Here is a 134,892-nt window from a genome sequence, read left to right on the forward strand (position 1 = left end):
GGAGCTTAAAACGAGCTGAAAGGTAGGGGAAATAGGAAGGATATAAAACGCCCATTGCCAGCGCCACAGATAAAATATGAGGAATTGTCGGAAACCATGTAACAAAACGTGATATGCAGCAAATGAACTGGGCTTTATTCAATCCCCGAGCAACCATAAGAAGCCCCATTCTGCTCTGTCTGTATTGTGCTGTTTCCTGTGTCGACAGGACTCACTTTCACTTGACACTGTCGGGCACCCATTAAATGCTACAATATACAATCCCTTCTCCCTTCAAACTCTGTAAACATGCTGTGCTCTCTGTTATTCACTTTTAGCTTCAGTTCCTTGGTCGGGGCATATATATCCTGACCTGACCGTGTCTCTTCTTGCTTCTGCATTGCATCAAAAACATGCCATGACTAATTTTAGCCAATAGGTAGCTTTAGTGTGAATACATGCATTTCCTCAACACTCGCCCTCCACATGTGAAACATCAGCTGGCTACAAAAGGCACCCACTGTGCCCACATTGAAAATGCCCTGGGGAAGAAAACAGCATTTTTGCGACCCACAGTTCCAACCACAAAGCTCCTAAGGGACCGCTGGGCTATGGGGAGTCTAAAGGAAGCCAGACCACGGCTGACAGACAGGAGGGATACGTGGGGACTCAAAGCACTGAGCTCACTGAACAGATAAACCCAGGGGATTACCGTCAGACTGCACACTTCTCAGGCTTGCACATGGTCAAAATGGGGAACGGTTTAACTTGAACCTCTTTTAATTGTGTACAGCCTTCAGCTAAAGGATGGGACATAAAGTGTACGAGGCAGCAACCATAAGTGTCAATTCTAGAGTTCGGCTTTTATACATAAAGGTTGTGATTTATCGTTCCGCCTTATGTGATATCCACGTGCAGTAATTTGCGACACTATTAATTTCCACCTAATGAGTGAGAGAGATTAATTCATGTGCATGATGAATGGCACAGCAGCAAGCTCTCACACTAAGCAAATTCTTGTTCAAAATATGTGTGTGCATGTGTGTGTGTGTGTACCTTTTGTGTATGCTTTTCAAACTCTGGTAAAGACTGCAGGGGCACTTATCTGAAATAAGTAGGCCTGCCCTCCACCACAGTCCTTGCTAGAAGCTCCATATGGTAATGAGCTGTGTAAGATGAAGAAAATGTATTTTTATTTTTTGCAACACAAACAGCACTGCAGTTAATTCAAGAAGCATAATCCACTCACACAATTTTAATGACAACACTTTTTCCAATGTAAAGTTCATGTGGAAAAACAGGCTCATTTGTGCAGCGTACGATTAGCATTTTGAGGAAAATAAAAATGCTTTAAAGTGAGATTGCAAAAATGTCAGATGCTAGCTCACAGTAGTTGTATGTGAACAGCTGCCAAAACATAAACTGAAATGATTAACAAACTAGGAGGCATGCCAGCCAAAGTGAAAAGGATGATGAGGTCATGATGTCCATCTGCGGTACAGTATGTGCAGTGTCTCAGCATCAGCAACATTATTAACATGAAGATTGTTTTAATCTGCCCAAATTGGCCCATTTCACGGCATTGACATTTAGCTCTCTTTTTAGATTCAGAGAAGGACAGAGGGCTTGTAGGTGCAGAGATTGGAAGTGTAGTTCCCCCTTGTGTCGTGTCACAATTGCACTGCAGTGATTTGTTTGCAGCCACGGTCTCCACTTTCCAAAAATGCCTGTTTTGCTGGACAGTGTTGGCAGAAATGGGGGCAGAAATCAATTCGAAACAAGAAACAGGCATTGTTGAAAAAAAATAAATGGTAATCTTAAATCAAAACTGTTCAGCAGCCACTATTGAAAATGTCATAATTTTTATCACAGAGCAGGGTTTTGTTCTGTTGTGATTTGTTTTGAATTCTGTGTGAAGAAGATGATGCTTTCTGCACTTTAAGAGGACACATTACGGATGGCCATATGACACATCATGACTCACATCATTACATACAGTGTCATTAAAGGTGTAGTTCAACACCTTCTACTTTACAGTAATTGCTTTCTAGTTAAACATCTTACACTCATAATTGCTGCTGTTAAATGGTTAATGTTAAATGATCAATGGTGATGCTTAATAGTGAAAGCTATATTAAGGCTCTCCTCATCATTTTGTGTCTCTTTCAGCAGTGCTGCATCAAAGAGGGCACACCTCATCTCAGACAGTTTTTTTTTCCAAACACGCCTACATCCTTTAGTGGTTTTGAACTCTTAACTGAATACAACCTGTGTGATCATAAAGTTTGTCTCTGAAGCCAAAATACATTCTTGCATCTTTAGATGTATAGCTTGTCAGACTGTAAACAATTATTCTGGTGTCTGCTAGCAACTGCAGTTTCTGTAAGGCCTCCTGCTCTGAAAGAATCAATCAAAGAGTTGTGTGGGAAGTTGTACAATCTCTGACCTTTTCTTTGACCGTGCACACAACATGTGACTCTTGATGTTTTACGAGCATGGCTGGTGTGTTTGAGAGAGGATGAAGAACTGTTTCTGTTTTATAGCTGCAGGGCTTAGGTAGCTGAGATCACCACAAGAAAATCTGCTTGAAGATGAAACCACTATAGTTGGACAACTGGCTCATGATTTTTCCATTAGCGTTGTCTTGCTGTTGCTGAGGTAGTTTTGTCTCGCTCATTCTTTCAAAGATGTGAAGGATCAATTGATGAGCTATGATCTGCACCTTTAAAGCTGTGGTCAAGGAAAGTATCTCCAGTATTAAAGGAACTCTGGTTCTGCCTTACACCTAACATAAGTGACCCTCACAGTGACTGCCAGGAAATAGCTCTGTAAAAATTTCAGCATGCTGCCTGTACAAGTTTGCTTTTTGTATAGACTAATTGCACATTCATTTAGCATTAGACAGAGCTATGTTAGCTCTTTCCCACCTAGAACCAGTCTGTGTGCCACTCTTTCTTCCTCACAGAGTCTGCATGCTATGTTAACTGGCTGTGGCATCTTTGTTACAAAAGCAATAGAGGTATTGATATTTTAATCTACTGTAAATGTAAGAACTATCCTGGGATTAATCAACAGCAGGGGCCCATTTTCAGGGTCACTAAACTGTTTTGAGCAACAACATATGTTTGTGTAAATATAGTGCAGAAGAGCTTGATGCAGACAGGGGCAGTTTGAATGTGTGATGTAGAAAAAGCTCTTCTCTCTAACCTGGTTTTAATTCTTGAACCAAACCATTATTGCTAATGAAAGTGAGATTATGTTCAGTCATAAAGCATTTAAATAAAACAATGAAACTACAAGAGTCACAAATTCCAGCCGGCAGGCTCCGTTCGATGGCTTTTGTTGGTCTTTGGACTTTTGCTGTGTACATCAGCTCCACAATCAGATTTGTGGTTCTTACAATCTTGCCATAAGACGTGTTGCCATGGACACAGTATATGTCTGTAGAAATTTTCTTTACCTTGGCATATAAATAGTTATGATCAATAGCTCGGGCATCTGTATCTGTTCTTTTGTTCTCACAGATGCATGCCATAACACAGAAAGACACACAAACAGGGTGTAATGAATTCCCTCCATACTGCAAAGACACTTGAGATTAAAGAAAAATCACCAAGGTCCAAGAAGCTGCTCAAAAACTCAGCTAATTAACCGACACAAGGCGAGAGACGTTTGCTATCAAAATCAAATTCATGGCTAAAGTCCTCCTGGCTAACTAACACAGCTGCACCCACTTATCATGTGTGTCCACTGAACCATGAAGTTAGCCATCAAAACAAAGACCCAGGCACCCACTAATAGGGTGTGTGGAAAATTCGAGGACTGTGTGGGTGGGAGGTCAGCACCTTTTGGTCTGTTACTGTCACATACAATACCTCTGATCATTATCACTGACACACTGGCTCCTAATCAGGACCAGGTATGTGACACTTACAGGAAAGGAGGAGCGACAGCAGCTGCTAAGGGTTAATATTTTGTTTTGTGTTTTCATTTTATCACATTACCTTTTTGCTTGTCGCTTTGTATAACCTACAATCTGAGCACGCTCTGTGTCATATAACCGAGTTTCAAAGATAGCCTGGGGTGAGCCTGCTGTTACCGAGCTATTCTCTGCAGTTATGTATTCCAGTGGTCATTTGTGCATTATCTGTCTATCCTTCACATTTCAGAGTGTGAATGGTTACTGAGCTCTCAGCAGCTGCTTTACAGAGACATAATTAGAAGGGAGAAGGTATGACAGATGGATTACAATCGTAATTGAGAGTGTAGAGTCTATCGTCCTAGCTGCAGTGCACCTGCTTTGTCTTTGGCATAAACAGCAGAAGAGGTAGGAATTTGTCTTCTCATACAGCGTGCCTGTGGAATTACAATACATGTTTTTTCCTTTTCCTCAAAGGCACTGATTCTGCTTATAGTGATAAAGAAGAGCTTAGATAGCCTGATTATATTATTGTGAAGCAGATGGTACAAAATGAGACATAGGGGCCTGGCAGCTCAGTGACCTTCATGTTGCTAATCTAACATTGCCCCTACATTGATCCAACATTAACATCTCACCCTTTGCAGAATATGCATGACTCCAAACAGGCTGGTGGCCTGCGTGCCTTTGAACAAATCACCTCGACGTGCAATTACCTTCTGCTCCAGAGTTATTTCTTTCCTGTGGATGTGGCCACTCTTTCATTTGGGTCTGGGAATTAAACAGGTTTCCAGGTTAATTAATTTGACAGACAGAGCCCATTGTGCCTAGTGTCAGCCCAAAAGGAAATCTTATTGCCTCTTGTCCTGAAGGTTGACTTTTTATTGTTCTTTGATTCTCCATTCTTTGGAGGAGCACACAGTGTCAGCCCTGTAATTGACTTGAAGAAGGCTGCGTCATGCAGACATGTTATTGAATTTTCTTAAAACAAAAGCTCCTGCTCTTTCATGGAAGACAATATTGTATCTAGGTACATTGAAATGTTGCACAGTCCTGGCATATGAAACCTACGGCTGTATTTGGCTGTTTGGTCATCTGTATATTGAACATAAAGCTCTTGCAGGAAACATTCTTACTCCTCTTTGCTTGTTGCTTCCCTCTCCATCTGGTGATGAAATCGAAATGGAATTTATCTCAGTGTGTGTAGTGGACACGTGACACAGTGTCTGTGTGAAAGTGAGGAGGAAAGAAGAAAGAAGATCCAAACCGAAGTGTAATCTCAGTCTAAATCACACAGCCTCCCTGGGGGGAAGGCCCCTCTTCCTGGGGTTAGTCAGTGAATTAAATCATGGTGAGGGCCCCATTTTTCAAAAGTAACCTTTCCGTTGACAGTATAAGTGGGAGTCAGGCTCTCACCGCAGAGTCCGAGCAGTGGAATTAGTGTCGTGCGTTGCGACACCAGTCTCTCAGGGTGTCATTTGTAGGGGCTGTTGCTGCATTTTTTTTCCAGGCCTGGTTGTCTGTCTGAGTGCGCTCACAGTGGAGGTGGCCATCTGCCTCCCTCCCTTCTCACATCCCTGCTTTCTCTCCTCAGCAGTCTCTTCCCAGCAGTTCCCCACACAGTTTCCTTCAATGTATTTTTAGTGCATCTCATGAATTTTGGCCCCAGTGTACGGAGTGTGTTCCCAAAACCACATTATCATGCTTGGAGTAGGGCATGCATGATTTGCCTGTTGAAAGATATCCATGTACACAGTGTGGCTAATGGAGATAAATACACTACATGGCAGGATTAGGCTGGAATTAATCTCTATTCAATGTAATTAATTAGAAATTTGTCCATCCAAGCCTGTAATGTCAACAGGACAAGTTTCAATTAGAGCCACATCATCTTTTCTAATCTTTTAATTGAACAGAAACTAATGGAATGAACATGTTCATAAAATGGGATTCTGTGCCTTATAATCACTCTCAGGATAAAGTGACTCTCCGCGTTTGGTGCAAGGAACCTAACTAGCTTGGGTTATAATCCACTTCCTGTTTCCCAGAGTGCAGCAGTGCTGTGGATGCCATTGCTGGATGTGCGGTTGGTCAGTTCCTAAGGTTACCTGAATGCAAGGGGCTCATGCATGATTTATGTATTTACAGACTGCTCAGTTTGCACCTGTTATTCTCACATTGAACATGTACTCATTAGTAGAGCCTAACAATTATGATGATTATTATCGTTATTTTGAACATGAGCTTTTCTTTGAATTACAAGCACAAACTACCTTTTTAATTAATGCCTCAAATTGCCAAGCTAGTCCCAGGCTAATGCATGCCCACTGACAGCAAATTATCATAATCTGCTTGTTTGTGAGAAAACCATCTGTGCAATTAAATAGTTTGGTGATGATAGTGATTTTTTTTTTTTGGAGGATGTGAGGGCTGCTTGCTCTTAAAGGTGTGTTAATTCTCACTAGTGTGTGTGCCAGGATGATATGTGTATGTATGGAAAGTGGGGGGTGTGTGCGCACAGGATGAATCAGGAGTGTCTTCTGAAGAAGGGTTGCCTGGGAGACCAGCCTGGACCCCTCCAAACGTGTCTGTTCTCCCTCCCTCCCTCCCTCCTCCGTTTTAAAGGTGCATCAGTAATGAATCCAAAACTATTTCAGGAAAGGCACTTTTTTAGTCGGTGGGTTAAAAACCCTTCATACCTGCAGCTCCTCTGTGTTTTCATAATGCCACAGATCTCTGTTTCATGCCCGCCACCATCAACATCAAAAGAAATGACAAAAAAATAGGCAGACTTTGTGTGTGTGTGTGTGTGTGTTGGAGGGGGATAAAAGAGGGAGTAGAGAGAGAGAGAGATTATAATGCTGAGATGAAGCTGAGGCTCTCAGAGGAACAATTGTCTTATTATTCAAGTCTGTAAGTACATTTGTTCGCCTTGTTTACCTTTTCTAGTGTCTGAAAACACTGAGCGCTAACTTCCTGAAAACCTTGCCATGAAGTGATGCAAAAAATTTCTGCTTCCCCCCCACCCCTGCAAACTGAATGACGTCTCGCATCGAAAGGGGGGCTGAAAACTCGGCGCACACAGTGAATCCCTCGCTGTGACTCATTCATTTTGTATAAATGCGACCGGTTGCGGAGACCAAGAAAGAGCCAGGGATTTAATTAGCAGGGTTTTCTTAGCCTTCTGCGTAGTGAACGCACATTTGCGCTCACGCTGGTCGTTTCTCTCTCTCTCTCTCTCTCTCTCTCTCTCTCTTTCTTCGGAGACTGTGGAGATGATATGCACCCCTGGGAGACAGGCACCACAGCCGAGCGAGCCATCCCTGCGCTCCCGTGGAGTTGTTCTGAGCAAGAAGAATGTCACCCACTTCTGCAGGACCTAACATTTTAGAATTGAAGAGGTAATTTGTGAGACATCGTTACCTGTTAGGCTACTTTGTCGAATTACGGCGTTCGCCCTGTAAAGATATGCCAGTTCTTCGCTTCCCTGTGTTTCCAGTCGCTCTTTGGATTTGAGCATAAATGGACTAAATTAGGCCAGTTCATCTGCGCCGAGCGTTGTCTTTTCCTGATATCCTCTCACTAATGGATGTAGCCTTCCTGTTCCGAGGGAGCTGAATTACCGTTCTGGGCTTCACTATTCAACAAGCTGCATCGCTCACTCCTGGCCGCAAAACGATGGGCGCAGTTTGCCTGATCCTTCTGCTGCGTCTTGGTTCTTTAGCCCAGCTTGTTGAATCTCCTCCTTGGTGACAGGAATGGATTCTTTTTAACAAACTTCTCAGCCTTTGTGGTGTTTTTTTTTTGTCACTTTTTGCGGATTGCAGGCTTCATTCTTCATAAAAGTTGATTATGGCTCGTCCCGGTGTGCGCGTGAAGCTGAGCTCTGTATGGAGGCTCTTTTGGTTCATGAGGACTGTGGTAGATTTCGCGCTGCCTCAGGAGACTTATGCACCCCATTCAATAAGGACTGAGGGGCACCTGACCCTCGGTGGACTCTTCCCGGTGCACAGCAGAGGGATTGACGGTACGCCGTGCGGGGACCTCAAAAAAGAGAACGGCATCCAGCGGCTCGAGGCCATGATGTACGCTTTGGACCAAATTAACCAGGACGAACAACTCTTACCCAACATCACCCTGGGTGCTCGGGTGCTGGACACTTGTTCGAGGGATACGTACGCACTGGAGCAGTCATTAACTTTTGTGCAAGCCCTGATCACGAAGGACACCTCAGACGTGAGGTGCACTAATGGGGAGCCACCGGTGTTTGTCAAGCCTGAAAAAGTGGTGGGAGTCATCGGAGCCTCAGCGAGTTCGGTATCGATTATGGTTGCCAACATCCTACGCCTCTTTCAGGCAAGTGTTTGAGTGTGCACACCAGTTTTATAGTCGAATATTTCTTTGCTATTACAGCTATAATGAGCTTCGGTGGGGGAATGAAAGTGATGTGTCTTCTCGCTGCTTCCCACACAGTCACGGGAAGCAGATGAAAAGCAATGCAAAAGTGGTAAACAACTAAAAAAAACTGTGAAAGCAAAGAGACATTCCCAGATGTAAGAAGAATATTTCTATTTTCAGCTGTTATGGGTTATCCTCACCGAGACATCTTTCCATCTTTTAAAACGTGGACATAAAAGCGAGGTGAAGTGAGTTTGGGTGGTTTTCCAATCCACTACACAGTGTGGAGGAGACAGCTGAGTGTGCTGTTGCTTGTCCCCGGTGGTGCTGAAAGAACAGCTCCCGTCTGTTCCAGTCTCACTCCGGAGTCTGGATGAGTGGGCACTGACAGCCTGACACAATCACACCCAAACTCAACAACCCCCTCCTGAGAATAACAGGCCTGATTCATGTGATTGCACATGATTATATGAGGCTCTTGTATGGTAAGACTGCAGGCGCTTTTTTATGAATTGTTTTGAACCTGAAAGCTTTAGTTGGCTTGCTTTTATCTACAGGGGGCCCTCCTCTTCAAAATGAAATTGCTTCAAACTCAGTGCAACCTAATTGAGCTCTAATGGCTACAAGTACATGAAATGAATTTGTACCACTAATTTCAAAATGACTAAGCTTTGGGTTTATGGGAAGATATTTCTATATCCTGTTGGCTGGGAGTCATGTTATAGTGTTGGCCCACTGCTGGTGCTGCAGTGGAATGGGAAGCACAGCAGGGCACCAATACAGCAAATTAATTATTTAAAAGACATCTCCATAGCAAAATGTCTAATTACTTTCAATACCGTGTCAATGCTTTCTGCAAAATGTGCAGGGTTTTTATTTTTTTTCCTGTTTTCTGGTGTAAGGATGGTGGTGTTGAGGCTGATTGATCTGCGGTTGCAGATTGTAACTCAGAGTCTTGTCATTTAGTGTTTTGTTTCAGTTCAATTAGACAAACCATGGGCCTGGCTGTAAGTAGCCGTTTAACTGCAACTGTAAGAGCATCAGAGTACTTAACAAGCTTTTAGCCCCCATCATGTCGTGCCTTCCCCACCCTTCCTCTTCCTTTTTCTTTTCACACACAGCACTCTTTCTTTTTTTTCCACAGCAGCCATCCTCTGGGGTTTTGTGGCTCCTCTGGCTGGACAGTTATATACTGATGGTCCCTACCACAACCTTCAGCCTGGCTTTGGTTCCTATTCATTGTTCATTGGATGAGTTAACATATTAAATTTTTATTATTCTAAGTTTGTAAAGAAAAAGAACCCTCCAGTTATGCTTTGAAGCATCCTCACTACGCTCATTATTTTGTTGCAGAATGTGAGGGTTGCGAGACTTCCTCCTTTTCATGCAAGCTGGGTAACATTAATATGTGTGCACTGGTGAAATTTAGGGTCTTAAAGGGAAGCAAGATTAGTCCCTAATGCTTTTTATTCTATCCTCCTCGCACCAGTATTTCTGTAAGTGTCAAGCTGTCAGAGTGTAGGTGTAGTTCGTGTGCAATGTGGCGCTGAAGCTCAGGCGTTGTAATCAAGCTCGGGGAATGTGTGTGTGGATTGACAGCAGTTGTTGCGCCGCTCTGTCCATCACTCTGCATATCGTCTCATTTCCCTGAAGTGTTTGCGGTGTTAGGTAAATTTAATCACCATTGTGAAATCTGTGCACCTGAGAGAGACGAGAAATTCCTTCGAACCTGTTTTCTCCACAGCGCAGTTCAGTGTATTGATAATACAGAGATACTAAATTAAATGTGAGGCCACATGATACTGCATAATGAATACATACCAGAAGTGAGAGCTCCTTGCCCATTTACCCTCATTAATCGCACCGTTTGATTGGTATCTAGCAGCAACTCCAAGTTTCTGAGATCGTTATCATCTGTCAACTATCAAATGAGTCAAAAGCTTCAATGAAAACCTGTTCAGAAATAATGAAAGAAAAAATCAAACAGAAGAGACATCAAATGAGCTCAGTACAAAGTGTTCAATATCTTGTCTTACTTGATTTAAATTACTATTTCAATTTTTTGAACATGCTTCATAACTAGGCAGTCCAATGGACCTTGAAGTTGAGTCATTACACTTCAAGCCTGTGGACAGTGTCTTCTCCCTGAGCTGTCCTCCTAGCCTAACTTCACTTCACCTTACTGAATATCATGAAGTCATCTTGTGTCTTGCTCCTGTGATAAATGAATCATCAGGGAAGCTAAGTAATGATTGTAGATTTTATTGCCAGATTCTAAATATCATGCCTGTCTATTCAAGATATGAGTAGCTGCTGAACTGTTATCGCTGGGAAATTGACATGAGGGATGGATTTTTCAGAGGGCCCAGGAGAGTTGATCAATACTGTTGCCATGGTGAGGCCGATTTGCTGCTAAGATGTTTTTATTTCAGTGCCTTTCATGCTGTGTTGGAAATGAGAAGCAACAATGCCACAGGAGGACGAAAATCAATCAGCCAAACTTTTGAATTGTTATCAGGACCTATGATGTTGAAAAATCATCCAGTCCCTCCTCATGCTCAGTTCACGAGCAGGGGGACAACACTGCGGTTGGAAACACTGAGCAACTTTGTTCATTTGTAAGTTTTCTGGCCTCTTGAATGAATCATGAAATTGATTTTTATCCAGATGACATTTACATCAGGGAGCACAGCCTTCTATTCTCTGTCGCATCTGTTCTCCCAGAGGCAGAGGTAAAACTTTGTATTGAATGCAGGTGAACTCCGTCTTGTCCTCCTGTCTGGGGAAGCGGCCCCTTCAGACTAGCTGTCTAAGTGAGGCATTGACGTCCTCTGCTCTCATAGCCCTGACAGGCTCCGGTCGGCTTTTTATCTCTCTTTTTTTTCACAGAATCATCACTGTGACTGATTTGGTGGAGATTGAAGCCTTGCAGTGTGATCTATTCATCTGACAGTACTAAAGATGAACACCAAAGGAATATGAAGGCCATGTGTATGTGTGTGTTATGTAGCAATCTGTGGAAGTGACACTAAGTGGCAGAGGTTAAATATGTCTAGTTTTTCTAAACACGGTTGCCATTTGTACATAGATCCTCAGGTCAATAAGTCTCAAACCTATACTGTGTGCAGCCACATAAAGCACAAGGTGGTATATAAAGTAAAGTATAAAGTACACAGCATATTAGTGTGTCTATTAGTAGACACACGCATATGCACACAAATTGCCCTGTTACCACTGGTAGGGAATGAAAACAGGACCGTATTGTGGATGTTTAATGATCCACACCACTGGCTTCAGCTCATGTATTTTCTCTCCATCACTCGCTAATTGGCTTTTATTCAGACTGTGACACAGAAACCCGACTCAGTATGTTTTGACTTAACAACAAAACATGCACAACAGAAAAAATAAAGTTTGGCATTTCAACTCATACCTAAACCTTTATAAAACAAATTACAGAGTCGGATTTGTCATTGAACATCAGATTTAGGAAAAAGTCCCTGTTAACAGCCTAACCTATAGTGTTCAATTACAGAGAAAAAGAAAGGTTGGATATTTTTCTCCTCTGAGAATTCAGTGGGATTTACCTTCTGGATGGAAATTGAAAACTTGACTGAATGATGACGACTTTATTAAGCCATCAAACCCACTGAAAGATATTTGCCCTTCTTTGCTGTGAGCCGTGAGTTATTCAGAATAGAAAAAGAGAATTACTGAATACTGGAATATGAGTCAAAGAATCTCCACATTAAATTTCCACACTTCAATAACACAAGAACTCTGGTTTCATTGTTTATTCAACAATGATGAAAAAACAACACACCTAATCCTAAAATTGTTCTTTTAGTCTGTGAGGATGTGGTGATTGATTAAATACACGAGACGATAAGCCTGGTTATTAAATCACTATGCTTGTACACATACACTCATGTGATTCCCTTGGTTGAACCAAATTAGGAACTATTCATGCTGCCATTTTTATTATTAGGTCACAACCTAATTTTGACTAACTCTTGTGACATGTATTGTGGCGACTGTGCCTCCAAGACAATGCTGTGCCCACCTGCTTTATGTTGTGTTACTGTATTTGACTTTTAGGGTTGCATATATCGTTTTTTGGTTTCTTTAGATGTATTTTGTCTTGTGCTTGATTTATATTTAATCTCAGCTGCACCAGAGTTTGTTTGGTGTGCTCCAGCATTCCCAATTCACTAAATTAAGTGGATCTGCAGATCTATCGCTTGCATTTGTTATATTTAAAGCAACCCTTAACACACACTAAGTATCTTTCAAAACTTGGCTGTAAATGTCTTTAGAGCTTAGTCTGATCAGAAAAACTGCATTAGTGGTTTACAGAGATTACAACAAGTTGAGTTTCTGCAGCTCTGAATCCTCATGTGAATAAGGTTGGGGTGGGTGACCACTGTGGTAACCAGGAAAATTAAGCTACCACAGCTTGCTCCACATTAGAAAGGTTCGCCTTGAATTTGATGTTTTTAAGTTGGATCTCTTTCATCCCAAACCCACAATGATTCCCAAACCTACCCAGAGTAGTTTTTGTGCCTCACATTTACCAAACTCCTGAAATCAGACACAAATAACTGTGTCCTGGACTTGGACAGTCTGATGATGCATTTTTAACACAATACACAAATAAGTAAGTAAAGTTTTGACTCAACCCCAAACAGGACCCTCCAAAATAATGCTGACTCTGAGAATTTGTATTTTATTTATTATTATTATATTATAACCTTTTTGGAATTCCTGGCAGACTGTAGAGGATTGATGACTCAACAGTTACACTAACACATTTATGCAGATTTTATGCAAGTTATGTTTGTGATGAGTTTTTTTTTCTTTTCTATTTGTTACACCCAAACCATCAAAAAAGAGACAGACAGAGAAAACAGAAATGACCAAAACAAACCTTTGTATACAGCACTTTTATTTTAAGCATTATTATAAATTATGCAGTTATACTTTTGTTGGAGTTGTTAGAATAAAAAACACACAAATAATAGAAAAATAAGCGTTGTGGAACTTCGAAGTAAATATGTTGCACTTTATTTTTTGATTTATAGTGTGTAGATATATATGCTGAATATATTATTTGTGGTACAGTGCTTCTTACTTCTGGTCCTCGGGACTGTGAGCCCTGCTGGTTTTTATTTCAACCATTTAATCAGACACTGACTTATGGCCAGTTCAAAGCAGATTTGGCAAGGTGAAATTTCCTCACACGCTGTGGCAAAATGCACGTGGGCAGGGTTACAAACATAAGCCGTGGGTGTTGTAGCATCATTAACAGGCTAACAATAGCAGTCCACAAGTTGAGAATGACACACATTTGAACTCATTTTCTTTCTTACACTTGCACAACATGAACTGCCTGTGTTCTTCAAGCATACAAACAAAGATACAACTGATCAATACTGACTTAAGAAGAAGTCAATCCCATGTGCTCTTTCATATTGGCTGTAGATTGTTAAGTCTTGCAGCTTCTCAGGGCAGGGTTCAAACAGATTGAACTGTGGAAGGAAGTGAGCAAAGCAAGATCAATTCATTACAAACAGCAAATGCATCTCACCTTTTGTTACACTTTGAGACACTAAGGTGCAATTATTTGTACAGTGATTATCTCTTCAGATGGAGAAATAGCACTGGGATTGACAACCTGTGAGCTTGTTAAGCAATATGTGCAATGATTGGGCTTTGTTTCACTTTCTGTTTTGAGATTACAAAATGACTGAGTTGTAAATGTGCCAAAATAGTGTGATAATATCTCATTGAGCCTCAACGTGCAAAGTCAAGAGTGTAAACTCAACTATCTATTCTCATTTTTTTCTGATTTTTCACATCGCTGCCGGCTTAATTCACACACACAAAAAAAAAACATAACGTGAGCAGCTAATGCAATATTAACACAATGAATAAAATATTCCTATGTTAGACAAGTTGTCATTGCTATTGACATGAGGTCATTAGGTCAGCTGCCTGCCACAGGGAGAGTATGAGAAAACATGCACGCCTGATATTAAGGTCTTGGCAATTCCCATAGGCCCTGGGGGGAGGGTGTACTTCATTATTCAGCTACATAATAGCTTGCTATATGAATAAATGTTTCTCAATGAAAACACTGCATACATTCTTCTTTATTTGTTTTCAGACATATAGCGTATTGCGTTGTGACCTAATATATAGCTTTTACATATGGTTTCTGTGTTTTTAATGGAGGTGCTGTCCCTCATTTTTGCACAAGTCTGGGGTCTTTGCTTGACAATTGCTGAGCTTGACTCTTCCAAAGGGGTTTTTTTACCCCTATTTTATTCAACTACACCTTCTTAAAAGCTAAGCGCTGCTCACATTGAGGTCACGCCCCTGTCCTGCGGAAACTTATTGTCAGAATGACTGTAAAATGTGACGACAATAGCACTCTTTGGACTTTGTTGGAAGTTTTCTCCAGTTTATCTGGGGAGCAGAAGGAGCCATGGAAGAGGAAACCCCATTATGTCCGATCCTCTTATGGGGATGAGTGGAGAAGCATGGGGAGGTCTCTGGCTGCTGGCTGCCGGTTTGCTTCTCACTCATCCCTCCAAAAGCAAAAAACTGTCCCCATTGCTTCAGCAAGAAAAGATCCAGTGTGGCCTGAAAGGCATTATCACAGGGCTCAGTGTAGTTTGTTTCAGTGATCCATGCAATATTCTGGACCAAGCCTGAAATACAAAGTTACACACTCTATTGGACTTATGTCCCATATGACTAAATAACACATCTAAGTCTGTTTTTTTTGCCTTAGAAACCTCACACGCATACAAAATGTATGCAGAGATCAATATGAAATTTGCCTTTTAAATGTGAACAGCCACTTGTCTCGCAGTTCTTCAAATGTTGGTAAATGAGTTAAGTGAATTTATTTAAAAGGCTGCTTCTGGTGCTTCCTGTGAGAGAGTCTGCTGCATCAAAAGGAGGCATGTGTTGTGGTTCCTCCTAGGCCTGCATGGGTTCTGCTCTTTGTTCTCTGCTTTATCCCTTTCTCAACACTTTCCCTATCCAGCTCTCACATCACATGGCACCTAAGAAATTATATTGCACTTAAGACTAATGCTGTGGATTTACTTGTCAGGGAGAATCCCCACTCCACACATAAAAGATGTTCCAGTTTAGGAAAAAGGGTGCAAACATTAAGACGCAGCAACTTTAAAAGTATGTTTACTGCACACTAAAATGTAGGGATACGGTAGGTTTTATGTATTTAGACAATAAATAGCTATATAGTTGCAGTTTCAGTTGTAATAATGTGAGATGTGTGATAATTGGTAATTTTATACACAACAATTTTGTATAATAGCCAATAAAGCCAATAAATTACCATATAACGCTTTTTTAATGTTTGTTGTTTACAAATATTAAGTCAGATGGCATACAGTGTTTAGCAGTGCTGTCACTGTGGGTTGAGACAGAAGCTATTGCCCTCTCCTCTTGGAGCCATGTATAAGTGGGCTGTATAGTAACATAGGCATTTTGCAATCTGCAGTGAGAGCTTTTTATTTGCCCTGAGTGGAAAGGATTCACCAATAATGTATTGTAATACTTTATATACAGTATAATCATCTCATTATAATGAAATATGAATGCTTTAATTTTCCTGCCCCCCCCCCCCCCCCGCTTTCAGTTTAAATCCCCTATTTTTCCCCAGATGATGAAACTTCACAATTTGCACCTTTACTAGAATTGCAGTGTGTGATCATTAAATTAAACACATATTCCATACACTTGTCAACAGTGAGAGGTGTGAGGATCCACACAGAAATGGTTTTAGCCACTCCTTTCATTCTGCAGATACCCTGCTATAAATTCATTATAGGCTGTCCTGGAGTGGACATGCATGCACAGTTGTCATTCTGGAACAGATAAAAGGCTTTATGTTATAAATTCATGAGGGTAATTACCCATGAGCAGAGAAACAGGATTGACTGTTTACCGTGTAGGGAACTGTGCATGCGATTTTAATATGCAGGCTTCTGCTCACATCAGAGTTGACATATCATAGCGTTATGACCTCCTGTCTGTATAGCGTCAGGCTATACATAGGCATTGTTGTGATTTCAGGTGAATGCTAATGCTACAATGACATGAGTGAACATGCTGACGCTATACTTTGCTCACCATTTTTAACATGCTGGTAAACATTCTCTGGATTCAGTCACTACCTTTTTTAAGTCAGAATAATCCCTCATAGCATTTGTAAAACACATCATGGAATGTGCATGCCGGGTGTTGAAAAGGTCCCACTTTCATTGTTTTGCTCTGTCTTTGTATGTTTGCAGAGAATTGCTTTAGGTGTTTTGACAAAGCTACACACAAGCATCTTTGAAAATCCTTTGAATGAAGCACTCCTGAATGAGTCCTTGGTAGGGTTCCAAGGTTCCCCTGACATCAGAACAGTCCTTTAGTGGGATTTGATGATGTAGCATTCCCAGAATCGCTGCCTAGAAAAGATCCTTTCTTGACTCTGAGAGCTATGGTCACTCCTAGCACCCAAAAATCCAAGATGACTACAGCTAAACACATTTTTATTTAAATCAATATTAATATATTATAGCATATTTAATCACAATTCACAAATGTCAGGCAGAAAAAAAGAACAGCTGTACTAAATTAGAGGTTGCAGGAGGCCATCCAACAGTTGTTGAAATATTTTAGTCAGGGCGGTGGCGTGACCACCTGACAGACTATGTTTGGCACTCTTAGTGCCTCAATCACACAGTTCAGAGTAACTTCCTTATTTATGCAAAATGGTTAATGCAACATTACACTTAAGACACAAAACACACTGTGCAGCATGGTACAAACTTAAAAGGGACAGGAGGTGCACTGCTCACATGTCTGTCCTGTTGTCCCTGGAGGCTGGTGGCACGAGGCTCCGCTAAGCTGCATGCCCATGTGAGGGGCTCTAATGTGGGCATGCCACAGAAGAGCAGCAAGAAAAAGCCAGAGACACGCCACACAGAAGCTAGAGCTGCAAGAGAGGGAGGAGAAAACACAATAGTCCTTCTGCTAGTGTTTTCTTAGTTTCCTCTGATGGCATTGACTCAGATAGAATCGTTTTCATGTGCCCTGAGGAAATAATTGTTTTTTTGTTTTGTTTTATGGTTGTTTATTATTATTGCTTGGAAAAAAGCTTAAAATTGAAGCTGTTTTAGGTAGGATTTTATTGTAGCATACCTTAGACAATAAAGAAAAATACTAATGTGAAGATGCTCTTTTAAAAGTGCTGCATTATTGGCACATAGTATCTGAATTATCATTCAAATTCTTCATTGTGTATTCATTCATTTTTTAAAAGACAGCAATCAGTGCCACAGGATTGTGGGACTGTGGGATTTATTTTTTGTCAGAAGGAAGTTTAACTTCAACATCCAGAATGCACTGGGGCTGTGGCTGTCTAAGATGTTTGTTTGTTTTTCAAACAGGCACTAACGTGAGGCTAAACTGGGGTAACTGGGGCAGTGTGTGTGATATCTAGGCATAATTCAAATGTTTTTCTTTTTTGTCTTCTTTAAATGTCTTATAAGCTGCCACAACTGGCTGGTTTAAGGCAGCTCAGTACTTCTCTCCTCGTCGGGTGGAGCTGCCTGACTCTGGGCTCTGGACTCTGGGCTGTAAGGGGCCTCTTTCTCCTCGGCATACCGTAATTCCTTCAATGTCTTTCTCATTGCACAAGTAGTCCTGAATGTATGAGTATGGGAACCCGTTCACAGAAGAACAATTTGTAGTTTAAGCCACAGTTAGCAGATCATTTGCTTTAATTAGTTGGACGGGGAGTAAACATAATTAATCTACAGGTATTACCAATAAAGTAATGGTATGAAGTCTGGTTAAAAACAACAGTTTCCCTTTAAGTGGTAAATAAAGTATTTATAGTGAACTATGAAGGATTTTATTGGTATTAGTGCAGCACTAGTAATAATGATAGTAGATGAGTTGCTTTACTTTTTACCACTGCTGGTGGATGTGTAATAACTTATCCTGAAAACCAAATTACACTCCAAATCTTTCCAAAATTCCATTCTCAGAAATAATAGGAAATATGTAAATTCCAACCTGCGTTTGTGCTATTGTGCGTGCATGTGTGTGTGTTTCAGAAATGTCGGGGTCCAGTGCTCTCTCTCTTACTATATAATAAAACTGTCATCGGGATTCATTCCCTGTCCTTCAGTTGTGTTATTACAGCAGGGCCTCAGGGTGCATCAGAATGTTTTCAAACAACAGCCGGTAATATATAACCATTATATCAGCCAGCAAACTGTGGACCTTTACAGGGCTACTAAATTATTAGAGTGCAGCATAGGCCTCGGGTAGTTAGGCTAAAATACCTGTTGATTTTACATGTGAAAATGAAAAAGGGGAACTTCAGAGTTTCATTAGCTTCAATTTCATTTTGTCTGCATTTCCCCTGAGATAATGTTCGTCGAGTTTGTTTTCCCTCCCTCTTCTGGCTATGTGCTGGTGTGTGAGTGCTGTTTGAACGTGTTTGTGTGTGTCTGCTCTTTTGAGCTTGAAAAGTATACTGTGCCTCAGCAACCAGAGCATACATAAATAAAAAAATCAGTTGACAGGATTACAGTTTTCAGATGCAAATCCGGGTGGGATTTCAAGTGCTCTCTGAAATGCCTGCATGTGCCGGTTACATTGATTTAGGGGAAGACCTCAATCACCATTGACATTTTGCAAATTAGGGAATCTCTTTCCCTTCAAATGGGTTTGCATAAACTACAATTGACAACCGTATAGAAGCTATTGATGACTGAATATAGTGTTTTTTAACTGCCTTATCAGTACTGAAGCACTCACATTCTCCTCCTTAATGAGGACAGCGGGATCAATAGCAGGTTGTTTATCAATAGATTATGCATAGAACTATCATGTGCTTCCTACCTGGAGGTCAAAGGCTAATGAAACATGGTATCTGCCCCAAAATTTACACAGACATTTGTGAATCAGAATTACGTGTATGCAGTATTGTATGCTCAAGGTTCTCTCTAGGTTTACGGATCTGGCGGGAGGGGGGGGGGTGTCTATCCAACTAGCATGTCATGAGCAACCGTGAGCAAAACAACACACGCTCTCTATCCACTGGTGGGAGTGTGCTCACCTGTGTATGTGTGTGTGTGCCCCCCTGATATAATGGTAGTGGAAACACTGTTCAGACAGAGTCTTTATTCTTTGGCTCTGAGTTTGTCTGTATGTGTTCTGTATCCATTATATTTGTGGAGAATATTTCCTCATTCTGGCCTCACAGCTGACGGAAAACAAAGTTTGATTTTCAGGGCTAAGACTTTATTGAAAGTTTGCTATTGAGTGGCTGACTCATATTTGTATTTCATACCACGGCTGCTGAGACACCAGAGTATAAGCTTCATTATACTGGTTAAACTTGTGAATATGCCTCCTGTTCCATCTGGAGGAATGTAAAGACAGTATTTTTATTTTATTATGGAGCAACAATATCCAGCATCAGATCTTTTTAACCTCAAGTTGGTTTTTGTGAGCTTATAAAATGAGAGTGCTCTGCTGTTTTTTATGTCCTTCTTTGTGGTATCTGAGCCTCAGAATGTGTCGTTCCAGCAGGCACTGATGAATCATGTCTCATAGTGTTTATGGAGGCCTGATTGGGCGATTCTCCACATAATTAGTGAGCAAATCCTTGTATGTATTTTAGCCTAAATTAATCATATTATGGCTTCTCCTCTGGGGAAGGTTGTGCAGTTTCCCTCGACGTTAACCAATAGATTTATTTTTGGTAAGGTTTAGGCCTGAGGTTAGACACAGAGTGGTTATGGCTTTTATTTTTTTTTCTTTGAGGTGGGGGGGTCATCTCCAGTGAACTAGTACGTCAACGAACTGAACACCTAAATGACAAAAACATGTAAGTGTGTGTGTGTATGTGTTTTTCAGGGTGGCAATAATCCCTCGCTCTCAGTGCTCGAACAATTTTCCAGTTCCTTTGCACAGTTGGAAACACATTACACCTTTTTATTGGGAGAAACCATCCACACAGGGGTTATGATGTTGAATCTGCTCTAATGAACATGAAATGAATGGCTAAATAAATAATTAAATGAAAACAAGGCACTTAAAAGCACTCGCTCCACTGGACGTAGGTGATGTGAGTCAGAACAGTCAAATTTACCTCTGAGGCTTTGATAATTTTTTTTCTGTATCAATTCAATTTTTAACGCTGTATATATATATATATATATATATATATATATATATATATGCAGTTCATATAATCCCCTCCTTCTTTGTACTGTATTCATGGGTTTAGCTTTAGTAATACTGCTATAGATGGTTGAAAAATTGTGTCTTTGATGCATCATGATTCGGCCAACGATTCTGAAATGATTATTAAATATTATAGCATTGATCCACATGCAGACTCTGTACTCTGGATGAAGACTGAATGTGTCTTGCTGCACGCTGTCCGTCAATCATGATGTTGGTGCACTGCCTCGTTAGTTACCTACTAACTAGTTAGCTACTGTCTGCTATCATAAGTCCATCTATTAATGATGGGCTGATTAACATAGCTTGTGTCAGGTAGTTTTTACTGCTTATTTTTCATTGTACTTTATTATCATCTGTTTACCAGCCTTTCTCTTCACTTGATGCCCACAGCCTGCCCCATCACACACACAGTTATCAAAGTGACTAGTTGCCCATAACTGCCTTTTATGTTGCTTAATGAAATCTGAAAGCACTATTATTGCTAACAAATTAGATTATATATTTTTTTCTATAAAAGTCCTACTTTAGTACAGTGAAATAATTTTGTTTTGTCTGATTAAGCTAGGATATATTTTTAATTCAGTACAATTGAGGTGGTCTAGTGTACATGCCTACTATTAGTTTAATAAAAAATATCAATTCATCTTATGTTTCTCTGTTATCTATAGCAAGTGCTTGTGTTTACTAATAACTCAGTGATAGAGAAATATGTTGCTTAATTGTTTTAAGATGCATTGATTCAAGCTGCATCATGATGCATCAATAATCGATTAATAATCGAATCATTGGCCCCTGAATCCTAATCAAATCAAATCCTGAAGATTTTCATCCCTTGTCTGTCTCTTAACCCTGCCGTCATTTATATAGGCATTTGGATTTAACTCTGGAAAGTTCTTAGAAAAACTGAATGTCTACATCAAATCTTGTCTTTATCCACCTTATGCTGGTAAAATAAAACAGATGAACATATTTCATATGTTTTGTAATGTAAAGGATCTTAGACCCCTCAGCTCTCTAAACATACAATGAAGATATAGGACAGATTGTCTAATTAGCAGACTTGAGATCCACATGAGCTGTTTTTGAGTGAGATGCATGTTCGTGCTCTTGTTGAAAATAAAGATAACCCTTCAGTAGTGATGTGTGACAGTTCCATTGTATGCAACTGGAGCTGATTCCTGTTTCAGCTGGTTAACTTGTCTGAGGGTAATTGTTGTCTGTTGCGCATCTTTGATTCCGGCTCTGAACTCCGTGTCACTGTGCAGCCTACTCACACTTTGTCTCAGTGCAAGTGGAAGTTATGTGAAATGTGCGTGTCGCAGAAACACATTCCACATAAATCTTCTCGGTCCATTAGTCCAGAGACACTTGCTTTGATGAAGCATGATCTGAGTTAGAATGGGAGTCTGTTTACACAGAGTAGCTCTGTCTGAAAGACTGTGTCCAGTGCTCACAGAGTTGGCAGGTTATTCAGTACAGCTCTGGAGAGAGCTTCTTGTGCTCACGGAGTGGACAATTGTCCATTGTTCTGGCTATGCAGCGGTGCTGCTGAGCTTCTGACAGGACTATGAGGTCAGATGCTCTGAGTGATAAACTACACAAACAAGAGCAGAATGGCGAGCCCCTGGGCCACCAGGTCATCACCGGTGGATACAGGATCATTCTTATCACGGTATGCCGCTGGGTGGAAGATAGCTGTTATACATTTAATGAGTTTTACTTGAAGTTCAATATCACCTGGCTTTCTTTATAGCTTTCTGTAGCACATAGTATGTTATCTGTCTCAGCTACTACTGTGTTGGGAAAAATATCATCACTGTGGCATTCCTAGCAGTGAAGAGATAAAACACATAACCCTAAGTGTGCAGGAGAATTAGTGACAGCCTGAGCTACCACATGGGTGACATCAGAGAAAGCTTGCACAGTTTGTTTACGGTCTGCAGTCTTCTTCAAAGTGTGGGACTGACTGATCACACTACCATCCAGAGAACCATGTCTTCAACATGGCTAAAAAGCAGATTGACTCAATAATCTTTTATTGGCATCCCAGTCACATCGACAGCATGCTGTGGTTTCACTCACAGTAAAACTTTTATTCCCTCATGAGTCACTCACAACCTAAGATTCCTCAGGCTGTTCTACCCCCACCCCCTGTCTAGACAGAAAAAGGAAAGGTGACTGGGTTTTTGCTATTAGGAGACAGCTGGAGAGTGGGACTTTTATTGACCTGTGCTGATCCTCCCAGGCTGTCATGTGATGGATAATGCAAGTCTGCCTTTCATTGTGAAACCTGTGCAACTAAACCCAGGTGCTCTACCTGAAAGATACACAGTTATCTTTTGAGTCACTTTTATTACCAGCCGAGTGCAGATTAATTTGTTTCTTTATCTATTTGTTCATCTTCTTCATTTGTTTTGCATCTCATCTTAATTTCTGTTTTTTTTTTTTGATGTTCATTGTCATTCTGTGAGTTTTGTAAAACCCTAGTCGATGAGTGTAAACATCCGGCTGAGAGTTAAGCTGCTAATTCTGCTATCACCCTCTGCTTAGATCACACCACACAATACGACTGCATACATTCCCTTGGAAAAAACACTGCAGTTACAATAACACAGTATAACCTGTGAAAACAAAACAGCAGACATTACATTCATTTTAGCTACGGTACTTTAATGTGTGAGTCTGTGTATGTGTGTGTGTGTGTGTGTGTGTGTGTGTGTGTGTGTGTGAAGCTTTTTCCAGAAAGTGTACTCATCTGCACTTTCTTGTACGCATTTGCAACTTCTCTGAAACTCAGATCCATAAGGGCTGACAGTGAGTTTGGTACGTGTTGTGAATGCAGGTGTTGCTGATACTATAATCTCAACTCTGGGAGATGTTCAAGGCAGCACTGCAGGCAATGCCAAGCAAGCGGATAACTGCCTATTAAAACGTTCCTCTTCTCATGCACTGTATGTCTCCAGCGAATGGCGCGGACACACTAACAGAAGGAATAGGATATCTGTGATATTTTTCCACTGCTGTGATCAGTCCATAATTACATGGCCCTGCTAAAGAATTCTTTGTGAGGAGCAGGCTGGAAAGATAAGATCGAGGAGGCTCGCCCTCATTGTCTGCACTATTAGGGGAGAAATGGTCCCGGTGATGATGCTCTGTCGAGTCTGAAGAGAGAGGGAGAGACGGAGGAGGAGGGAGGGGGGGGGGGGGTACTACAGAAAGATTCATTGGGATGCAGGTCAGAGTGTTGCAGGTGCACAACTGACAATGAATGTGTCAGACTCAGCATGCTCCAGGTGTAGGTGGGAAAAACATGCACCCCTGCCTGCTCTTTGGTGAATAACATGTCAGACCCACATTAGCACTGGACAAAGCAATGAGGCAGAGCAGAGATGCAAAGATGTTGCACACACAAATGATTCCCACAACGCAAACACAGACATTTGTATGTGAGAACATGAAAGAAACGCCTTCCTAAAAAGGTACACAGCGGCATGTAGTTTTTAGCGATGTTGTTTTTTGGTTGTTCTACAGGGAAAAAAATTAAGGCTATAAAGAGCACAGTAGAAAGAGTAGAAGAGTTGAAAAAACAAAACAAAGCTGCGTCCAGTGCACTTTGCAGTCAGGAAAAATCAATACCGTCGAGTGCAATGCGAGATGCTGTGGATTCAAAGGAATACACTTGATAACACTTAGTCATAAAGCTGCAGGCTATGTTTTATTCTTACTGTGAGTTGAGTTTCTGTCACACCTGAGGAGAGCATACAGAACAGCCATGATGATCAATGCTGTTCTGCTGAACCGTATTGTTCTCTGCAGGGCCTTTTCTTTGAGTGAAGCCTAAGTCAAATAAGGCTTTATGAAATGACTTGAAGAGATCTGTGCAAAATAACTTTTACAAGTGACAGCATAAAACCTCCGCTGTCATGCCGCCTCGAAAGGTAAGATCCTTAAGTCAGTGGGCTCAATTTGTGATGTGTTTCTAACGCAACACTACACCTTTACACTGCACTACATAGATAGAGTGTCTCCTCATTGCAGACTCTTCTCTGATGAGGCTTTGAGAGCTATTTGGTGTTGGGAAACGATTATTTGTTTGAAATACCAATAGAGTTGAAATAGCAGTCTGTTTACCAGATGGAAAGATGGAGGTCGGTCAGGTTCCCTTTGTGAGCTATCCACACTTTCCACCCACGCCTCGGCTTTACTCTACTGTGTGGCTCTCCTGGTCAAATATCTGATTTGTGAGTCATACCTACCCTCTATACCCATGGAGAAACATGCTGGTTGTCTTAAAATACACTCTGGCAGGGCAGCCATGCAAGAGCTCAAGCCCAACACAGAGCACTGGAGCTGCCCAGGGGACTGGCATGGAGGGAGCGGGAGAGACAGAGGGTGAGGGAATCGACTGGGAGAAAGAGAAGTGGGTGGAAAGAAGGAGACGGTGGAAGGTCATGTTAGATAAAGGATTATAAAAACCCAACTTTCGATCATGTAACACAGAGGAGAGTTCAGCAGTGTGGGCAACTCTGAAAGGGTAGTGTTTGTGATTCCTGCACCAGAACGCTGCTGCAACAATAAACATCTAGACCGGTGGTTAAACACTGTTTACGTAGGGGCCATGCAAGATAACAGCCTGGAAAAAGACAGAGGTGAAAGGGGCGAGTGATGTGAGGCTGGCCTCAAAGAGAGAAAGTAGGAAGTTAGTGGAGGCATGATTATGGAGAAGCAACAAGACAAGACACATCATCACATCTAATTGCTGCACAGGTTGTTCACTATCCATAAAGTGTGATGTATAGCGTTGCGTTAGTGAACCTTACATTTCTACACATTGATACACTGTCAGTAAATTGTGTACATACATAATACCAGCTGATGTATTTGCAAATGTTTTAAAGCTATGTGAGCATCATTTTTGGAGCAGGGGGTGAAATGAAGAATAGTATGAAAAATGGGGAAAGGAAAAAAAAAACTGAGGGACAGCGAGATGGGGAAAAGTTGGCTGGCATTTGAGCAAATGACTGAGGGCAGATTGTCTCGACTTGGGGGGAAACTGGCAGCCTGAGGACCTCTCTGGGCAGGAAGTGTCTGCTGATCATCTGTGTGGGCGTGTCTGCATGCAGACAGATGACAGGGAGGGAGAGACACACAGGGAGACGATAGTCACTTTTTCTTCCTCGGATGGGGCTGAAACATGCAGAGGGGTGGAGAACAAGGGGGAGAGAGAGGGGCTGAAAGTCACAGGTTGTGTGAGGGCACAATGATGAAACGCAGCCTTCACAAAAGGAGCGTTTTAGTGAGAACGAGAGACACAGATGGGCAGGAAGAGAGGGGGAGAGAGTGACAGAGAGGGGGAGGGAAAGCTGTCGGTTTACCCCCCGCCTATCCTCCCTACCTCCTCGGCTGTGTTGGCAGTGCCACGCTCTGGTAAAGAGAGATTACCAAAGCCCAGCCTGAGGTTGCATGTATGGACACAGTCATTACCTCTGCCCTGCTAACAAATGGCACTGCTGTCTGAATACAAACCGATGTCTGTCTCATTCCCCACCCCCGCTGTGAGACAGAGCCTCTGAGCCTTGATTTAGCAGGAAAGATGTAAACCTTGATAACCGCTCAATATCTTTATAGGCCTGTTTATCGTTCTGTATTATTTTGTTTATAGAATATCGACCATAGCTGTTTTACAACGCCAGCCAGTGAAGCTACAAATAAATCTGGCAACAAGGGATGGTTTTTTTGTGAGCAAACATTTATTCTCTTATGGGTTGGGCGTGTAGATTTTCGCTTTCAAAATGGCTTCTTGGCCAGTTCATAGGATCACAATTGCAGTGTGTGTGTGTATGTGTGTAATTGTGCTGGTGTCATGCGGACAATCTGTGTGTTGGCATTCAGCCACAGACAGCGTGGGGTTAGAGTTGAGTCTGTCAGAACCCGCTGTCATTTCCGCCGTCACTGCGGAGAATTGTTGCAAACAGCCGAGTGGAGCTGACTGATGTCAAGATATACTTAGAAGCTAATCATGCAGCAAATAGAGGCACAGGGATTCCTGCAACAGGAACTGCCTGGCCGCCCTCGCTTCAGCAAAAGCCATTCATGGGAAACATTTTCAGTTCTGCCACTCACACTTCGTTTAGAGCTGTGTTTTTTTGAGAGTTGCTGTTGGATTTGTGGATAGAAAACCCTGTCTGTACAACACTCCAGTTTTTTGATACTGATGTTCAGTGCAACGTTTTGTCGAGAAAAGCTCAGATAGCCTTTGCTTTTTTTGTTTTTTTTTTGTTTTAGAACTCATGGACTGTCAAATCCTTTTCCTCCTTTGTGTAAGACAGCGTGTCTTTTCCTATCTGCAGACCTCCCTCCTCTCACATGGCAAGGATAGATGGTTGCCATTACCCTGAAAAACGTCTGCTGTGCCATATGCTACAAATTTTCCTTCTAATATCATTTATTTTTTGCATATGAGACCAGACCAGATCAGCACGGACAGCTGCATCTGCAAGAATTGCTCTCAGCTCATTAGAATCATCACCTTCACATTAGTAGAGCCAGACAATTAAAACACAAACATTGCAGTCTCTCACCTTTTATTTAGAGCTGCCTATGGTGCTTGTGGCCTCCTGTATATGTAAGAAATTCAACCTGAAAGGCCGTGACGCTCTAATTAACTTTACCTGGCATTCCCACTAACTGTAAATGTGTCTAACCTTTACTCAGGCTCAGTTAGTCACCTCTCCTCTTAAACACCCAGGTTGAAATTCTCATTTCTTTCTCCTCCCACTTTCTTCTTTTTTTTTTCTCAACCGTCTTCAGACTCCAACAAACAGATTTTTATTCAAGGCGGCCGCAGCACTTTGTGGTGGTAAATCAATAAAACAGTGTCCCCTATAACAGACCTCTGTGTTTTCCCTCCATCGATCCTGTCAGCCCAGATACATTCAAAAGCAAGCCAGGCGATTACCCTTAGCAATCCTAACTTTGATCTATACTGTAGATGACAGGTGCCAGACATCAGCTTTGGGTAATTGTGATACTGAAAGGGGGCATCGTTAATCATTCTTTCTTAGCCCGGCTTCACTTGCCGGCGATCAGTTATTGTAGTCGTTATTGACGCAAAATGCTCTCAGGCGCCGGCATCACCTTTTCACCTTGTTGCCAGTGTAACACAATCCTACGTTTGTTATGTATGACACCATGCGCCACATGTAATGGCTTCAGATGCTTTGTTGGAAGACACATGAAATGTGAGCAGAATCAAGTGCAATTTGGATGAAAGGACCTTCACTTGTAGTGCCGTGTGCTTCAGAGGAGGTGGCCTCGATCTGGCTCGTTTGCGGTGGGGATGGGAGTGTCCTTGATCTGACCCAACTACCAGGCATACCCGATGAGTTTGAGCTCTTGTAGCTATTAGTTCAATGTTCTGTTCGGCTGAGTGAAGGCTATAGAATATGTACAGATATGTAAAACAAAAAGTGCAGGATTTTCAGATGTCTTTAAACGTCTCACAGTGCATTTGGCAATATTAAATAAGGTGAAGATTACAAGTCCGGCCATGTTAAGAGCTATAACTATGTGGGTAGAAAATATAAATTTATAAGACTGTGTTATGATGATGTCATATATTCAAGTTTTAGTTGTGCAGACTCAATATTTATTTTTAGTGTGATACTTTTTACAGTTTTAAAACAAATCACAACTTTCTTTGCAGAGTGTGTAATTCAAGAATTCATACAGGATCTAAAAAATGTATCTGTAACTGAACATGTGTTATTGTTATCCCATGGTTGTCCGTAAAGTGGCTGAGACCTTGAAATAGTATGAAAAAAAACATAATTATAAGAAAATGCCAGCTCATTGCTTCATATCTTCTACTGTTCCCGAACAGTCTTTTAAATGATTTAAGCTGATTTGGACCAGAACAAAACAACTATAGGTGAGAAAAAAAATCCTTCCTTTCAAGCTTATTATTTGCCAAAAATGTTGATAAAATATCCATTCTCCTCGCCTTATTATTTTCACATTATCAACTCCACTAAAGACATTACAATCTGCTGCAATTTGTTGCAACAAGAGCTTATTTATTTGATGGATTTGCAAATCAATCGTGCAACTGTGACCGAAGTGGAAAAGCTAAATGTTTTTGCCTATAATCTACTGAGAAAGATAATCAAGTTCAGAAAATTTAATTCACTTATTTCATACAGAAGGATAAATGGCTACATGGCAGATGACAATCTAATTAGGATCAGTCAGCATCTCTTTGTATTATAATTTCCACAGATTTAATCCCCGCACCTCAGCTGTTTCTCAATCAAGGTTTAGCACTTCTGTTACCTGCAGGTCAAAGTGGTAATTAAAAGAACCATGGAGTAAAAACATGAATGTTGTACTGCATGGTGCTGGAGATTCCCAGGGGATATAAGAGGTAGAGAAATTGTATCAACACACTATAAGCCTGGGACAAAGTAAAAAGACATTGCCTTAATGTTCCCCTGCAGCAAAAAGAAAAGAAAAGAAAAGAAAAAAAAACATTTTTAAGAGACAAATGTTCAAGCAGCTTTCTGTCCCAGCTGGGGCAGTGATAGGACGTGATTCAACAAACCTATAACACCTTTTGACTCCACCGTATTACTGCAGGAGCTTTGATAGATAGAAGCCTATCAAATGTTCCAAATAGGCGCTTCACTTTTTGGAAAGAGGAGTCCTTTTAAATTCAAATCACTGTTGCTGTTGCTTTTCCATTACTTTGTTGTACTCCATCTTTGACCCAGTACACTCAATTTAGGCAGCACTGAAGGGATTTCACTTGTGATGCAGCAGCATTGGCCCCCTCTATTTTTTTTTAAAATTCCATTCACTGATAGCTGATTTATATTTTTTTCATATAGCTTTAATTTTTTTTTTTTCTGACTTGAAACATATTGAGTCATCTTGAGGCTGACCTCTTCCTCCTCTTCTCAATTTGTCAGCTCTGTGCAGTTGACCCCCTTTGAGTTGTGGGTCAAAGCTATAACTCACACTGTGAGTTGAAGCTGATCCCATCAGCAAGCCACTGTGTCCTCATTCCTGTGTTTCCCCAGTGTCCGGCTGCTTTTTATCACTATAACAGAAATGGATGGCATTCATACAGTGCATATATTAGACTGTGTGATGGGGTGCTGCACCGGGGTTGAACAGGGAGTGACAGACTGCTTCCACCTGTCAAATGGGAGGTGGCCATTTCAAACCTGCATGTCCCATTGAGTTTGATTGCAGTTTTTAAAACTTGAAACATTCTGGCTGATTTAGGACTTCATCCTGTGTAGGACCTCGCCAATCAAATTGCCTTCTTGCTCATTCTTCCTACTTTTACTTGAAACAATTTTGCAAACTAAACCTGATCATTTAAATATCCACTGTGCTGTTCCAGCTGTAAGAGGAAAATAGGAACTTTTGTCTGCCTCATTCTCCTGCCGTCCTGTTTCCTTTAGAGTCCTAGGAGAGGCCCAGATTTAAATCTACACAGTCACGTCTTTTCATCAATTTGCACCATCCCAGGTGAATTCTTGTCCAATCTTGTCTTTTCTTTGACTGTTCAACCACTTTTCTTCAACTTGTCACCTCACTTTCTGGCAGATACTCAAGTTAACATCCATGCTAGTGGCCTTATGAGTTCTATCAGTGTGGAAGAATTTACTTTTAGATTTCTACAAGTTTCATGCCAGTGTATCCATAAAAGGTTCAAGATAAAATCACAAATCACTTAGCTAAACTCTTTGTGGTGCCAGAGACCTAGTGTTAGACACAGAAACCCGAGTCTACATTTCGTTCTTTCATGTCTCATGTGAGAATGACAGTAAAGTACCCTTGAATCCTTGAAGAGGAATCACTGGATCAGTGGGATTCATCGTCAGGGACCATAAGAACTGGAAGAAGAAGTGTGACAACGCACACATCAGTGAAATCTGGGCCCAAGTGTTGTACTGACAAACTGACAGAGCTGCAGCCATTGTGCTAGCGTGGCTAAAAGCCTCAACAACTTTAACAAGTGTTTGGGGGTAAGATTAACACCTGCAGACTATTAACAGGTTTCTGAACATTAAAGAAAAATGACTACGTTGCATCTTTGTAAAGAGCTTGACTGATAAGAACCCATTTTGTATCCTTGTGGGATGTTCTTCTTTATCTACATGGTCAGGAAGTTGCACAGTTAGTGATAATTAAGTGTGATTACACTCCTTTCTTTGGAGTGTGAACATGGTACTCAGGAATTTGTCTGCATGTGTAATATTCATTCAGAATCTCTCAACAAATGTATCAATCTATAGTGTTTGTGTAATATTTATTTGTCAGTTTGGGTATAGTTTATGCTGCAAACAGACTTATATAAGTGAGAAAAATAGTTTTGTTTTTAAGTTTAGTAAATTAGTGATGCTACAGGGTGATGGATTAAGGGCTCAGTGTAATGAATCACTGGCTGCTGGAAGTTCCTAAAAAAGTGCTGAAACATTTTTTGCAATAAGTCTTCATTGTTAAAGAGTTGGAAATGACAGTGCTGCATGTTGCCGTGGTAACAAACCCAATATAGACTATGCAAATGATTGCGCAATGTGTATACAGTATTATACTTAGATGATCAATTGACAAGGTAACTTAAAAATATGAAAAATGCCATTTGTTTTGTATTTTGTCAATGCCAGCCATCATCTGTGTTTTTGAAGAACAGAAGTTTGTAAGTAACTGACAGTGCTAAAATTTTATCCAGAAAATAAATCTTGTAAATGCTTTAGAGATCTTTACTCAGTTTTTTAACACCTCTGACTAGCATGTGTTTCTTAAAAAAGGATTCTCTCTAGGCTACTATGTCATCAAAACCCAATGAAGGACTCGTGATGTCTTTGAATACTATTGTAGACTGAGTCCTTCATTCATAATTCTTAAGGCCGCTTATATTGTACAGTGTTGTCAAGGCACCTATAGTCCTCTTGTGCGTCCACAAATATGCTAATAAAAAGATCCCTACTACCAAGGACGCATCCTTGGTTTTGACAAAGGAAGTGTATAGTACATAAAAATTCCCACCTCCGCCTGCAGAGGTGCTGATGAGCAGATTTTGTTACCTTTAAAATGAGTTATAATAGTTTACCGTGTTTTTCTCCCACCAAGCTATGCTTACCAGTTCCTGTACATAGCTGTGTACATAGAGTGTGAGTGGTATCACTCCACACCATTGCATTGTACTTTATCTTAATCATTAAATATGTAGTAATCCTATGGCCTTCTCATTCCACTGTGGGGAATTCCACAGCACTTAGCTGAGGATAAGTGGGTATAGTGCATGAATTTTGCACTCCGAATACTGAACATTTAATGTTGTTTACTGTACACTAAATAAGTAGTCATATTTGACAAAGCCAGAATGTGAGTAACACATGAGTAAACGTTCCCTTCTGCATGTTTCTCTTTAAGATACCTCAGATCAGCTATGCGTCAACGGCCCCGGAGCTGAGTGACGACAGGCGCTATGACTTCTTCTCACGGGTCGTTCCTCCAGACTCCTTCCAGGCCCAGGCTATGGTGGACATTATCCGGGCCCTTGGGTGGATGTATGTCTCCACCATTGCCTCAGAGGGCAGCTATGGAGAGAAAGGAGTGGAGGCCTTCACACAGCTCTCCAAAGAAGCAGGTAAGGTACATTTGATGAGTGATGCACCACTGAACAGAATTAAAATGATCATTTCTATCATTTGAAAAAAAACAAAAAAAAAACGCATGCACTTGCACTTTCACTCACCCAGAAGAGGATCAGTTTTGCATTTCCAATTCATTGTAAAATCTTGTTTTGGGTGGATGAATTATTGATCTGTTTGGCAACTTCTGCTGGAGCTCCCCAGTGAGCTGTGGAGTGTTACTGGAAATGTAGACAGAGAAACCGCTTGTAGAGGTAATGCTTCGCAGTAATGAGTATGGCTTATACCCCTGTCACTAATATGACTAATATGACACTAATATCTATATACTATATATGATATACATATATATATAGTATATATACTAATTATTGCAACTAATTATTATTAACCATTTAGTAATTTTTGTTATTGTGCGAATGAGAGGAGAGAGAAGCATCTGTCAGCTGGACATTTTGGGAAAGTTTTGTTTCACATTCTGCTTCTTCTGTTTCACTCAGCCTCATATTTCACCCAATTCTGATGTTTGGATACTACTGTATTAAACAGGCTGTTATCAGCTTGTTCTTCCCAGACTAATTGTAAATACTGTCACTTGAGGTTAGCTCCAAAAGCAAGTCTATCCGACAGTTGGCAGTTTATGGAGCTTCCCACACTGAGCGTCGAAAACACTAGCAGGAAAATTTAGGAAAGTTTGTTCATCTTTATTTACAAAGGACAGCTTTTCATTTGCTGCATTCCAGTTTTGCATGAAAAATACTTAGATTAGGCTTTAAAGAAAAAAAAATAAAACTAAAAAGGTTATAATCAAATTTTAAGATAAATTTGAAAAATAAAAATGCTAGCATGCACTTGTTTATTTAACCAGAAAATAGCACTAATGTAATCGGGGTTATTTTCTCTGTTATAGTGTACCTTAGTTATATGAGGTCCTGATATAAGGCAGTGTAGAAATGATGTGTGATGATATCCCCTATTAAATAGTGTAATAAAAACATAAATGTAGTTCTGAGAATGTTGGTGATGCTCGGTAAGCTCAGACCTTTTTGGTACGGTAGCATTGTCTTACTAATTTTTTAAAGGTGATTTAAAGCACTACTTGTCTAGAAACCAAGTTGTATCAGCCGTGTATAATGAATGAAACAGTAATTGTTTTAAGTGGCAATGATCCTTTTCCAGGCTGCCTTTCAGTTAGGATAACCATCTTAGAGAGTACTTACAGCAGACATTTAGATAAAGAAAAGGTGTTGTGGTTTTGCCTGTGACTAGACTGAAAATTGTGCACATGCTTGACTCATGTGGTTTTTCCACACTGATGCTGTTATTGGCATGTAGTGGTATATGTGAATCAGCCGTCGTTGCTGTCGCCAGGAGATGCTCGGTTGGTGTACAGTACAATGGGTCAGCTATCTTTATCAAATCATGTGGTTTACTGTGCTGTGCTTCAGAGAGTCTGTGGAGGCTTTCCACGGTCGCTGCTGCAGTTTGTCTGCAAAATGAGGACACGGGTGCTTTACTGTTACAGCACACTGTGTGATTAAACTAACATGCAAAAAAAGTCTGCAATGCACAAGAATTGCAAAAAAGATGCTGTGTGTACTGAGCCCTTCAATAGAAAGATCACTATAAGAGGAATATTTCATGACCTGCCATCCACGATGGAACAGCTGTAATAGAGGAACATGCATTGTGTTGCTTCCTAGCTCCTTCTCAATGGATCCCAATCCATCTCCTGTAAACTTGCAGGGAGTGATCACTGCCTATTTTTTTAATAGACTAATGTGCAAAAACCTCTAAAACGAGGAAAGCTAATGATATCCCACAGGCACTGATCAGAAGTCCAGCAAGCATGAATATTTTATCTGTGTGCATTCATGTCCACTGTGATCACTCATTAAAAGTTTAAGAAGCTGTTTGTGACTGTGTAATTTGCATCGACAGAAAGAGAGAGCGAGCGAGAGAGAGAGAGAGAGAGAAAATGTGGCCTGTTCAGGCACAAATAAGGAAAAAACCCTGATTTAGGGCTCATGTGAAAAAGTTTCCGTTTATCTTATAACCCAAGTTAAACACACTTTCCTCCAGCTGGTTCTCGCAGACATATACCCTGCTGCTTTAATACAAAGAGCAGTAAACACAGCGATATTATTATGACTCCTGCTGCAGCTACACAAGGGGTATAGAATTATAAGCCATTGTTGCTGTTCACACATCCTGTTGCTGCTGAGCTCTAGTCACTTTGCAGTATTTTGTACTCATATACAAATGGGAATTATTTCCTCTAAAGAAAAGCTTCCGCTACCCCAAGGCACCTTATCTTTAATAAACACATTAATTATGTAATAGCATAACTGTACAGTCACCAGATTCACTCTGAGCCACTGCGTCTGCGCCTGAACTCATTGTGAAAGGATTGAACTGGAAGTGGTGTATATGTGGAGTATTTGGAAAATACACTCAACAAAAATATAAACGCAACACTTTTGTTTTTGCTCCCATGTTTCATGAGATGGACTTGAAGATCTAAACTTCATTCCAGATACACAATATTACCATTCCTCTCAAACATTGTTCACAAATCTGTCTAAATGTGTGATAGTGAGCACTTCTGCTTTGCTGAGATAATCCATCCCACCTCACAGGTGTGCCACATCAAGATGCTGATCTGACATCATGATTAGTGCACAGGTGTACCTTAAACTGCCCACAATAAAAGGCCACCCTGAAATGTGCATTTTGTTTCTGCTTTATTGGCGGTCTGGGGACTCAGAACCAGTCAGTATCTGGTGTGACCACCATTTGCCTCATGCAGTGCAACACATCTTCTTCGCATAGAGTTTATCAGATTGTCTATTGTGGCCTGTGGAATGTTGGTCCACTCCTCTTCAATGGCTGTGCGAAGTTGCTGGATATTAGTGGGAACTGGTGCACGCTGTCGTATACGCCGGTCAAGCACATCCCAAACATGTTCAATGGGTGACATGTCCGGTGAGTATGCTGGCCATGCAAGAACTGGGACATTTTCAGCTTCCAAGAATTGTGTACAGATCCTTGCAACATGGGGCCGTGCATTATCTTGCTGAAACATGAGGTGATGTTCATGGATGTATGGCACAACAATGGGCCTCAGGATCTCATCACGGTATCTCTGTGCATTCAAAATGCCATCAATAAAATGCACCTGTGTTCTTCGCTCACCCAGACAGACGCCACACACGCTGTCTGCCATCTGCCCTGAACAATGTAAACCGAGATTCATCCGTGAAGAGAACACCTCTCCAACGTGCTAGACGCCATCGAATGTGAGCATTTGCCCACTCAAGTCTCTTACGGCGACGATCTGGAGTCAGGTTAAGACCCCGATGAGGACGACGAGCATGCAGTTGAGCTTCCCTGAGACGGTTTCTGACAGTTTGTGCAGAAATTGTTTGGTTATGCAAACCAATTGTTTCAGCAGCTGTCTGAGTGGCTGGTCTCAGACGATCTCGGAGGTGAACCTGCTGGATGTGGAGGTCCTGGGCTGGTGTGGTTACTCGTGGTCTGCGGTTGTGAGGCCGGTTGGATGTACTGCCATATTCTCTGAAACGCCTTTGGAGACGGCTTATGGTGGAGAAATGAACATTCAATGCACGAGCAACAGATCTGGTTGACATTCCTGCTGTCAGCATGCCAATTGCACGCTCCCTCAATGCTTGTGGCATCTGTGGCATTTTGCTGTGAGACAAAACTGCACATTTCAGGGTGGCCTTTTATTGTGGGCAGTTTAAGGTACACCTGTGCACTAATCGTGATGTCAGATCAGCATCTTGATGTGGCACACCTGTGAGGTGGGATGGATTATCTCAGCAAAGCAGAAGTGCTCACTATCACACATTTAGACAGATTTGTGAACAATGTTTGAGAGGAATGGTAATATTGTGTATCTGGAATGAAGTTTAGATCTTCAAGTCCATCTCATGAAACATGGGAGCAAAAACAAAAGTGTTGCGTTTATATTTTTGTTGAGTGTACTTGAAGTGTCAGTTAAGTAAATGTATTTTTCAAGGGCTGCAAACAACAACATTGTTGGGCGGTTGTTGTTGCAGGATCTGTTCGAGTATGGATCTGTCCATAAGGCCTTGAGACATGGCTTTGTGGCTGGTTGCATTGAAATGTCAAATGCATTAGTAGGATTCTCGCTTCACCACTTCAAGGAGAACCATCTAGCAGACTAATGCAATATGGCTGCCCATTACCCCAAGCTGAGACTAGAGTGATGGTCAGTCTGTATTGATCTGTACAATTTTTTCCTCTTCGTTTTTTCCCTCCTCTCTCTGTCTCTCTCTTTCCTGTTTAGGCACTATCCCATTGTGTACCTTCATCCTGGCTCCCGGTGAAGCTGGCAAAGATAAATCTTTGTTTGTACTTTTCTGTGTCTGTCTGGACTCAGGCCAAAGTGATGGAGTTCAGTTTTCCCATTTGATAAAAAAAGACTTGCATTTGAGGAAAACCTCCCACAAAGTATCACTGTGGAATTGATTGCAGTAACTTGCCAAACACTACGCGTTCTTAGATCTTGTCTGGGCTGTGAAGGAGAGGAAAAAAAACTGCCAGTATAGCAGTTAGAGGCAACTGAGGGAACTAAGGGAAAAGCCCTATGCCCTATGCAAACACTGAAATATAGACCACTACACTTCTGCAGGGCCCCATTGACACTGCTAAGGTCAGTAGATGAAAGTCAAGCAGGATAATGCAAGGGCACACAGATGTAGAATATGAATATCAGCTGTGCATCCGCCAATTCTGATGTGCTCCTATGTGCTCAGGCTGAAAGACTAGAGCAGGTCTGCCTTTTGACTGTCAAGGTGATAAATATAATTGCAGCATTATAGATCCCCTGGAGGTTCAGGTTTGGTAGGTGTTGAGTAGGAGGGTGGGGGGTCGAATCCATCAAGAGCCTCTAATTTAAAGGGATTTGTATTTCACCAAGCAAAATGGCAAAGCTGGATTCCTCACCCTGCAGTGCTTTTTCAGAACTGAGGGCATTGAGGATGAATAATTGAGGCAGTTAATGCAGTGCATGACCTATGGCACTCACACAGATAAGTGGAGAACTTCCAAGAGCCTGATGAATTTAACCGTCATGATCATTGAGTCGTCTTTGACATATTAATCAAATGTGGAGCAGAGGGGTACGAGTTCATGGTGCGTATAGTTCTGGTATTATGATGTAGGATCATAGGTAAATGAATGAGGTGTCATAGTCGCTAACCGCCAAGTCCCACCTCTGTACTGTATAAGGAAATGGAATTTTTTGAGTGTTCACATAAATTTCCATCATCACACATTAGTGACAGAACTAGATGTTTACACGAGGGTTCACTATGGTGAAGGACCCACTGGGTTTAAGAACTTAATTAATCAATAAATCAATCTCTCTGAACTGAGTTAACAGCATAAGAAGCCAACCAGGCTTTACCTTGTCAGTCATCAGTATATTTTCACTTTCTTTTGCTGTTACAGGGTTTCTTTTCCCTTTTTTTGTCTTTTGCTTACCTCTAAACTGGAAATGAGCAGCGCTATTGACCTTATCCACTCTGTACCAAGCCCACAATTTTCATGGCTGCTCAGGTATACTTACCCTTCAGCAGGTACTTGACACTGAAATATAGTGTGGCCTGCTGGTTGGAACACCTGATGGTGTGGTGCATCTAAAATCCTTCTCCCCCTGCCTGCAACATACAGTACTTGTTGCCATTTTCTTTAATGCCATGGTGACATGTGCCACACAGGAGGTCCCCTATGTATACAAACACCAATTAAATTGTCATAAAATGTGGCCTCCTGTGTAATTTTCTTGGTGAGGACAGGGTAAAATAAACTCTAGACAGTACTCTGCTCTCACTCTACAGTCCTATGTCTTGGATAGACTTCAATAAGTTAGAATAAAACACTATCCTCTCTCCCAGAGCTTGACATTTATCCGTCTCACATTGCAAATCTCCAGCCAAGACAGACACACCGCTCTCCTTTAAATCCACTGTTTGAGTCCAGGACTCTTTCAAGTCCTCCCGTTTTCCAGTGACAGGTGAAGGCGGACGGACCTACAGCGCAGAGCTCCACTGATACAACGGTTGCACCTCTATCACACCCGCCTCCACAATTCACTGCCTGACCATCTGACTGACAGATAGATGAGGTATTCTGCAGGCATTCAATAATTTAGCCACCATTGCACAACCGCGGCCCATCCCCAGCCTCTAGGGCAGTTTTAAGCCCACAGCTTATACACTTCTGTTTCTTCCTCTCTCTATCTTACGATTGGATTTGCTCCAAATGCTTCTTATCTTCATCAGAGGCTGCTGTGGTCTCTGTCTGTATTATTGACTGTTATGACCTATAATACATCTCTTTACAAGACTGTTAAACCATCATAAATCTTCACACAAGCCTGCAGGGTTTGTCATAATGGACTTGATGCATTTTCATGAGACCTAAGTTGTTGGTGAAAAGGAAAGGTCCCTCCCCCCCTCTTTGTAGTAAATGTGTGATAGTAACCTACAGATACTGAACTGCCCCCTGAAACCAAAAGGTGCTGCAATATGAATTCATCTGAGTCTCTTGTTTCAGTGCTTCAATGTCCTAAAACAGAAATCTGGCAGTGTGAGGTCATACTGGAGACACTCTGGCTGAAACCTCTGTGTTGAAACTGAGCTTTAACGTCAATCCTTGGAGACCTTACCGCGCTGACTGCTCTGTACACATGACACCAAGCACGTTTCACTTTAACGGGATACCACAAACCCTTAAGCAACAACCGAACCATTGGTGGGATCTCCATTTTTATGTTTAGTCCACTTAGAGCGGATAACAGCCATCATCCCTCGGGGTCTCTTTGGCACAAACGGAATGTTTTCTCACATCAAGAAAAATCCCCACTTCTGCCTGCAGATGGAAGAAAATGGATTGTTAAGAGGAGGTTCAGTGGTTGTCATTTTGCTATCTTCTGCCTTTAGAAATGGCACAGTAAACCATGACTGGAGATGTGTGATCTGCCAGCTAAAAGCTGTTTATATCAAAGTAATGAGCCTGAGGAGAGTGGCAATTAGGAGATTCCTTCCATTTCTCCGTCTACTCTGAAAGTCGAACTGAAAGGTTATTGGGTAGACTATTAAAATGCTTGAGTGGTGAAAATTTTAATTGGTTTGGGTAAAGCATTGCTGTTGACTCGGGACATAGGCTGCTGCTTCAGTCTAGGCTGACATTAGTTAGGATGTTCTTTCACACAGGTGATCATATTATCTATTTATTCAAAGTGCTTAAAAGGTTAGCTTGTCCTTCGATCCTGTAATTACCACGCTAGAATGTAGCAAAGCACTTTTTTATGACTATTTATTCTTGAAAGGTATAATTTTGCTCTTCTACACAATACTGAGCTGCTAAATATCACAATAGAAGATTGCAATGTATGCTAACTGCTAAAAGGCAGTTAATAATAATAATGATATACTCTGCTAAATACACAACACATCCTCAAACTTAAACAGGCAGGAAAGGTTGATTAATAATGAATACCCACTAACGGTCTGTGGGTCAGCTTTGGCTGGTTTGGATAGTTACTGTGTGGCCTTTCTGATTCACAAAAATGAAGAAATTTGAAATTTATTACCATCCCCTGAAAGTTACTAGTGGGTTGCTGTGACTAGACCAGTAGAGATCTTATAATATTTTATACATTAAGTCAATTATATAGATCTTTTAATATTTTATCCTTTTAATGTTATACATATCTGTCTATCTGTCTATTATTTATGTATTGTTAATTATGTATCTTAAAAGTGTGTTAAATATCCCTGAAAGGCTTAGACCAACAAGTCTGCAAACAAAGCAATGGAATGATAGGGAGATATAACACTAAACATTTTGGTCTATGAACAGATAGTGGTTTTAGTGTCCCTTTAATAAAGTTAACACATGGTGTGCTGTAAACTTCCATCACCTGCAACAAGCCTATCTGCCATTTTCTTGATAATCACAATCATCAGTCCTGTTCCAATCTGGACTTTTACGAGCTACTACATTGTTAAATCAATTGTACTCATCGCCATGTAAACACCCAACATTCCAATAAGTGCTACTGTTATTTTACTGGTGAGGATGGGCTGCAGTATGCAGTAACTATTTAGTAACACACTAAACTAATTAGTACCATTCATCCTGTACAAACTCATTAGAGATGACCTGCCTGAGAGTGATTTATTGTCAGTATTAATATCCTCTTCGCCAGCTGTGCTATCTGATTGGTTCAGGATCCAATAAGAGATGGTTGATAATGACTTTAAATGAAAATTCAATGGCAAGCTGTTGGATTTTCTCAAATCTATATTATTAAATCTGTAGCTGTATGTCCCAGTTGGCGAGGATTATTGGATTTGTTATAGCAGATATGTTTATAACTCGTTCCCTCTGTGAAATGATGCTGCTCAGTCGGAAGGCGCAATTTGAGTGTTATATTGCATGCTGCTATGGTTTGCAGATCATTGCCAAAATGTAAATGTATACACTCTAAGACTATCATTTAGACGATATAGCGAACATGACAGCTTCATCAGAGTCTTCGCATGAGTTTTACATTTACATATGGGTGAGATTTCCATAAGAAAAAACATCTATTCTATCTACTGTGTGTAAGAGCGAGTGAATGGGTGAGATCATCCCAGAGGTCTTATCATTTCTTACTCTTGTCTAATTAAAAAAGGTGGGATCTGCATCGCCCAGTCTTTGAAAATTCCGCACAACCCCAAGCTGGAGGATTACGACAAAACCATCCAACAACTGCTGGAAACACAGAACTCACGGGCAGTTGTCATCTTTGCCAGTGAAGAAGACATACGGTGAGGAGCGATGCACATTCTGGCTTCATCTGTGTCGCTCAGGCACGTTGATGACTCGCCATGTTGAAGTCTTTAATCTCTGAGTAGCAGCTCCTGGAGACAGGCTAGAGGCACAGATTTACCATGAGCACAGGCTGCGTCTTCTACACAAACATCCCTACAACAACACAAACACAAGCGTGCCTTGGAGGAGAAGTGGGAATATAGATCACAACAAAGCAACAGAGATATTGTTTCATTTACTATATTCCCCATGGGTAATGTTTATGTAAAGACACACAGAATCAAACATTTAGCAACTGTAAATTCAGAATCCAGAACCAAAATGTGAAATGTATAAGCTGAGAGAAGAAGAGGGAGAGATCAGGAGTGATTTATTCAACTATTTTCACATATCACAAAAAAGGCAGTCCTTCTTTTCCTTTCACCTTTAATGAGATAAACTGAAGAAGTGCACATGAGAGGGCGGTAACGTCCAAACATCTAGCTAGCTGTGCCTCTGTGTAATAGATATTAGATTGCACACACACCTCTTGTGCTCTGTCCTAATAAACACACCAATGCCCTTGCAGGGGAGTTCTCAATGCCACCAAGAGGGCCAATCAGGTGGGCCATTTCCTGTGGATTGGATCTGACAGCTGGGGGGCCAAGAGCAGCCCGATCCACCAGCTCGAGGATGTAGCAGTGGGAGCAGTCACTATTCTGCCCAAACGCTCCTCCATTAAAGGTACACACATACACACACACCCACACACACACACACACTGAAAGCTCTGCAGCCTCTGTTATCCTGCTGCATCCTCGTGTTTTGACTTGTATGGAGGTTATGTTACATTAGGTTTCATTAGACACCATGTTAATTAAACTCCAACATTACACTTCTTTTTTTTAGTACCCTAGTTCCTAACATATCCAGTGTTAGCTGCCAGCTAGAGTTAAGCTTTTACCACCTGTCCCCCTTGAGGTTCTGTTCGGCCAGCAGAACTCTAAACCCATATGTTTATATGTAAAGATAAAATGCTTCACTTTGTTCACCAGCTGCTTGATGACTTTGTTGTTGTGAGCTTGATATGTAATGTATAATCTAAGAATTAACAGATGATCTTAAGGGGTTAAACAGTCTAATTAAAGCCCCAAATAATACATACTGCTGACAAGAAAGCCACTGTTGAGCTGTAATTATGCGCAATTATGTCATTTCATTTACTGTAAACTCTGTAGCAGTTGTTACAAAACCAAAGCAAAGAAAGTAAAACCACACAAGGGACAACGAAGGTTTATTTAACAAAACTCATAACAAGATATGTAAAAACTAACAAAGCAAACAAACCAAACCAGCCAGGAACAACCTTTCAACTCAGAAGAAAGAATATTACAAGCAGCAACAAAAACAAAGTAACACAAAAACAGCGGCATCAGAGAGTAAAACCTAAAGAATGGAAGACTGTGGGGATGAGGGGGGGTCTTATATAGGGGTGGGAGGCAGTGGCCCGCTGCCTCCAATTTCCAACAAACAACCTCCAGCACTCAATCAGGCAATGTGCACCAGAGAGAGGGAGAGACAACACAAACACACAAACACACAGGAGGCCTGAGTGAAGCCATCACACACTGACTTAAAGCACAGAATATTTTAGGTGCCTGATAAATATTGCATTGATGCACTTCTCGATGATGATGATGATGATGATGATGTACAAGATGTGTCTTTTTTTGCTCATGACATTTACCCACATTGATAAACATCTCCAGTAGTTTATTTATGTCAATAATCACATATCAATCATAAAAAAAACATTTTTTATTTGTATTTATTTTCTCAAAAGAATGGAACTATTTAGGGCAAACTTTCTTTTTAAATATTTAATGTGGCCGTGTTTCTGCATATTTGACATCAACAACTACCTCATATATAAATATTTTGCACACTAAAGTTCTGAGGTGTTGTTTCAGCATGGGGTTTTGTTCATATTTCACACATTTTCCTGATTACACCGTCACATGATGCACCTAAAGGGCGTGTCCTCCCGATGACCTTTACCGTGCTCTGCTTTATGTATTTATACCTCTGTGGCCTACATTTCTCTGAAGTATAACCTTGTTCATGCGCTTGGCTGTTGGTGGTTTTCTATTTTTATTATAATCAAACTTTGAAACCAATGAACTGATTCTCTCTTTGCAGTCATCACAAATGAATTCTGTGTAAATTAAGTGTTGCTGTTAAAAAAAAAAAAGATGAATTACCAGTCTCACTGCCACATTATTGAAAGTGACACAAAGTGATAGGGTTGAGGAAATGCTTTAATTTAGTTTTTGATAGTGAGCATTTATTTTTTTTGTCATTTATCTCAAGATGAAATATCACCAACTGCTACTCTTTAAATGGAAGCATAATTATACAGCTGCATTTGCCAGGACATGCAAAATTCAGTACAGAACTCTCAGCATGTCCCATCTGTTTTAAGTTCCTCACTCCTAATAACCACTCATCGCTCCAATCGAAGTGAAAAAGTCCGAGTTTTATGAAGCTTTCCTTAATTAGAGGAGGTCTTGCTAGGACAAATGAACACTCCGGAGGAAGTGAGAATATCATTAATCCACCATGCATCATTGATGGTCTTTTGCAAGGAAAATCAGCTGAGTCACTCGGCTCAGATTAGCTCTCATCACCTTTATCCGTATGACTGGAGTTGAAACACAGTGGCGCTAAAATATGGATTTCAGATTATTCTCCAGACATGAAACTGTGTGTTCTGAAACAAAAAAAACTAAAGCCTGCACTATGAATCTCACAGTGATGTTCCATCCCAGCACAGTTTGCTGACCCACATTTCGTGGTGAAGTTGCACAAAAACAGAGAATAAATTCACTGTACAGGCTTTTCTTTCCCTCGCTTTTCTTTTGCAGCTAAGTTATTTCTCATCAAGCTAATGCTTCATACAGGTGCTCAGGCATTGTACTGAACTAATACATCATGCCTTTAATCCATCTCTGTTGTTGTCATAATGTATTTTATGAAGTCAAGAAAACCTGTTCAGCAGCTACAGGACCTCGTAGCCTCTGGGAACAGTCTGTGGCACCACCTACCATTCCTGTGTTATTTATTATGCATCCTGTTTTTTAATTAATGTAATTTCCTAGATAAAAGGCGTGATTAAAGTTCCACAGGGCTTGAGAGGAAAAAGAACTACTATGGTCAAATTCTGAAGTATAGTGCTTGCTGCTTTGTTACCAACACTGTCCTCCCTCCCTCCCTCCCTCCACCAACACCACCACCACCACCACACTGCTGCACAACCTTCCCTTCATTTCCTCCAGGTCTGAATTGGCTGATAATTGGTCCGGAACTAAGCTATTCTCCTCTTTCCTGTATTCCAGGGTTTGATGAATACTTTACCGCGCTCACCCTCGAGAACAATCGCAGGAACGTGTGGTTTGCTGAGTTCTGGGAGGAAAACTTTGACTGCAGGCTGCTCAGTGCCTCCAAGAAGGAGGACACCAGCCGTAAATGCACAGGTACAGTACATGAGTTTTTGACACGGACCAATTAGAAACGTTTCTGTATTACATTAGTGGAAGACGATGTTTAAAATTCACCTTCCTGTGCCGGGTTGATGTGACCTTTTGTTCGCATTAGAAGCTGCAGGTAGACTGTTGGGATTTAGTTCAGCCCCTCTTGTCTGCAGCACAGCCAGAAAGTCTAACACCAGGTGTTTCCACCCAGCGGGTGCAGGACAGGCAGAGTTTATTATTAGAATAATAATGCACCACGTGCCTTAGTCATACTACAAGTACAGACCGTCTGCTCCTCTGGCTGTGTCCTGTAACTCTTATATTCCCCCTTAACCCAGTCACCTTGACAGCTCAGCACACTAGCAGTGCAGAGTATAACTCATTTAGGCTGAAAATTATAGGGACAATGACAGAATGCTACACTGTTCATGCCCTCCATTCTTCTTTAGTACCATCTTTGTAATAGTATTAATGATGGTGTTGTTTTCACCAGTGATGCACACTCATGTAACCTAAACTCTGCCTGTCAGCAGTGTGACAGGCATCGCACTGCATTTATTATCCACAATACATGGAATGATGCCTGTGATGATGGGGGATGATGTATTAATCTTGCTTGCATATGTGATGATGGCAATGGCAGTGTGACACAAATTACTGTTTACTGAAGGATTTTGTTTCCTTCATAATCTCCTGTTTGGTCTTTTATCACGCGTCAAAGACAAAAGATGCTTTTCCACTTAGTAAGCCCCCACAAACCCTCTGTAAGATGACTGTAAAATGCCTTTCATCTATTCTTAAATCCAGCTGACTTGTCTCTTAACAAAAAAAAAATATTTATATGGATATTTATGAATGTTAACCGGAGACTTTTGCATTCAGAGACTGACCATTGAACAGCATGTGCACAGCTCAGAGATAGAGAAAGGTTATGAGTGGGCTAAAATGTATGATAAGTTCTGAGAAATGGGCTGAAATGTCAGCACAGATGGCTTTTTCAGCTGCTTCAGTTTATGGATTTGATGATTTGAACATCATCACTTTTTACTTGATATTTTCTTGATTGTGCATGTTTGTTAAGTGGAAGTGTGAAGATTATAATTATGACAATAATGATGACAATTATATGATGACCGTTAGAAACGATAGTCATGTTTTTGTTGATATAAATTGCAGCTTCCCTCTACCAGGAGTCTAAAATATCCAATTTAGTCTTGTATCACAGTTTTTTTTTTTTTTTCAGAATTACGTATTCATGTAGTGTACAAGGCTAAACCTTTACAGCAGCCTAGAGCAAAAGGGCAGTACACTGGGAGGAGGTGAATAAAAGAGCACGACGCCACTCTAGGAAAGTGCTGTGAAAGTTCATGGTGATCTTCATCACCTTTTAGATGGGACAAATTAGGTCTATTGTTAGGAGTCTATAACTTTGCCATTCACAGCAGTAATTCAATCTGATTCTGCTGTATTTGTCATCAACACTTTGCCTCACAGCTCAGCTTGATTTCTTCCACTCAAATCAAACTCTTATTGCTGCGTTTGGTGTAATTCCTTCACAATTTGAAAAATACAGACAACTGCAGGTGATGAGGGAGAGCTGAGGGAACACAATGTCGAATGAGTCACGATGCATTTGGATAGTTAGTCCTTCTCTCTCTCTTTTTTTCTTTCCTTCAGGCCAGGAGCGCATCGGGATCGACTCCAAGTACGAGCAGGAAGGGAAGGTGCAGTTTGTGATTGACGCGGTGTACGCCATGGCCCACGCTCTCCACAACATGCACAGGGACTTGTGTCCTGATCATCCTGGCGTTTGTCCACAGATGGAGTCTGCAGAGGGAAAGACTCTGCTAAAGTACATACGCAACACCAGCTTTAACGGTGAGTGACACATTGGAAAAGTTACAGTGAATGCTGGAATAAAAAAAAAAAGAAAATATTATGTCACCATAGTAACTAAAGTTAAATTAGCAGCAACTTATCACCATTGTATCTGAGTCTACTTCTTATGATTAAACAGCATGATGCATATTTTATTCAGTGAGTTTCAAGTTCTACTTTGGAGATAAGAAAACATGCTGGAACAAAACAAAAACACACAGTAAGACAGAGTCTAGTATAGTGTAGTATTTCTGTAATTTGGAATGGTCACCACACTATTTAAAGCTACGGTGTGGAATGTTTGTCTTTTCCTGGATGTGAGAGTAAGTACACAAACACTGTCAACATGTTAATAATGCCTTTAGTGTAAATCTGTGGCTCAGCCGGTGCTATAGGAGCTAAGCTAACCAAACTTTGACTTAACAGAAGGACCACTACAAATGCTTCTTACGTCCACTAGGATTAGCAACACACACGTCTTTCTTCCCATCCTGAAAGCCCCTCCATTACACATGAGTTGCTGTAGCCTTCTTCATCTCCATTTCTGCTTCCTGTTCCAGCTGTGGCAACCCACTTATTAGTGTTTAACATAAGCCGTGTCACTATGGACACACCAGTGTGTGCAGCAGGAATCCGAATTTAAACTCTGGTTTATTCTAAATACTGAAAGGTTTACCTGGTGCTGACAGGCCTTATAATATTATATGTAACCCATTGGTACTCTTACGGCTACAATATTATTATTTGTGTAGTTAATTAGCTTAGCTTAGCATCAACATGTTGTCAAAAAGGCAACATGGTTTGCCCACCAGCACCTCTGCAGCTCAGTAATTATTTTTATTTAATCTGCACTAAAATCAACATGGAATAATGACAAGTTTTAGCTTTGTGAGTTTTTGATTGTTGCCTGGCAACTGCAGGAGGCTAATGAATAGTTAAGTTAGCAATTAATCCTAGTAAAACGTGAATTGTCTTTTTTAGGTGATTGACCAAATTAAACAAATGAGATGTATAGTGTTGATTAAATATGCTTTAGAATTGCCAGTTGGCACAGTGCCAAACCTTTCCCCGTGTTCTTTATTAAAACTTAAAGCACAATGTATGCACTAGTTAGATATTTATCTTATTAACATGAGTGATATCTACCACTACAGCATTAGTTCTTTTGCTGTGGATACTGTAATTCTGAGGAGAATCTAAAGTATGAAGATGGATCCATAAAAGCCAGACAAAAATGGCATAAATACACAGCACCCCCCTCTGTTTAATGCTTCTCACCTGTGGGTTGGCTACATTTCAAATATTTATTCAACTTCATTCTTATCTCTTAGCAACACAACGTTTTTTCAGATCAGTGTAATATTTTGAGTAAATTTGGGATTTAATGGTGCCTGCCTGCACTTGAATCTCTACATTATTCAGCCTTGTACAGATGGAAAGTGGAAGATACTTAACAATTAATGGCAAATAGCTATTAATGACAACTTACTTTGAATGCGAAGGAGAGAGAGAGAGAGGAAGATGAGAGCCGACCGGGAGACGAGTTTAAAACAAGAGAAACCTTTGTCATTACAAATGTGCTGGCATGCATGTCAGCCAGTGATCATTAGAGGCTCTTTTGAAGTACATTGTGTCTTCACAAAATGTTCTAGATAAGATTCAGCAAGCGAGTAGATACAGTTTCAGGCATCAGTGTAAGAGATGGACCTGGCTCAGAGTCTCTCTTCTCCTTAAAATAGCTTTCCTCTGAGGTGTGCTATATGTAGGGTTTAGTAGGGACATTTTTTTTGCTGGGATAGATTTGTTGTGCTGAAGATAAACCTAAGCTCGCTGTTTTACATTTCCTTGTTTGATTATTTTATTTCTAATAAGCCCACATTCTATGATTGAAAAGTCACAGGACAATAAATACAATTTTTCAGTCATGGATCCTGTTATTCACATTAGCTGGTTTCTGTTCATTCAGTAGAAGCCAACATATCCATCCCAATGTCATCATTTTCATGTAGAGCAGCAGCTCTGAGCTAAAATAATTATGCAGATTAAAAGTTGTTGCAATACAACAAAAAACTCTGTTCACACTGTTACAGTTTCTTTGATGAGCTATATTATTGTTTTATCTCTCATAGGGAGACTTTTTTTAGCTTAAAGATAAAACAGTGTGCTTTTGTTCTGAAGATCAGGAACCAGCCATTGACATTTTGACTAGACACCAGATAAGATCAGCGATAAATCTATAAGTTTGTTACTGTCAATAAATCCCACAGAAAGGCCAAATCCATTAGTCTGTGTCTCATGTGTTCCTACATGCACGTGCATCTTAACAAATGCTTTGCAACCAGCTGAAGTAATTTAATCGATACATAGTTTCTAGCCAATGAAAGAGGGAGCTGCAGTCAGCTGCAGATTTATGTAGATTTAGTTTCCTATTTACAAACTTCAAACATAACCAGTGTATTGCTGCTTCGATGCTTTTAAAGGATGTTCTTGCAGAGTGTAGTGAGAGCCTTTGTGTCGTTTCCTATAGCACCAATTCACACAGTCAACTCCATGTTACACATTCTAACAGGTGTGAGAGCAGTAAGCCAAAGTCTATGAATGCCTTTAGTTACTTTTCTTTTATCAGCTATTCCAGTGAGAAATGAAAAGACTAAAGTTAATCTGTGTGTGTTAGCTAGCTCCGATCATTGTTTTTAGACAATAGGTAACTGTTCAGATCCATCCAAAACCCCCAAGCCAGCTCTGTGATGTGGGCTCCTGTATAATTAAAAAGTCTCACGCTCTCTTAGGTCTCAGCTTGGTCTCTTGAGCTCACGTGTACATAAACATCATACACACACTGTAAGTGTTATTATTGTGTAATTAGCCTCTCTGCTGCTCCCCTACACGCTATGTTTTACGTGAATTTGAACTGTTCTGGAGTATTGAAGGAATATTACACTTTCCGCTGTGCTACATTTATAGATTTTAATATGAACACAGTGGGTTGGAGCCTTTCTTTATTAAGATATATTTAATAAATCGGTCTGCATTGTGCATCATTTAAGATAACATATCATTCAGAGGGCTCAGACAGGTACTGTAACACTTTAACTGCATTTCTTAGGTACTAGCATGTTGATACCTTAAAGTAAAGGATCTAGACACTTGCTCCTTGGTTGCTGTACAATTATTTATATCCAACAAAAAAGTGTGAAAGCAAACTTCTGTCAGTGAGCTAAAGGCTAAAGAGCTGCCTGTCTCTCTCTAACACGGTCGCTATGGCAGCAGTGCAGAGTTCCAGCAGGCAAGAAGCCCTCTGATTTTAAGGTGGAACTAAAGCGATATGCAACTGAACGAGCAGTGCGAATATTTCAAGGAGACCTTAACTAAGTGCATTGAATTGACGAGCTGCTGTCCAATCTGAGTAACCATCTGGGTTTGTGCTGACTTTTCTGTATTTTCTAAAAACTCTACCTCTACGTTCATTTCACCTGAGCCACCAACACTATCCCCTCCCTCCCTCCTTCTATCTCCTCTGCCTCGTTTCATCTTGCTATTATATTCTCAAACCTTTTTACAGGCTTGTTGTGTTGGTGCTCTGTCAGGCATATCTCGCTGCCCCTTATTGCATTTAAACTGGAACCACACACATTATCCTGCCTATGCACCACTGCTAATGTATGTTTGAGAGCGAAGGAGTGTAAGCCTCCTTTGTTGATCTCCCCACTGTGCTGGAGTCACAGAGCTGAAGAGTGAGAGGCAGGGAAAAAAAAAGGAGAGAATAATGATGCGAGAGAAACACAGCAGTGGATCCCCAGTCCACCCACACTGCTCAGCACAGCAGCAGTGCACTTTTGTCATGTCTTAGTTCACAGCCACATGCAAATGCATAAATCTTTCATCTTAGACAGCGCTCTCACTAAGGAGTCTACACAGACCATTTTGTTCCCTTGAAAATATCAGGCAATAGAAAATAGAAATGAATTTCTAATGCCTTTTTATCTGCACACACAGAAACACCACTTAATTATTTGCTCTAAGCTGAAGAGCGCCAAGTGCCCAATCATTCATGTCACTTTACTGAATGAGTCTGTGTGTGTTTGTGTGCGCCGGTGTGGGGGTGTGGAGTAAGAATGGAAATGGAATGGAAATCCTGTCACAGCTTTTTCTGCTCATAAGAGTCAATACCTTGTCAACATCTTTATACACTGTGTCACCACGTCTTGTGTCTGTCTGGCAGAAGCAGAAGTGACAGGACAGTGACTGCCGCACGCAGACTTTGGTTTTCATATGCACAGAGTTTTCACTGTATTTCACATGTATACTTGAATTAATTCTGAACACCTGTCCTGTTTTATTTTCTGCGCTGACACGTGGCTACAAATGAATTAGTGTTCTACTTTTAAATTGAAACATTGATGAGTTTAATTCCTCCTATGGGGGGGGGGGGTTGTTAATGTGGAATATACTGTATGTGTTGTAACATGTAATGAACCCAGAAAACATGGATGCAGCCACTTCATAGTGTGGACCTAAATTTATATTTATTTTTCCATCATACTCACTTAGTCCAGCAATTGTGTATTGAGTATTGGAATCTTTCTGCAGCATGGAAAGTGGTCCACAGCAGCATTTACATGATCATCATTCTCTTTATCACGACTCCTTTATCATCTTGAGGAAGAGGTGGAAGTCTGAGGGTGCTGAATCAGGTGAATATGGTGGGTGTTGGAAGAGTTCAAAGCCACATCCCTAGATGGCAGCCATCATCCCTGTGGACTTGTGGGCTGGAGCGTTGTCCTGGTGTTCTAGAGCACTCTTCTTGTCAGCTTCCCACGCCAAATCTTCTTGATTTCCCCCCTGTAGCTGTCTTCAGAGATCAGTGTAGGAGGTCCCAGTAATAGTCTGACCCTTTTTCAGGTAGTCCACCAGCAGTGCTCCCTTTTGCATCTCAGAAAATGGAGGCCATCGGCTTGCCTGCAGAACTCACTAATATAACTTCCATATTTGTTTCAGTGTGATTTCATCTCAGTTTAGAAGTGACGGATCATTATTACAGATTGTTAAAACAATCTCTCAGTATCCATCCCAGATGTGTCAGATAGTCCCGTGACATGTTGTGCTGCATCCACCTCTTACTGTGTCCCAGGACACAGGGAGCTGACACTGTGGTCATTTGCAGTTGGTTGTGGATAACCACATATACACGTTCCCAGGAGATGCTCTGCTCTGTGGTGATGTTGTGTCACTAGTTAATCTGTTAATCAGTTGTCATGTATTGTGTCAGTGGTCTCTTGTTTGCTTTATCTTCCAAGCTCTCTGTGCCATGTTTGAAATGAAAATTTGCATTTTAAAAAAAAACAAAAACAGAAATACAATACACTACACGGTCACTGACTTTCTGCATAATTGGTTAGGAAGTGCATGTGACTGTATAACTCATCTCCTTCTATCTTAGGCCACAGACGTACCTAAACTGCCAAACACAATGGTGTGAAAGGGAAAATCTGGCTGCTATGCTTGTTCACATGATTTTTCTTTAATTGCTTATTTATTCTAAAGCTTTTCTTCTCCTGCTGCCTCTGCCTTCCTTGTTTTACAAGAGACTTTTGGCCTAAAACTTTTGTAGAATGTTCAATGACAAATGTCCTTGGAAAAAAAAAACTGGAGGGAGATGAAATTCCCTTCTGGCTAAGAACTAAGGAGAAAGTGCAGTGGCCTTCCATCCAAAAGCCACAAGCTCTGTTCCAGATACCAGAGACAGCATGTTCCCAAAGTGTTTTTGGACATATGCTCATGGTCCATTCTCTACTTTTTATAGCCAGAGCTATTAAAGTGCTTAATTCCCATGCCAAGTGTCATCAGACTCCCCCCGTCCCATTTCAAAAATGGTATCTCCATTCGTGCATGTGAACCACTGTATGCAGTGCCAAGGTGAACACAAGCAGCTTTTCACTTTCTTTCTACATCGTGACAAGGACAAAAAAAAACAGATCTCATCAACAATGCAGGCTTCATGTATAAAATAAAGTACAACCTTCTCTCTATTAATGTCATTCAACATTTACTGTAGTGCGGGTGATCTCATGTTAACTGACATCTGCATTAACGCACTGCCTTGCACACACTGATTGTATTATTGAGTGGCATGCACACATTTGCTTTGGACAGGCTTGAGAGCAGGCACCAAAAAAAAATTTGAAAACCCCTCTTTGTTTTTGGTCATGCATCATGTTTCAGGTGTCCACTGTCCTCCGTAAGCTAATTAGTGAAATCTTCAGGGCTCTGCTTGAGACAGGCTGCTACACACTGAGAGCAGATGGGGACCGGATGATGCTTCAGCTGACCTGTTTATCCTCTTTGCATCTCCCGTTGTTGACCGCTGTGTGATTGAAATGCATTGCTTTTAACCTGCAGAGGTGTGTGCTCATTTTAAACAGTGTGCAATTCCTGATATGAGAGCGGAGCTGCTTGTCAACCATGTTTTGAATATAACTATATATTTCTCTGGTGGCCATTGTGCAGCCGTGATGATGCATAGGAAGCAGGTGAGGAAGTGCTTTATTGGTCAAGAGGGAGCTCTCTGTCTGTGATTATCATAAAGGTTCAGGATATAGGTCATGGTGTTTTTAGGTTGAACTGAGAAGAACAGACTCATCTGTGGCCCTTTGTGTGGTCCTTCTAGGCCACCCTGCAGTCAGCAGCTAGGGGTTAAAAGTTCATGTTTTCCTCTTATTAGAGGAGGTGCTGTATGCTGACACACCGGCGTCTAACACTTTTCTATTCTGCTGTCCTTTTGGCTGCATCTCTTCTCTTGCCCTTACACAGGCAGTGCTGGCACCTCTGTTGTGTTTAACAAGAACGGCGATGCCCCAGGACGTTATGACCTGTTCCAGTTCCAGATGACCAACTCCTCCACCCCAGAGTACAAGGTGGTAGGACAGTGGGTGGAGAACCTTCAGCTCCGGGTATGTTCTTTTAACACAGACAAAAAAGCCTGTTTGAATGTGTGTATTTAACAAGTGGCAACCTCCAGGGCGGAAAAAATTAATCCAATGTGAAGGTGCCAAAAAAATAGTGCATTTCCTCAGATGGTCACTTGAGGCTGGATCCAAAAGCAAGGAAGTGTTAATATGCCCGGTTTTACAGCAGAAATAAAAATAAACATGTTTACAACCTAATACAAAGAAACAGTTCGAGGCTCAATTTATGTTATGTTTATATAATTACTTATACAGACAGACCCCACACATTATGCAATGGAAGCTAGAAAATAAACAGCAACAAAATATTTAAACAAAAACAGAACAAAGTGTGCAGCTAATTAAAAACATTGCAATTACAGTACAGTTTAATATCAAGGCAGTGTTGTAGGACCCCACATGATAATGTTAACTATGTGTTTTCTTATTGGTTTACCCAGAATGGGGATGACCACAGCAAAGTTTACAACAAAGATCCTTAAAGTTATTTTTGACACTCTCACCAAATGGCAACAAATCAGTAAAACTGGTAGACATTCTGCAAACTCACAACTTGAGCTCAGCTGACACCTTCAGAGAAACAGAACCTTGTTGAATAGCGTTCTAATTCCTCTACATTCCACTGTTGCATAAAATCTAGATGATTTAGCTGAACAAACAGAAGTACAGCAGCCTAAAACTGGCATTTGGATATTTGACATAACAGTGATAAAATGCTGGCTGCAGACGCAGACATACTGAGTGTCAGAGGCCCACAGTTTACCATTATTCATGCTGATCACATCCCATTGCCCGGACCTCCTTTTGTCTCCTAAAAGTCACAGTTTTTATGGTTCGGCAGCTTAGAAGCTCAGTGGTGCAGAGCAACACGCAGGACCTGTAGACCATTTGTCTTTTTTATGATTATTTCTTAATTATTGGTTTCAGGAACCCGGTTTTTATGGGCCCACCTCAGCAGCATTCACATTGTTTGGAGTTACATACATCCCTGGTATTTAACCAGGATGTCTAAGTGCAGATTTAGCAACTTTTTTTTCTGATTTCCAAAACTGAACTCTCTAATGTAAAAGCTCATTTGAATCTCAAATAGAGTAAGGGTGCAGACAGTCTAATGTATTTTAAGTGCAGAAAATGAATCTGTTTGTGCACTTTAATGGGAAAAAGAAAAACTCACCCTTCACACAGCAGATAAATGTTTGCAGGTGTTTTCCTTCACTAATGAAGGGAGAAAGTATGTATATATATATATATATATATATATATATACACACACACACACTTCAACACAGTTGATTTGTTGCCTACTGATGTATGCTGAATGGTAAATCCAAAATCCTCCATAAAGATACTTCAGACTTAATCTAATAAGAAAAATTTGGTTTATTCAAAGGTTATTAAATGTCCTGACAGCTGCTTTTAAGAAGAGGAATGTGACGATTTTGTATTTGTTTGAAGTTGATCACACAGAATGTGAATTCTGATATGTTCCCAATATTAACATTTGTATTCAGACATGACTAAACAAACAAAAAAGCAACCAGGAAAACACAGCGAGGTGAGCTGTTGTCTCATATCATTATTCTTCCACTGTATCTGGAGTCACTGTTCATAGCGGGAGGATGAGAAAGCATGTTTTTACCACAAGTGTCAGTCCATATTCTGTGTGTCTGCGGCAGCAGAGAGCTGCTGAAGATGTTGATGTTGTCGAAAACTGACACCTAAAACACACACATCACATGCGCCTCCTGGAGCTCGTTAGCGTTCCTGTCTATGATCAAGTGTACGATCACATTTGATCAGAAGAAGTTTTAGGAAGAGGATAAATCGTAGTAAAGCTCTGGGTACATCACAGAAGGAGGATTTGATTCTGAATGCAGTCTCATATGAGTTTTAGGTGCAGAGCTGGGGACAGCTGCTGCTTTTTTTAAGAGCAAGGTGCTGGTTTGACGCTCCTGTAATAGATTTCACTGTCAGAGAACGGGGCTCGGGTGATTCATGTGGACAATAAAAAAACTGATGAGTTTGATTTTATTTCAGGGCAAACACAGTTTGAAAATTGCTCATATGACAGAGTGAAACCTGATCTGAAATTATTTCTATGTATCCCAGATTACAAAAAAATAAAAACACAAAAAAAACATGACATTTACATAGAGATGAGTTAACATTTGCATAATGGCTCTCTGGATCACAAGAATTAAACTCAACCAAATGGATTTGATAGCACAGGTGGAACATCATCTGCTCCTGCTGCTGCTACAGAATCTGTTTTAGTGTGATTACGAACCAAATGCTTTTACAATAAAATTTCATCCCAATGCAATACATATTACTTTGTTCAGTAACACATAAAACACCATCTAATTTAAAGAATTCTCTTCAACAAGCATCCTGAGACACTTCATCGGTAAAGAAGTTCAATGTATCGCCGTGCCAGCTGACAAAAAACTCAAATTAACTGTCAAATTACCCACTACAGAAAAAACACACTGAAAACTATGGCAGCAGCAGTACAAGTCCAAGGTGTCAAAAATCTTGCTTCTGGTCTCCATGGCAACAGTGCTGTTGGTCTCATTACTGTTTCCACACTGTGTGTAATCGGGAGGTTTTCCAGAGAGCACCATTCATTGTCCAAATAACAAATGGCACCTTCATGCCCCCAGATAAATGGCAGATGATAATCTACCCAGACAGCACAGAAACAACACATTTGTCATAAAGGTACACACATCACAAACACACTGCAGATGTGAGTGGCTGTGTGTCTGCATGCTGCTGAGCTGCAGTGCTGTATCTGCTGCAATTATTGGCAGTTGCTTCAAATGGAGGAGGTGATGCTGGACTCATGTGATGGTATTTGCACCACATAGACTTTCTGTATTCACTATGTTAAAGAGTGGCTCTAAGAGCTATACGTAAGGGGAAGATGGTACAGTAACAGTAAGATGGCGGTGGAGTCTCTATGTCTTGCTCCACCCACCAATGTTTTGCTCAGTTTCATCCAGCGCATGCAGTCTATGGTATCATCCCTTAATATTAGTTTTCTTCTGTTCTCCTCTCTGTGTCCACATACATAGTGTTTCAATACAGTCTAAATCTCAGTTAAGCTGTTCTCATTTATATACTTTCTTTTTGTCGCACAACAGAACAAGTGTCTGAAACGCAGCCCGCTAGGACTTCATGTTACTTTTAAACTGTTTCCAACATGATAGTCAGAAAGTAAAAACAACAGCTGAACTGTGATTTTAGCTAAATGTAAGTGAAGAAATGATCAAGTCAAAACAAAGTATCTTGTGTTGCTGCTGTCATCTGACAGCTCTCACAGCTATATATATACTTTTTTTTACATAAATTTAGTCATACGTGACATAAAGATGCTCCTAATTTCTTATTTGTTCTCTTACAGTACCCTTAGGTTTTGAGTGTCCCCCACTGGGATTTACATGGAAAGGTTAATGGTTGTAGTCTTTTCCAAATAAAATTGGACAGAACCTTAGAACAGAAAGAGGTCGTAGTGTCTGCTATACATCTTCCTATATAACTTTTTCAGCTGTGGTAATTTATCTTTCATGATTTTATTGGTATGTATTTTTGAGGAGTCTTCGTCTCCATTACCATCACTCCTGAAGTTGTGCTGGAGTAATGTTCAGCAACATTAAGTTAAATTCAGGCCATCATATGCTGTGGAGTAGGGGTGAAATGTGACCATCCAGCATGTCAAAATGCTAGATTTTCATATACAAGACAGCAATTAAGATTTAACCATGGCCAGCTACCCAGTGAGACACCAACGATGAGTGGCAACTTTTAGCAACATTTGCTGAAATGAAAAAATGTAGGCAGCCTAAAATAAATGACAATCAATGGCAATTGTGATTCATCATCAATCCATCGACAGGATTTAAGCCATGTTAAAACCTCAGATGTTTTATAAATTCTGTATAAATGTTGTAAATAAATAACACACACACACACTACATTCTGCTACAGCTACATGAAGCAAAAAATACCTTTACCCAAATTACTATAAATTACAGGATTTGTGCAAATAGATTTACATTTGCCGGAGGATTTCCGGGTGTCTTCTTGAAGTCTGACAGTTAAGGTTGTGTGTGCTGGGTGGGTTTTGTTACTTTGGACAGAGAGGTTTCTTCCTGTTCCAGTCTTAATGCTGCGATAAGGTAACAGGCTGCAGGCTGTAGCTTCATATCTAATGAATAGAGATGAGGGAAAAAAAAGGAAGAAAAACAATAAGTGCTTTTCCCCAAATGTGTAACTATTCATTTTAAGGTGCCCTGTGGTGTTTCGTAAACAGAAATGTTCTGTTTACATTCAGTCTTCCTTACTTAAATGCATTGTGTGTAAGCCTAAGTATTTTATGTCCTGATTTGTTATGTTTATTTGCATGATGCACACTTCTTCTGGGCAAGCAGTGTACAACCACAACACATCACTGGTTAAATTAAAATTCAGAATAAATTCAGTTTAGTAAACTGTAAAATGTTTTTTGTTCCTGCTTGTTTTTTGGACTCCAACTGATTTTTTTTTTCATAGATGATTGATATTGCAGCAGAACCACATTGGTGTATCTTTAATCTTTTTTTTTAAGTCACGGATCAGTACACTTTCATAATAAATCAAAAAGATTGGCTCAGTGTAAAATGAAAGTTTTTCTTTCGACGCCCCAACAAAGAATAAAGAAGCCCTAAAAAAGTCCATTTCTTCGTGGCCTTTTTTTTTTTTGGCTTGACTTGTACATTTAAACTGTAGTTTGAGCTTGAATGATGAAACACCTCGGGGCCTCTTTGGTTAGCACTTTCACATGGTGCGTGTGTGTATACTGCACATTTTATTTTCATGACAAGATCATAAATAGAAATAGCTCTGCAAAGTCTAAGAGAAGCGTTTTGCAATCCCAAATCCCATTCTCCTTCCTTCTCATCACGTATTTCATACCTCACTGGCTCCTGTATTAAAACATAATGTCTTTTGCATTTCACATTTCTTTATTTTTATTTCGCTGAACAAAGGTGGGCTCTGTTTCCATGGTGATTTCAATTACTCTCAAATGTTAGAAAAGGCAATCCCTCTCAGAAATTGCAAGACGGATATTGTATTGTATTTGGTTGGATCAATTTTGGCTTGCTTTGTTTGTTTTTTGCAAAGATTATTAATACATAGCATGTTGTGACCGAGCAGTATATTAGTTTTTGTTGCCCCACTGTTTCTGTTCTCACCTCTTGCCTATCTCCCTATTGCTAACCCCTCTTGCTGTGCTGTGTCACGTCTCTCTCAGCTGGAGGAGCTTCAGTGGCCAGATGGGGAGCAGAAGGTGCCCATCTCTGTGTGCAGTCTGCCCTGCAAAACTGGAGAGAGGAAGAAGAAAGTGAAGGGCATGCCATGTTGCTGGCACTGCGAGTTATGCGATGGCTACCAGTACCAGTACGACGAGACTTCCTGCAGACTGTGCGCCTACAACATGAGGCCTAACTCCAACAGAACCGCCTGCCAGCCCATCCCTATTGTCAAGCTGGAGTGGCATTCCGCTTGGGCGGTTATCCCCGTCTTCCTGGCCATGCTTGGCATCATTGCCACCATCTTTGTCATGGCAACCTTCGTACGCTACAACGATACACCTATTGTGCGGGCGTCTGGCAGAGAGTTGAGCTATGTGCTGCTGACTGGCATCTTTCTGTGTTACATCATCACCTTCCTCATGATCGCTAAGCCCGATGTAGCTGTGTGTGCCTTCAGGAGGATCTTCCTGGGCCTCGGCATGTGCATCAGCTACGCGGCACTGCTCACCAAGACCAATCGCATCTATCGGATCTTTGAACAGGGGAAGCAGACAGTCACCGCCCCTCGCTTCATCAGTCCCACCTCCCAGATCGCCATCACTTCCAGTCTAATCTGTGTGCAGCTGCTGGGGGTGCTGGTATGGTTTGCTGTTGACCCTCCGAACACCATCATCGATTACGATGAGCAGAAAACCATTAACCCCATGCTGGCCCGCGGCGTGCTGAAGTGTGACATCACAGACCTGCAGATAATCTGCTCCCTGGGCTACAGCATCCTGTTGATGGTGACCTGCACAATCTATGCTATCAAGACAAGAGATGTACCAGAAGACTTCAATGAAGCCAAGCCCATTGGCTTCACTATGTACACCACTTGCATAGTCTGGCTGGCCTTCATCCCGATTTTCTTTGGCACGGCCCAGTCGGCAGAGAAGGTGAGTCATTTGTTTCTCTTCTGTTTTTTGTGTGTGCCTCTCTGTCACCAGCCCTTTCTTTGTCTGTCTTGCACAAATTTCCCTTTCATTTCTTTGGCCGGCTTTTTATCTTGTTCAAACACATGCAGCGCATACGTATTTGTGCAAACAAACAGCACATAAAGTGAACAGACACACACACAGGCAAACACACACATTTAGAGACTGCATAAGTTAAGGATTTATTTTCTTTTGAGTGTATATTTACATGGCTAAGATGAGCTTGGAAACCCACACTATAGGACGGCGACAGAAATAGGGAGGTAAAGGCGACGGAAGTGTTGATGTTAAGCACGAGAATCCTGAAATGCCTGAGGAGTGATACAGATGGGGGTGCCAGCAGCTCCAGATGCCATTATCCCAGCTTTCAAGCCTGGGGCAGAACATATAGTATTATGCCTTATTGTGGAGAGGGAGACAAACGCTTTGAGGAGGTGGAGGAAGAGGATGATGATGAGGACCTGCAGGACATGAAATGCAGGGAGAGAAATGGGGGGTGGGGTGAAGGGGGTAAATAGAAGTGTGATTCAACACATTCCATCTCTTGACAGCTGCGCTCTACTCAACAAAACATTTGACATTGTGTGCTTCTGCAGTTGATTGAGAATATGACATTTTGACCTTTTGTGCTAGTCATTGCTTATCTGGCCAAAGCTGCGTTGAATACAGATGCATTCATCTGCTCGATCTGCGTGCTGTTTAGCAGGCCCGTGTATACAAGATGGAGCAAAGGGGAAGTTTTCCACTGACAGAATATCGATGCTGACAGGAAAGTGTTACTTCAAACCCTTGGAGAGGCTCACCGTTCAATATCCTTCCTGCTAAGCTACTGCATGAGATGGATCAGAAACTGATTTTCCTCATCTCAATTTGCTGCTGATTTCATAGATGAATTACACCCTCAGTAGCGATTAGGAGTTCATTATGTTACTTGCGGCGACTAGAGAAGCAGTAATGTGTTTATCTTTCTCCTTATGCAGTTAACTCTTTCCTCACACGGCTGCTGCTTCATACGCACACCTCCAGTTCACACCACAGCATCTTGGTGTAATGGCCTTTGTGGGTACATTTCTACTCAGTCCCTAGCCACTGCTGGTGAGAAGTGCCTTAGCCTGTCTCTGTAACATCCTGCAGTGAAGTCAAGGTGAAGAAAAACCATCTTATCCATCATTTCACCCTACTTACAGCAGGCTACACAATTCTACAGTACAGTGCAGTGAGGCTGAAGAGTCCCTACGTTAAAACCTCTCTAAAGGTACAGTTAGAAAATGTATCCGTGCGTAGATATGCAGGTGAATTAACTAAATCTACTTGACCATTTGCCCTGCTTCTTGTGCAGATGTGCACTAAACACCCACTCACATATGAGTAATCTCTCTTGCACTCCTGGTTGTCCAATATCAAATGATTTATGAAGGCACTGTGCTGACATGGTGCCAGCTGCCATTGATAATCCAAAAAAGAAAAAAAAAAACCTCAGCTGCTTCTGTTTGACCCTAGTATTGTTGTTTTGGAGCAGAAACTCTGAGTGGAATTTCTTTAACCCAACACCATTTACGTAGATGCCCTTATTTTCCACACCTGTGACTCCCCTAGCACTCGCCCCCACCCTCCTCTCTCCCCCTTTCTCTCTCTATTTTTGCCCATTTAAACTCATATTGTGGGAAGCCATGCGACAACAGAAACAAAAGATCACAGAGCATCCCCACCTCCTCCCATGCACCTGCATGTGCTCAGTCACCTACTCGGCATGCTCAAGTTAATGATAGTGAGAATCACCAGCATCCATGATTGACAAAGGAATGCGTTTATTTATGACTTTAAAGTGATACTTTCCCCCTAAAAAGGTCATAAATCCTGACAGTCTGTAGAGTAGAAATTTGACTAGAGAGAGTTTCATTTGTAATTTGACTCTCAAGCCCTCAAGTCCTGCAAATCACATGCTTTACTTCTCCCTGCAGACTTTTTTGCTGGGAAATGAATGAGGAGCTCTGCAAAGAGGCTTCATTGAGAGAGGGGCGACAGTGTTCACTTACAGACACCAAACAAATCTGGTGTAAAATTGGCAACATTCCCTTTATATGTTATGTTCAGAGTAAAAGGACCTAAAAACACAGTTCCAAAGGATGATGATAGAAAGAAACATTTTTTTCCTCAGGCACAGAGACATTCTAGTAAAAGAATATTCAGTCATGCTTGAAAGAGAACTCCGTGTCATGGAAGCTTTACATACCTCAGTACATGTCTGGAAACCATTTAGGCTCTTGTAGCATGTCTCCTGTAACTCCATAAACTTCTTGGAAGACAGATTTACTTGACAAGCATCATCAACCATGTCTAACTATTCTGAGGAAAAACTTTCTTCACTACTGCTTCCAGCAGGTAAAATAAAACATTACAAATTCTAATCCTCTCATCTCTCTGCAAACAACTGCACTTGGCAGGAGATGGACTTGACAGTTACTGCGGAGATGTGGAGACTTTTGAAAATAATATGTGAAATTCCCCTGTCTATCACTTGTTTTATGCATGAAACCTTGAGCAGACTGCACGGGAGGCTCACCGCAGGCAAAAAGCTAAAACTGATCAGATGTAATGGAAAGAAAGGAAGGTTGCAGTTTTGTATTTTAACCTCAACCTGCATTTATTTATAAAGAAAAGGAGCCCATGACATCAATTTTTACAACATCCAGAGCCACAAAGCTCCAAATATAACAGCGTACAGTATTTTTTTTCCTGACTGTTGTGCTTTGGAGCTTTTTATTACTATCTACAAACACAACAGAAACAGCAGTGGTCACAATGGTCCAGCTCTGTGGTCATTATGGCATAATTGAGTTATTTCTTGTGAAGATTAGCATCTAATTGACATTTGTATATTAATTACCTGAGTAAAGCAGTGAAGCAATGAACCTGAATTGCCAGGGGCCAGTTTTACGTGACCAGGCTTTATGAGTCCCTTTGATGATCACAGGTGTCTTCCCAATATTTCTATCACTCAAACTAAAGACTGGAAACAGCCACTGCTGCTTTACAGTGGCTTGTTTTTGCCTGTTTGTTTGTGTTTGGACCCTGTCAGGACTATTTTCCTGCACTGCCACAAACGTGTGATTGGTCAGGACTGCTTGAACCAAAAAGCCTCTAAAAAAAATTGTCCCTTGTTTACAGATGCCTGTATTTGTTTGTAGATAATAACCAGGAGGCAACGAAGAGAGTATAAAGTGAATTCTGTCACCTTGCTAGGCAGCAGGATTCTCTTGATATTCATGAGTTCATTTGACAATCTATCTCACCAGGCTTCAAATTTTGAGGAGCAGAAACACACATTTTGTGTGTGTGTGATATGGTCTGTGGTGACAAAAAGAGGCAATCTGATTGGTCGATTGGTTTTAATTTAGCCTGTGATAGATGATGACTGACAGATGGTTTATTTAGTCACCTGCCAAGTATATTTTTGAAAATGCTGTTTCTGAGGATGATTTCCCAGATGGTTCTGTGTGATAAACAAACTTAATTTTTTTATATCAAGTTAGTCATGTAAGAAATGTTCCAGATTTATGATAAGTGAATTATTTAAACAGCATTTTGTTGGAACCTTTTGCCTTTGGCTTGCTTAAAAATATATGTGCAAATTAAAATGGTAGGTAATGCAGCGTGAATGTCATTCATTCATGTTGTATTAAATTACCTATGACAGTGTCATGTCTTCTATGCACTGCATATGTAGCAGAGAGTTTAAAAAACCCCTAGTGAGACTATCACCTTCACAGCAGAGACATTTATTTCTTTATAGTACAGTCTTGGGAAGATATAACATTTGAACACAGATTTTAATCTGAAATAAATAAACTAGATATAAATTGATTGGTTCCTGTTGCAATTAATTATAGCTTGACTTTGCTGTGGCTCTCACTGAGGAATCTTGCCATGTTAATTTTCTTTATTTTTATGTGAAATTGTCAGCACAGTTACAATGCTGCATTTTCTCTACCCCAGTAGACCCTCAGATTGTGAGAATCTGTGGAAGATTCTGCAGAGAAGAATGTGGCATCAGCATAAAGCTGCTCACAAAATTGACTCTGTTTTTGGCTTATTTATCATCAAGCGTTCCCTAAACCTCCCTCCTCTCACAGATAGTTACTTCCTGAACGCCACCTCCTGGTGTCTCCTAACTGGTTTGAATGCCTCTGTAGATCGACTGAATTTTGGTCAAGGTTGGAGTATGTTCCTAAATCAATTCAAAGTTTTTACTCCCAGTCCTAAAAGAGGTACCAACCCTGAATGTTTGGCTATATGGACAAATTTCCTGCTGTGGGACAGACTGTATTTTGACTAATCCTGTCAACGAAACATGCTTTCCTCAGATTGTTTTGACTATTATTTACCCAACCTAAGACATGTGGAGTTTGTCATGTGTCACAGCTTTGGTACCTGTCTGTTCTAAATCCCAAAAAATCAGGACCTCCTGTGCGGAGTTAAAATGAAAGGGAAGGACCTCCACACAGAGAGCTCTGCCTCCAATATGGAATTGGGCTTTGCAGCACAAAGCCAGACAGAGTTATTCATGACATGAGCTGGGCTAGAAAGTAGGCCACCCAAAACAACAAGAGACATCCAGGTAGTTGAGAGGAGACTGCAAATCCCCTGGATTCATTATTGAAGGCATTCTCTAACGGGGCAGACAGCATCCTAATTGTCACTTACTGAATCAAGTCCTTATCGCTGTGTGCATTTATAGTACTCAACCATACCCAACTAAATTGCCTTTGCAGTAACTATATCCCTGGTGAGTATAATTATGAGAATTACCCTCAACAGCTTTTTGTCTAAATGGAAGGAGCATCGTTTGTTGTGGCTGAATGTTGGCATTTGCCTTGTCAATGAGATGTAAAATTCAAAACAAGCGTTTGATTCCTGATGAGGATGTTAATAAATCATTACCGCAGCTATAAATAGAGAGTTGCCAAGCAGTTGTGAAAATGACTTCATGTATTTATTTATGTTAAAGCAACAGAAATTAATTATGAATGTTCTGTGACAAGATAAATGTTAGAGTGGTGGGTGAGAGGGGCTCCGAATTTGGGTCAAGCTCATAAAGAGGCACAATTTTTTCAAAAAAAAAAAAGCATCTGTGCCAGTGATTGGAGAAAGAAAGAAAATGGATTTGGTTTGGTGTGTGACTGTGTGTGTGTGTTTGCTTGTGTGATGAGTAAATGCTTATTGTGAGCCTGCTCCCGAATCAACACTCCTGTATGGTCAATAAATCAGTTCTGATAGGGTCAGCATTGCAGAGTCCAAGGTATCAGAATCTCATTAAAAGCTTATTCCAGGCGTGTTTAGTTGCTTGCACCAACCTCTGTAGTGTTGCTATGGATACCAGACAGGTTACCAACTACCAAACATACCGCAGCACAGGGTGGAGATTCTCCGGGTGATTATGTTTGATGGCATGTGTTCTCCTCACACTGCTTTTGACAGGTCGCTCCCTAAAATCTAATCATAAACGCTGCAAAATCGCACACAACATTCTCCCAGCTTATAGAGCGACAGGGAACACAGTGCAGAGAGCATTGTGAAATTCATACAGTTATTAATGCATGGTGTAGCAGCCAGATGACTGCCTCTGATGCTGCTCCACAGAGAAACAGGAGGAGCTGTTGAGTGGATTGGCATGTTGATGATATCGGGCATCTGAATGACTTTTGAAGATTAGAAGACAAAGGCATGACTGGCGTACAAATGAGTGTTGCTTGAAAGAAATTACCAATATTTACAAAGAAAGACTGTATGCAAATGGTGACATTTCTGCCTCTTACTATTTCAGTGAGCATTCTCTTCTCTGTGGTAGATAATGTGTTTTACAGTTGTATCCACGTTACCAGTGAGTGACTAAAGGTAGCATATAAGTGACATTTGATGCTTTCAAGTGCAGTAGATTAGTGAGGAGGATTCACTAGAAGCGATAATGCCTCCTCTTGAAGTGATTCCTTCTCCTTCAAGACCCTTAAAATGAAACAAAGGGCTCTCGCATGTCTGCTGATTTACTGACTCCCCTAACCCTTAGTAAAAACCATGACATTTTAATGAAGTTTAAAATTCCTAATCCTGCTGTGACCCTGGCTTACATAAGATCACACAATTACAACTTGACAATGTGAAAGGTGTTATGTAACTTCTGTGAAAAGGAATGTCGTGCAGAGAGCATTTAAGTAAATGTACCTGTGTTCACGTTGCATGAATGGATATCTTTTGAATGATCTTAAAGCCTTAGAGCCGTTCTTAGGCTGCACTCAGCCTGTGTGCAGAGCTGCAGAGAAACAAATGTAGATCTGCTGTATGCTGCAGAAGCAGTGTTCTTAGTGCCAGCTTAGTCTTTCATTGTACTCCAGGAGGAATTTACAATTAAAATGGGTTTGGCTGCAGGAGCTTTTCATGGAGGAGAGGAGTAGCTGCTTGAAATAAAACATCTGAATATAAAAGGGGAAAAGTGGAGGATACTGCTACGCCCATGTCATTGGACAGGTCCTCAGTGTGTTCCTTCAATATTAGTCAAGAGTGAGTAAACTGGTAGGAAGAAGGGCCATGTGAGGACATTTTTTAAAAAGCCATGGTGCTGCTTCTGCTATTGTCATTAATACGCTTGAACCGACTTTGACTTGAGTGAGTAGCTGCAGGTTAGGCTTTAATAAATGCTGCTGGATTATGTTACTGAGCGCATGACTGCTCCTTTGCCCATAGCCGCGAACAGCACATATCCACACCACCAATGTACATATGTGATGATAATAAGAGGTTATCAAAGCAAGACCTACAAATGATTATCAAAGCACAGAGAATTTTACCACAGTTTACCAAGATTAAAAAAAGGACAGCAAATGATTTTTTTGTCTCAGATTTTGTCATTGGGCAATGTGTATTATTAGGTTTTCCTCATCACTGTGCTCAACAGTGTAACTGCTCTGTAATTGGCCACAGATGTTTAGCCATCATTGCTGTCTTGTTTCTAATTTTTTAAATGCTCTGTATTTATCTGCCTCATCGAGCGTACCACAATACCAGTTCATAGCACATCCTGTACTATGGAGTCTATCTTTTTAATTGTGCTTGCTGCAGTTCTAACCTATTAAAATCCTGTTTTACTTCTTCTTCTTCTTACGTCTGTGCTTTTTTCCAGCTGTACATTCAGACAGCCACCCTGACCATCTCCATGAACCTCAGTGCCTCAGTAGCACTGGGCATGCTCTACATGCCCAAGGTGTACATCATTATCTTCCACCCTGAGCTCAACGTGCAGAAGAGGAAGCGTAGCTTCAAGGCTGTGGTCACAGCTGCCACAATGTCATCACGTCTGTCCCAGAAGCCCAACGAGAGGCCTAACGGAGAGGCTAAGACAGAGCTGTGTGAAAACCCTGCTGCTGACCCCATGAGTAAGTAGCCCAGTGTGAGGAGCACAAAGCCTCAGAACAACACACACAAAAAACTGAGCTCAAGTTTATATTAGACCTAATTTTTCAGAAGAAATCTCTCCGAATGTATTTAGAGAGTTGAATATTACGCTTGTTAATTTTAAATACAGTATTTAGCATTTATAAGCAGCATACATTCAGTTATAAGCAAACATGCAGATGTTTTGAAGTGTTTATGAATATAAATTATTTATGAACAACATCTTGTGTGAAGACGTATTTTCTATAATTACAAATGTCTTCAGATTCATTATTATTCATTCTCTGTTTACACACCAGTCTCCACAGGCTATAGGGGTTATATTTGTTGACAGATTATTTTATAAACACTTTATTTTCCGTACAACCACGGGTTATAAATTCTTTATTAGATATTTATATACAAGATGCTTTCTAAATGCTCAATAAGTCAGTATTCTTACTGCAGAATCTTTGCTTTTATTTTCAAAGAAAAATCACAGGGGCCAAAATATGATGAAATCCCAGAAAGTTTAAATACTACGTTTTTCACATACACATAGAGCCTCAAGTGAGACATTTCCACAATGGTCTCAGTGAGCTGAATGCATCAAACATTGAACCACAACTCTGCGACCTTCCTAACTATAACCCTAACCCCTAGTTGTAACCTTAACCCTAATGCAGAGGTAGGGTTAGCATCTCTGCCGTCGTGAAGCTTAGAGCCTAAAGTGAGACATTTCCGTCTCAGTGAGACAACAACACTTCGAACCACAACTCTATATAGATTACCCTAGCAATATAACACTTAGTTTGTTGTCAAAGAAAAGACAAATAATATTGGAAACCTTAATAGAAATGTCATCTCCAGAAATCATGACCTGGTTACTCATCCAAAACCACCGACCTTGTTAACCCGCTTCTCAGAAGCCTGCATCTACCGATGACAACAGGCTCGTGCCTGTGACAGCGTGACTGAATGTAAACATTAATGGTGTCCTCCTTTGCTGAGCCGTGATGTTTGTCATGCTTGGATGCACGTTGTTTTTTGCACAGTGAGAGAGTAGGTGTTCCTGCATTAATTTTATTACAACAAGGTCTGCAACAACAAGGAAACAAAGAAAAATGTAAAGGAAAAATTTAAAAATATGATTTTATGATAAAACCTTCTGTTAATCGTTAAATATTTTATAAAATACCGTATATATTTTATTATTTACACAAACTGTGTGTACAATGAGTTTATATTTCCTATGTGAGGATTAGGATGTGAAAGCAAATCAGGAGGGGGTAGACCCAGGATAAGGGATCTGTGTAATGCATGTAGATTTTCCAAAGAAACGCGAATTAGATGTCTTTTTATTCTAACTTAGATCTTTCTCATATTTCCAGTCTTGTACTAGAAAGTCCCATTTCACCGATTTAATTGGGCAGCCACTTGGTGGAAATCATGTATAATGTCTGATAGAAAGGACCCAGTTATCTTGTATCCGGATAAATGGTTAGACCTTTAGGCCAAGTGCATGGCAGCGAGCATGACAGAAGATGTGGGACTTTCTCTGTAAAGAGATTTGAAGAAGCAGGGCTTTGTCACTGGGAATGGAAGGAGATTATCTGTCTCTGTTGCTATGTGTTACTCACACCACCCTTCATCTGAAACAGTAAGCATGATCCTGTTAGCAGAGATAAAGCTGGGTATTAGTACGTGAGTGGGGAAGCCTACACACTCCCATAGTTAGGTGATGTAGTGTTTGTTTTGGGTGAGAACCATCAATACTTGGAGGCATTCAGAGAGGGAAAAAAAACTACAAATGCAGGATTTTAGACCAGAAGCTCTTCACTCCTCTCTGTAGTTGTCAGGATGAAGACAGAGAAGATTGACAGCTCATGCAAATCACACATCACAGCTTCCAAAGACCTCCTCTCCCACAACGCTTCTAATCACATAGAGCGATCATGGCACCCACAGGTGCACCAGCCCCTCAACCCCGTCTTTGAATTATGCCTATGAGATGACAGATCTTCCTGGGAATTCCTCCAAACACCCAACAGTTGTCACACTCATCTGTCATGAGCTGAATGATCGCGTGTATGTGCGCAACTGTGAGTGTGCTGAGTGAATGTGTGAGTTACGCACATACAAGTCAGAGGGCTGATGCAAGTGTGTCATGGGATGGGGAACATATCTTTGCCTGTCACACATGTGGCTCATTGAGCAAATACATACTCAACAGAGAGGGCGAAACCTTAACATCTGTTGCAGCAGCACATCAAAAGTCCCCAAGCAGGACCCACAGTCTCCACAAGGCCCTCCCAAAAGTGCACCGTGTCATCTGTTCAGTGTGTCTCTCACCTTCTGTCTCTCCTACGTGAATGTCTTCTCGCCTCGTCTCCCCTCCCTTTGCACTCTCTCTCCTCTCGCCCTTCGTTTTTAGCAACAGTGGAAGTGACATTTATTAATGGCGAATTTATGTGCATGACCGCCCCAAAACCTGAACTGTGCCTCAACTATCCCCGGAGACTGTCCGTCAATTCCTGTAACCATCAGAGCGCCAAATACCTCCCTTTCAGGGCCCATCAGCCCTGTACAAGATGACTCCAAGTGATTTATAGGATTAAGAGCATTAGCAATTCTGTAGATTTACACTGGTATTGATATGGTGTTATATCTTCATGATAACACTTTTCAAACAGCAGGATTTACCCAGTAATTCAGAGATGCTAGAACGATTCACTGTCCTGTACAGTTTTTTCCCAGTAGTTTTGAAATAGTGTGGCAGCCTTAATCCTTTTTAGATCGAATGCATTTTTAACAATGAACACAACCCAACAAACAGCAGAACCAAAGACAAGAGAAGTTGTGGGATGAGATAAGCTTTCAATATTAAAAATTAAGATACCAGAGAAGATAGATGCTTCAATCTCAGACACAGAAAAAAAAACAATCTTGCCTAAAAATGACTGCTCCTCCTGAAGTCTGTTTATGGATACCACGAAGAATCTGTTGTACAATTACTAATGTTTTATTCATCATACTTGCTGGCCAAGACTACAAAATGCAGCTGTAAAGAAATGGTGTGACTTTAATTGCATAGCCCATGGGGTTGGTTGCCATAGCAACGTTAAAGCAGCAGAATGAGAATTTATAGCAATGTCTGTGATTAAGAAACGCGATCGACCTTCTTCTCCACCAACCACACAACACGAGGAGAGCAGATTTTTCTCGCGCCCACTACGTTCACACAGCAATCCAGAGACTAACCACGACTCTTGGTGTATGTATCATGGGACGGACCTCAAGGCAGGCAGGAAAGACAAAACAATACCAACACACTGAGAGGTTTAAAATTCAGATTGGTTCTCGTAATGATAGATATACAGCAGGACACACAAACAGAAACGGCATGCAGGCACTCAGCCACATTCTGATATGTTTCCATGGCAATCCAGACTGGGATCACATTGCATGCCCTAGCATTTGTTCGGTGCCCACTTGTGTGGTGTTTGTATTTTTTATCACTAGTTAACATCTGAAAATAGAAACTAAGCTTTTACATGGGGGCATCGTGAGTTGAAATGATACACGGGGCCAGAAAATATTGCTACTGATTGCACACAGCTGGTGATAAGAATGCACGACACAGCAGGAAGACTTCACACAAGTGAGATGGTGTCTCTGTTTACCTCTGCAAGATGCTTTCTTTTCTTTGGTCTGATTTTATTTTAGCAAAGTAAATCTTAATCTTCTTTTTTTTCTCTCTCTTTATTCTGTTCTCAGGTCAAGCAACCAAGAAAACATATGTGAGTTACAACAACCTCAGGATCTGATGTGCTTGGAAATAAAAGCTGTTTGTCCTTTATCTGTGATTGAAAAAAGGGAAGGGAGATTTAGAGGATCAGAGAAGGAAAGACAGACAGGAGAAAGAGAGAGAGAGAGAGAGAAACAGAGAGAGAGAGCGCAGGCATCCCAGCACCACCTGCAGTACCTATGCACTTCAGGACTGTGGATAGAATCCAACCCTCATCTAGACATGATGCATGAGTCCTGACAGAGACTAGCACAGCTTTAGGGCAACGTGGCTGGGTCGGCCTCAAGAACCGGACTGTAGGTTTTAAACTTGTGTGGTGGCCCCCTTCTCTCTCTCTCTGACAGAGAATGACTCGCCTGCTGAAAGGAGTCACTGTGAATGAGGACAACAACAACAAAAAATAAAGGGACAGTGGATCAGCTTTCAAGATGTTTTCTTTTGAAATGTCATTAAAGCCATATTCTCTTGGGATTCCCATTATCTGATTTCTGTTTTGTATTGTTTCTAAGTGATTTTCTTCTGTGCCTCTTTTTCTCTTGAAGTTGATTTAATTATCTTGAACAGCAAGCTCTGCCACATACAGCATTTTTGTTTTAAGGAAATCAACTAAAATCAGTCCCAGATGATGATTATGTTAGAGTGACGGGCATTGTAAGTATATTTTTTTTGTAAATATTTGAGAGTATTTTCATGTTTGGAGTACAAAAATAGATATCCAGTCTTTGTTCAATTGGATTTGAATGGTAAGCACCACAAAGTGTTCACTTTGCATGTGCCAATGTATGTTTGTTCTATTTGATGTAAACCTAAAAAAAAAGAGAAATAAATTCTGAAAATGATGAGCTTCAGCATCCTTCTGCTGTTTGTTTTCTTTAACCAGGACTGAATGAAAGAATATGGCTTTAATCTGTTGTTGGTTTGACTTCCCCCTGTATCTGCAAGCATGTTTGTTTTAAATAGTTTTCGTACTGGGTCTGTTATCATGGTGTGGGAAAAAAAAAAAACCTTAACATCAGAGCAATCATGCAAGTATGTTGTGATGTCTGTCAAACTATGACCGTGTAATAAAATCATTTTGTTATCTTTTATACAATTAAAGCAGACAGTATATCATAGTTATTTCTGAGCATGTGTGTGTGAATGAGTGTCATTTGAATAAGTATATTTAATCTGTGTGTTGTTTATGGAAATGCTGTGTGCTCGTTTACAGTCTCAACCCCTGACAGGGCACATTAGCGGGCTCACTGAGCAATGCTGTCATGCAGAGGAGATGAGACCCCGCAAGAGGAGAGGATGTCCACTTGCTGACTCCTTTTACTCACCCTTTGCTCTTTCTGTCTCAACCATTGTTCCTCTCTCTCTCTCTCTCTCTCTGCCAGTCTCAGCACCAAGCCCCTACATGAATAATAAAACATGTCAGATCAATTTGTCCTGCTGATGACCGAGCCTTTACGAGCTAACCACTCTTTATTCCCGTGCCTGCCTACAAGCATAACGTTACTATTTTTTCAATATTGATTCTTATATAAAAACATGAATCGGCCACGCATGAGAGACTTCTGTTTCTTCACCCGGTAAGCATCTCCCTCTAGGCTGTTACACGGGCAGGTGATGTATGAGCAGGAGATGCCGATTCCTTGTTTCCGAGTGTGTGCTTGCGTGTGTAAGTGTGTTTGTGTGAGAGAGAAAGGGAGATAGGGAGGGAATGATATCCTTACCAGCGCAGGTTTTCTGTTGTTTCTCTTTCCATTTGTCTGGCATCTCTCGCAGCTCCTGTGGGACCAGATGGTCTCTACTTCTCATACGCACGGTCTGTCATTTTCTGTTGCACACAGCCAAGAAAAATCCCACTTATACCCAATTAAGACTAGCCTCTCCCCCACCAAATTAATTGCCTGTGTCAGTGTCTGTGTGCAAGTAATCAGTAGGGGCCGAACAGAGTTTAGATTTGCAGATCAGCAAAAAAGAAAAGAAATACTAAACAGCTTAAGAAAGAGCTATTTGGATCTTGATATAAAGCAAAAAAAAACTTTGAAATGCAGAAAGTGTTTAAAAAGCAAGGCATGTCCAGGAATGGATATTACCTACTTAAAATAGTATGAGGCATGGACAACTCCAAACTCTCAAGGCTCCTACGTCAGGGCCCACCTGCTCAGTGTGCACCTGCTCTGTAGGCAGCACTTTCCTCTGAGAATCAAATGGGAAAAACATCAAAGGGAAGAAAGTGATCACAGTGGACTGAGAGCAAGGCGCGCTCCACCAGGAGGACTTAAAACTTTAAGGACTGTCAGTCACATGTCATTAGGCATGAATCATATCAAACCGAACAATAGATTTTTATAGGTTCGTTAAAAATGTACACAGGCTTTTGCAAGAAGTTCTGGCTCTTAAAAGCTGCGTAGGTACAAACTTGTCAAAACTGTCCCCACTGTCTAAGAATTACAAGGCTGCATGACCCAATTTGGATGACAAGGTGACACCGCTGCTCTGTGAAATGTGCATTTCAGAGTGTGCTTCATGTGACATGTACAAGTCCCAGTACCACAAGCTCAGGCTTTTCTTCTATCTGAGTTTTCATGTCACTTTGGTCCAACTCCGCCTTTGAGGAAAGCCTTCTTTATCTTGTCAGAACTCCTGATGCGCTCTTTCGCAGACAATTTAGTGATGTTGAGTCTAGATTAGCTCTGTTTCATGGCTCCTGGGCCCTGGGCTCTTCTATCTCTCCATAAATGTCCAATTATCCAACTCCAGCCAGAGTGAAACCTTATCTGCTTCCCGTCAGTGACCAACTGAAGCCTGATATAACATCGGCTGGATAAAGACACTCTTTGCTCCTTTTTTCTCCCGCTGCTTCTTGTACTCAAAGCCGCCTCATGATGTTTTTTTCTTTGTTTGTTTGTTTACCAGCATCCTTTCCTTCCCCTGCATCTCTTCTGTTCTAAGGAAACCAGGCCAGTCTCTGTTACTAGCACACAGTGTCACTAAGATGTATTATAATTAGTGTTACAGTAAGATAGCCACTGGTTATACATGAATCATAACATCCACATCTCCTCAGAACGCTCTAATTATCATCTGAAGGAAGATCGTGAGTAAATTTTGTATCTCCACAGCTGTTTGGTTTTTTGAGAGCGTGATGCATGAAAGAAAAGACACAGAGCCTCCTTTTCTCGGTGTCTAAATTAGTCTGTGGTCACTGGGTGCCATTTCTTATCTGAGCCCACCCTTGCCCTGCTTAGGCTGGACAGCTTGTGTGTCTGTATGTGTGTGTGTGTGTGTGTGTGTGTGTGTGTGTGCGTCACACAGTTATTGCATTTTTAATCAGCGGAAGAGACCAGGCATCATTCTCATCACATTAGTGTCTCCTGGTATTTATTCCTCTCTAACCCTCTCTCGCTCTCACTACTTTTACCCCTTGAGGGGACTTAGGTGGGTGGAGAGAATATATTTGAAATTTGCTCATTTGACAGTTGTTAGAGATATGGATTCTGACAGTGCACAATTAGCTCAGTCACCTCCTTTATCTTCACTCATCTTCAGCTGAGGGATTTAGCCTTGCTTCTATTGTAATGACTGTGATACCTCTCTCTCGCTCTCTCTCGCCTCTTTCCCCTCCCATCTATCTGTCGATATCCAAACTTCTAATTTCAGCTAATGATTATTTGAAAATTACATATCTGACTTTATGGATTTAATTGACTGCTGTGTTATTAGGACGGCTGAGTGAGACGAATGCTCTTCAGAATTTGCAGCCGAGTAGGTGCACTAATCTGCCGCTTTTCCCCAATTTCCCCTGTCATAAAAATGCATTCATGGAGAAAAGACGTACGAGAGCTGGCATACATCTCGTGGTGTGAGTATGTTGCATATTTGTTCTGCTTTGGCTACATGAAAAATGAAACTCACTTTTAGAAGCTAAGGCAAAATAAAGTAGTAGTATATTTTTACCAACTGAATGACAGCTCAGGTTCAGGACGCAAACAAAAGCCAACAGCGTTTAAACCAGAGCAGATCATCGGTGACTTAAACAGGAGTTGACAGAGATAAGTGGTGGCTGGCTGTGAAATCTAACTAGAGACCTAAGCCCTTGCTTTTAAGGAGCACAGTGTACACAATGCGTTCTCGCATCCCACACAGATCACAGTTATTTTAAAGAAAAGTCAAATGTCTAAAAGAAACAAAATACTCAAATGAAAATGAATAATTAAGTGAAGAGCAATAGAAGTCAACATCAAACAGATGTTTACCTCAAAAGGTGCAGATGATCAATCATATACCGCCGATTAGTCAAAACATCTGTCTGCTGTGTTTCTTCTTAAAACTCATGTTAGTTCAAACTCATAAATCCTTCACATGAATCCACCTTTGAATGCTTTTTGCTGGCATTGTGCGGTAAGTGCACAGTCGAATGCTTATAAATCAAGTGTGAATTACAGTTTTACCTCACAAACTACATCACTGAAGATTGTGTGTCTCATTTTTCAGTTGGCGGTGGAGTGTGGAGCGCTCTCCATTTGATTAAACTCTACCCAAAGGCTGCATCAATTATGTATCTTCACAATGGAGTTAATGGACTGCAATAGCTGTTGAAGATGACTTGACTAAATTTCCACATGACACGGTAAGAAAAATACCGCTTCAGTAATGTAACCCCCTCCTGAACAGCTTGTCTGGGATGATAAAAGATCAGGTCTGCTTCTAGCCTATTAAATAAAAATCACATTGTCTTTTGTTAATTTTTCTGTTAATCTGTGAAACATTTTGCCGTCTGACAGATCCGTCTCCTGGAGAGTGTAAAAAACACATATGTGCACAAGCACACAAGGCAGTGTACAGTATATTCCTTTACATACTGTACCTGTGTGGGGGTTTGTGTATGCTCTGAATGTGTCAGCTCAGCTTGCGATCTATCATCAACATTGTGATCCTGCCTCTATAATTCTGGTCTCTGGGGTTTAGATCCCAGGAGTGGACCCTCACAGAGAACAGAAGGGGCTCGCCAAGCCCCAACTACACAGTCACTGACCCATCTGGCCATCAGGCCAGCAGGGAGCACACAGAGATGCAGAGACCAAAGCTCTACACAAACATCCTGTCCTAACACGAGTCTGGCAGATCACACGGTGCCTGTAAAAGGTAGAAACGATGTACAGCAACCTCACACTGAGCAGCCCTCGTGTTTTATTTTGAAATGTGCTATTGTGTGTTGTCTGGACTGCATGTAATGATAGAGGACACATAAACAGAGAGAGAGAGATGTGCTCCACCCTGCATAGAGTTACAGTCATCCTGCTGCTGTGTTGTGTATAATTTAGAGCAGAAACAACATGTTGCTTTAGCTGTGATCATCGTGAGTTCTTTCAACGTGACATAACCGAGCAGGTGGTTCAACCTGACCTCAGTTGCTGTTTTTCATCTTTACTCTCAAATGCAGAGTCATGTAAATGTTTTTAATGACCTCTCACATGACAAGTGTCTGCTGCTCTCATCCCCTGCAGTAAGCCTCGGCTTAAAATGCTGCTCACACCATTAACGCTGCTGCTGCACGGCGGAATCTGTCATGTTTTCTCGCCTAGCTGGATGTAAAAACTCTCCTATAACTTTCTTAGCTCGGTCATGCCTCTGAGAATCCCCAGCTTCTCTGCAAACGGCCTCCTTCCATGACTGAAGCTGAGAATTTTCATCCCAGCTCTGGAATGGATCCAATTTATGAGATAAGACGCAAAATGCAATTACTCTACACTTTCTAAATCTGTGACTGAATGATGGAGTCTCACAGTTGTTCTAACTTATCTCACTTTCTAATTATAAGTGTGACTTAAGAGAGAGCTGACACTTTTTATTATCAGAGAAATTAACTTAGGATCACGCGTGCTGATGCACTGTATTAAATAGCATAGCATGCATCACTGATACCTTCATTGGTTTGCATGTTGTGTCCTGGAAGATAATGAATTGAAATAAACAGAAATATCTTATAATAGGATCTTGTTGCTTATGCAGTACATGCAGTATCTGATACAATAATTGCAGGCCTGTGTTTTGTTTGCCACAGCTTAAGGCTACTTGTTATTTTTCTACAAAAGATATGATGATTCCATGCAAAGGGCATTAATCCGCATCCTTGCCACCATGTGATGCTACTGCCATCTATTGATACTGCAGCCGGATCCTGATTTTTTCTGCGTTTTCCCTGTGCCTCAGTTCAGAGCCTTGCACCCTCACTATCCAGTCTCAAAAATGTTAGAGCTGCACAACCGATAGAGACGGTGACAGCATGTAATTCTAAGGAGATTTAATTTCCAGGGTAAACAAGCCCACTGTTTCAGTGCAGTTGCTTTTGGTTAAAATGGTAGTTGCTTTTGTTTTTTCACAAGATGGCGCTGTAGCTGCTGCTGATGAGAGGGCAGCATGCAGCCTGAGCTGAGGTGAGGATCTCCATCCCTGCACACACATTCAGCACTATCTATATTTATCTTTTTGATGCCTTATTAAAAAACATGTTTTGCAAAACTGGTGACACAAAATCGAAAAAATAAATCTTTCTTTGTCTGTTTGAGAAAAAATAGTCACAAATAGAAGGCTATCTAATAAAAAATAACACACAGCCTGTTCCAAGAATCCCTGCAGTCTACCACAAAACACACAATTACACATATTCCAGAGTAGCCTAAGGTTGTTTTTCATGCCACAGAGGGTCATTTCTCTGATGAAAAACTGAAACACTGGGTTGATGCATTTTGCATTTTGGGCAGCAGTGAGTGGAATTTTGGTTAATTGTTGTTTTCTGCACTTTTTTTTTTTTTTTTGGGGGGGGGGGGGGGGGGGGTTATTATGTACAAACATGAGTTTTCCTTCTGAGCAATTCAGATAAAATTATTCATCGATGCTTGCCATCGAAAAAAAAACAAAGCTCTTAATCCAGAAAAAAGTTCCAGTATGTTAGCTAGCATGCTAAAAAAATACAATACATAATTTCAGATGACTTTTAAATAAACATGTAAAATTTGCCAATGATAACGACACTTAAGTTACTCTGTAGCCTTTTTACACAATCTGCCATTCATTCATTTTCTACCATTTTCTATAGGAAATGTTTCTCTGCATAGGAACAGCTGTTCTGCAGTAGATTGTACATGATCTAATGGCATAATGCAAAACTTTTTTTATGGATTGCCTATAATAAAATTTGAAATATATACCCCTTACTTCCCTGACAATTACCCTTCATCATTGTTATGTTTTTTTGTCGCTGTGCTTCCAGCCTAATGGGAAACAGAGTGCCACATTTCTTGGGCTTTGGGCATCTAATGAGGCCTATTAAGAGTTTCAAGTCCACATCATATGGCGCTGCCCACCATCATACCCTCTCTGCTATACTTCCTCCACTAAGTAGCAGATCACCTTAACGCCTCCTGAAGCACTGGGATTACATTCAGTGACTGATTAGTGTTTTCTTTTTTTTTAATCAAGAGAAAAGTTTGTGTCAATAATGCCGTGCAGTGGAAATAATTGCCCTCCTGTCTGCAAAGTGAGCATGGCTTGGCATTGCTAATTACAATTTGATATGACCCCAGGAATTATAAACACACTTAACAAATCAACACTTTTGATTAGTGTTCTGCCAAAAATAACAAAGACAGAACAGGTGCTGCATAAACACCAAATGTGGAAATGCTGAAGCAAATTGAAGCAATCATAAAAGCCCAGCGTTTGAACTGATCTCTCTTTTTACTTGGACGCTTTTATTTTAGAAATGAAAAATTGAGGGGAAAAAAAGACAGCAGAGGTAGTTTAAGGTGTAGCGCTGCAAAAGCAACCACAACAACTGCATTTTTAAGTGAAGTGCATCACACGCATCAATGTCTGAAAGGTCATTCCTCCTTACAGGTTCTTATAGGGTTATATATTTTTCATCACATACATTAACTTTCATCCACAATACATTATTAATGAGAGCAGAGAGGAGGGAAAGCTGATGAAGACAGAGATTGGCAGGGCATAAAATACCTCCACTGCACATTTCAATGCACTGCTGTCTGCAATTATCGATCAGCTCAAAACCATTTGTAGATACACAGCTTCTTTTGTGGCTTTTAAATGATCCTTCACATAGACTATTAATAGAAAGTAGATGGTGTGTACAGTAGATGGTGAAACACCATCACTTTTTAAATGTTACACTTTTTGCTGAAAGATTAAAATCCGGCCTTTTAAAAAGTCTTCACAGGTCACAGTAAGAAAAGGGTGCATCAAAGTGTTCTTGTTATTACTGAGGCACATCTTCTGAAACTCAGCTCCATATAGATGCTGTCAGTCATCTGAATTACACCATTAGAAGATGTCACTACTGCCTGTCAGTGGTCAGCAACTTGGCTTGACGCTCAAAGAATAAAACATCGTCCCACAACTGCATACCCAGCAGCTCTCTGGCAGTGATGTATACAGAGATTGCCAAAGGCAATACTCCCCTGCAGGGGTTAAGGGTTCAGTATGCATTCTAAAACTCCCTAACATCAGAACATCAGAGGACTCAGAGGGGTCTGTCATATGGAACTGACTATGACAAACTATGTTTGGATCAAATCTGTCTGTCTATATATCTATCCTTTTTAAATGTTTTTGTTTAGTCAAGGTTAGGCACACACAAAAAAACACTCAGATCACAGTTTAGGTCCTAATTATTACTAACAACACCTGTCTGAAGCTGTAGAAACTACCATTAAAGGTAGGGTAGGAGATTTCATTCTGATGCACTTTTTGTTAAATTAGTGTAACTTCTCTTTACAATCCGATAGCAACCAATTAGTTCAGCAGTTTCGCTTTAAAACAAAGAATACGAATCTTATGTGGAAGCTATAAAACGCTAGAAACACCAGCCAATCCTACGAGGCGCCCCTGCACGTATAGTTGGCTGGTTGTCACTCTCTTCCTGCTCTGCGCGCACCAGAGAGGTACATGCATGATGGCCGAAGTCTCACTGGTTGGGATGCGTGGCTTCGGGGTGAGCTCTGAGAGAAAGGGGCGTGTGTTTACTTTCAAAATCTGGCTGACTCTCACTGAGTTTTCAAAATCTCCTACCCTACCTTTAATATGCAAACCTGACAATAAAATGCTCTTTGTTCAACTGAAGAATGTGACACTGTGTTCTTAAAACATCAGTCAACAAATAACACTGAGCACAGATAAATGCATTATGATTTTCCACTGTATTAACAGTGTGCATGCTTAAAAATGACAGCATCACATCAATGAAGAAGAAACTATAATAATCAGTATGTCATGTTTTACATGCAAGTAGATTTGAAATCTCTGCACCAGTAAATAAACCTTCACATACAAGGAGTCCCTAAAATCACTGTATATATCAGTATCAGCCAGAGTGAGCAGAATATTAACGTGTCAGATATTCTGCATCCATAATATGTAGTTTCTACTCCCACACAATGAAACAATGAACATAAGTCAATAAAAAACATTAGGTTGTGTCTGATATTTATCCAACATGGGGTAAAATGTCAGCGCTTTAGTTATTATAAACAATATAGTCAGTATTTAATCTGTGTTGTCGGAAACAGATTGTAAGGGCAGTGTCACTAATATCTCCTGTGAATGATTCGGTCACCCAGTTAGCTGTTATGTCTGTTAGCTACCTAATAAATGAGTATTACTCTCAATTTAAAACATGACCCCACTCATAATCACCAATTTTGTGTTATAATAACAGAAATCTGGCAAGAGTGAGATAATAAGAGAGCAGGGCAGGTAAGATAATTACACCCTGCATGAACCTACTGCTACAGCAGATATGACTGGTGTACGCATTAAGTTATAGGTATGCATTAGTGCTAAAAATAAAGACAAACCTTTCTCTCTCTGCAATCAGTCACGATCCGGAAGATCAGTCTAGTGATAATCAGTGGGTCTGTATCAGCGTAACTTATCATGTGCACACTTTGCTGTCAGGATCCAAGACTTCCTGAGTCAACAAATCAAGAAGTAGCAAATTTGAAAATATATATTTGTCAAAGGTGCCAACCAACATAAGCTTTTTCTTAACCAAGCCATCATGACACACGCTCTATACTAAAATAATTTGAGAACAGCTATTAGTCATGGTTATATTGATATTTCTGTGAGAGATGTAGGAACACTAAGCCAAAAAAAGAAAAAACAGCCCACCTAAATGCCATAGAAGGGGAGCACTTCTCCTAAAATATCACTGTCTCACAGGAGCCGCCGCTTTTCTCTGTGCGTGTGTGTGTTTGGTTTATTACAAAAGAGAACATAGCTCATATTGTAGTCAAACCCAGCCGACCGTTAAGAGGCAATTGTAGCCTGCTTGTGTAAACTATGTCAAGAATGTGACAACATACTGCAAGACCTCAGTATGATGTCTCTACTGCTCTGCAGTACATTTCATATATTTGATGGAAACATTAATCAAAAAGAGCATCATATGTTTCTCTCTTACTTGCATAGTTAATACAGGCTTGCAATAAATGTTTTAACCTTCAACAACATCAAGTTCTGGATAAGCATGCTGAATTTAACCCTCTGAACCCTTCTAATGTATGAAACAGTGTATTTTAGGTTTGTATATATGTTTGTTAACAAATGAATGGGACTAAACACATTTGAGGCTTTACAAATAGTATTACATTTTATTAATATATTTTCATAAAACAAGTTTAAGACTGTATCAAAAACTCAGTAAAAACATTAGATTTTTAACCATTTTTCTTATGGTGATATCAGATATGAAATGTACAGAATTCACATATTGTGGTGGATTTTTGTTCCCCATCATATTGAGATAATGCATTTTTTTATTGTGATGGTCAAGTAAACTGTCTTTTATACCCTCACAAACTATAAAGTCATTTTTTTTTTTTAATGATTGTGATCATAAATCTAGACATACAATTAAAAAATAAAATCATTTCCCACTCTGGCCCTCCCCTTCCCAACTAACTTTATTGATAAAACACTAACATTATGGAGTTGTTTAAGTTTATCACAGGCACACAATTATGTACATCCCCCCTTGTCCCCATGCCTCATTTGAACTGACAATAGGCCACCCACCCCCCACCCCCCACCCCCCCACCCCAATAAAACCAACTGAATATAAGACAGTGGATCCACCTCATTGACCATGTCGGCAATCCTTACCCTGCTGTGAACAACAGCATTGCAATGGCTCCTTCGTTATTGTTGTAGCAACCCCACAAGGTTTGCCTTGTGACCACAGACATCACCTTGGCAACAGCAAAACCCAGCCAGCTCACAGGCAGGTTCAGTGGCACACATTAACAAACAAAAATCATTTCTTTTGTAACTTAATTAGGCTACATCTACAATAGGCGTGATCAGTGTAATGTCCTTTGTGATCGAGTACCAGAAGAACCTCTGTTGTGTGATGACTTCATGGATACAAAATAATTTTTTTTCTCCTTATTGGACTACCACTTTATGCTTTCAGTTCTGCGCAAGACACATAGTGCAAGGTTTAACAAGAATTTGCATAAGTGCAAGGATTGCATGTTATTGTCAAGAGGGAGCAAAGCATAGAAGAGAACAAGAAGAGAAGAAAACCAACTGATTGTTGTGTAAATAAAATGTTTCATGCTTTCAGTTTGGCATTTTTGTATTTCATTCCCCTCTAGAAATAACAAGTGCAAAATCTTAGTAAACCTAGCTGAAGGACAGATAAGCATGATATAGAACTCATAAAGATTAACATTGTGAGGGAGAGCCTCAAGTCTGTTGTCATGGTGACATCTGCTCAAAAAACCCTGTGGGCTTCAGTCTTTCTTGCTTCTTTATTATTTTCTATACAATAGAAATAGTACATCATTGAAGATAAAATTGACTCCTCTTGGCAAAAACAGACAAAAAAGAATATGCAAGAAGTCAAAAGCGGAGGTGAAGGACAAAAAAACAAAACAAAAAAAGAGTGCTGGAATTATAAACTGTTCTCCATCCATTTGTCCTGTGTCAGTAGTAGAATCATAAGATACAGTGTCTTATCCATGATGGTCAGATATATGGGTATGGTTGCCTGCTCCTCTACAAAGTCAAAGCCATTTCATTGAACACATGTAAAATTACTCCTGTTGTAGTTTTTGACAAGCATCCCTACATTGCACCTGCTTTCCAAATTGAAAGCACCAGTGTGCGTTAGGGTGGCACATAGGGAGGTGGTGACCGGTATGAGGTCATGTTCTTGGGGCGGGAGCCTTTGCCCTCAATGGGGACAGTGAATGGAGGTGGGGGCTGGTAAGGTGGAGCACTGGGATCATCATCTTGATAAACCGAATACTCCTCCAGCAAATCCTGGTTAAGCAGGGTACTGTGGGGGCCGGCCATGTTAGGGTACTCTGGAGGAGGAAGCGGGGGCTTTTCCTCCTGAAGGATAAGAGGAATGCTGGAGGACGGAGGAGACTTGGAATCATCTAGCTCATCTGCAAATATTATGGGAACTCCCTTCTTGATGAAAGTGGCCTGCTCTTCTATGGTCATCTTTCCTTTGCGCTTCTTGCGGTAGCAGACCATTGCAATGATCCCAGCTATGAGCAGCAGGGCTGCTACTACTACAGCAGGAATCACTGTGTGCAGGTAAACGTCATCGCTGTTCCTCCGCCCTGTCCCAGGTGAAGGTGTAGGTGTGGGAAGAACAGGTGGTGGGATTTCACCTGGAGGGATGAACGTGTAGCTATGGCATTTATTGGTACCACGAATGGAGATGTTAATGGGTTTGAATTCAGGCTCCATGGCTTTGATAAAGGCCAGTTTAGGTGTACCTTGGGGATCAGAGATCCTGTTGCTAAGAACGGTAATCTGTTCCTTGGGACAAGGATTTTGCTGGAGACTGTTATTGGTCCATTCCACAATAATGGAGCCCCTGGTGATGCTCCTTAAGGTCACTGTGCTGCTGTTACGATCACCAAGGGCATATGCCAACTTTTTGGTTAAAAGAATCTTCTTATGGACATCATTGGTTAAACTTTTGGGGTCACCGTGAAATCGAGCAGCAAATACAACTGATGGCTTGTCATTAGTAGACCAACGGTTGACTCGAACCTCAAAAGCATCCATGACGCTCTTTCCACCCTTATCAGTGGCCAACATGAAGTACTCATGAGTCCCCTCATGCTGCTCCTCTGGAAGGCCATACAGAAGCTGGATAGTGCTGTTGAACTGGATCCAAGATGTTTCGTTTACTGCTTCTTTGGGGGTCATCTTCAAAGTCAAACGAAGCTTATCTGTAGTACCATCCTCTCTGTCAAAGAATGCATCAGAAGGAATCTTAACCTCAAAGTATGTGCCAACCCATGCAGTCACCTGATCAATGGGGTTACGTATCTCTGGGATCTGATTTAGATCTGGAGCCAAAGACAGAGGAGTTGTGCGCCTGGGTGGTTTTGCAGTGGTAGATTTCGGTTCTCGGGGTGCTGGGGTGGAGGACTTGGGTTTCTTCGGTTTCTTGGTAGCAGTAGGTTTGGGTCTTTTGGTGGTGCTTGGTGGTGTTGGTGAAGCAGTTGCCTCCACAAATGTGGGCCGGGTCATAGTAGGCTGAATAGGGATGGTGCTTGTGGTTCCGAGTACTCTGGTGGGTTGGGGAGGTCCAAAAACAGGTGTGTGGGCTATTTGATCTCTGACCCTCATAGTAGGCTTTACTGGAAGAGGTAAAGGGCCTCGGACAGGGGGTGCAGAGTTGTCCGTTGCAGGGGCAATAGAGGGTGAAGTTGGGGTGGGAACTACACGTGAATGTGGCTCTTGGTGGATAGTAGGAGGAAGCAATGAGGGCACTGGTGTAGGAGTATTGTATAACTGCCGCCTGACCCGTTTCACTCCATGGGGCTTTTTGTTGACAATGTGCCAGCCAACCACAGGGTACCCCAGCCTGGCTGACATGTTCCCATCCTTTGCTGACGATTGAACGCTACTAATGTCAGGGATGCTGCCCTGGTCAAGGGCACATCCAACTTTCCACGACAGCAGTGCCCCATTTTCCACCACCTTCTTGGCATTTCCGGGCCCAGCCATGAAAGCAGACATGTCAAATAAGCGGTTGTTGACCACAGGGACTACCCTCATGTGCTCCAATGGAACATGGGAAAATTTTCTCATAATGCCTAGCAATTTTACCCTCTGTTCAGCAACCATCTTTGTCAAGTCAGCATCCAGGATGACAGTAAGGACAGTAACAGGCTCCTCAGAGCCACATGTGAAAGGCTGCAGGCCACTGATGTCAGACTGTAGAGTGAGAAGGGCAGGCTCAGTGTCTGCTCGCTCTTCTGGGTACACTTCAATAGAGAAAACTGTACTGGGGAACACTTGGCCACTAGTCTTCTCAATTATCTCCTCGCCTGACACCAAGATATGATATACACCTTTATCGTGCTCCAGAGCCAAACCTCTAAGAAGGCAACTTTCTTTGTCCCAGTATAGCCAGGAGGGTAAAGTCTCCTTTCCCATCTCAGTCAGCTGTAGGAGGGAAAGGATAAACACAGTTACTGTTTTATACTACAGGGATAGTACAAAAAACTGAAAAAAGTCTGTTAATTTTCATTCAGTGACTGATTCATATCAAAAATTGGAAAAGGCTGCCTGGAATTAAGTGATGATCTGTTTAGCAGGTTAAACTTCTTGATAGGATAAAACAGAAACATAAGTAAAGCAGTAGCTAGGGAGAAAAAAAATCAATTATCACACAAAAACCTTCAATTCTGTTTTACAGTGAACAAGCTGCCAGTGAAAGAGATCCTCACTGAACAAAAATGAATATAACACTGAAACATTTAGAATAAAGGCAGAAATGCTTTCACCGTCTCTCCAACCCCCCACTTCCCTCCATTCCATTCGGCTTATCAAATCTTGCCAAATACTGTATGAACAGGAAGCAGAGTGAGTTTCTATTCATAATAACAACTCTGTGAGTCATCACTCATCATTTTGAGTTATTACTGTATGACAGGATATCATTCTGCATCACCACTTGGGCCAATAATAATCTTGTCTCATTCATAAGTCTGACTGGAATAAATTGCAACACAGTCAGCTTTAATCAGCGGTGATACAGTGATCAAAACTAAAGGGATAAATACTATATATTATGCATTTCTGCAGTGACAGAAAATACTTTGTACAGTAGTAGTCATACTCTAGTTAACACATAGGGCATAAAACAGAACAATTAAAAAAGGCAGTAAAGTTTTTGTGTCAAACTGCACACATCTTCAATTTACCAATTTTTCTCATTTTTTTGGACTACACTTTTTTTGGTACCATCACAAGCAATGTGCAATTTACTCCAAAGGCAGATGTCCATTTTCACACCAATCTACATGGAAAAAACAGCACTGTAGGCCACAGGAAAATAATCCATGTTTGAGTTCTAATTACCTTAAAGAGTTGACTCTTTAAGAGAACAAGCCCAAAAACCCCAACACACAAATTAAAATAAATAAAATATAATGTCAAATTTTATGTGCACTTACACGGACATTACAGCTTGCGTGGGCAGGTCCTGGTGGAACCTTCAACTGGAACACCTGGCCCACGATTGCAGAGGAGTCAGGGATGCCGGTGTGCACACCCCCGTTCTTTGCAGAGGAATCTGGGACAGCTGTAGATGGCCCTTCACCGATGGAAGATGCTGCAGCCTGGAGCTCAGAGAGCACAGAAGACTGCATGGAAGCCTCGAGTTCCACAGATATCATCTCCACTACTGTCTCTTGCTGTTCTGACACAGCGCCCTGGGCCAATGTGGCCAGAAGCCCTATTACTAGAGGGATAGTCCTGCATGAAAGAAGCCTGCTCCTCCCTGCATCCCCACAGCTCATGTCTCTCCGTTTATAGTGCATAGCAATAGGCCTTTGGGCTGCCCAACAGATGTCTATGAACAACGGAAGAGGCCACATGCACTGAAGTCAGGTTGGATGATATGCTTGTGGGTCAGACTCCCTGGTGATTGGCTATGCTCACAAATGCAGCGGTTTCTCCTTGTTGTCCTCTGCGATCCATGAAGAGATCTTTGGCAGCTTGTTAGACAGCCATGTCAGCCCACTATGTGAGGAAGCAAAAAAAAAAAAAAACGTGACAAAGCTGCAAATGCATAAAAACATCCAAATAGTATTACAGTTTATACTGTGGTTCAGTTCATACGATTTAATTAAACTGTCACCACAATATGACAGGTACATAGAGCATGCTGAAAGTAAATTTGTATGAATACCCACATTTTTCACTACAGTAACTGTACATGCTGTAATGTTTTTATATCATTATTTCAGAATAATTAAACTGTTCTTTTATATCGTCTGACAAGCTTAAGATTCACTGTAATCTATATTATTCAGCAAGTAGCGAAAGTGTGTTTGTACTCAAATTTAGGACAAAACGTGGACATTATAGCATGCTTTTATAATAACGATGATAAACATTGTTGGTGAAAAAAACACTGCTGATCACCTACTGATCTTCATTTCCCTGTTGTGGCATTCTGAGCTATAGGGATTCTTGTGAGATGCATCAGTGCCAGAGGTTGTCTGTCTTGGTTGTAAGTTTTAATTAGGTGCCCTGGGGGTTCGAATTAGAGTCTCTATTGTGCTGACCTAGCCAACCCCAATCCTGTATCACTCAAAACGGGCAGAGAAGGGTCAGTCATTTGCCTGGAATTCTAATGCCTGACTGGCACAAGACTATGACGTCAACTGATAAGAATCCAAATCAATGTGCGCTCTAAGTCGCTCCAAAACATGTGTAATTTACCAGCCAAACATTTAGTCTAATCAAACAGCCAATTCACCACAAAAGCAAGTTCCACTAATAATGCTGAATGTTACTTAACCTGACCCATGTAACAACTATATGAAATGGACGGTGAAGAAAATGCTGTACTGCAACAGAAACACAAAATACACTTGTATTTTTATTTTATATATAAGTGGGAACAGAAACTCAATCTCACCGTTTTGGAATCAGTCATTAAATTTAATGAACATAATGAGAGGTGGTCATTACTGAAATCAACCATGTGCAGGACTGCACAGTCTGCCAGTACACTGTATGCCAGCAAATACAGTAGCAATTACATCTAAGCTTCAAAATTAGTTTTGTTTGCGTTTACCTTGTTTTTTCCCCTCTCGGACCACTCTGACGGCAATTAAAATAAATTTTGTGTAAACCTGAACATTAAAAGAAATTGCCATTCGAATCACAGTAACTACTGCTGTCGCTCAGATGTCTGTTTTTATCTTTGTTCCAATAGGATATTACATCACATTTAAAGAGGACAAAGGACACAATCCTTAACATTTTCATTCACTTTCACTTCCTCTGTGTCAGGCTCTTTTTTTCAAACTCCTGAAACCCATTTAGCAGGGGTTATGTGTGTACAATTTGTGTATTCTCTTATTGCTTATTAAAGAGCTGAACGATTTTTCCTGCTGAAAGGTTTTCAATAGAAAACATTGTTGCAGGTGGAGTGATCACAATCTCTGTGGGAACCAACAGTAAATCCTGCAAATTACATGACGACGTCTGCCTAGCTGCCCAAATTGGTGTGAAAGGGGGGGAAAAAAAGACCAGAATGTCCCTGCACCTCTTTCACAACCTTTGGTTACAATGGTGTGCTCGTATACTGATACAAAGGACAAGAAATACATTTCTGAAAGGCTTTCAAAACACTGACCTATAAAGCTGAAGCCTTGTGGGACAGACAAAACAGTGCAAACAATAGTGTGCTACCTTTATAATTCAAAATATTCCAATGCATACTGAATGTTTAATCCCTTTATTCCTGTTCCTTTTTTTTTAGCTCAATCAAGCTTCATTCTCTGTTGAACGTTCAGCCTTGTATGTTAAATGCTACCAACACCTACTTCTAAAACTTTCACGTACACTAGGATGTAGGAGGAAAACTAGGAAGCAAGCCTGCATAAGAAATTTCAGTGACAACAGCAATAATGTAAACAAATATTAAAGCGTGCCCACTATGGATCCCCCTTAAGAATTGACTTCATTGCAGTCTTTTGCAATGAATTGATGTGGAAAAGATTAATAAGAATACAGTTTATCTGTTGGCACTAGTAAACAGTCAGTATGTAGTAGTGTATAGATCTGTGAATGCCCTTGAGACAGGAAAACTATGATTCATCACTGTCCATGAAAGGACAAAAAGGGAGCTTCAATACATAGTTCCTATTTGCTGGGAACATCCATTGTGTCAGTAGCACCTCTGTGTGCTTGGTATTCTACTTTTTACTGTAAACCACAATGATTAATATGTACTGCAGGAACACTGCGTGGATTTTCCGGCCAAGAAGTGGAGTGTTATGACTAGACTGCTATCAATTCATATCCACAGGACTTCTGTCATTTTTTTTTCCAATGTACATGTAGTTTGTAATGCATAAGAAAATACATTACAAACATCAAATGGGACAACAGAAAAAAGACACTCTGAAAAACCATTTAAAGGGAAATGTGACAGAAAAGTAATCTAATTCAATGTGTTGAGACACAGATTATTGAAAGACGTGTAATCTAACCCATTACCAGGTCGAGACTTGCACCTTCCTATCTGGGATTTTTATCTACTGAGTCAGTTCAGTGGGATTTATACCCACGTCCCTCTCCCCTAACCCCTTCCTAACTCCTGAACCAAAAGAGCAAAAAAAAAAAACACAAAGCCATTTCTTTAAGACACATGTTCAAGCAAGAGTCTTCAATGGCTGCATCTTCAATATCCTACAATGTGCAAACTGAGCATAAAGACCAAATACATTACTCAATTCATGAATTCAGTTGTGTTTAAATGTAAAACACAAACATTAGCATGAAAATAGGTTTTACCCATAGGCTTAATTTAATTCAGAATGAGCACTACAGCTCACCTCAGGCTGTTGCCACACACGAGGGAAAAAAAAGCAACATCTAAGCATCAAAGAAAGCTCTCTACATTATGTGGCCTAGATTTTATCGCGTTCTCATTTCACAGTGTGCGAGTAAATCCGAATCCAAGTCAAACAACATCTCATTAAGAAATATGAAACATTTTAATAGGCTGATTTGAAGTGTTCTATCACGCTGTTTAAATGATGGCATGTTAGAACAATAAACATGTATATAAGTGAGAGTTTTAATGTGGACATGCCGTTAGAGGAAAAATTAAAATGGACTAACAAAAACAGTCACACTGGAGTTAGATTGAGACAAAAGACTGACCTTAAAAACTTTGAAGGCTTTGAATGTGATCTTGTGATAGTTTTCAGCCATAATGGCTTTCACATTGCACAGAAGGAGCCGACTGTGCTTCAAATTTGTCATGACAGTTTCTTTACAACAGCTTATGAAAACTTTAATTGTTCTTTTAATATAGGTACAAGAGTGTGTTGTACAGTTTAGTTATTTATTCATTAAAACCTCCCTATGATAAATACCTGCTTATGTAAAGGTAAAGAGTGCAATAACACTGGCTTGTGTTTGATTCCTGCCCATTTCACACTGAAGCCTACGCTGCTGGGGGTAAGATGTCCACTCTTACTGCTTTACAACAATGGTGTCCATGCAGTCTGCAGCTCAACAGTAGTTAAAACTTGAAAACCATCAAAATAATTAGGTCTCCCATGCACAGTGGCACTCAGGGCCAATTGAATTGACGTAGCACATCCAGCAGCCTCTGGATAGTGCATGAGCTGAATAACAAACATATCCACAAGACAAGCTTGCTTTGCAGTTGGATGTTTCCCTTGTGTTGCCTCTCCTCTCTGTTCAACAAAGTAATGAAATGTGTGGTGAGAAAACATTAAAAAAAAAAAAAAAAAAAAATCAGTCTTGGCTGAGTGAAAGTCTAACCTGGCGTGGTGACCTGAGAGCGACTCATTAAACACTACAGGAAAACTACTGTATGCTGTCAAACCCCAGGATGGCTGGAAGTCAACAGATGACTCTGTGTGTTTTTATGAATTCCGAGTCTATAAAAAGACGAAGCAAGAGTTAAGTTAAGTTTAAAACAAAGGCAGCACTGCCCCGATATATTGTATTCTGAATATTATTGTTATGTAGGTCACTGCTGCATTTTATGTTACTCACAGCCACAAGTCACACATTTAAAACGCTATGTCACAACACAAGACTATTCAATTACTGTAACCTGAAAATGTACACCGACATTACGCAAATTAGCGTTAATAGTAAATCATCCATCATTCATTCAATAAGCAATAATGACGATATTGAGATTGATAACAACAAATATGGGAATAAAACGAAACATCGAGGTTGTCATCGTGATCAAATGTTTGAGTATTGACAGAGATTTGAGTCCCAGCAGTCAGTGGCTGTCGTACAGCTAGCGTTAGCTAACTAACCGGGCCCCGTTTCATTTGCCCCGTTTGTGTTGGCATCGATGAGGCCTTTGTAAATGACTACGCCGCCCACGACGTTCAACCTTGATAAAACATAAAGCAGCCCACACTACAGAAAATCAAACTTAGTGCACACTATACGTGTTTAAACCGCGTTCAAAAGAAAAGTATCGTGCTGTACTGAGCGCTACCCTGCATTCGTCCACCGCTAGCGCAGAGATGCACCTGTTTTATTCTAGGCGGAAACCAGCTGCTGCTGCTGCTGCTGCTAGGGCATCCAGCACACAGATGCCCAGCTCTCCCAAAATATACACATAACATTACCCCTGTTAGTGTGCACTGTTGCTGCCGTTACTGATATTAATGAAGGCGGTGATAACGTGAGTCAGCTCACTTTCTAACACCAAAGTCGAATCAGGAACGGACCGAGCAGATGTAGCCACAGAGGAGCTAACTAACAAGCTAACGCCAAGAGAGTGTGCTGGAGACAAATATAGCGCTTTACCTGTCCTGCCAGCGGACTGAAGTCCGTGCTAAATCTGTGAATGAGTCCAGTCAGCACAGATGACAAGGGTGACATTTATAACGACGCTTTTTCTAAAAGAGCAACAAAACCCCAAATTGAAACTGACCTTGTTAGCGAGCTAACGTTAGCTAACTCGCGCCGTAATGTCTCCTCTTGTAGCCGGAGCGCGCTTCAAAGACTTCCAAAATGCCATTAAACATGCGCTTCTTTCCGGACACCGCAGGCGGATATCAATCGTGTTAGAGATGTCTAAAAGGAGGCTCACAGGGGCCTGGTGGTACTTCTCTTGGTTTGTCTACAGTTCACAGCTCTGTGTTGTAATTATGTCGGCAGCTACCCCTCCCTGGCTGCCTCCGCTCTCTCTGTCCTCTTCTCATACAGGTCTACAGGTTGAGGCCGTATCGACTGTGCCAGCAGGACTCCGCCTCTCTTTTATTTGGAGACATGCAGGTGAAAAACGTAAATTTAGACGCGCCGTGCTGGTAGTTATACTTTGAGTCACCTTGCAATTATGCAGCACCGTATTTAATGATGATGAGGATGATGATCATAACGCGTTTTAATATTGCAGCCTTGATGTGAAGCAATTATTAGATGCGGGGGAAAAAAACACTTCAGATTTCTTGTAAAGTTCCAGCTCTGCCACAGATTCATCATATTTATTATATATCTGACTTTTGTAAGCTTATAAGATTCCTAAATATTTGTCCTGGTCATGTGAGGTTACTGGGGTCATTCAGAAAAGTTCTACAGACACCTGAGACACAGAAGGCATGCAAACATGGTTAAACTTCCATCATAGCCTATTATTATGTGTTTGCAGTGGATTGGATATTTTAGCTGCCACCTGTTTCTGCTACATCTCTGCATTTGACTTTGAGTTCAGTCAATAGTTCAGTCAAACTGAACTATTTTATTGCAGAAAAACCTTTAACCTCTACCTTTAAAACTGTAATTATAATCAAAATAAACCCTCTTATTGATGTCTCAGTCAGGCAAAGGTGGACCAGAACTGGGCCTTTGATAGTAAAACATCTCAAGAATTAAAGAAACCTACAAGAAAATAGTAAAGTAGACACAGACACCTCTGATACATTCCCCTGTGACATACATTAAAACTGTCCTGTTTTTTTTGGTAGTGTGGAGTATATTTTGATTTTTTCCTACAGTATCACAAGAACTGTGAATTAATTCACTCATTTTTTTTATTTTTAGCATGTTGTGCTAAGCTGAAATCTCACAGTTCATCGCTTAGCACATTTAATAATTCAAAGCTGTCAGATCTTTCTTATGTGTCTTTCTCAATTTAGTAAAAAAAAAACATACAGTATCTGATCTTTTTTTCATAGCAAGTGTATCTAAAGACTACTTTGATCTAAATAAAATAAAATAATGCAGGACAGCATGCCATAAAAGGAATTTACAAGTCCTACATTAAAGCCCCGTTCACATTTCTTATTGAGCACAGTATCTCCTGCAATACAGACCATTGATGAGTATTACTTGCTTATGACCATCTTTTTAATGGTCATTATAATTCAACTCTTGTAGAATTGCCTTATGACTAATATTAGTTGAATACAGATGTGTGCATACTTATGTAAGCTGACCAGGTTTATTGATGTGTGTTTTCTTAAGCAGAAACTCAAGGCAAATGAGTCCATGTCCCACTCATGGTCTAAAGGTTGTATTTGTTCAAAGGAGGCTGTTGAAATCATTAACAACACAACCGACTTATTTTCTGTCTGTGCAGGTAAAAATGGAGTCAGTATATCTTGGCGTCTTATCATCAAACACTGCTGCACTTTAAAAAAAAACGTACTGTGGCTAAATTGAAGTGTTTTGTCAGTGCAGATGATGCTGTATTGATTTGGCACTGGTACACAGAACGTCATGGGTGAAAATCAAATTTCCGAAGAAACTAACATCAGCTGGAAGTGAGATTGTACGGCTGGTATTGATGAGTATGTGTGTTACACTCGGCTTGGAGCAATGTGCATTTGCATTACTGAAGTGCTCACCTGCTGTGTGAAACAGATAGTGGCCACAAGATGCAAGCATGTGGTTTTTTAAAGGCTTCTAGGTGGAAACAGTTAAATATTGTAACTTCAGTCAACGTCAGGTCGGTTTGTGTTTTTGTTGAGCAGCCATCGGAGCCACTCCCCTGCTGCTCTCTGGTAATGCAACAGTTTTCCTTGAGATCACTTTTCTTCACCTTGACAACTTGGTTCACTACCTTTTCTCCTTTTATGGGAGGAATAGATGCACAGAGAGAAGGTGACATTTCTTTGTAAGGAGAACTCTTTGAGCCTATATGAATGAGTGGTTACATTAAGTCTGCATTAATGTGGTTTTAAATAGAGCGTGAGCCCTATTGGGAAAAATACTTGAAAGAGGAAAAGAAAGTTTCAAAGAGGAACATCTCCCAGACTGACAGCAAATATTTAAGGAGAAAGAGAAGAAAAAAAGGGGGAAGCAGCACACTTAAAAACTTGAAATGAAACCACATATATCATTTTACTGCCAAATAAAAATAAAAACCATAAAAAGGGGACATTCTTTTAAATCATTTGTGTTTGCCAGCAGATGATTTAAAAGAAATATGTGCTGCCATTTAGATGATGTCATCACCATACAGAATCATAAACAATAAACTGTGCAAATATCTCCAAGCGAAATGTTCATTGCAACAAAGAAAGGGCCGTCATATACTAATAAAGCCCTTGGCAGGCGTGAGTGGGATTTTAAGATGGGGAAATGGAGCCTGTCTGTAACAGTTCATAGAGCTGTCAATCATCCGGATCTCTCTGACTCTTTGTTCACCCCTGCAAGGGAGCAGCACAAAAGAAGGAGCCGGCAAGAAGAGCTCAGATTTGATCATTAGTATCTAAACCTGTATTCTAAGTGAATGTACACCAGAATTAGCTTGTTATTATGTGGAAGGAATTTCTCATCACATAGATTGGATTGTGTTGTTTTTTTACACATTACATAACAGAGTAATGAGAATCATTTTTCTAACCATGTTATATCTAATTGTATTTAAATCAAATCAACACCGTCTGCACAAACACACACCACACACACCATGCAAATGTGTGTCAATGTCAGCCTAGAGGAATACATGCATATTCCTGGAGGTCGATGCTCCTTCATTCTATTGTTTACACTCAAGACAGATGAAGGAATTTCACTGCAAATACATCAGCCAGCTCTCATTTTGCTACACAACACTTGCAGGTCTACTAGACCATGATAGCCCCACCACACAGGGGCTTTCATGTGATTGCACATATCAGTCTGACTCTTGATGTGTGAGCACAGAGAAAGAGTAGAGGATTAGGAATCAGCTGACTCCCCACATTTTCTTCCAAGTGACTTATTAGAAGGGTTATTCTTGGCGGTCTGTTGGACTGGAGGGGGTTGGCTGAGCAGCAAGACCCTCAATGGAGCCAATCTCTCTCACAATAGTAGATTACTTTAGACAACCTTTTTCAGCTTTACTCAATAACAAACAGAAGGACCCTTTTCTGGTCTCTCTTTTTTCACCCACAATGTTTGTCACAGCCATAATTCACAGTCTACTCTAATAGCTTTTTGATGACAAGTCGCAGGACTGCAAGGCTTTTTCATCACTATCAGCACTAAAACATTTTTAGAATCGTTTTAGGAACATGTCATTTACCTGTTAGAAGTGTTGTGTTTTTGGTCTGCAGTGGGCGTCTGCTTTCTTTGTCACTTGTTATGTTGAGCTGATAATAAAACAGGAAGAAGGTGGATTTCCTTTCAGTACTGCGCTCAAACCAGAGTACTGTTTCTATTTGTTCCTCCCCCCCGGTTATCTGTTCTGGCTGCTCAGCACAAATAAGAATTTTCAAGAGGTACCTTCACCACTTGCATGTTTACACTTATGCAGACTGTGAGCTCTGTGAAAACATCCTCTGGATACGAAAGAAAAAGTAATTAAGTGCTGAATATTTTGTCTTATTTGAAAAGTAAATTAGAGACTTGTAGTCTAAGCTTGTCATATTTATATGTATCTCTGTATATAAATGAATCCCACCCAGTCCTGCTTATAGGCAGGTTAGCTGATAATTTGCAAATTACACTGCATAATTAATCCACCATCAGAGCCCCCCCAAAGGCAATTACAAGACAGTTCTGTACATTTGACCAGTGGCAGCTCAGTCTACTCCATTTACAGCAGGAGACCTCCTAAGCCAAATGGAAGTCTAATGGCCATTGCCACTAAGGTAATAGTTTTGTTATCAGAGACAAACAGGCCTAATGACTCTGAAACACATCAAGACGACATCAGCAAACACAGAAATCATCAAATGGAATGGCCACAGGATGACCCCAATAAAAAGCAGAAATCAAATCAAAACCCAGTGACTGACGAGGCCATCAATGGCTCCGGAATGTGCAACTTTAGCACTTATCTTGTAATAACATTAATGCAATCCAGCAGTGCAGCAACATGATTACTAATTGCAGCCCCAAATGGACTTTCTGCACATTATAATTATAAAGGTGTTGTTAAGTTCTCATCAATTCCTTATTTGTCAATTTTTCTAACAACTGGTGATTTATGAGTTAATTGGACTCAGTTTTAGGAAACCTGGCACATTTGTTCTTCAACTTAGATGCTAACTCTACAATAAAAGGGTCCATATATGTATGCTCTGCCTGTCCTTGCCTGAGAGTGTGAGGGTAGGAGGTAACAACACGTGCTAGGTGTTTCTGGCACCGGACCCAGGCCTCAAACTCATCAATCAAGCAGAAGGAAAATATAAAAATTCAGCAAGTGCTAAAGTTAATTAGGTAATTAAGTAATAACAACCTCACATAACTGCTAACATGTCTGTATATTCTTATTATTTCATGCAGTCCTAACCTTAGATGTCCGACTTTGTGGCCTATATGAATGTGGGAGAGCCCTCTCCCTGTGAGAGTGACAAGGCTGTTCAGTGTAACCCAACTCCATGTCCTCTCCTGTTACCTTTCTGTTCTAGATAATCATCTCCCTCCTGTGTTTTCTGCCCTCACTAGCCTAAGAGATTTATTAACTAGAAAGAACGTGTAAGGTCTCAGGAATGTGCTCCAGTTTTATTCATTGGACCTGACGGTGACTGGCACTTACAGTTAACGCAGCAGGCAGCTCCTTCTCAGTAAGGCTATGTGTGGCGCAGCACATAAGTTCAGGGTGAAAATGGGGAGAAAACAAGGAGACCGAACGCTGGGTCCCAGGTGTGCACTTAACACTACCTATCAATTCCTGCCTGGGGTGAGGGAGACTACAGGCCAGATCAAATCATGAGTCAGAGGAGGAGGATGCATTACTGCCCGTCTTATTGCCTGGCTATAGTCACATGGTAACAGTTCAGACTAAGATGGAATGAGTCAACTGCGACGGAAATCACAGCCAGACATCCATCCAGGTGAAATGTGGGGGAGTGTGAATTGAATCTTGACAATGTGGCTTCACCTATAATCTCACATTGCAGGCAAATATTTGTATGCAACAGCACTCGTGAATAAAATTTTCAACAAAAGTATCTAATAAATCACCCTATTCTCAGGACACTTCTAATTACTTCTAGTTTAGGACACAGTACAAAAAAATGATAATAATTCTAACATTTCTTGTTTGGGCTTGCAAACTTTATCTCATATCTCATATCTGCTTTCCCATAATGGAACGTGATGCTTGGTGTCACTTGACTTGTGGTCTGCAAAGCCAAAAAAATGCAGTCATGAAACTGATTACTCAAGAAAATTCATAGACCTCGTTGTTTCACTCTTTTCTACTGAACTATTACAACTGTATCCCTGGCAGATGGTGACATCTACTTATGTTAAGTTGTTGTCTTGCTGAAACAACAACTTGCCTGCCATAATGGGAAATTCACACTGCCTTTTGAGCATTGATTTGAGGTTAGAGGGAAGGAGTTCTTACATGAACTTACAGTATCAACAAGCTAAATGCCTCATTATAGAGAAAGAAGAGAAAGGATACATTTGCTGATTCTGCAACTCGCGCGAAAAACATTCAAAGTGAATAGAAGTACCACAGCACACAGGAACATTATGATGTGAATTCGGAGTGATATGCCCTTATGATTGAATAAAATTAAAGAAGAATAAATTTAAATGTATCTGATTTTCTGATGATTAAGTCAAGGTGAATGTGAATTCCAACGACTTTAGCCATTTTCACTGTGTCATCATCCTGTTGTAGAAGGCCAACTAAATCTGCTGTATTTTTATTTAAGTGTGATCCTTGTGAACAATTATATGTTGATTCCTTTTTAACAGACATCCATCAACATTACTTCTTCTCTTCTCTAATCCATGGCCAATTTTGTTTGTGTACAGCACAGTATGCTTTTTTACACTTGATGAGGAGGCAGGTAAGGTTAACTCCAGATGACCCTCTTGATAAACCTTTGTTTGTGCAAGGCTTGCCGCACAGTGGAATGGTGAAACTGCACATTAAACGCAGCTCATGCAGTGGTTTAGTATTATTTTGAGTTTCCTCTAATTTTCAGATCTTGTCTTGACATGGCATTTTGGACAGAGGAAATTACAGCTGGAAGCGCCTTGATGTGTTTTTTTATAGCTGTCTTCAACTTTGCAGGCACTAATTTTCTGATCCTCAGTAGATTGTTCACAGGAGTCCAAGGTGGTGAAGTGTTAGAAAGTTTAAAGAGTCAGAGAATTTATTAGGCTCTTGAATTATCAGCTTACGGTTCATAAGGAGATACCTTGACAAATTAGCAAGTGAAAAAAACTGCCACATGAACTGATTTCTATTCAAAAGCTGCACTTATTACAGTACTTATGAATCAACAAAAATCATTTGTCCAGGGACGGCCAAAAATTTGCATAAAACTGCAGCGGCGATAAGAAACAACCAGCGATGTTAAAGGGGAGAAGAACCGGCAGCATTTAAAGCTGCCTTTTATGTGTCTCCCCATTTCCACCCACTGCTTGGTCCAAGGCTGTCTGTGCTGCTTAACTCCTGCACAGGGACTCTCTGTGATGCAGCAGAGCTTGTGGTGCGGGGTGTATGGGCGCTGATGCCAAAGTCCTGTTATCCAAATCCGTCGGCACTGTCTCATTTAACAGATAAGAGGCTAATCTACAGGGGTGGGCAGGAGATAGACCCACAAATACAAGGCCTCTCTTGTCACTTGCCCACCATTCTCCACATTCCTGGAACGTGTATAGGCATGTGCAGACAAATAAAACCTTGAGGACCTTATTCTTTTATCCCCTCAGGCTCAGACTGAATGTATGAGTGTTAGTCGTGTTTATCTGCCTGGATTGTCTTTATTCTTTCAGCATGTTTACTGTGCAAAAACACTACAAAACAAAGAATCATTGTGCCGAGCAGTAAAACAACACAGGAGCAAAGCTTAACTCAATATGAGTAAAGAACCTGCCTCTAATGGATAATAGAAATGAGTCAGTGGGCTCTGCAGCCATCCAGCAGCCTTCAACTTCAACTATGCAAATATGTAATCATTTATTCTAAAGAATTTGGTGCTTAAGTTAAATTAAATACACCAAGCCACTCTCAAACAACTGTACAAAGAAGAGTTTTGAACCAAGATGCCAAAATCTGATGATCTTGCTACTCAATACTTAGAAAGTTCAGCTGTTACCAAACAGTTTGAGGTTTAATAGCCTTAATATCCTGTTAATCCTTTCAGTTGCCAACAGCAAAACACTGCTGCTATGCAAGTTAGGCCCCCTCTACTGTGAATGTGTGCCCAGAAGAATTGTGAAAGAGACAGCAAATGGTTAAAACCGATGAATAAACAATGGTTTCAATAATTAAGGCCCAGAGGCATGGAATCAGGCACACAGTGGCATGCTAACTAAAAGTTTCTTTCAGATTGTTTTTGTCCCTTTTGTTAGCTACATAGTTACAAACATTTCAGCCTTCACTCTTTGTGTTGAACCTTTGTCACCACAAATCATCTGCACTGATGAAGGCCTGGCATGGGATAAAACACACTTGTGTTGTCTGTAAATGTGACACAAACTAGCAGGTGGTTGTTATTCAGGATGTTGCCAACCATAATCAACCACTAGTATGCATATTCTATTTTTACAAGAATGTCAGAAAACGGCAGGTCTCTTATGGTCCAACTACCCACACTGTTGAGATATTATGTCCAAGTGTGGTATTGTGCTCCAGCTCAGATCTCATTACCCGTTTCCCCACCTCAGTGCACTCACAAGATCAAAAGCTGTTTGAAGGTGATCTTCATACCTGACACATGAGCCCTGGCAGATAGCTCCCACTCTAAACTCACAGTCAGGAGTCTTCATGGGTCCTGGACTAAAATAAGTTGTGTTAAAGGTTGATTTCACATGTTTTTGCTCCATATTTTTAATGTATTTAATAAGATAGTTGATCTATTGCCATTATTCCAGCTTCTCTGTTTGCAGCTTTAATTCTTCCTTTTCTCCTTTACACCTCCTTGAAATGAATGCCAGGACTTCCCACACTTTTCAACATACTTATCAGATTGAGTTCCTGCCTACAGGCAATTTTCAACCACAAGACTAGAATTTACAGCGTCATAATGTTGCCTACATTGCACATTTGTGCACCTGCAGATAACACATAATCCTTTTGGTCTGTTTGAGACATTGCCTGAAACCACTTTGTCTCACATCTGCCATGATGTCATACTTTTTTTTCCTCCCCCTTTATTTTGGTGAAATTAAGGAACATATAATACAACCCCAGGCCTTGGCTGTAGTTGCTGACACATTTAAAATGTGGATGAGGGAGTGTCTGAAATCTCCCCTTTTTTAAAGTTTTTTTTTTATTTAAATTCGAACACAAATTTGAACAGAGCTTCATTTATCTGAGTGCAGGCGGAAATTCATTATAAATGAAAGGGAAATGTGGTAATGATCTGTCTCTTCTATTAAACTGTGGTGGGTGTTACAGACAGTCATGTATCAAACAAAGCTTTTTTCCATTTGAATGAAGGATGTTTAAGCACTAAGTGGTGTCAAAACGTACTTTTCAGTTTTAAAGGATGATGGATGTCTTTGATATTGTAAATTAAAGCAGTGCCGTCTCCCATCCGTTAGCTGTAATTAATCAGTTAATAATAGTGATATTTATTATAGTTTAGAATGACATATCTCATTAAAAACAATTTCTGCACTTTTTAGCACGTTTCATGTGACATTTGAAAAGTTCATTTGGCTGTCAGATAACGCCTTTGTTGGTTACCTTGTAATTTAAGTAAATAATGTGGTGATAAAGTACAGACAGTTATACAGCTATACACCTTGAAGTGGTGCACTGCAGTGTTGATCAAGCAGCAAGCTTTGTTCAAGGACACACAGATGATGAGATGAGAGAGCGTTCATAATTTACTCTCTAGCTAACTCATATTTTACTGAAAATGTCTGTTCTGACCTGTGACCTCTCTGCCTGTGTTCAATGCTGCGTAGAAATCAGATGACATAAAGGTATAAAGAGATTAAATTGTAGCAAACAGGATCCCGAACACCTAAAAAACATAGATATTGTCCCTTTAAATTAGCCCCCCTCCTGTAAGTGGAAAAGTAAACCTTGTAGTAGCCAAATTTGGTGCACTTTAAGAAAGCAGCAGCAGGTTTCAGAAACAGGCCTTTAAACTTCTACAACTACAGCTACAGCAATGTTATTATTCATTTGGAACATGTTCTATAACATCTACATTGTCAGCAGTTACTTTTACATTGTCACCTACTGACTGGAGACAAACAGACTAAAAGCACTGAACGCTGTGAGGACTGTTTCGTTCTTTTTTCTTTCTTTTTTTTGCTTTGATAGAAAAACACAACTTTTTTTAAATCAGTGGCAACAGCTCCTGCGGATCGGGGGAAACTCATCAGTGTTTATCATTTGGTAGAGTTATCATGATGACAGGCTGTTAACTTCACTTATTTCATTTGATTGTTTTTGATCATTCTGCCTCTGCAGTATATTCATGGTTTTTTATTCATCATTCTGCATATAAATGAAGCTTATTGACTGATGAAGCACTGACTGAAGAGGATCATATCGCTCCACATGACAGTTATACAAAATAAATGAAAATGTGAACACTTATCGTCCTCTGTATTATTTGTGTATGATATTTTGTTCATACACAGCAAACATAATTCTGTATGTTATATAATAATAGGCCTCTTATTAGTATGCCAGCTCTCCTCTGTGTAGCTTCTCCTTTGCCTTGATTGTGCAAATCAATATCTTCAAAGCAAAGCCATACATCTTCAAAGGAACTTATTGATACGGATTTTCCAATATACATCACTATTGTGTATCTGAGTGCTAGTTGTTGTCATGCTGGTAAACGTGTGCATGTACACGTATCTATTTCACTTACATAAGTCTGAGCTACAGTGGACACTGAGACACCTGTAGCTTCTGCAGACGTCTTGTGTGAATTATAAAAGAAGTTATTTTTTTTAAGTTAGTACAAGAAATGTCTTTCATGTTTGCTAAGTAAACATCAAAAAAAGAAGTGTCAAACCACTGTTCCTTGCTTGAGAGAGAATCAAAGATGATTTCAGCTTTCAAGAAGATCAAGCTGCCGCAGGAGTTACTTTAATGAAAGGCGAACCTACTGTGAGCTCTGGCATGTGGAAGGAGACACAAGCAGAATATGTGTAGCCCTCCCTCCCTCCCTCCACTAAGTCTTCGCTCACCATTAGCTGGGACAAAGTTAGGAAATGCCCTGAAATTTAATATACAGAAGCCACGTTTGTTTGTGCCTGAGTGGAGCAGAAAGAAAAGAGATATGTTCCATAGCTGAGTAATTGTAGTTGTTGCCCTGGTGTCATCACTTGTTGTTTGAGTGCCATTCAGTATGAGAGGTATTTGTTGAGCTTGAATGCTCCCAGACAAGCAGGGATAATATACATTGTGTTTGGCAAAGCAAATTGGAGGTCCTTACACTGCTGCTGATTACAGTGCAGGGGATGCTTTCATGAATTTTGATCACCATCTAACTTCCAGCTCTATTTGATTATAGAAGATACGATGTAACAAAGAAAACACATGCAAGCAGCTCAGCCACAACCAAAGTAAATTAGAAATGATCCAAACACACATGCACATCTCTAAAGTGTAGGGTTGAAAAACTGAAAATGAATCAGTTTAGCCCAAAATAAATATAATTGCCTCTTTCCTCTCCTCACAATGAAAAAATAAATGACTCAAGAAGCAAATTAACATTAAAATGGAATGCATCAAACATAATAATAAAAATACACAATTGTGTATTGTGCATTGTTTTTTCAAAATGTCCCATAAATGATTTTTGTTTTTATTTTTCATTTGTATTTACAGTATTTAGCTTAATTAGTTATAAACAAAGCAATGTTAACTTAATGATTTATCCTAATTCATCCTATTATATTTTTTAATTAAACACAAAAGTGAGCCATATTTCCTCTTCCCCTTGTGTATTTTTTTTGTTATAGTATTGTTTTATACATGGCAGGGTATAAGCTGACTCGTGTATTTTTGCAGTCACTGTTTCTCCACAGGTGATGACTGCCTCACATCCAACACTCCACTTTAGTCGCATCACCATGTCTGATGGCTGGCAGAGTGTTAATGGTGATTGCACTTTATAAACAAAGCCTTCTGGATGGATTTAAAATCACACAGCACCTCCTACTGTTTGAAAAACACCATCTCATCTTGTCATCGTTCCAGATGGATGAAATGCTTGAATTATGTTGTTGACTTGCTGGCAGCTCATACAATAAGAAAGCAATAGTAATGCTGGCGTTGAACTTATGTTTCCTTGTCTAAGGTTTTATGACATACTGTGACACATCTTTTCTCAAGTCTGGCATCTAATATGAATTCATTCACTCAGTGGTACTGCACAGAGCTAGTGGGGAATAATCATCCCTGATCATTGTCGAAGTCTGTTTACTTTGATGATTTTATGCCTGTCTTCTGTCGGTCCATCCGCTCTGATAACTATCTTTTTAAAGTCTCATTCACTAATCTTACCTAGGTGAGTCTCACTTCACTGGCACTTTTCATGGAGGGGAGGCGTATTATGCAGCAAATAAACAGTAGGTTTGTGAAGCTGGTGTGTTTGAAGCATGAAAAATGATGTGTGAGGATGCTAGTCAACAACCCAAATGTGATCTAAAGAAGGACCAACCCAATCTCACCCTGATGCATACAAACTACACAACATGTCTGGAAGGACGGCTGGTGAGGGGGTTATGGTTGAGAGTAAAGGCCGGTCTGTGTGGTCTGAAAAACCCACAGTGCTCCTGTAAAGTTGAAGAATGTAATGCTTTGTATTGAAGCAAAGATGTAAGAACACACAGTGCTGGTACTGTATGTACCAACAGACTGGTCAGAGTGCCCATGCTGACCCTAATCCACCACTAAAAGGCCTACAATGGACCTGTGAGCATCAGAACAGTATAGCAGTGGAAGAAAAGTTGTCTGAGGTGATGAAACACACTACATGATATGGACTGTGTGTGTTTGTGTGTGTATTGTTTGCTTTGGGTCCTGGTATTATCGTGCATGTCACTTTGACATGTACCACCTACGTACATTAACATTGTTCACGGTTACAGAATTCTTTGATGGCTGTGGCCTCTTATAGAAAGATAAAGTGCTAATGTGGCAGCTCTGCTGTTAAAGGCAAGACTTGGGGAACCCATGCCTCCACAGGTCAGAGCCCTTTCAATTGTTTTTGTTATAGCAGTTGGGGTGAGCCTATGGGCTCCTTCATTAGGTCTTTATTGCTATTGATTTGTATTTTCTATCCAGTAACCTGCCTTCCTGTTTTGGGTCCTCATTCCTGCTTACTGAGACAGTAGTTGCATCTCTTTTGTCTTAGCGGGTGTCAGTAAAAGTGTAAAATGTGCTGCAACCGAGCAGCTCCCTAAGTCAAAACTGCCACCATTCACTCGGGAAATAAACACCAGATAATCCTAACAAACAGTGTGACTGCATCAGCTGTAAATATCTATATCTTATTTACTTTAAGTGACATCTCTGTTCCTTTTTCACTGTGAGCCATGACAACATGTCACCGTGCGTCAGACAGGCAAAGCAACAAAGTGTACCAGCTCACAGAGACCCGAGTAAATACATCAAGCGGTGATGAATAAAGGTCTGTTTTTTTAGACAAACAAATGCCACATACAGCCTCTTCTCATTCCTTCAGTGTGAATGAGAGGCACCTGGGATCATTTGTGAAATAGATGGAGATGTCACACTTAAATTACCCACGCAGCCCCTCCTTCACACCGGAGCAGAGGGAGCTGTCGAGATGTCTTGCTTCAGTGTCTTTAAATTAATGAGCTGCTTTGTCAAGTGAACATTCATTGCAGGTGCGTTTTGCTTGGCGTGAAACAGACTAATTGGTGTCAATCTGTCACTTTAATGTTTGTTTTGAAGTAAAAGAGACAAATTCCTGATATTTCTTTTGTTACTGAGAAATGTGCATAAATTAAAGTGAGGGATAAGAGGCTAGGGAAAATGGATGCATTAAGATGGATGAACATACTCTAAATCCATGACTGCGTCTCATTTTAGAAACTGGTAACTGATGCAACATCGGGATACCAACACTAGATGGCGCCATGTGAGAGAATGTTACTGATCCAACATAGAAACTTAAAGAGAAAATGCTATGGGGTTAAAATTTGCATTTGCTCCAGCAGCTTTTGTAAAACCCACATACATTTTCCTTTATATATTTTAAATATGGCTCAAGAACTATATGAGACAAGTAGGATATAACTCTGAGTTGTTTCATAGTTTAAATTTAAATCAAAACAGCCAAGCTGACATATAAACTGGAAAACAAATTCTCAAATACTCCACGTGAATCTTCACTGTTGAGCTCAATGCTGCAAACATTTCTTCACTATAAGACTGATTCGATTTTAATGTGAATTCTCATGCCACAATCTCAGTTGCAGTGTGATCCTGAATGTGCCAATCTGCGCTGCGACGCACAGGGAGAAGCGCGCTGTGCTCCCAGTAGAGGTCCTGTGGGGACAAGAAGGATCACACCGCAGAACACCAGCCGAGGCGGGGATACAAGCGCAGCTACCGGAGTCTTAGGGGATTCTATATATTATTTTATTTCCTCGCTTGTCTCTCCCCGGGCTTCCTCGGTTTATAGTAAACAGGGCTGAGCGAGTCGGTCGCCGCCTGCATCTCTCCCTGTGCGCGTGTCTGTGAGTGTGTGTATGTGCGTGTCTCCCTTTCTCAGCGCACAGGCGCCCTGCACTCCAGTCTGCTGACACACAGGGAGGACAGTCCGCACTACAGCTCCGTGTCATTGGACTCTATGTGGATACAAAGCCCGGACCACAGTGATCCATGGGGATAGTTTAGTGGAAACCTGCGATCTTTTTACATGAAAACAGGTAAGTGACTTTGCTGGTATTTGGAAAGGAACGTTTTCGGACAGCATGTTCCCGTATTCTGCAACTTGAAACAGCTCTTATCCAACTGATGTCTATAGTCAAATTTAGAGTCTCGTTAATGGAATTACAATGACACACGAGTCCTGTGTTTCATTCAGGCTACAAACTAAACAGCAGTCACGGAACTAAAAGCAGAATCAGACCTTTTAACTGAAGAATCATCAGCCACTACATTCCCCAATGTTTTTACTTGGACCCACTCATATGAGTAGGTTGAAACATTTGTGTGTGTGTGTGTGTGTGTGTGTGTGTGTGGAGCTGAATTAGAATGAAGCCATAAACTGACTGGGGTTGTTAAATCCAGCATATGGCACAAAGTCACCAGATGAGCAGAAGGGGACAACAGTGAGACAGAGGAGACAATTGGTCTCTTGTGTGTGGATGGTTTTATGATAATGAAAGTGGACCCCACTGGCCAGGCCAGTCCTGAACACAAAGATCATTCTCAACAAGTCCTGTACTGTGGGCGCCTGCTCGGTGCTGAGGCAGCGAGTGTGTGTGACAGCACCATTATTCACCAAGATGCCTAATTGCACTGTAGTATCACACTGGGTAGGGAGAAAAAAATGGTTCTGATAAGCTTGACCCAAATGGAAAACAAAATTAAGTGCAGACCAAGTTGCCTGTTAGCATTACATTTAAGGACAAATAAGGGCAGTATTATTTGTCCCTCCCCACTCAGTTACCAGAATGTGTTGGTGTAACCACTTTCATTTAGTACAAGCCTCTTAATTACTATCAACTTCTGTCCAGGTTCCACTTCCACATTTATTTACATTTTGCAGCACAGCAGGCTCACATGAAGCTGAATACAATGCAATCAATCAACAAACATCTGAATGTAGACTCGCTTATTGATTCAGGAAATCATGGCCTTCTTGTTGCCTGGAGATGCTCATGAATCTTGCATGTGCACCTCCAGCCATGTATCTGTTCAAACAAAAGTGCAGAGAAATGGCGTGCAATTAGAGAATCGGTTTTTACAGAAGGAGCAGGAGAACATGCTTCAAAATGTATCTTCCCAAGTGCATAACAGAGATCAATAAGGAGCAGAACTGTGTGTGTGTGTGTGTGTGTGTGTGGAGAAAGGGGGCGTCTCCTTGAGTCCAAATGCACTATTTATTCCTGGAAAGGGAATAGGACATACACTTTGGCTGATGTGAAATGCGCACATATCTTTTTAGAGGGACTTTAGAGGGGGAAGGACGACGTCAGGCCGATTCTCTGTCCAGATGCAATTCCTTAATGCACTCTGAGAGTCAGAGATCTAATAAGAAGTGGAAGAACATCTTCAATAATGAAACCCCACCTGCATCTCTGCTGCAGAGTGAGGGCTGGGGGGCCAAGAGGTTTCATAAATAACAGAAGCCAGACCTGACACGTGCTGCTCCAACGTCTGGAAACTGCCAATAATCCCTCTCATCTAGTAAGATGCTGCTCTTGCACTGATGGGGCAACAAAGAGACACACAGGCACAATGCTAAGATTTAGTTTGCAGTCATCAAGTAAATGCAGCTCAGCACAGCAACTTTACTCTATTAAGCAGTTCTGTAGAGAGAGATCACGGACATTCGATTGTCTTTTACTGAAGACAAGGAAAGATTTCCAAGTCAATACCAACAGATTTAATTTATTTAACACCTTGACATACACATTTGTATTTTATTCTATTGATTTCACGTGTCAGCATATATTTGCTTTCCTTCTGTCTACACAGAGACACTACCGTAACCTACAGTGGTTTTTACAGTGTTTTTTTTTTTATGAGGCAAATCATTACTGACTCAGGCATTCATTTGGATATTGTTGTCACAGGAGCATTGTTGTGATACAAATTAATTTCCTCTCCAATATTTGAGATAAATCCCCTGTAGCAATTAACCTGTCTTTGAGTAATTAACTTGTGCTTGTCGCTATCTAATAACTACAGACACTTAAGGCTCAACTCCCTGCCTTCTCCGGATTTCTTGGTTAAAATAGACTTTTACTGTGGTTGAGGGAGCTTAAGATAAAAGGCAGATAACATATTTGAAAAAACTGCTACTCATAGAAGAAGAAAACATATAGTGCATAAAACTGAGGTTCAGGGTGGGACTTGTTGTTTTAGTCTTGAAAACAGGTGCTTGTTGCAGAGGGGAACATTATGAATGGGACTGTTTTAGGCAAATGTTTTGATGCCTAAACTGCCTAATCTAATCTAATCTAGTCTAATGTGGTTGGGTTTTGAACTAGTAACAATGGACTGATCACAGTCCTTTAGATGTTAGGACCCCCTTTGGAAACATTGCCATTGGTGCTACTTGCAGCACATTTTATTATTATTATTATTATTATTAACATTTTCCTTATTATTATATTTCAGTATTATTATTTACTTCTGTTGTTCTGTTTACACATGTTTTCTTTTATTGCAGTGCCTGGACCTCTCTTAGTCATTATAGAGTTTTGCCTTATGTTTTTCTGAAAAAAGAAAAATCACAGTAATACTTGTAGATGTCTGATCTGGCTGCTTCAGTGTAGATTTTGGTCCATGAAGTGAGCCTTTCTCCTGACACACAATGTGACCCTCTCGCTGCTGTTCTTAAGACGGACCCAGTGGCTGACAGAGCTTCAGGCTGTCCCAGCTATGAAAAGATAGCACTGTGCTGGGCTCTGTAGATTGACCCAGCAGGCCTCGTGACTCCTCCTGTTGTGTCTCGCAAAGAGTCTCATGAGCATGATTTATTTAGTTCAGAAGTTTCTCTCAAAGAGCAGCTTTCATGCTGCTATCTGAACTGTACTGTAGAAAGGGGATGCAATAATAGGTGTATGCTGCTTGTACACCACACCACTAAGTCCCTGTATATTTAAGAGAATAAGCAAAAGGACATGGTGACAGTAATCCACTTTGCTCTACGGTAGATTAAACAGAGTTTCTCTTGCAATTCATTGACCATCTGCATCTGTATGTTTTTGTGTTGCGACTGAGGAGAGAAGCTTTTTATCCCCCTTCAGCTGCTGAGTGCCTGAAATATTTAACAGGGACTGCACTATTTTTGGGTTTGCGCTCAGTTTGTTGTGTGGAGCTTATGTAATGTGTAGTTTCAGCTGCTTGCTAGTGTTTTATACCGAACAATACACCATTGGCTCAGCTAACTTGAACGTAAACAGTCTTAGTTGTGATTTAGGATAAAATTGGATGCATTTAACCTTGTTTAGTACAGTGTCGCATCAAGAAAGCAGGGCTGGTCCAGAACGTCTCAGGTTTCTTGATTCTCAGAGATATTGATCATCTCTCTTCTCTCCAACTGCCTCATCTCTCTTCCTCTCAATTTGTCGACCATCTCTCTCTCTCTCTCTCTCTCTCTCTCTCTCCTCTCTGAGGTGTCAGATTCTCTGACTCATGCCCTAGTGTGGAGGATGGGAGGAAAAGCAGGGATGAAAGAGAAGAGGGAGAGAAACGTCATTTTACAGATAGAGAGAGTGACCTTCATCCAGTCAGAGGGATAGGATAAAAGCTGGAGTTAATTCCCTGCCAAAGTGTATTCGCCACCATGCCAAAAAAATCCATTCCGAATGATATATGGTCCTCGTAGAAGCTCTCTGATAATAAGCCATTGTGAGGCAAGGCAAGGCGAATGATCAGAAAATTTCAGCGTTGTCTCGAGTGGGATAAACAGCACTGCAGCATGTGATGCAGAATCACAGGAAACATTTTTTTTTCTATTTGTGGATTGTGACTGAGAGCTAAATGACAATTGTGCTGTATAGTCCTGGGCCACTTGGTCCCCATGCTAACTAAAGCCAGTGTAAGTAAGGCTCAGACGGTGTCACTGTGTGTCTGGAACCAGCAGCCGCTTGGGAGATAACAATTGATAGCTCAGAAAGGCAGCGGCCCTGTAAGGTTCATTATCTGTATGTTTGTGTTGTTTTATCCTGCTCGCAAATAATAAGAAGGAGCGAAGGGAAGTTTTTCCTAATGAGGAGAAGGGATGCTTCATGAAAACAATTGCATCGAGACCTGATCAATATACCGTATGTGATTTTTTTTGATGGAGTGTCCATGCTCTTTTATGGATGTAGGCTTATTAATAACCACTGAGCCATCCTGAGAGTCATGCACACTTATAGGCTGCCATGATAGTGTTTCAATTACCCTGCTGCTCATTAGCTGCTGTATTCAGTTGTAAATATACAGATTATGCCACAGAAGGTGATCAGCATCGAAGCTTTGTAAGGAAATTGATTGAGTGTAAGCTGCAGTGACAAGAAAAAGAAGAAGCCTTGATAGTATTGATTCATGCCACTTTGAGATATGACATCTGGTTCTTGTAGCAATATTTCTTACAAGCCGTAGCTTCTGAAGTGGCCTTTTGTTGCAAAGTGCAATTATGGGAATGAGGATTTTTTTTTCTTTTTACAAATCAGATGGCCATTAAATAACTAACCTGACAGAGAAGCACATTTTTTAAAAGATTTGTTTACACATTCTGCAGGCATATTATGGATTAAAAAACATACACTGCCTGAGGCCAGTCTTATCAGGTCACATTTAGGTAGCAGTGCTGGCCTTCCTCTGTGCTGCAGGGAAGCCGAGCTGACTCCAGAAGGAGCAGGCGGACAGCTCAGGGGGTCTGATAACCCTCTCTGGGGCCTTGTGGTTGACAGGCGACTCACACTGCAGGCTGACACGGTTATGCTTTAACACCAGATGAAGCCACAGGCTGATAGCAGAGTACAGTCCCCTCTGTGCTGAGGGCTGACCCCTCCCATTATATGTGACAGAGCTGAGACAGACACGCTGAGAGATGAAACACTGCTCTTTAATTTCAAGCCTCTCCTGTTTCACAGCTAAAGCCCTCTTCTATTGTCTCCCTTTTATATTCTCTCGGTACAGAGATTGTGGAAGTGGGTGCTGTATTGTAGAAATGTTTTCACACTCTAATCAAGTGCTTGTAAGGCTTTAAGTTGTGATCTTGTCAAAATGTCATTTAGTAGATGCATTTATAGCATTACTGAAAGGAAGACACTTCTCTTTAGTTAGGTTCCTATTATTGAACGGACCCTTATGGGCACACAATGGGATTTTTATCCATTTTAAATAAATGCTTTTTTTTCCTGTAGACCTCTGGATCAAAATAGGCAATATCACACACAGTCTCAGTTAGTTAGCTTCTCTTTGTCCAGTGCTTTGTTTTCCATTCTTAGCTGAACTATCTTTAAATTTAACCCTTCATGGACACAGCTACAGCATGGAAATCATCCATCAACCAACCTGCATGATGATCTGTGGTGCTGTCAGGTCTGTGATGCTGTGCACAAGGATAGCTATAACTGTGTGCTAGCCCATGGTGCCAGGTCCATGGTATGGACTGTTTCTAGCTGGTTAGCATGCTATAGTCTCTGCAACACATCATTAACATAACACTGTTTATGTACGTTTTAAACAAAGCTTAGAGATTGTGCCTTTAAGCGCCTGGTCTGCACTGATGAAACAGAGTTTTAAGGATGTTTTAAGTCATTTGATCATGTTCATAATTTATAGTTTTTCTCCTGTGAGGAGCTTTAAATCATGTTCTCTTCGCACTGAAACTCTTCAAGCTACATATATTCAGCTGTGCAGCACAGCTCTTAAAAGCGATGAATGCTAACATGACCTGTGGCTGTGATAATTGCTGGAGCTCATTCAAACATTCAGTCTCACTCTAAATATTTCATTCACAAGGAATTGAGATAATTAAACTGACACGCCTCTTTATAAAGTTGTAGATGTGCAGTATTTAGTCATGTGAACATGCTTTGCATTAGTCCCCTGCCTTCCTTCACGATGTTTGGTTTTTATTTACACATGAGTGTGTAGATGTGCACACGTGTGTTTATTCCCAGAGCATCTCATTTAAGTTTGGAGTAGACTGACTAAACCACTACTGAAGCGGAGCCTAGAGGACTATTTCTTTCCTCTCTGGTATTTTTTCATCATTGTGTGCAGAGATGACGCTCTCATTGTGTCATCCTACGTCCTCGAATGTTGCAGTTGTCTAAGTTTGTTCATGACAGATGGATACAATAAGTCTTCCTGTGGAGTTTTTCAGCAGATCAAAGCCTGTCCGTGTTGTGTTTTAACTGGACACTTTCTGTGTGTGTGTGTGAATTGTTGGCTCCTTTCATCCCGGCAGCTGTATGTGGGATTGTTTGAGTTTTGTTTTGGTGCACACACAGAGAATGTCACTGACTTTCTCTGCGTGTGTTGTGGACGTGTGTGTGAATGGTCTCTCACCTCTTGCCCTCATCGTGCACGTGTACACACATTGACACCCTCTCGCTTACTGCTCTGTGTGCCCACCCGGGGGACACCCTGTCCTCTCCGCCTGTGCGTGTTTATCGAGCAGACACTCTATACCCCGGATCCACTGTATGTACTGTATGTTGGGGGGATGTTGTATGTTGGAGTCTAGGCGTGGCCTCATTCCTTCTTCATTTCCAGCCCAGGGCCGTCTGTTTGCTGCTTGTGTGAGGGACATGGGTTGTCTCCGAACAGGTGTCCAGTCCTCCAGACAAGCGGGTTGTACAAAATCCTTTTCATCTCAACAGTCTCTCTGGAGTGGAAGCTCTTGAAAATATGACAAGAAAGAAACTATGCTGGCGGCTGTCAAGGGATATATGCTGGTTGCTTTTATCCCTGACGTCTTTGATGTATGCTTTATGAAAGGTAGAAAAAACACCTCTGGATTATTTAACATGAAGGATACGACTATATTATACCTTTGGTAGTTTGATGTGCGACAGTATGAATATTTCTATCAGTTTAATAAGTTATGCTGTTATATGCATGTACTAGTTCAGATAACTAACTATATATATTCACACAGTTTAATTTGCTTATTTGTTTCATTCATGTATAAAATGTCCAAATGTAGTCAAAGAAAACTTCTATTTCCTAGAATCCAAAGTGACTGTTACTGTAACTTCAAAGCATGTAACATACAGAATTATCTTTGTAACCTTGGCCAGATCTGTGCCTCGCCACAATTCTGTCTCTGAGCTCTTCAGGTAGTTCCTTTGACCTCATGATTCTCATTTGCTCTAACATGCACTGTGAGCTGTAGGGTCTTATATAGACAGGTGTGTGGCTTTCCTAATCAAGTCCAATCAGTGTCATCAAACACAGCTGGACTCAAATGAAGGTGTAGAACCGTCTCAAGAAATAGACGCACCTGAGTTCAATATATGAGTGTCAATTAGGACCATGTAATATTTCACTTTTTCTCTTTTAATACATCTGCAAAAATGTCAACAATTTGTGTTTTTCTGTCAATATGGGGTGCTGTGTGTACATTAATGAGGGAAAAAATGAACAATAATGAGGAAAAATGATTTTAGCAAATGGCTGTAATACAACAAGGAGTGAAAATTTAAGGGGGTCTGAATACTTTCCATACCCGCTGCATTAGGGTATAATTTATAAGATTGCTACAAATGATCTATTATTTCTGGATAAACTACCAACAGCAGAGCAGGATTAACAAGCCAACAAACAACCAAGGGTTTATATTTTTTAACCTAGAAGGTACCTCTCACTGCTGTCCTTCCTTGTGGTGAACTGCTTCAGGCTGGAGGCCTTTTTTACTGCAGACACACCACAGCTTATCCAAGAGATAATTAACTAGGTGGATAGTATCAACATGTGCTGAAGAAGTTATAAAATAAAACTGGATTAAGAGACAGAAGCAGAAATAGAACAGAAATGATATCATGCCCCTTTTTGAGTAAAGTACATCATATTTGGACTAGTCTTGGATTTGGACAATGGTAAATGGTCCCTGCCTTACTCTCCCACTTGCTATATTTGCATGCTAACACTTCAACTGCAATTTCTATACAGGTACTTGCAGTTGCCTCCAACTAAAGGCTGTATGTTAAGACTTAAATGTAGCACCTTCTCATAGCAGCAAAACAGAACTGTTCTGTAATATATAAACTTTCAGATTAAAAACCTGTGGTCATTGACTTACACCTAAAGCCCATGTGTGCTGCATTCAGTCAGGCAGAGAAACAGCAAGGTTACAAAGGTCAGTGACAGAGGACGGGACAGTGGAAAGGCTCTTCGCTTCTCTTTTCCTGCATTTTGGCAGCCGGGTGCTGCAGTCTGCACTTCACTAATACTGTTCTGAGTTACCAGGTCTAATATAGAACAGAGGGGCTCTGTTCATCCTGGAACGTTGCTGCTTGGGATTCTGGAAATGAGGAGTTCAGAGCCTCAACGCCCTCATACAGACACAGAACACATGCCTTGTTATCAACCCACAGAGATGCACATAATGACCCCTCCAACCATTAACTCCTAATGCAATAAAGTGCTAACGTTTTAGCCATGCCCCTCAGTGCCTAAACATAATGACGTTAGCCCAGGGGTTGCACAAATGTGCTCTGTGGTAACACGTGTGCTCAGGATGCATCGATCAGGCTTAGAGTCATAATTACTTGGACTGAACAGCAACTGAAACGCTGCAGTTTTTTGTTTATCTTCAGTCAGCCTCTTGGCCTTTGTTAGATATTTATGGAAATTGTATGGAGATGAGCTTCTAACTGATAGTCTTGTAAGGCAATCCAATACTTTTCAAAAAAGCACAGCAAGGTTGATTTGATGCAATCTAATCCAGCAAAATGACTCTCTGCTCCACATTTTTTCGGGCTGGCACGTCAGTCTGTGCCGTGGCCATGCCGGGAATATAAAACTCATAGAGACAGTCGAGCTCTGTGACATCTTAAGAAGGATGTGTGTGTGAGCGTTTGAACGTGTCTTTGCAAGCATCCAAGTGCATTAATAAATCAGCCAAGCAGCGATGGCCTTGCGCTCTAAGTAAAAGCAATAAACCTGCCTACAACAAGTCTCTTGGGAATCGGATCTCATCTAAAATAACACCCATTTATTAAACATGATCTCCTCACATAGCTCATAGAATCTTCAGACAGCATGCAGATTTATAAAAAACACACACACACACACACGTGTCAGGCAGTGTGAGTAGGATTGCAAGCTGGGATACAGTAGCACCGTAGGCTGGCTGGAATGCATTTGGCAGACAAACAAGTGGCCTTGATGAGTCAAGGAGGAGACAATTTGTTACTGTGTTGTTACTGAATCCGAGTGGTTAACATGATGCATGACAATAAAAGGATTCCACAGCCAGGTGGGGACTTCCTGATATATCTGAATTCATCATCAAAATCAAATGTATTTTTATGATAGTATTGGAAGGAGAGGTGATATAATGGTCAGCCGGTCCACCACACGTCTTCAGATTAAAAACTCTAAGCAGATTTGGATGGATTACTGTGTAAATTTTCCCTTAGGATAAAGTATACTTTGATGATCCACTGTCACCATTGTTTTTAATATATATGTGGCTTAAACATTTAAATGTGTTCCAGGAAATTACACAGTTGATGTTATTTTTGGCAATATAGGTGATTTATGATGGAATAAAAATACATAAATGTTAAAGAGGTACAATTAGCATATACATGTGGCCGAAACATTTTGGCATCTGGCCTTGTTTTTAATTATATCATAGTCAAACATTGATGAATCATGATGATAATTTTGGAAAATGTTAGGAAACTGCCTACCTTTGCCTTTAGGTCTCACCCCGTGTTTATCCCTTCATGTGCACTTTCTCTGCTGACAAATGCAAGCAAAGATAAATTAAGAAGAAACATGAATGATTCCATAAACTAATTATAAACAGCATGTTGAGACAGTGAGCTGCCCAGGTGACACACACACACATTAATCATCATGCCGTTTGTCACATTACTGACATACACAAAGCTGCTGCCACGTTGTCATTCTGGGATCAGGACAGAGGCTTCTCACTTGCTGCCTGCCTGTTTATTTATTTCTCTCTCCAGCAAACTGTGATAAAATCAGATCTCTAAAGAGGCTGCAAACGTTTTCAAGTTGATGAAAACTGTTACGAATTTCATTTGAGATGGTTTGCATGAATCTCAGGGTGCACATTTTTTTTTGCATCCAATTTCAAAAATCACTCAGCTTGCTGTGAGAGAGACAGCTTGTCAGGTAATGAAGACACAGATAGTGTGTTAGTCATCGATGGCCACCCACCATCTGTTTGGATCCCAGAGCCCTGGTGTGAACAGCATCGCTTGCTGACACTGCTGGGGCCTCTGGTCAATACCCTGCACACACAACAACAGTGGAGTTCATTATGACTTTGTTATGAATATCACCATCAATATTATATTGAGTTGAACTAATGAAGAAGTTCCACATAGAGATCCTTGCAATTACAGTGTGAGCTTCCTGAAAGCCTGTCGATGTTATAAACTTGTTTGATTTCAGTCTTGATTTGTCCTCTGAATGTCTTTGATCTCCCACGATCATCATTCAGTCAACAACGCAGTCAGATACAGCACAAGCATGCAGTTAACTTGAAATGAACTAGAACACAGCCATTATTTTTAATAGAACCACATAATGTTCACTGAATGATGACACTCAATTAATGTTACATGTCAAGACTCTTTAATGTCTGTGTGCATCATGCATCATCAAACAATGGCACAAGCATAGGAAACATATTTGGTTTGGATAGTTTGTAACTGTTTGTTTTTACTCTGGGTCACTACTTCATCCTTTTTACCAGACAAAACAGAATCATCAGACTCACTCCTTAGTTCAGTCTGCAGCAGCACTAATATGTAGATGTCATATTGATTCAGTGGTGGATGCAATAATAAATTGAGAACATTTAAAGCTAACAGAACATGTTACAGATTATTTATTTTTTTAATTTAAAGGCTTGTATTTTCTAAGCTGTAATCAAATACATTCATAGATTTAAATCAAATATTTAATAATTGTTCCATTAAATCGTCTTTTCTCTTTCAGAGCAGCACTGAAGGACCTCGGAGAGCTAGAGAACGAACGCTGGCCTTTGCTCGACTGTGTGACCAGCGAATGAGCCTTGTTCATGCGTCTCCCTGCGTGCCACTCCCACATCACCATGAACTGTGAGCAGGACTTTGGAGACGGGGGCTTGGGAGTGACCCTCACGCTACGACTGCTCATGCATGGAAAGGTTGTTTACGACTCAATGCATCCTGCAGCGCACCACTTATCGCAGCCTCATAAATTATATATCTGATTCACAGCGTTGATGAGTAATGGAGGGTTACTGTAGGGATTATGTCTTTTTCATTATGTAATTATCCTTCTATCTCTTTCTCTCTTTGCATTCAGGAGGTCGGCAGCATCATAGGAAAGGTGAGATTCCCTGTTTCCCTTCAAGAGCTCTGCTTATATTAAGACATTAATCCTAAAAAACTAAATTATATTATATATTAGATTTTTTAAGGCTATGCCTGGGTTAAATTGTATGTAAATCTGTTCTTATTTTCCATTATTATTATCCAAATACTGGTGGTGGATTGTAAAATATTTCGCCTCCCTCCCTTGATTGTGTTGAAAATCACGAGAACACAAAGCCCTCTAACAAGCAGTTGTTGTTCTGAATATCCCCATCTCAAATATAATTGCCTTAAACCAACCCTCTCCAGACCGCTATGCCACCCCCCACCTCCCGTAAAGCACCAGAGTAATCCATCAAACAAAAAACATTACTGCCTCCTGTTGAAACTGAGCTCCAAAGACGTATTACTGTCGGCTGCTTGTGAGCACTTTTGGTGAGTGCTACTGTAGGAACGGCCTGTTGGGAATGTGTTGCTTCTGTAGCACGGAAAGAGAGAAGAAAAATGAACGTAAGGCCGGTAAGTGGTGGACAAAGAGATCAACAACGAACATGTTATCTGTTGCGGAAATCAATGTTATCTTAGGAAACGGAATAAAAGGGAGGAGGAGGAGACGACTGGATTTCTTTGGTAATGATTGACACGTATTCATATGAATACAAGATGTCACAGAAATACCCAGGGTTCTTTGTCCTTATCACTCATCACAATACACAACAACACACCCTATGCTATGAGGAGCTATGAGCTATGACCCCACATGTACAGTGTGGGAATGATGTGCCATGGAAACACCTTTATAACAACACAATTGATGATGATTCAGTCTAGATTGTGACCTTTCTGTGTCAGATGTGGTTTGAAATTTGAGGTTTCAGGTGGAGGACATGTTGAAGAAAAGCTCTGTTTAAAGCTCTGTCTCGTTTCTTGTCTTTTTCAGAAAGGAGAGACTGTGAAGCGAATACGAGAAGAGGTACAATGTCCATGATGCACGTCTTTAACCAGCAGCCTTTCATAATCTTTACATTTATGTGTTTACATTATGCTTGGTAAAGAATGCTATGTTTGTGTCAAGTGAGCTCACAGTATGCTTGTGTATGTCAGCTTCCTGTCGCACAGAAATAAGCAACGTGTCCTTGATATTTTTGTTTTGTTGTTTTTACATTAAGACACCAGCATCTTTGTTATTTTCTGCCTTCAGTCAGCGTATCTCTAGAGAAAACGTAATTTCATCTCAGGAGGCCGTCTAATGCTGGTCAGGCTTTCTGGCAGTTGTCTGTATTTGATAATAAAGCTCTGTTCGTTCTGCATGTTTGGGAGTTGAAAAAGTCTGAAAAGCATACAGAACAGTTACATTGTCCGACTTGCCTTTTGGGCAATAACAGCACCTTTTCAATTTAAATCCTCTCACTGTACCATTCGCTGCACCTCAAGAAGCTCTCACCAAATCCTTTTCCTCTTTCTTTCCCCGCTTCAAACTACTTCCTTTTTTTTCCTCGCTCTGCCCCCTCGATTCCCTCTTTATAAATCTCAAGGGTGCAGCCACACTAATGCCGCATGGTTAACTCTTTGTATTAAAAAGTAATTAGGCTGACACTGTGGCGGCACATTTGATTCTTTTCTGTCGTACTTTATGAGGCAGAAGGATAAACAGAGGAATAGTGAGGTCATGGGACACAATGCAGCTCTGGAGAGCTGCAGGATAAACCACTCACCCATAGTTGCCGCCTATTCATCCATCCATCCAGTTGGGGAGTTGCGGCCTTTGTTGGTTCCTCTGCTCTGTGAGGCTCATCCTGTTAGTCCCTCCCCGAGCCTTACAGCCTCACTGGGAGAATGACTCACAGGACTGAGTGGAGAAAATGACCCAGAGGTCAGAGCGCTGTCCTGTTTCTGCTCATGTGACAAGGACACAAAATGGAGGGAGATGAGGGCAGGAGATTTATACGTGCCGTATAGCTTTCAGTCACACCTCCTTTACCTGCTGTCACTTGACTCTTTCACCCACGGATGTGCTGTACAGCATGTCCCTGTCAAATTTTTCTCCTGGGTTAAAACAAGAGGCGGCATACCTGCAAAATATGGAGCACACTATTAGCTTAGCTTAGCTTAAAGAGACCCAGTGCCTTTTTTCTTTTTAATACTGATGTTTTTGTGTGGTTCAAAAAATGAAATACAATTACCAGCAGTGTTAGCCATACTAATACTCTTCTGTTTCCTGTCAGGTGGGGATTGCAGATTTCAAAGTGTACTAATATTTTCATTTGTTCAATTCTTTCATTTTTTCAATAGCAGCCTCAACATGCCATTAAATGAACTGCAGCATTTTTTCTTCTGAGCCTGAAGGTCTAGTAAAAGTGAAGACTTTGGAATAAAACTCTGTCTTCATACTTAATGATCAGCTAACAGTTTGCTATAATTTCATATATAAAGTAGCATATATTGGTTTTTATTAATTCTGTTGAGTTCTTTCTTTATTGTTCTTTATTTGTTCCCACAGAGTAACGCAAGGGTCAACATCTCAGAGGGCTCCTGTCCAGAGAGGATCATCACCATCACCGGTTCCACAGACAGCGTGTTTAGAGCTTTCACCATGATCACATACAAACTGGAGGAGGTAATCTGTGACAGTCATCACTGTGAAAAAAAAAAAAAATGCATTAGAAGTTTTTAGCGGAGGTAGAATAACTTTTGCAAGAAGTCATTTCATCACATTGTTACAAGAAATAATTTCCTGAGCTTTATCTCTGCATTACCACTAATGTGCTTTTATCGCCATCGATTATTACTCTACATTGAAGTAATGGAAGGAAGAAAATAATTGTAACTTTTCTTGCCGTTTGATGGGCTTTCAGACCTGGCTACTCTACTGAAGAAAATTTGGGATGTAGCTTTCACATATTCAAATGTCCAAATAATAATAATTTGTACCTGATAATGAGCAGGTTTTTTTTGCAAGTCTCATTGTCTACTAATGAGTCACCAATGACAGTTTCCTCATGCTTTTAATTCCCACGGTGACTGTCCATCATGGCACTAATTAATATGGTGGAACGAGAGCTGTTTTCACTTTGATTTAGCATCACAGCACATACTGGGCAGGGAAACAGGTGCTCAGGTCCACAGCCTTGAGTAAACATACTCTGGCTCTGAGCACGGTGCAGTATTCATTAAAAGACTCACCTCTTTTCAACCCTGAAACTCCTGAGTTTCCATGGCAACGTGTTGGCTGACCCACTGTGTGCTGCTTCCACAGTAGTTGAGTTATTGTATGGCTGACACCTTTAATTAAAAAAAGGGGGGGGGCCTGGGGGGGTTTGTAAGATTTTTGGCCGCTGAGTATTAGAATTTGTTTGTATGATTGCACAGCACTGGCTCACTCCTTCACTTGGCAGGTGATTAGTTGTTTGAGTTGTTTGCTTTTGTGTTTTATGGATATTGTTTTCCCTAAACTGCTGCCACATTTATGCAAATACAGCGATCTGGATTTCAGAAAATAACACAACATCATTCATATATATATATGTATATGAATGAATATTTATATAATTTATTTATTTATTCTAGCATATAAGCCACGCAAACTTGTACTGGAATCCTTCGTCATACCAAGATAACATGCTTTGGGGATTTAAAGCCTTTGTGTGTGCAGTGCTTGTCTTTGAGAGGCTTCTTTTTTTCTGTGGTGCAGCAAAGTATGGGAACGTTCACAGTGGTTAAGATGAAGCTTCGTATTTTTAGATCAAATCAAGAAAATGACGCCCAGAGTCTTGTGATTGTACAGATGAGCTGTGTGCTTCTCTTTTAATGAGATGAGACGTCAGGGAGCCTGATTTGCCTCACTAAATATAGACACGGAGCAGAAAGGCACAAGAGGCGCATCAGAACATGCTTTTCAAAGTTCAGAGTTATTGCAACTTTATGCAGTTCCCTTCAGAAGTACAAAAAAAAACCCTTGAAGCTACACTTCTGCATTGGCCCCTCTTAAGTCAAATGCTAACTATTTTTTTATTGCACTGGACCTAACGCAAACCATTGGAAAACAGGCAGCGTGCTTTGCATTCTGTCACACATTTGTTGTGGGTTGAACTCTGATGGGAAGCGAGACAGCACAGCATAATTTACATTTCAAAGGTTCGCAGAGAACACTGTTCATTAATTAAAAGCTCAATCTCCACCCCCAGCAGAGCAGGCGGATGTTTGCTACTTGCGCTGTAAAAACACTCTCCAGATCGGATTTGGAATTTGTTTAAAGTTACAAATACACTGCATTCAACATACTGTCTTATCTGAGATAAGTTTTGTTTATTGTTATTATTGTTTTTAATTGTTTATTGTAGCCTAGATGCTCATATACATCTCCACTTTTCAGCAAGGTTTTAAAAATAATTTTCTCAAAACTGTGAAGACCTTCCTGACATTTAAATATTTCAGTTTCAAAATATGTTTACTCAGCTTATTTTTTAAGGCAACAAATTTGAAAACACATATCTGTCCTTTCAGTATTAGATTAATACAACACGTACTAAGACAGTTATATTAGCAACAAAAAACAAGAAGTTGTATTACAGTAGCCAGAAAAAACAACTGCAGTTCCTCAAATGACCACTTGATGCTGGCTCCAAAAGTGAGTCATTGCTTACAGACATCCATGTTAAAATGTCAAACATTAGAGCAGACAGGCATTACAAACAATTAAACTCACCTCCCAAGAATGTTAAATTATTTTTTCATATTCAGTTTTATATTACAAGCGAGGAATGGGCTCATGTAAAAAAAAGAAAAAAATTGCATTATGGCTTCACATTACACAGCAGCTTCTCAACCTAAAGCAGTTTTCAACAGAATGCCCTCATTCAGCTCTTTTCAAAAGATCTTCCAGGGAGAGCAAGCTGAAGGACATTTCTATAGAGCGAGAGGCTCAAAGCTTCTCTGAGCCTCAGCGCTGCAATTAAAGTTTCCACTTTCATATAAAATTCAGCAGTCTGTGAATGATTAAGCCTTTTAAGGCCACGCTGAATGAGAGAACATACTACATTTCTGTCCAGCCTCCTATAGATGTCTTTCCATGTACATACAGATACAGAGCAGAGGTTAATGAGGTGCTGGGTCTCTCTCTCTATTCACCTGACACTTCCCGATATATCCCACTGGCTTTTGTTGTTAGAAGGATTCATGTAAGAGATCCAGCCTGTAGGGCCTGCCTTATTAGATATTATTCCAACCAGTTTGTATTGTTTGATCTCCAGTTCAAACATCCAGAAAGATACTTAACGAGCAAAGACTGTATGTAGTCTTATCTTCCCCTCTTGGTCCCTGCTGTCTTATGTTTCCGTCTCTTCTCAGTACCTTCTCACTACATTAGTGTTTTTTCATATGTCCTCCCAGGACCTGACTGCTTTGGTGGCCAATGGCACCATCAGCTCCAAGCCTCCAGTCACCCTGCGGCTGGTCATCCCTGCCAGCCAGTGTGGCTCTCTCATCGGGAAAGGAGGGGCCAAGATTAAGGAGATCAGAGAGGTGAGCAGCACTGAAAACGAATCTACTCAGGTCTGAGAAATATTAAAAGAACAAATCCATTACTTGATATGCAAACATATAGTCTGCAGCTGGAAGGGGGTGATATTCATTATGTACGACTTTCTGCAATTAAAGGACACGTGTGTTCCGGTTTATGATTAGAAAGGCAGTGATCATGTTTATCTTCAACAGCAAAGTGGGAAAAATAATGAATATTAAAAGGCATGTGAAAAATGAACAAATACTTAAAAACTTTACAAGCTATTGGATGGAGTCGGAAGAAGTTAGGGTTAGGGTCATTACCATTCATTCCATTCTGTCTCATTTTAGCCTTTACCCTTACATCTAGATCACTTTTTTCACTCCTGTTCATATGAAAGAAAGTTGCTTCAGTTTGAGATTTGTTTGTTGTTTGGCTGCCACATGATATGTGCTCAGTTGCAGAAAACATTTGTGTGATCCAGCCATGCCCCATAGAAATATGTTGATATCAGAAAGGCTAGATTAAACTGAAAAAGTCTTAACTCAGCCAGTACTCTCTGCCTCCAGACATTACATTAGCCACAGTTCAGAGCGTAGCATTGTCTGATTGCCGATCCATTTAATCTGACAAGACTCGATGTCAAACAGCGCACAGAGTCTTCTTTTGTGATACATGTGGAGAAATGTACTGTAAGGTCAGGAGAGGTAGCAGGCAGGCACAGAAAGAAGTCATAGTGGAGTAATCACAACTTGCCTTATCTCTAGAATCAAGCTAATCTTTTTTTTTAAACCCCCTATCATTTGCAGAGCACTGGAGCTCAAATACAGGTGGCGGGGGATTTGCTGCCCAACTCAACTGAGCGAGGGGTGACGATATCTGGGAATCAGGACTCGGTAATCCAGTGTGTCAAACTCATCTGCACAGTAATCCTGGAGGTAGGAAGCATACCGTGCCTTTCTTTAAGCCCAAACTGCAGTCACACTCAGCTGACTGTTTTGCTGCTGGAGCTGAAAACAATTGTTTTTGACATGTGTTTATTTCACCAGCATTGTCTGTTTTACTGCAGCAGAAGTCAATGCATTTTTATAAGGCTGAGTTATGTAATGACACCTGATTGTGCTGCATGGAAATAGACTACATTCAGTGTGAAAATACAAAGACAGCACCCAGCTTGTTAACTGGGTAGACCTTCTGCGCTGTAAGATGTCGGATAAACCAGGAAGGGGGGGGGGGGCTCTCAGGTCAGAGCTCTGTGTTCTTAGAAAGGACACTAAGCTGCTAACAGAAAACAAACTGGCCTGCAGCGAAATCTGTCCACCTTTAGACAACAGCTCTCTTGAGAAAATTGAGGAAGAGATGAGAGGGGGAAAAACAACCCCAAGCACAGTTTCTCACTGTGTGTTCATGCAAGTGCACAAGTCCTTTTTGTTTTAGCATTGCAGCTGGACCTGACTGACTAATTGCTAGTTTGATCCAGTTTTCCAGGGCTTTCTTCAAAGGCTTGCAACTTTCATTAGGATTCTGTACCAGCAGCATCTTGCTTTTGGCTCCCAAGATTTAAATTATGCAAAGTTATACAAAGAATTTGCTGTGACTGCTCTACATTTGGAACCCAAAAAAAACAGTATCACCAACATTGCACATACTTGATAAGATACACAGCATTGTGTAGAACTGTATAATCTGCTTTTCTTATTTGTGTTGGAAGAATTTTATCCTCAAACGTCTCTTTGTCAGCGGATGCTTGATTCATTCACGGGGCCAGCCTCTGCAGAGCCTTGAGGTCTGATACACCCTAAATCTCAGAGCTATTATCCACAAAGAGCACTCACTGCACTGCTTCAATTATTCAATGAGTGACTAATATTATCAAAAGAGAAATAATGTCGCTGTCATTAGCAGTTTAGTTCATTATTAAGTATGAATGTATCTTAATGTGGCAGAAAATTTGACACGATTTAAGGCTTTAGCATTTCAGAATGTAACCGTTTGGAGCTTTGTCTTATGCCTAAAACATTGATCTATGGTCAAGGTTTAACTTACATCCTTTGACCCCTTGTCCCGTATTTGACTCCTCAGTCTCCACCAAAGGGTGCCACCATCCCCTATCGACCGAGCCCCTCACCAGCTGCTCTTCTCATCGCAGGGAACCAGGTAAGAAAAAGACACACACACACACACACGCGCATTATAGAGCTTATCTGTCAAACACTGACACTATGGTTCTCAAAGTTCACAAGGTGGTGAATCCCCCTTTAATGTCCAGGAGGTTAGACTGAGGGGGTGGGGGATGGTGGGGGGGGGGTGCATATGTGAGTAATGAAACTGTTTCATTCAAGGCAGCAAGATTTATGACAACAGCACTAAATGCTGACTCGAGGAGGAACAGATTAATGATAGCAGGAAAACAGGTAACAACCAGTAAGAAATATGATGATCTTGCTCTGGTGGTCGCTGCCAACATCTAAAGGAAAGCTATTCTGGCAGCTGGAGTGAACATAGCCCACTCCAGCTGGGTGGAGTAGGCTATCTTAGCATCTGGGTGGAAATGCAACTGCTGTAGACTTCTCTAGCCTGTGAATGTCTGGGCTTCCTGTTCAACAACAGCAAACATGAGAATGCATTTAAAAAAGAAAAACAACCAGAAGCCTTTCATGCAGGACCTTTTTACACCAGACAAGAAAAATACACTAAAAAGCTCTAGCTAGCATTTTAAAAGGATACAAAATGTATTTCTGGGTCACAATGGCTCTGTAACAATGGTGCCATACCCATGTGGACATGTACAGTTGGATTCCTTATCAACTTTTTTTCCTATCTTAACCACAACTTCCTTTTTCAGCAGCACAGAACTCTGACTGAGACAGAATAACAACAGTCACATGGTCAATGGCCTCCATATGACTCCATATAACCTGAAACTCACTGAAGACATTGGACAAGTCAATCGGCACTCGATAACACTCAATTTATATTCTTACCAATGTAATTAACATTTAGCAGTGTTATTCTTATACTTATCATGTGTTAGCATGCTAACACATTAAGTGCATCTGAGGCTATTGTGATAGCGCTACAGAGTTATGGAGTTGCATATAAATAGCACACCATGAAGAACGGTGTGAGTGTTTTCTGTTTGCTGTCCTTTTAGGTTGCTGAGCAGGCTAAATTTTGAATTTTTTTTAGTTAAAATTCAGATTGTAACTTAATGATGAGTTGATGAAAAATCATCCTAAAAACATCAAACCAACATCAGATATTTGTTTTTTGGCATTTTTGGCATATTATCCTTATTTGCATTATTGAAAAAAAGCATGTGGGAATGACATACATGAAGCTACAAATGGTTATTGGAGAATGTTTTACGAGGTCCTGCCAGTGATCACATCCTTCATTAAAGTCTTTGCTAACCCCTGTGTTGAAACAAGACACATACAGAAGGTCCTCAGTGGGGGATCAGGTGGTTTATATGTGTGTGTGTGTCAGGGTGGGGCTGACTAGTATAGATGCTGCTGTTTGAGAAGGGACAGATATCCACCCTCCCACGGAGCGAGTCACAAGATTAGCAAGTGAGACTGGAGACCTGCCGTCTCCTCTGGCTGAAGCAGCAGCCAGATATTCTGCATAGCTGTCAGCAGTTCTGACACTGTTTGTGCTGCCTCAGGCTCTGGTCAATTTATGGAATGGCTTTGTGTTTTTGATATTCCTCATAATGGGCTATCACATTAAAGCCGGGGTGTGATCCCGGTCACTAGGAGATGGCTTTAATAAAGGCTGCACAGTGATAAGGAATGTTTGTATAATTTGTCAGGGAGGAGAAAATGAAGAGGAACGGGGAAATGGTCTGTGGATGAGTCATAGTCTATAAGCCTGTTAGATGCTTTAAGGTGTCAGAATGCAGCCTCCAGTGCTCATCTCAGACCAACCTTTATTCTGTAGCAAACACCTCATATGAATTGAAGTTATATTTATTATTTTTGGTACATCTATCAGTGAATATTTATATAATTCTCTCCACTAATCATCACATTAAATGCTTTTTGTAGGTATATGAGGCATCTGAATTTGCACCTCACCCTCTGTACTCAGTCACCCAGGCTGGCCTGGACCTTCAGCAGGTAACTGAACAATAATTCATGTTCTTCTAAATATATATATATTAAAAAAATCTCTCTAGGCTTGTAGCAGACTTCATTGTGGAGCACAGGAATGAGTTTCAGGTCTGTGGGGATCTGAGTGCCGAGTGAGACCAGGGGTTGTGTGGTATGTCCAAAGTTACACAGTCCATCATATGGCATGAGGCATTAAAAACAACAGCTGAGCGTAAGCTGCAGCTATTGTTCTAGCCTGTCATAAGAGCTATAACTGCTGCTGAAACACGATGCCATCACACATCACCACCACCATCTCTTTTTTAGTCCTGCCTCCCTCTGCACCAGAAACAGTTTGGCTTTAGGAATATTTCTCTCATGCGAGCAATAGCAGCCGCTGTCATAACATTGGAATGGAAACAACATCTTCTAAAAAAAAAAAGAATTAGACTTTACATAATGAAATGTAAAGATCCTTCATGATGTGAAAGGCAGGATTATTGCAATGAAGGTGCAGTGTTCATGTGCGATCCTGCAGCCCTGTGATGTATTGATGCACTGTAAGGATGGGTTCTCCTCTCCAGTTTATGGCCATATAGGATGGACTGGTAATATTGGCCCAGACTGCTGGCGTCAGAGAGAATTGAGTTAAGCTAAGTGCTGTCTGGTCAGGGCCATAACTGTAACAAGGGAGGGCTGCACACACACCACCCTCACTAATTACAGAATAAACAGATAGACAGATGGATGAAGATGACAGCTTTTCAACATTTGCTAGTCTTTACATTAGTTGGTTGAGGCTGAGGTCAGGATAAAGTTGTGTTACATTATCCAAACTCAAAGAGGAACATGTATTTTTCACAGTATATGATTTTAGTTAAGGCAAGAATGGCCTTTAACCCAAATACTCTGTAGCTTTTTAAGATCTCAAGAACTCACTTAGCTCATCCTATAATTCAGCTGCTTTCCTAGTTTCATGAGAAGTGCTTTAACTAGTTTGAAATGGTGACATCTTTTAGGAGAGCTTCTACAAAATAAATAAATAAAAAGAAATAAAAAATAATGCATCACCTTAGTTTGAGGTGTCTGAGAGAGGAGGGCTGTAAACATTTTCATTTAGTTTAACAGAGCCCCAGAGTGGCCGTAGAGAGAGGAACTCTGCTACTTTTTTTTTCTACAGTATCTCTTCTGACGGTCTCTGTTCACTCATAGCCAGCTGCACATAGAGACACACAGTGTTATGTGTCCAGAAAGAGCCGTTGTTGTGTTTTAACAACGTTTCTCTTATGAGCTTTTGATTCAGGAAGTAAGTGAATATTTCAGACTTGACTGAAGAAGCAGGTGCAGTCAGTGTTGATGATACAGGAAGAAAGGCTTGTTCTGACTTTCTGTAACACCTCTCTCTTCTGAGTAAAAACATGGGATTAAATTGTATCTACTGCACACACAATGGCATTGTCTGTGCTCACCACAGCAGAATGTGGCCTTGTTATACATATATTTTTGATTTTCTATTGGCATTGACATCGCAAATGCCTCCCTAAAATCTCAAACTACTTCAATTTACATATAAATAGTTTGTTCTCTGCAGATATTTTTTTTTACTTTATGTCTTCATCTGTGAATTACAACCTTAAAAGTTTTTTATAGTCCTTGTAAAAATGATCCACATTGAGGTCTGTGGGTTAACAGAGACATGGTATGCAGACAGAGATGTTCCTGTTGAAACTTTTATAACTTATTTTCAATGCTGCGAGCATCACAAACAGAACTCGGTTGACCTCTATTGCACTGTGAAAATCTCAGGAATTTCAAAATCCAAACTATGAGTCTGCATTTTTTGTCGAACTAATAGAATGAGAAAATATGACTTTTTTGTGCTATTTGGGTGAAAATTTAATCAGTGTGAATTGACAGCGAAGCACTTCCATTAGGAGGCTGCAGATTTATTGCCTGTGTGTGATGTTTTTATTGCTGCAATTTCCCTAATGTAGGATGCTCTCTTTCAGGCCTACACTTTGCAAAACCAATATGGCATTCCACACTCAGAGGTATAACCATTTGGGGATGTATTATAATTAAATTAAAAATGAATACTTGAATGATTTAGATTGTGGTGAATCATGCTGTTGTACCTGTTGTGTTTTGCAGCTGGCCAAGCTGCATCAGCTGTCAATGCAGCAAGGCCTGAGTCCCATTGCCCAGTCTGCTTCGACTATCATACCTGGTATGTAGTGATAGTGTATTTCACCTCTATCTGTAACTTGTCATACGTGAGCTGTTAAAGGCTGGCTGTCATTAGCTGCACTGATGATGAGCTTGTCAGTGAGAAGGGAGGAGAAGTGACTTTATATCTTTCAGCCTGAAGGAGAAACTATTATGTGAAATGATACGTTCTGCAGACTTAGAAAGAACTGAGGGGGAAAAGAAAAGAATGGGTGCTGTGTTAAGCATCAGTCCATTAAAATGGAAATTAACTGCTTTACTGTATCTGGCAGTTTTTATAGAGAAAGGGGTTTTTCCAGTACGTCAGTAGTGTTTTGTTAAATGAAAGGGCTGAATGAAGACTCAGAATGTCCAATATGTCAATTTTCTGATGGTATTTTCTCTCATCAGGGATGGACTCAAACTCTCAGACGTCTCAGGAGCTGCTTATTCCCAATGATGTAAGGAAAATCAACTCATAATTTTGGGGTGTTCTTTATGTGCAAAGGATGGGGGGGGCAGGAAGTCAGCTCACATGTACACAACACACGTGCAGGTGATGAGCTGCAACTGCAAAGGCATCTGACACGACTTCAAAAGAGACGAGAGACATGCCGGCAACGTACTAATTATCCTCATTATTCTAACCTCAGACTAACCCAAGGTTAAAGGGATTTTGAGCTGATATGGATCCTTTGGCATTATTGTCTGGGTTGCAGTTGCGATGTCTTAGAGTGACTCCCATGAGTGTTTCAGTAAATCCTCTCATGTTCCCTGACCTACTTAGAATCTGTCTGCTGTCAAAACAGCCAATAAGAAAACAGACAAAGATCCTTTCCTCTCTTCACTCAGTCTCCGCCAGGGTTTGACGAAACGTCTTTCTCCGATCTGAGAGTGAAAATAAAGTCAGATGGCCAGCAGAGATTTCATTTTTTTTCTTTTTTTGAACATTTAGAGAAATAATAAAAAAAGTAGGAGTTGTAATGAAGCCATTTATAATTTAACATTTCATTTTGAACTGAAGTGCTAGTCAGAAAACTGGTGTCTAAATCCCAGAGCAGCTGAGCACTGCAGCATCAAAAGGGATCAAATGCTGCTCTTGTTTGTGAGTATTTTTCGTACATCCTAGTGTTCGTTAACACATAAAAACAGCAACAGAAGACAAAGATAAATTCTCTCTTTTCTCTGTACAGGAAAAAAACATAAATTGTATTGATTACTTAAGGTTTCATAGCGCAGTGTAGTGTGTAGCTACGTCCCTTTAAACAACATTTCTAAAATGCCTGAAGGCTGAGCAGCACAATGCATCAGAGGAATGAGGGAGTCCAGTGCTATACGTGACAGGGACAGCTGTAAGCTCCAGCCATTGTTCCAGAAGAGAGGACTTAACAGCCATGACTGAGCCTCCTCAGCCCTCCGTCCTCCCCTCCCCTCCTTTTTCTCAGACCGGCCACACAGTCCTGCCCTGTGCTCACACACACACACAGGAGAACAAGACACACAGATGCATTGAGAAATTGCTTACACCCACTGTGTGTACTGTACATCTGCAGGATATTTAGCCATAAGAAAAATGGTTGCGCCTTCACCGTGCCATCCCTTTTCCTGTGTCCTTCCAAATGACTGCCTCAGCAGGAACTCAACAGTATATAGGCCACTCATGGTCGCAGCTTTACTGTTACTTTACTGTAAAAATACACAAGCTGCCTCTGTTGCCTTTTATTTTTGAGGTTGTTTGTCTTGTCTAAGGGTCACACAAACCAAAGTGGGTGAGCTGTTGACAGCTGGTGTCTATTGACAGCTGGTGTGAAAGGCCAGTGGAGATTTTTGGTCTCAGTGGGGGAGAGACGTTATCTGTGATTTGAGGTCTGTAGTGACCATTGTCTCTAGAGTTGCTCTTTAGACTGGCTGGCACACACACACACACACAGACAGAATAAACTGCTGAGCCAATAATAGCCAGGCAGACCAACCAGGTCGCTGTGTGACAGATCGGGCCTTGTGGAACAGGCTGCTTACTTCTCAGGAAAGGAATGTGAAACGCAGGGAGGACAAGTGCAGCACAAACACTCACTGTGAGTGTGTGTGTGGTGTAGTTCTACCTATACATCAGCCGCTGCTAAATGTCCAACACACACACAAGTACTTCATCACTGTCTAGCCCACTCACTATATATTTGGTGGCATAACTCTGTCGCCTGAGCACTGGCACCCTGCACTTGAGCTGATAGGCAGCACAGAGCTCTGGTTCTGGTTAATATCCATTGTCACTAATAGGAAGGAACCCAGGTTAGGTAATGAAAGCAGAACTAAAGTGATAATGTATTTTGGAATGCAATAAAAGTAGTGCCATTGTCTAATCTGCTTTCAGCAGAGAGGGGCTGTATATTATATATCTGAGTTATTTTCCCATTATGTTTTCCATTAGTGTGGAGATGCATCTAGCTGACATGTGTTTGGGAAGTGATTTGTTTGGGAAGTCATCACCACTCTGAAGAATCAATAACCTTTTAGCCACTTAGATTAATGAGAGGCAAATGTGCCCTCTCTCGTCTCTTTTACCGGTGCACGCACAGTAGCAATTAAGGGAGACTCAGGGGAAAAAAATGCATTTGACATGCATGATGGATGACCAATCCGCTGAAGACAAACAATGTAATTGCAATATTTGAAGTGCTCTGCATTAAGTCGGCTCGGCAGCACTGCAGTTTTTTTTTCCTAGTGTTGTTAGGGGCCTTTGCCCTTTTCATCAGAATCACTTTCATCAGCAGATCCAACAGAGAGAAAGTAGCTGCATTCAGTCAAAAGATTTATTGAAGTCCTCTTCTTCTTCAGTACATCAACACAGCTATTAATGTTTCCATCAAGCTGACCAATTTGTCTCACCTCTGTTCTCCCGCAGCTGATTGGTTCCATCATCGGCCGTCAGGGCACTAAGATCAACGAGATCAGGCAGGTGTCAGGAGCTCAGATAAAGATCGGCAGCCAGCTGGATGGGACAAGCGACCGCCATGTCACTATCACAGGAACACCAGTCAGCATCAACTTGGCCCAGTACCTCATTACCTCCTGGTAAGGGAACACACGGGAGACACATGCGGCCATCTAATGAATCAGACCAGAAAGATATGCATTGTTTCAGAAGGGTCAAAGGTCATACTGTATGTGCTAATGAGGGGCGTCCTCATGCTGCTAGTAATTGTGCTCAAGAGAATAAGTTAAAGCAGACAGCATAAAGCTGCCTCAGAATTCAGCTCTGCCTTTTTCTGAATACACAACAAACATACCAACACAAAACTCAATTCTACAGTAAATAATTTAAAAGTAGGCAGAAGGATGAAACTGAACACAATATAAATAAACAGAGAAATCAACACAGAGTACAGAGTAGTTAAATAGAACAAATGAATTCACTTTACATTTCTTTCTTTACATGAAGATATATATTTCTGTGCTTCCTATTAGGCATTAAGATTAAGATTAAAAATTACTTTATTAATCCCCATCATAGGGAAATTAAGTTGTAGTAACAGCATATCAAAGAACAATAAATACAATTTATAGATACAGGCAATATTATTAAGATATAATAACCAAGAAACCAGTATTTAGGCTTTACAAAGAAAATACAATAAAGATGAATTTCTTTATGTATTTATTCCCAGTCAATCCCAAGAAAGTCAAGGAAGTTACATTACAGTTCTTTTGAATGTATCCAATGAAAACATGTACATTTCCCTTTAATTATTGGATATAGAACCCTAACTTGAAACATATATGAGAGCTAATCTAGACGTCAGATTAGCTCACTGCTCACTTTATACCCTCTTCACACAGCTCCCTCAATACACTTGTTCATATAACGCTCTCTGGAAACAGACTTTAACATTGAAGGAGTTCCCCTTTAATAATTTTCCAGAAACTTCCCCAGTGTTGCAGCAACAGTATAATCCTCTAATCTTCACTCCCTGTCCTGTGTCCCTGTCCTCCCTCCTCCTATCATTGCCTTCATAGTTTAGAGACAGCCAAATCCACAGCCCAGGCAGCCACCATGGCAACTCCAGTCGACCTCAACATGGCCTTCAACCAGCCTGCTTCCCCAGCTGCCTCCCCTGCACCCACCCTGGCCGCCGTGGGCGCCCTGACCCCGGCTCATATGCTGGGTGCTCCGTACGGAGCCATGCCCCTCTCTGGGCTGCTGGGGGTGAAGTCCGTCCCCTTTCTGACTCTGTCCAGCCCTGCCCCCACTGTGGCCGTCACTGCAGCACCCACCCACACCACTCTGGCTGCCTACACCGCCAAAATCTCCTCAGCCAACTGCATCAAAAAGCCAGAAAGACAGAAGTTTGCTCCGTACTGATGTAGCCTGTGTGTGTGTGTGAGCGTGTGTGTGTGTGTGGAGAGTCAGATGAAGGACAGCTGCAGTGTTCTCTCACAAATGCCTGATGTAGCCATATCCGCCGGCAGAGATGCTCATGGCTTTTATTCTATGACGCACCAACAGAGACGAGACCAATGGAGATGTGGACAAAGCTATTAAAAGTTATTATAGATAATTTGTGAGTTTCCCATGATTTGATGGACAGCTTTCATCATCACCTCATCACTGTTATTGATCACTTAAAAAAAGGGCTGGAGCCTTACCTGACAGATACATGTTTTTACATGTACCTGTCAGGTTAGAGATCAGCTAAAGTATTTATCCTTCAGTAAATTTGTAAATTATACTCAGATGCTCTACTGTATGATGCTTTTATACAATGTCTATGTTTGCCTCTTGAAGTTTTTAAGAAAATTTGTAAATGTCTGGGGGGTGTTTTTCTTTTTTTAATAATCTGTGCGATGGTACTTCATTCAGTGTTATGTCTGTTTTGTTGGATTTTATTTTGAATGTGCAACTTGGTTAATCTTTATTTATTAGTATTGTTTCACTTATTAAAAGTCTTTGGTTCCTGATAAGGTTGGAGGTATCCGTCTCCTCAGTTATTTCAAACTGCCGACACAAACTAGTGCAGCAAAGAGCACATATTCTGGAGAAAACTGTGTGCACAAATAATGTGCCAGTGCCAGATTCAGGGTTATTTTTGTTTCTACCTAAACACCAACTACATTGCCAGAATTTATGAAGGATGCTTTGCACATTATTGTGCTCTTGTGCCCCAAACAATAACTGCAGAGTGAGACTGGTGCAACCCCAGAGGAAAAAAAAGAAAAAAAAAAACTGCAACACTGACATGCATGTAAGTGTGCTTCCCTGCGTGGAGAGTTCACTGCTCTGCAATTCCCCCAACACAAAAAAGAAAAACAGTGAGACTGAAAGGCAGAGGAGTTGGTGAGAAAGCGGTACTAACCGAGGGAAAGATCCACAGAGATGCTGTAAAAGTGAAATTCAGTATCTGCATCAGCATGCGCCGCAGCATCATCATCCTCAAGAGAGACAGCAAG

The 134,892-nt window shown here is 40.8% G+C and overlaps 3 protein-coding genes across 7 annotated transcripts; 2 read left to right on the top strand and 1 right to left on the bottom strand.

Moving 5' to 3' along the window:
- The first annotated feature begins 7,750 nt into the window (after positions 1-7,750).
- LOC114438347 (metabotropic glutamate receptor 7-like) lies at positions 7,751-71,557 on the top strand. The gene is made up of 10 exons (XM_028409612.1): positions 7,751-8,254; positions 32,033-32,249; positions 40,988-41,123; positions 41,696-41,850; positions 44,502-44,639; positions 46,314-46,514; positions 53,325-53,464; positions 58,776-59,711; positions 66,925-67,177; positions 70,953-71,557. The coding sequence occupies exons 1-10, from the start codon at positions 7,751-7,753 to the stop codon at positions 71,000-71,002; spliced, it is 2,730 nt and encodes a 909-aa protein (XP_028265413.1). The 3' UTR covers positions 71,003-71,557.
- A 10,062-nt stretch (positions 71,558-81,619) lies between these two features.
- Positions 81,620-95,657, bottom strand: LOC114438805 (dystroglycan-like). Of its 4 annotated transcripts, none has more exons than XM_028410373.1 (3): positions 95,573-95,657; positions 86,490-87,057; positions 81,620-85,476 (listed from the first exon to the last, which is right to left on the bottom strand). In XM_028410373.1, the coding sequence occupies exons 2-3, from the start codon at positions 86,910-86,912 to the stop codon at positions 83,167-83,169; spliced, it is 2,733 nt and encodes a 910-aa protein (XP_028266174.1). In that variant the 5' UTR covers positions 86,913-87,057; positions 95,573-95,657; the 3' UTR covers positions 81,620-83,166. The 4 variants fall into 4 exon arrangements, with proteins under 4 accessions (XP_028266174.1, XP_028266171.1, XP_028266173.1 ...); XM_028410370.1 differs by lacking the exon at positions 95,573-95,657 and adding an exon at positions 91,994-92,250; XM_028410372.1 differs by lacking the exon at positions 95,573-95,657 and adding an exon at positions 87,467-87,841.
- Positions 95,658-105,998: 10,341 nt separating this feature from the next.
- LOC114438300 (poly(rC)-binding protein 4-like) lies at positions 105,999-134,406 on the top strand. 2 transcript variants are annotated; one of them, XM_028409526.1, is made up of 14 exons: positions 105,999-106,338; positions 117,290-117,479; positions 117,641-117,664; positions 118,589-118,621; positions 120,149-120,265; positions 123,037-123,168; positions 123,958-124,086; positions 125,231-125,305; positions 127,198-127,269; positions 129,252-129,293; positions 129,394-129,469; positions 129,859-129,908; positions 132,350-132,519; positions 133,462-134,406. In XM_028409526.1, exons 2-14 carry the CDS (start codon positions 117,372-117,374, stop codon positions 133,805-133,807), a joined length of 1,374 nt encoding a protein of 457 aa, XP_028265327.1. In that variant the 5' UTR covers positions 105,999-106,338; positions 117,290-117,371; the 3' UTR covers positions 133,808-134,406. The 2 variants fall into 2 exon arrangements, with proteins under 2 accessions (XP_028265327.1, XP_028265328.1); XM_028409527.1 differs by having other exon boundaries at positions 117,295-117,479.
- The last annotated feature ends 486 nt before the right edge of the window (positions 134,407-134,892 follow it).

The sequence above is a fragment of the Parambassis ranga genome, chromosome 7, assembly GCF_900634625.1.
Source record: "Parambassis ranga chromosome 7, fParRan2.1, whole genome shotgun sequence".
NCBI lineage: Eukaryota > Metazoa > Chordata > Actinopteri > Ambassidae > Parambassis > Parambassis ranga.

Bases quoted from the DNA above. Each gene is read 5' to 3' on its own strand.
- LOC114438805 (XM_028410373.1), bottom strand. From the start codon at position 86,912: ATGTGGCCTCTTCCGTTGTTCATAGACATCTGTTGGGCAGCCCAAAGG. The intron at 85,477-86,489 runs GTAAGTGCACAT...TCCCTCCTACAG, and splicing joins ACGCAAGCTGTAATGTCCGT to CTGACTGAGATGGGAAAGGA.
- LOC114438300 (XM_028409526.1), top strand. From the start codon at position 117,372: ATGCGTCTCCCTGCGTGCCACTCCCACATCACCATGAACTGTGAGCAG. The intron at 118,622-120,148 runs GTACAATGTCCA...TTGTTCCCACAG, and splicing joins TGAAGCGAATACGAGAAGAG to AGTAACGCAAGGGTCAACAT. The intron at 123,169-123,957 runs GTGAGCAGCACT...TATCATTTGCAG, and splicing joins AGATTAAGGAGATCAGAGAG to AGCACTGGAGCTCAAATACA.
- LOC114438347 (XM_028409612.1), top strand. From the start codon at position 7,751: ATGGCTCGTCCCGGTGTGCGCGTGAAGCTGAGCTCTGTATGGAGGCTC. The intron at 8,255-32,032 runs GCAAGTGTTTGA...TTTCTCTTTAAG, and splicing joins ACATCCTACGCCTCTTTCAG to ATACCTCAGATCAGCTATGC. The intron at 44,640-46,313 runs GTACAGTACATG...TCTTTCCTTCAG, and splicing joins CACCAGCCGTAAATGCACAG to GCCAGGAGCGCATCGGGATC.